Here is a 122065-nt window from a genome sequence, read left to right as displayed (position 1 = left end):
AAGTCTTCTGTTAAATTACATGTTTTGGAAGCAGAATGGGGTGGAATTTCCCTGGACATGTGTGGAGATCAGTTTATGGAGGATCTAAGTTCACCTTAGTTCAGCCGTTTAGTCAAAGAGAGGAAAAGCCTTTGCTTCAACCAGAAATCTGCACTTTTGGATCATACTCTGTGTTTACAAAAGAGAAAAACAAGTAGGATGACATAAGTAAAAATACAGAATAGAGGTTTTTTTTGGTTTGTAAAGAGACAATGCAGCTGAGGGCGGTCAGTATCAGCACAAAATTCAAAAGCCTTGTGGTTTCTGATGATAAACGACTGATGTTTGGAATCTGGACAAACAGTAGACAGCTGGTCTGCACAGCAAGACAGAAACTTGACAAGAAGGAGACAGCATATTCTTCTTCTAGTTATTTTGGGGTTTCATTTTTTTAACCTTCTCTTCATCTTGTTGAAGGATCTATTTGTTATTTTTACTCCGCCTTTCAAGATTGTCAAGCCTTAAATCCTTTTACTACCTTTTCTTTTGAAATTTACGGATCTGCAGTGCTGCTTTAGTGTAAGAATCTGCTCGTTTTAGGAGATTTTACTCTGAGATGTTTGATCTGTATTCACAGTTCGTTCCCGCTTGCATCTTAGGGTCTCAGTGGGCGAAGAATAACATGTGAAATAATTCTTGAGTTGAATCCAGATGAAATAAAAACACACCCAGGAGATCGTAGAGAATTTGTAAACAAACACAAACATGCTGGGTCTTAGTGGTCAGGGTCAAATGAAGAGATTCAGTAATGTGTTTCCTCGTGGGCAAACACATAAAAAAGAACTGAGGTGAAATGTGAAAAACACAATACAAATTCTAAAACAGAAAGAAAGTTGAAAGCAATACTTGTCGCATGATCCAGCAAAACTGAAGAAAGAAACTTAAAAATATAAAATGTATGAAGGTACTTAAGCTAAAGCAGTGATTAGATAAACTGATACAAAATTATGCTGGCAAAGAAAAGAAAAATGTGTTTCTTCCATTGATATTTCATCAACAGATTCCTGAAAGATTGAACTATATCCACTAGAAACACAAGCAATCCATCACAGGTAAAGGAAAAAAAAAAAGTCACGTTTGGCTCACATAGCCAATTTGCAATGACTTCCAATGAATCTGTAATGATACCCTACACACTATGACATGTTCAGAGTTTAGAGTAACATTCTAAAGGACATTTATATCCATGTGGTTCTGCCATTTGTTCATCAGTTTTCACTGCCTGTAACTGTAAAAAAATGTTTGTAATTAAATATGAAACATGAGATAACTGACTGAAAACAGTTATTTGGAATTCTGTAACAGCTAATATCTGAAATAGTCTTGCAGTGTTAATGAAAGATGACATTTTTCCTTCTAGTTTCTCTGCTGTAACTATTTATGGTGTCAGGTTCCAATGTGCTAAAAGAAAAGGCAGAATGTTGTTATTCACACCATGCAGTTGAAAGTAAGTACTTTAATTTTCACAAGGGCCTCCTTTGAACCACTTCCCAAAGTCAGATCTTATCCAGAAGGCCAAAATGATGGAAAGAAACTCTGCTTTAAGACAACAAAAAGCAGCGACACAAAAGACTACTGAAACCCCATGAGAAAGCATGAGAAAGTGTGAAAAAACATGCCAAAAAATAACATATAGTGCTTCTGCAAATGTCATACTGTAAGACTAATCAACTAAATCATTTTCAGGGAGTTATATGCAAAGTTAACATATTTCATATTAGTTGAAAAGTACAAGATTTTAACGTCTGAAATTTCTGAACTTGTATGAGAGCAGACAAACATTTTCATCATTTACTGGCACTTTAGTATCTCCACACACAGCAGGGCCAGACATGAGCCAACAGTAATCGACCATACTGTCTTACCTTTGGTGTTTCTGCTGAAAATGTATATCCATCCATCCTTCTAACCTGCTGAATCCCTTTTGGGGTCATGGCTGAAAATGTATACTCCAGTTCAAAAAGTAGAAAAGTCTACAGAGGATCCCTCGGAGTGTTTTGTGTCATCAAACTGCAGCTATCAAGTTCTTTGCTTGAAGTCCCCTGATTTCATGCAAATTTGTTCAGTGTGTCATTGACTTAAGCGACTATCCACGGGGCAGAAGTTCAAAGCTCTGTACATTAAAATAAATAAAAAAATCTCAGTAAAGGAGTTTAGTTGTTTTGAAGCCCAGCAGTTTATTTGAACTCGGTTTTCTGCTCTTCCCATCTCTACTGACCTCTGATAGGTTAACTTACCTGTCATTTATCAAGCTGGAGCCTTAGATTTGCTGGGAAAACAGCCAGCATGTTTGGCAGGATGTTTAAATTTGAAGGGATCAGGAAACAGGAAGTTCGTTTTATACCAAAATAAGTGATCAAAGTGACAATATTTGAATGGAATCAATACCTTTTTGTGAGAAAAATATAGCTGGAATGTGATGATTTATTTCCATCGTCATACAAAAAAAAACTGTTTAAGCTTAAACTTGGTAAAAAATTTGTCTGAAAATGACAGTTTGCCAGAATTTAAAAGACTAAAACATTCAAAAAATAGATGGGTTCGTTTTTTTTACAGTTTCTTTTGCCCAGATGCTATCCAAAGTTACTTTAAAAACTTATAGGTTTGTGTAATCCCATGAATAAGGTAAATCACTAAAATACAGACCTTTTTTGTTTTTTGGGATACTTAGGAGGACAGGACAGGACACTTCCTCTTCTAGAAAATTCTGTTGTGTTTGGACGTGTTTTAGCTCCCTTTTACCCTCTATAATTCATAAACCCTTATAGTTGTGATGATTTGCTTCGTTAAAGACCCACTCCCATCATCTTTTGAGCCATCCCAGTGGTCTTTTAAGGACGATTGTGTTCATTTTAGCCAAAATCAAAAACCCTGTGTCGTTTTCTTGGATAAAGTTTCTGAGCAACACCCCCCCTTCCCATTACCCATAAGTGAGCTATCGTTTTACACTTTCTCACGCTAGCTTACAGCCCCTCACAACCCCAACCTAACATCGCTGGTGCAACAACTATGGCGAGCAATATTGGAGCAATCCAGCCATACAGAGGGGGGCAACCAAAAACATTCATCATTCTGAGAAAACCTACAGATGTTTCTGCACTTGTGTTAACTTGAATAACTCTGACATCACTGTTTTGTAGATGTGAGCTCATGGGCAGCGAAGCCTACAGCATACCTGATTGGGACTGAGAGCGTTGTGGCTATTGCAACCCCCCCCCCCCCCTCTCTGTGCATGTGTGTTGTGCACTAAACACTGGCGCTTGCTTTTCATTCGCAAGCAGTGACGTTGCTGTTCGAGTGGAGTTTTTTGGGAGACCTCTGCGTGTGGAGCATTTTTTTTTTTTTTTATCAAGGCTGGGCTGTAACCTGAAGCCAAAGAGCAGAGAAAAAGGGGAGAAGCTGAGGGAGAAGACAGTGAGAGAGAAAGAGAAATGAAGAGAGGGGGAGGGAAGAAACGAAGAGCAGAGAGAAGGTGATGTCAGCTGAGTTCAGAAAGTAAATAGAGGTCTAGACTGCAGCATGCTGCCTGCAGGACGGGGACTGCATCTGGGGCAAACCCACGGCAGCAGCCGCACCAATCCATGGACCAACGCTTTTATCTCCGGGGAAGAGGGCTGGCTCCTCTCCATCTCCCTCTTTTTTTTCATCTTCTTGCCCTTAGTAACGGCCTGGCCTTACGGTAAGAGCTGCATCGACTTCACTCGTCCTGCACTTGCTTGTTTCCCTCTTCCAGTCTCTGTGGTTGACAGGATTGTTGGCTCTTTGTTCTTGAGAAGCGAGCATCAGCACTCTCAGCACTCCCTCCCCAGTTCTATCCTGTTAGAGCAAAGCAGCAACACTTGGAAAACAACACTCAAAGAGAGATTCAAACATTGAAGTCTGTTACTAAAAAAAAAAAATGTTGTTTCTATTCTATTTTTGTTTCTCTTTTCACTTCTTCTGTGATGAAACAGAAGTTTTTGTCATGATAAAGAAGCGTGTGTGTTTTGGAAATTTGCTACAGTTATTCTTTACTTTACAGACATTGTTTTTTTCCCCTCAACAACAAAAACAACAACAACAAAAAAAGAGAACACTCAGAATAAACAACTGTTGAATGCTTCCACACATTCCTGGGGGCGAATTCAGGCTATTGGGGCTGTCAAATCTTGGCACTCGCTCCTTTTCTCTTTAAATGCTGAAGTATGCTGTGAGATTGATTCTGTCTGTTTACAGCGGTCACTTGAGCTGTTGGAAGACATGAATCACACTTGCCTCAGTCACGCTGGCTTTATTGTTTTTTGTACATCAAATATTCCTGAGACTTGTAGTTTCAGCCTATGTTCTCCGTCTGATTCCTGCTTTAGATGCTACCTGTGTGAAAACACAACATCTCGGATTTGTAAGTCTGGTGGATGTGGTAACGGACTGAGCAGTGCATAGATGTTTTTGGGGATTTACTGGTATTTTTCTTTGGCAAATGTGCTCTCAGCTGAGTCACTCCCTGCAAGCCTTGTTATGTAATCAACTGAATTAGTGTCCACATGCAGTTTTGTAGATGTTTTTTTGACACAAATATTTAAGTTTTTTTTATTTCTGTTTTGTGAATCTGCCTTCAGATCTGTTGCATGGTCCTGCCTACTCAGTGATCCCTGTTGTTCTGACATTTTGCCCTCATAGAGGGTTTAGAAAAATCTCAAGGACAAATTTTATTGTATGAATTAGTCTGGAGCAAAGAGTCTGAAAAATGATGTTTGAATGAAAAGAAAATGCACTGGCAGAAATGTTTGGGTTCACTATCAAGAGCGTGATTGCTGTATTTAGGAAAAAGTACATCATAGTCCGGACTGTACCCTTACTGAAGACATCCCACTCCTTACAGTAGATAATAAATTCACCAAGTATTTGCTTTGGTTTGTGGTTTCCAGCAAATAGTTTGAAGTACTGTACTGGATGGGGACTGGCTTCAGCGTTTAGGGATCTTGATTTGTTCAGACATGCGATGACGACATGGCTCTCCTGAAGGGGGGGGTTCCATTTTCCACGATAGCTAAATTACTTCTGACCTCAGAATACCAAACAGCTGTTGTGGGCAGGGAGTGAGAGACCTCTCATACAGTAAATGCCCAACACTCCCAGCTGTTTAAAAAAATAAAAAGTTTCCACGATCTATCCATGTAACCTAAGCTTTATTTAACCAGAAGGAAACTATTTATTTGGGAGTGTATAAATACTGTCACTTTTTGGGCTCAGATTGTTTCCTAATTATGGCAGATATGACCTTGTTGCAGAAAATGTTTGAGACCCACTCCTATGACAATTGTGTTTTTGGTGTTTTTAACATGTTCTTGTGGCATTTTTCTGATGATGGAGGACATAATTCAAGAAAATTTTGCTTGAAATTGCATTTCTGAGCATTTATTTGTTTAAATTGCATTTCTGCAGCAACTACTTCCTAAAACACCACACAGGGTTTTTGATATTGACAAAAAATGGCATAATCATAATCAAAAACCACTGGGATCGCTTTTACAATAGATCCAAAGATGATTAGAGTGGGTCTTTAATGCTTAAAGTAAAAAAGGAGCAGGACTTTGATTGATTCAAGGACTTGCTTCACATTTTTTAACAACTCCTAATATAAATGCAATGCTCTAACACGTGAAGCTGCACAAACCAAATGCAAAGAAAAGTCTAAATGTTTTTTATCCACCCGTTCATGTCTGTTTTGAATGTTTTATGCGACCTTGTGTGGTGCAATGTAGCGTGGGGTTTTCTTTTTCCCTGACGTAAATAGAAAATGCCACTAGGGTTAAAGATAGTAATGCAGTGAAACCCACAGGACTTCACAAAAGACAGCTGAGGTGCTGCTGATGTGGGTTATCTTTGTTGACACCAAGGTTTTCACAAACAGACCCCTATGATGCTTGTCCCAGGTCAGGCATACAGTCTCTGGAAATAAATCCTACAGCTAAAAAAACAGAAATATGAAATACAAAGATCAACAGCACAGAGCGTCGCCATGTTGAAAACAGTTGCTCCCTCAAATATTCCTGCTTGAATTCTGAGCATGCCTGTGAAGTAATTAAATATATCTCAGATGGACATGTCTTAAGTGGTCAGCTGCTTTCTATGTTGCAGCTGAAAAGCCCTGTGGGGAGGATCTCTTTCTTTGTAAAGGTTTGTCTTGGATCCTGAGCTGCAGGTGATAAGAAAGGAAACACAAAGACGGCTCTTATTAGCTTTTAGTGACCCACCCGATCACTGCTACACTGTCCTGAATAGGTAATGCTGTTGAGCCAAATGTAATGGCTCTGATTTGTGCTCTCAAGTTAATGCCATTGTTTTCCTCATACAGCTCAAACTTACAACAGGTAGGTTGTCATTTTATAAAACTCTGAATGACCTTTGATTAACTCCTATTTTAGAAATTTGAAACAAAATGACTTGGGTTGAGATTTTGTTTTTTAAAGTTGGCAAGATTCCAAAAAACTACTAACGTGACCTCCCAGGTCAAGTGTGACACCTGCAACACATCTTCAACGCATTACTTCCTCTAACCTTCATATGTTCTTTGAGCCTCAAGACAAGCCCAGAGGAATCACATCAGTGTGTGACCCTGCTGCAGGGACGCAGCAGGGTCAAAGATGTCACTTGATCTTTCTGCTGGAGCAGAGGTCTTCTGATTCACATTAGAGGTGTGCAGTACTGAAAGAGTTCCCTCAAAACCTTAATAACATTGTTGGCAGTGCTTCACCAGATGAAATACATCTTTAGTCATCACCGTTTTATAGGCCCAACCCCTTGATATACATGCTGACTTTTAAAAGCAGAGCATCTGGAATGTGCATCGCAGATATCACTTACAGAGGAGGAGACATATCTGCACTCTCATAAAAAAAGGAGAAAGTTCCACCGTGGAGCCAATTCTTAGTGCCATCATCAAATCTGACAAACACAGAATATTATTTCTTTTAAGCTACGGACACACCGGGCATCTGACAGACACACGTTCACTTGAGTAAAGTCCATGGTGTTCTCACTTGACTTCTTCTTTGTCTACTGTTTACTTGCGCATGTTTGCCACCAACTGTTGAGGCTCTGTGTGAAATGTCAAAGCGGTGAAAATTTCGTGAATCTTGCTCCAGACTTTTTTTTCGCAATTCTATTCCGACATATGAAAGAATTGGTATCATATAATTCCGGCAGGGCACAAACTGCAATTCAAATTTCTCCTCCACAATCAATTTAGCACTTCTGTGAATTGAAAGGATCGCCACAATTGACTGTATATAAAAATTGAAATGATATCACTTGATGTCACCCATAGAAAATGGCTTGCTTCCGGTTCCAACCAGCTAAAGTCAATTCAGTTGCCATTTTTCCCCGATTTATGTATGTCGCCATGTTGGAACCAGATGTCCTCAGTAAGCCATGATTCGTGGTCCGTCTCGGTCTGAGTCTACATTTCTATGGCAACCACTCTCTCCAATCAGGAGAGTGCCTGTTAGAAAGCTACATCCCCCCTCCACTGAAAGCGGGCTCTGGAGAATCTTTTAAACGCTTTGAACGTTCAACAAAAGGCGTCTGATTTTTCATTTTATAACTTGAATAACTTGCGCTACAGCAAAAATACGAAAATAATAGTATTAGCAAGAATGTGTTAAAGGGCCTATATATCATGAAAAATCTTTTGAGCTTTTGTGTGTATTATGATATTCATTCCTCACTATAAACAACCTCAAAGTCGTTTTGATCCTTTCACGCATTTCTGAGTAATTGTTCAGTTTTTCAGAGGACAGTTTTCATTTACTGTCCATTGTCGGCACCCATATATCACAAATAAATTTGAGTTCAAAATTGGTCAAAATTTGACCTGTTCTAACTTTCAGAGTGCTCATTGGCTGCCCGTTTGGTACGTAAAGCCCAAAAACGGTGTGGGTACCATAACCGTTCGTCCTGGAACTTCCATTCGGGGTCCTCGGACTAATGCTCACGTCACACTATGTGATTGGCTGTATGTTTGTCTGATGACATGTCAGATAGTGATTGGTCTGGACAAATTACGATACTACCATTGAAGAAAATATTATGAAGTCTGTTGTAAACCAACACAGCTCCGACATAAAGCAAGATTGCCTTCTTAACAAGTCTTTATTATTGTTATGATTATTATTAAATGCAAGTTCGCTTATAGGTTTTTTAATCTGTGCGCCCAGTGCTTTTTTATTGGCAGAACGGTCCCAGAAGAACAACATTTAGCCGTGCTAACAACATTTTCAGCAACGGCTGAACTTAAACTGGAATAACAAGTGGATTGTGGTAATATGTCTTTATAAAAATTACAAAGAATATTGTCAGACACAATTTATGGGTGAAAATAACTTTAGGTTACAAAAAGGAACGTGAAACGAAAATTTGTTGAGCCCGAGCAGATGTCGACGCTACGTAGTTTGTCCAAGTGGGGTTACCGTAGTGTGACGTTACCTTCAGTCGAAAGGACCCCAAACGGAGGTTCCAGGCCGAATGGTTGTGGTACCTACAACGGCCTAAAAAAATATCTGCAGCTCCATTTGAATGCAAGTTTTGAAGTTTCACTCGTGTTAACATAGACTTTTTATTGAAAGTGTTTGCTTGAACGCATGTTGTTGAGGGCAGTGTGAACATAGGTTCTGAGTAACTGCAGATACCATGACTCATGTGTAATGAATAAACATCTTAAGCACAATGGAGAAGCAAAGTGGTCTGATAGTTATGGCAGCTCCGGCAACTGTCTGCATCTGTACTTGATGATTAAAGACCTTGAGCCAGAGGCAGCACAGCATGACTGCATGTCTTTGTCAAATTGTAGCCCTCAACAGATTTTATGTTATTTGTTTCAGAGTCTGTGTTTATGTAAAATACTTAGTTACAGCTCTGCTTTGATGAAAAAAATACTGAGACCATCTTTCACAGACGTGAAGCAGGGAGATAGAAATACTTCATTTCAGAATAACAGTTTTGCACAAGTGTTTCTGTTTCTCTACCTGTTCACACCTTCTGAAACAGCTGTGGGTTGTCACAGTTCAGTGTGCAGGTGTTAACTGACACATGTTTCTACAAGCTTGTAATCTTAGCGATAAGAAGATGTGTGCCAACACATGTGCCAAATATCATCTTTTTGATAATTGAATGTCCTCATTTTTACCGAAGAGACACAATAGCCTCTTCCCTTGGTTGTTCATTGGGGAAGAAATGGGTCCTAGATGACATTTTCGGGCACAGTTTTCAGTTCAGAGACACAAAAAGGATAAATTAGTATGAAAGTATGAAAATATTTCTGCACTTTTGGGAGGAAGCTGGGACACCCACACAGAGAGAACATTAAAGCTCCATAAACAAAACAAAAAGCCCATGCGAGGAGAGTCAGAGAAGGCAGCGCTTATCTTGCTGTGAGACAACAACGCTGATCACCTCGCCGCTCAGCTCCGGGGGATAGCCGTTCAGAAAAATAAAAATGCATTCCAGCATGCAGACAACTCCGGAGGGAGAAACATAACAGCTTTATCAACAGATTTGGAGGTCAGCAACTAATTCAGTCTTCAAACATTGGGGACACTGATGCCTGTGTTTGTTTAGTTTCTTACATGAGGATAGGATGGGGAAAAAAAAAAGAAAAATTCAGATTCTGCCACGATGCACCAAAATCTTTGTTTATTAAAGTGACATATCCCCCTAACACTGTTTTTATATTGCATTCTTGAAGGTCACTGATTGTAGTTGTAAAAACACCATCCGAAAATATTTACCTAGTAACAGTTGACAACCCAGAAGCTTAATTAAATATTTTTTTTTAAAGTTTGACTTCATTAAGATCAAGTGTTTTCATCAACATCTTTATATAAACCAGAGTGACAACAAACTGCAGATTAAGATCAACTGTGGGGTGTTTATTTGCTTTATTGTTTAAATACTTCCTCATCATAATCCAGATTAAAAGAGAAACTGCTATTTTATGTGTTTTTATCAATCTAATGCTAAGATCAGGGGAGCTGATGTTTTATTTAAAAAGTTGTTTGAAGAGGCACTCCAATGAAAATTGTATTTCTGGTGTTGTTAACATGTTGTTGTAGCTTTTTCTGATGATGGAGACATATATCAAGATAATTAAGCTTAAAATTGCGTTTCGGAGTATTTCTTTGTTCAAATTGTTGTGAATTTACTTTCTCCACGCTGATAGTCCTTCCTATGGAGACCATGTCCTGACATTAAAAACTTAAATGATATCTCGTTCCCACAGATTAATATCTCGTTCCCACAACTCAGAGGCAAATTTTTGAACAAACTCATGCCGCTCAGCAGAAACTATGTCCTGGAAAGCAGGCATTTAAAAAAAATGTTGTCTTAAAACAGCACAACCATAAATAAAAGACTACTTGGAACGCTTTTAAAGTAGATTAAAAGATGATCAGAGTGGGTCTTCTCCAGGCAGCAACCATTTTTATGAGATCCCACGTCACAGTTTGACTTGCCAAGAGTTTTGGGGCACTTTTTGAATAAAGTGTTCATTTAAGCAAATGTAACACCTTGTGGGACACTAGATATAAAGATATAAAGGGCAGATCTAAGATTAAAGTGCCCCATTAGTCAGTCTGCACTTAGGAAAAAGTTGCAAATGTCAGAAGAAGAAAAAAGGCTAAGCTACTAAATAACTAACATGAATTTAGCAAAAACTCTTTTCTGTTTTATAAAAAGAGGCTCAAGACAATTCAAAGTGACAAACAAACAACATAATGAGTCTGTTTCATAATCACTCTATGCAAATATTCTTCTATAGCTACAAGACAACAATAACCATGAATATTTGTGGTTCTCAACAAAAATAGAAAAGAAAATGAATAAAGAATTAAAACAGTGTGGTTGTGTGTTTATTCTGTGCAGAACGAGAACATAAAATAACAATGCAAGATTCGTTAGAACATCTGCTTTGTTTTGGTGTAAATGAAATATGAGGTTTGACTTTGTTTTATTTTTTCCACATGCAATTTTAACTGGTGGTGTGTGAATATTGTGCAACAGAACCATGTGAAAGGGAATTACAAAGCTCTAAATGGCACACAGCTTTGACGAACAGACTTAAAGATATTACTTCTGAGATCTCCATTATGACATTCATTACTAACCCAATAACACAAACCTCTTTGTGGTTGATTCATGATTGAATATGCATCCTGCTGAAATACTGATGTGTAGATAAGGCTTTAGCTAAACTGAAATCTATTACATATTATATCATCTCTCAGGACGAGCAGCAGTGAAGGTGTACAACATTCCAGGATTCAAATGCATCTCTCATGCTGATCATCAAGATTTAGGATTTAGCTCTTGCAGTTGTTCTTTTTGCTTACGCAATAAGGCCTTGGCTTCACAAAGTACCCATCAGAACCAAAAAGACCTGGTGCTGTGCAAAGGTTGTTTTACAGATATGGGAGTTAAAAGGTTTAAAGGATACAAAAAATAGAGTGATGCATCATATGTGGGAGGATGAGCAAAATATTGCACTGACAGCTTGCCAAGTTCCAAGTGTGGCCTCTGTTAGTTCTTCATCCACATCTGCCACTTGAGAATTTAAGTCCGTCTGTTTTGGTGTTTAAGTTCCACTGTTGCATAATACGGAGCCGTGTGCTCAGAGGTCTCTGATTCACTGTTTCCCAGTGAAAAATAACTTTTATTGAGTAGGAACTTTGCAAAACAAGAGCAGAGGCAGCGCTTGGGTTCAATTCTATTTCATTAATGGCTCATATGGGTTTCCGGTACCAGCTTAGCTTAGACATTTGACTGTTTTCTGTCAACATAATACACTCGGTTTGTCAAATATAGTCATTTCAGACAGTGAAAATACCAGCTTGATCTTAATTCTTAAATGCACTGGAAACTGTTCTAAAATAAAGATTTAAAACCTTGTTTTTAGACATTCAAGAGGTTTTTTGAGGTTTTAAGTTTTTCACAGTCAAGAAATTTTCCAGATCATTTTGCTCCAAACTCTTGAAAGATCTGTCAACACAAATTGCTTGATTTGAATTTTTAGTTTAGGGATGTCATATTAAAGTTCAATAAATGCATTCATCGTCATTATAGGTGCTAGTTTTAGATTTGATAATGATTTATTGAGATGGGCCAACTTTTAAGATCCTATTCACATTTTGTTCACATTTAATTCAAAAATAAATCATTTAAACTTATTAAACTTGTTTTTTTGCCATTGTATTCAAAATGAACAAGAATTAGGTACATCAAAAACTCAAAAAACAAACCATTTGCTTAGAACCAGAAAAAAAAGATTGATTATTGAGCTGTATAACATTATATTTTAAGTATTTTAGCTTATTTTCCCCTTTTTTACTGTATGTGAATCTCGTTGTTCTAGATTTTATCCTATAAAAAATATCTTGTAAAGTAAAAAAAAGACTTACTACTTTTACTACTTTCTAGTGATTTCTTTTCTTAAGATTAGTGTTGTTTTCCAAATTTCTTCGCATTTTCTCCCCTTTTTTTGTATTTAAGTCCCCATTTTAATCATTTACTTTAAAGTAGCTTACCCCGTTGTGTTCTTTAGACTATAGGTATCACTGTCCTGGTCCAGAGTGGAGCGTGATGTGTAGAGGCTGCTGTGAATACAATGTCATCCGCTGTAAGTGCCCTCTTCAGGGAACACAGGTGGGCTACGCTGTCCCCTGCTGCCGCAACGCCATCAACGAGTGTGACCCATGCATCATCCACCCAGGTAATTCCCCATCCTTCTATTACAACCCTTCTGTAAAGACCCCATAAATCTGATTGTTAGAAGCGATTTCTCCTTGAATCTCGGCCATGTTGGGTTTGTAAGATCAAGTGTTTTTATGAGCTGCACAGCTGTTCTTCTTGTGTTGTGTTAAACTGTGTGACATCTAAAGTGAAAACAACTTGCAGTGTTGGATCAGCCTGTTTTCAGGCCAACTTCACATCAGCTTCCTCTCTTCAGCTTCTGGCAGAAACCTCTTGAATTCACACAGCGAGAAAGCAGAGCTTTGATTTGTGAATGACTTATGGACAAAGCTGCGTAGTTTTCTTCAGAAGATTAAAATACTTTATGCAACTTGAGTTTTTTTTTTTTTTTTTGCTTTCTTCACAACATAAAAATGTTCTTGTTCTCTCTTTTATGGGTAAAAGCAGCTGTTCAAAATTAAATGAATGCTTTTGCATGACTTTTTAGTCTTAAAAAGGAGAAGAAGAAGAGGGCCTTCAGCAAATGGGTACAGTGGTAAATTTCAATCTTAGCAGTCTTTTCTGTTGGTAAAAATCTAAAATGAAATGGCACAGGACACATGGCTGGACAGGACAGTCTCTCAAGCGAAAATCCACATTAAAAGGAAGGTTTTTCAAAACTTTATATTTCTATTCGAAGAAACAGCTGAACGTTCTGCTGTGGTGAAAGATGAGCTTAATGTGTTTAGCAGCTCAAATCCAAAGGACAGCTCTTTAAAAAAGCTGCAGCAGCTCCTCAGATAGAATGCTCCCTGATTTTTGGTGAGACAGTGAGTCTCACAAAAGGTTTCATGTAGTGAGGAGTAAAACTGTACATTTTTTCCGTCTGTGTGCCTGTCAGGTTGCAGCATCTTTGAGAACTGCCGGCGGTGTAACAACGGAACGTGGGGTCCCCGTGACGACTTCTTCATCAATGGCCAATACTGTGCTGAGTGTCGCCCCGGCTGGTCTGGTGGAGACTGCATGAGTGAGTCTTTTTAGCCCCCCACAGCTGACATGTTTTTCTTTCACTGCACAGCCTTTTCCTTTCCGCTGATTTGTCTTCATCTGGGACAACTGTGCCATCTTGGAAGTCAGCCATGGGCCCCAGAGGGTTTTCCATAAGGAGTTGAATGACATGTCTGAGTCTACCATTGAAAGTCTCATAAAATAGCTTATTATATATCCTGGGGTAGCTTAGTCCAGCTCTTGTATGCAAATTCCGGCATAGGAAGCAAACATAGTCTTTATATTTTATTAAAAACAGAAGAGGCCTGTGGAGGCATCTCTCCCATGTTCCCCACGAAGACTTTGGTTTACACAAGCATAAAGCAGCAAACAGTCAGGATGTTTATAACTAAAGTTAAAAACTAAGCACAGCTTCAAAGCAGACTTTCTCTGTCTTGCAGAATGTGGGGGGGTGATCCGAAAAAGGCAGGGCCACTTGGTACTGGAGAGCTACCCCAACAATGCCAGGTGTGAATGGACCATACAGGTGGACAGGCCATTCACTGTTGAGCTCAGGTAGGTTGATGAGTCGTCTTTAGCTTTGAGTCCAACCACAATGACATAATCAGTATCTTCACATCATTTACAGACTATTGATGGGCGATACCACACTTAAAGGTTTAATGATACTGATTACTTTTTAAAATAAAAATATTCTACATAAATTAGCTAGTGTCACAACAGACAGCTGGATCCAAATGCAGCAGGTTTATTAGCTCAGCTAAAGTCCACAAAGCTAAATCAGGGTCAGGTAGGGATGGCCGTTTGACACGGACGCTCTGGCTCTTGTTTCACCTTCATGAAGCAGAAGGGTTCGGCACAATGTTTCGGGGCGTGTGTCAACTAGCGTAGATCCCGTGGTTGATGACGTATGACGCGCCAAATGCTTCGTTTGGTCGAACCACGGTTCAGATGTCACTTGTGTTTTGAACAGTTGGGCGCACTATTCTCCAGAAATACCACATGAATCCCGAACGTTTCCCGAGCAGTTTTATTGTTCCCCCAAGATTGGAATCAGCATCAGTTCATTGCACTTTAACATGACTCCTGGTAAATAACGTACTGTGGCTCAGGATCGTTTCAACTCGATTTCTCCAAATAAAACAATACACTATGAACATTGTGTATAAATAAAATACTTTAATCAATCTATACTGGCACAGCAAATTAGTATCAGTAGAGATGGCTCAGTGGAACAGTCAGTGGGTATTGCATCCAGAGGTCCTGAGTTCATGACCAGTGTTTTACTTTTTTTTTTTCCTTTGCGTTTATTTTCTTTATGCGATGTGTATTTCGCTGTGTCATGCACCTCTCACAGCAAACGTCACATGTGTTGTTGATTTACGTTTTTTTTTTTATAATCATCATTAACAACATTGTTTTGTTTTACGTTTTTTCATCATCATTTCCACATTGAAGTGTTACAAGGAGCTTTGTTGAAACATATGTCGATATACCTCCAGTCCGCCATCAGATGCCACTGTTTGGTGTGGTTTCAAAGCCCTGACCGGGTGGTTCATTTTTCCGGCACAATCACATGAACCCCAAGGGAAGCTTCGTGGGGCTTTAATTTCCATTCTTAGGGTCAGGAATCCAGTGCAAGGCAGGGATAAGATTTGGTGGAGAGACAGGACAGTCAGATTCCAGGCAAAAGTCAGGGCAGGCAGCAGGCAAACAGAGTCAGATACAGAGTCAGGAAACATAAGACCAGGTCTGACACTTGGTAAGGAAGGCAGAGTGGCACAAGCAATAATTCACGGTGTGTGGCTCAGTGCAGTGCTTAAGTAGACTGTGATTGATTGAGTGAATGAGAGTCAGGTGTGTGGCATCCAGGAAGTGCACACTGGGGTTGCTGGGAGATGAAGTGCAGTAAGAACTCTGGAGATGGTTCCCGCTGGTAACCAGAGGGGAATACAGAGCTCTAACTTCTGACAGCGAGATAGATAACTGGTAATTTCTTATTAGTGAGTTGATTTTCTCAAGCTTTTTATTTATTATCCTAAAAACAAATACCATCAAAAACTTAAGTGTGCAAGGTTAAAAATACAAAACAGTTCTTTATAAAATCACCTACTCATGCCGTACTGTGTGGTTGCTAAGGGTAACACACACAACTTGTGGCTCCTCTGGTCACGAGACTGATGGAGCAATTCATTGTGTAGTGGCTTTGGGAGTGTTTTGCCATAAAACTTACCTAATGACCAAGAATATCTTAAATTAAAAATGACACACACACTTTTATTTTTTCATTAATTTATTAGTAATGGATACTTTAATGTAGTAGTCAATACCAAAATTAGTGAAGTACGGGTGTTTGGATTTAAGACGTCCTCCAATTATCTTTTGACCTATTTTAACGCATAAGAACCAATAGTGACATCCTTGTAAAAGAAAAAGATCAGAAAAGTGTTGTCATATGTAGCACACACCATGTGTCCACTCGGTCTGGGGTGTATTCTATATTATTGATTTTTAAGGGTCTGGGTTCTTGTAGGTCTAAAGCATTCCCAGTGGTCTTTAAATTATGATTGTGCTGTTTTTCACCTAAATCCCCCAAATTTTGTGTCGTTTTCCAGGATATTGTTTCTGTGGAGCAGCAGGAGTTCATTAGAAATTTGCCTCTGAGTTGTGGGCAGGACTGTTGGTCCCCCCCCCCCCCCTTCACACTAAACTGAGAGCTCTCTGTTTACACAATAGCTTACAGCTAAATATAACCTAAATATAACCGTGCAAAAAATATGGCGCCCAATATTGGAGCTATCCAGGTGTAATGTGTTGAGCCAGATGCCAATTCAGACGAGGAAAACAAAGACGTACATGGATCTATTTGTCTGCAAGTGGATGGATCAGAATGTAGTGCGGGAGGGAAATTTTGTATTTTCTGCTTAATAAATACAATCCTTTTCAAGCTGAATTCTTTTGTCTGCTCCTAATTTACAGCAATTTATATAAAAGAATAATCAGAAATGCAATTTTAAGCTTAGTTTTCTTCATATAAACGTCATATGTCATGGGAAAAATGCCACAAGATCAAAAACACCATTTTCGTCAAAGTGGGTTTTTAAGACAGTTTTTATTACTGATCTGCATTAGCAATGTAATAGCCGATCTTCCTTTATCAAATTTCAACTGCAAGATGTACTTTGTGGCAATTTTACAACACATTTTGGAAACTAGGACAGCCCCCCACCCTCTTCTTTTTTTTTATGGCAAAGTCATTACTTTCCTGTGCTGACATAACTTTCTATTTTTGTCTTTTTCCTCCATTACCTCTAAAATGATTTTACAAGCTAGCATTTGTGCAGAACAAAAGCTCCACACAGGCTGAACATTTATTTCCCTGCTTATGATTCTAGTTTGTTGCATGCTGAGGGGTTTTTAATGATTTAAAGCATTTCTTTCCTAGTGTGCAGAATGCAGAGTTTGTTATTACAGTTTACTGCAGATTAGTCAAATTTAGATTCCATTACAAACACATGTTTTAACATAAGTCCAGTGGACCCAAAAATGGGATATTATTGCCATCCCATTAGCGGAATTACAGGACTTTCCCTCATCCCTCAGGTTTTTTGTGCTGGCTTGCACTGTTCTCGTATCACAGACATGTATGGAGGAAGTGGCCATGACTCCTGCAAGTTAACGATAGACATACTGAAGGACTCATTAGCCTAAGACAGCTTGGCTCTAGATTGTGAGATGAATGATAGAAGTGAAACATTTCTGGATGTAGGCCAGTGTCTTGTAAAACTTTCATCGAGTCGTTTTGTCCGCCCTTGTTTGGACAGCAGGATTACATCATTGAAATTTTACATCACTGAAGTTATCTCGTTGTCCCACTGTGAAACATAGGAATCGATGAAAAAGCTTCTAACCCTTGTGCTATCCTAGGCACTTTAACATTGGGAGTTGGGTCATCTAGACCCACTAGACAGTGCTCTGAACATTTTTTCTTCAATGACTTGTGATCTTCACTGGTGTCCATGGATTACATGAAATCTTTCCACCTTTATCCACCTTTGTCATGGTAGGAAGAACATGTCAATGCAAGGGTGGGGTCATCTTAGATAGCACAAAGGTTAATCTAGTTCATGTTCCTGATTACAGTCACTTCAATTTACATTGTACCAGACTCTGAAGGCAAACAGTGCCAAAACACGCACACCCATGATGACATCAGTCATAAATCATCTTAAGAAAATGTTCCAATAAATGGTTTTTGTTTGCCATGGAAAAACACTTTGTATTCATTTGTGTTCATTTGAAAAACAAACGTATTGATGACAAATATAACTATTTATCTAAAATAACACTTGAGCGACTTGATTTATAATCTTGACAGTAACAATTATCCATTACATGCATGTGTATTTATTTTATTCCATAAAAACAAGTTTGTTTATTTATTTATTTATTTTTGCTTGTTCTGTCCAACAACTGAGCAAGCAGATGAGTGCTGAAGGCCTTTTGTGTTGGACAGGTTTCAATATTACAAAAAGAGGTTATGAATCTTCAGATAGCCAGGGTGTAAATTTGTATGAACCCCTTACTGTTTTTTTAAATTCTTTTTTATTTATTTGTTGCATTTTGTGTTTTAAGTGTATATACATATTCTTTCTATTAAAGGGGAGGGAGAGGGGGAAAGTGTGTGTGTGTGTGTGGGGGTGTGTGGGTGGGAGGGGTAGAAGAAAAAGAAATAAAGAGGGAGGGGGAGAAAGTGAGGGCATTCAAGTGCTGAGTTGCTGTGATGTGAATCATTTCTGCTAGATCTGCAGAAAGGCAAATATTACATCCTAACGTGAAATTCTGACACTAAGATAAACGGAAGACGTCTGTCCATCCATACACTGTGGGTTAGGAGGAGGGATAAAGCAGACAGGGAACAGTGTGACAGTGTGCACGTGCACGTGGGGGTGGAGATGCATGCACGTTGCCAGAGTGAACCATGTGATCATAACGGGAACCAGATCCTCCCCAGCCAGACCAGGAGAGAGGGGGAGACCCCCGGACCAGGAGCGTACCCAGCGACGGGACCCACGCAGCCCGAGTGATGAAAGTTTTTATGTGTATATTGAGTAATCTGATGGCTTATGTTTAAAAAAAACAGATTTGTGAGATTTATTCATGAAGCTGAGGAGGTCACAAATGATCTCTTGAACTTTGTAACACTGGGAGTTGTTCTTAAGGGAGGGCAGAGATTGGATTTACTTTTTTCCTTTCCATCCTCTGCTTACTATTGACATTGGATTCAGAGGAAGAAAAAAATCAAAGATAATTCCATTGCAGTTTTTGGTTTTCCACTTTTTACCCTAATTTAATGTCTTTCTTCTGAAGGGTTATTTAGAAGTGGTCTTAGCCCTATGATGATTAGCCCTAATCAGAGCGGCAAAATTAGATCCTGAGAACTAAAAAAAGTTTTAATCGTGGTAGAGTCTAAGTTTAAACCTTTCTCGCTTGATCCCTCTATGTGCCACGGTGGAATATTGCCGTTCGACCACAAGCTGTTGAACTATGTGGCAACCCTTAGTGGTGACAGTGTAATGCATTGTAGTGTAATGTGAAGTAATTATGTAAAAGAATGTAAAGTAATGACAATCTTAGATGTTGCACATACCCATAATATCAACTCTGAAAAGTTAAAATTTATATTTTTTGTGCAAAAATATTGAAGATTTAGATGGGGGTTGATGCGTTTTTTTTCCTTTTAGTGTAAAAAAACAGCGAACAATGTAAAACATGTCAGTATAGACTGCTCCTCTTAAAATTTACAACTAAAACTTCAGCTCAAAAAAGTTATGTAAAGTAAATAACAATGAGTTTCATTAGAAATATTGCTTAAAAAAAATCAAAATTCAATTTGCCAAATTTCAAGTTGCATGTCTGTACTTTCAGGTTTATGATGCTGAGTCTGGAGTTTCACCCATCTTGTCGTTATGACTACGTGGAGGTTCGAGATGGAGACAGCATTAACTCTCGGATTATCGGGAGATTCTGCGGGAACAACAAACCCGCCGCAGTTCACAGCACAGGCAACAGTTTGCACGTTCTCTTTGTATCCGACGGCTACAAGAACTTTGATGGATTCTTTGCTACTTTCCAGGAGAGCTCAGGTTTGTATCATCTGGATCTACAGCATGCCCAAAGTCATAAAACTTTACTTTTATCGTTGATCAAAAAATGTACATATACCCCAGAAACATAAAATGTGGTGTTTGTGCAAAAAGTAAAAGGTCATTGGTGAACTCACGTCAAGAAAGACATTTCCATGGCACTTAGGGTCCAGTCCCTAATAAAAAGCAGTTAATAGTGCATGAGTGACACCTTCATGTTACAGTTAAAGCTTTCATCAGGCGCCTGAGCCCCCTATTAGCCCTTTGAGAAACCAAAATGTGCTCACACTCCAGAAATGTCCTCATTCTCAGAGTCACACACCATAAAGTTACCAGAAGCCAGGCCAGGACTTGTAAAATTAAACAAGAGCATTTTTGTGCAGAAATGCCCAGCCACAGTCAGAAAGGAAAGAAGTGAAACGCCTTTGGGTTTTTGCATGGATCTGTCAGGATTAGTGATTCCTTTGTGAATCAGGTGCTGGGGAGGTCAGACTTTCTGCTGGTATCTCATCTGTCATATGTTTACAGCTTGCAGCTCCTCCCCTTGTCTGCATGATGGGACTTGCATCTTAGACTCGTCCTACACTTACCACTGCGCCTGTCTGGCTGGCTACACGGGCAAGAGGTGTGAAAGCGGTAAGTGTGCAGAGAAACTTAAACCTCTTTGATAACCCATGTGAAAAGCTGAGACTTTGTTTTATAGTCAGAAGCAGGTGCACGCTGAAAATTTCAATGAGACATCAGTTTGATATTGAGATGAAAAATGCTCTTATATTTGTCATCAATGTTAGTCAGTTTTGTTACAATGAGAACATACCAAAAAATCAGGATTTAAAAGGGGTGCATTCAGCACTTAGAATCACGTGTTCATGTAGTATTTTTCTCACAAAGGAGCACATATATAAGGGGAATTAAGCATGAAATTGCATTTCTTAGTTTTTTCTTATTTAAATTGACAAAAAAACCTCAATGAAAAAATGCAGCTTCAAAACAAAACTTTTTTGCGACCTAGAGAATCCACTGCTTACTACTCTGCTCCATTCTGAGGCGTTCACTTGCTGTCGAATAGATCCATGTACGTCTTTGTTTTCCTCATTCGAGCTGGTATCTGGATCAAAACTGTATGGCTGGATAGCTCCAATATTGCTAGCTATTTTTGATGCACAGTAATGTTATGTTGGGGGTGTGAAGGCAGGAGAGAGTGTAGGCAGATAGCTTTCAACAATGGAGAAGGGAAGGGAGTACGGAGTTGCTCTACACCAATGGTCCTGCCCACAACTAAAACTTCCAACCAAGTTGTTCTGCCGCTCTGCAGAAACTACGTTTTAGGAAATGGTACGTTTTTTTTTTTTTTTTTTTTTTTAATTTTGGCTAAAAACTGCACAATTAAAAGCCAGTGGGACTGAATAGATCCAAAGATGATTGGAGTAGGACTTTAAATATTCAGAAAATTAGTCTTGTTTTCAAAGCTTATAACAAGCTAATAATCCAATGCCACATTAAAACGTGGGGTGCCCCTCATTTGGGGTGTGGTTAGGTTGCATGCAATATGCATGTCTAGATCCTGACTTGTGTTTTTGTTCATTGCACACCTCCCTGAAGACCCTCCAAAAACAGTGTGTGTGCTTTTTTTTGCGGGGCTAAATTCAAGCCCATAAACCACATGGTGAAACAGTTGTGCTTCCATAACAGCAGCCAGCTTTTCCACCAGAAGCAACACCCATAAAAAACGCTGTCTAGTTTATTTCCACATGATGTGCGTTCATCTGTATTCCTATCAGGATATGCCAACTTTTAATTTTGATGCAAAAGACTGGAAATAATAGTAATGGCTAAAATTAAGAAGAGGAAATGCTGTCTGGAATTTCTTCCCCAGACACAGATGGAGTATTTTAAGGCTGCATCTCACATTAGCCACATTTAGGACAACCTGCTACAAAAAAACTAAAAGATCGACAGTGTTTCCCACATCTTTTGACACAGTATTTGTCAAAGTCGGATCCGTTTTTCAGGCGCAGTGTCCAGCCTAGTTTCCACAGCGTTAACAGAAGCATGCAAACTCATATTCTGCGGTTTTGTGAAGAGTTTGCATTCCACCTTAATAGCTGAAGATTCCTTTTATTATGCTTGTGGATACAGTCTGACCTGAAAAATCCATCACTGAGCAAAATAGCACCATCGTCCACAGCCCCTCGTGCAGCTTCATCTTTGTTTTTACATATTTATAGGAGGTTGCCTGTGGGTTACCCTGACTTTTTGACCAGCAGCATTCCTAATCCCCCAAGGGCCTGCATACTGAAAAAGCTGTGGGTTTAAAATGGCCAGATTATTCTGAGGAGTTTTTTGGTTTGCTGCAATAAAATCAGATAATATCCATTTTATAGATCTGATCCCTTTCAGACTCAGACCGCTTGTCTTTAAGAAAACTGTTGATCTTTTACTCATTTTGTTAAAACAAATGTAAATGTCTCCATGTGAAAAGTTTGATTATCACACATTGTATTTTTCCCACTTTTATCAGTCTGCGCTCTTCTAGTTCATAAAAGCTTTTACGGCATCAGGTTTTTTTTCCCTTTTTTACAGGCCATGTGTTTTTAGTGTTGCTGTAAACTGCTCCCACTTTACTGTGAAATGATTTGCTAATGAGCCTGGGATGGAGAAGGTGATATTTTAATCACTCATATGTTTGGTTAGATGTGATTTAGTGCCCCGTTTGGCTGCTGGATATTACTTTTTGCAGTCACTGTGAGCATGCTGGATTCCAAATAGAAGAGCGCCTGTCTGAGGGGAAGTCATGCCTGTGTTTATGTTCAGTGATAGGTTGCCGTAGGCCTCCGGTGCCCACACATGGATCCACAGAGGGTCTGTTTCGCCACTCGGGTGCACGTGTCACTTTCCGTTGTGACCCCGGCTTTGAGTTGCGAGGGTTTCGCTCTGCCATCTGCCTGAGCGATGGCACCTGGAGTGCGCTTGCTCCACAGTGTGGTAAGATGGAAATGTGAATCTGTTCTTTTATGCCCCTAAAAAAACAGCTTGGGATCTGGGAAAGTCATAAATGTCTGACTTGCTGTGTGTTTCATTTCCATTCATACTGAGACATGGTACAGATCATGGAAAAAGGCTGCTTTTCTTCTCCTGCCTTCAGTGCCTGTGGAAAAAGTCTGCACTCTACCACCCAAGCCAGAGCATGGCGACCACTTTTTGGTGTACGGACCAAATGATGTGCTCATCGCTCTGCAGTACCTGTGCTTCCAACCATTTGAACTCAGCGGAGCCTCCCAGAGGACCTGCCTTCCTAACAACACCTGGAGTGGGACTGCCCCTGTTTGCACTCAAGGTCAGACATTATACCGTACGAAAACTCAACACCTGAGTGGTTTCTGTTATACTACGTTTACATGGGCATGCAACACGTTCATTTGCATGTGGTGTTCACACTGAACGAGCAGGGAGGGGCTTCTTCTTCTCTCTTCTTCTTGTTTACTAGTGCATGTTCACCACCTGCAGCTGGAAGAGGCCTGCTGAGAAATCTTGTGAATTTCACCTCAGATCTTTTCTTTCACAGCTCTATTTTGATATGAAAGACTTGGTGTCATACAATTCCTTCTGGGCACAGACTGCATTGCAGAATCAACTTTTTTTTTTTTTTTTACTTTTTAGAGTATTGTAATGTTAAATCCTCCCAAAAAACAACCCCAAAGTGGGATTTTGTTCCATTCACTCATCTCTGGGCGTTCCTCTAAAACCCTTCTCTCTGAGCACCAGCCCCTCCCAATCAACAAAACTGAGAGGATTCTCACATTGTGACATAACAAAATGAAGAACAGCCACTTCCAGGAAGAGTCTGCACTGCCAGCACCGCCCCAGGCTAACACAAACACACACTTTCTCCACAGAACTAGCGGTCTTTGGCAAAATCACTTTCTTTTTATATGCACAATGTGCACGTCCATCTTTGCAAAAGTTTGGATGTTGTGTGATTTCATGGCGAAATGCAGACACGCTGCCGAGGTTGACGTCATGAAATGTGCGGCACCCACAAGCCGGTGCCTCAGAGATCAGACTGTTTTACTTTCAGGTGGAAAGGCATTAAGCGGTTTGAGCTGCATAATGCCCGAGAAACGCTTTTTATAAATAAAAGGTTTGATTAGATTTGATCTGGGAAATTAACTGCAAAAAATAATCATATTTTATTTAAAAAATCATTCTTTGGTGTGCCAAAGTTAATATATTATCATACATATGGACATAGTTTATAATATACATAGGCCCTTTCATTTCTCCTCCATGCTCAATTTATAAACATTTGGTACTTCCTTGAATTAAAAGGGGACGCCATCCATACGTTATTACCAAATCCAAGTCCCTGACTGGTCAGAGTTTGACCTGGTTTAACACACAACATACTTATAAAGGCCACGCGTTTTGTATGTAGAGCCAGAAACTGCTCGTATAAACTTTCATTGCTGCATGTGAATGCAAGATTTTAGATGAGACTTTTCATTGGAAGTGGTCACTTGAACGCGTGTTGTTGTTTAAACGCAGCTTGATTTGTTATTTTCTTTCATCTGTGAAGGTAACAGCTCCAAATCATGAAAAACATTGAGACAGCTCTGGTTTTGTTTAAGCAAAAACTAAAAGAACTGTTCTTTTTTTGCAGTGAATAACACACTTACTGAATCAGAAAAAGAAAAAACTGAAGAAAAAGAAATATATATTTATAGTGACAAAGATCTCAGGGAAGAAGTAGAAACAAATCAGCCAAACTCAACCCAGGAAGAGGAAAATGTTGGAGAGAAAGACACCGGGCCAGATCACACTACAACTATTGATAATGAAGAAAATAACACTGCGGTGGTTCCGAAGAAAAATGATACGGAAGATGGATTTGAAGGGGAATTTGATGGAAGAAATACTGAAACTGGGAAACCAAACGAGGGTGGAAAAAGCAAATTTGATAAGGATCCAGAGAACGACCTAAACACGGTTGATGAGAAAGTACCAGCGGCACCGGTGCCGCCCAAACCAAAAGAAGACAGCTCTGACTTAAACACGCAGCAAGAGAAGGACATCACAAAGATAGTGGTGATAAAAGACAAAGGACAAGCAGAAAAGGAGAGAAAAGATGAACAAGTGAATGGAAAAAGAGACCCAGCAAAATTTGGCCCCAACGACACAAAACTGAGGACAGTTTTATCTGAGGGGGAGAACACTGTGGAGAGCTTTGAACTGGAAATGATGAAGAACAGCACACAGGAGTCAAGGAACAAGGAGAAGGAAAATAACACCATTGGATCACCCATACCGGGGAGGAAGCTCATCCCCTCTCGGGTCAATGTCACACAGTTTACACTGTACAGAGCCGGTGAGGACAGTCATGGTGTGGTTGTTGTTCAAAATGGTTTATCAGAAAAAGAATCCACAGAGACGGCAAAGGAGTTGGAGAAGGACGAAAAGGAAAAAGAGACAGAAAGAGATGTTAACCAAAGCTTCACAGGTGAGAAGGGGAATCAAGAAAACAAACAGAAATGTTTGCATGTTTCCCTCTGAGAAGTCCCTCTAACTTTTTGTCTGCTTTGCTCCTGCAGAAAGCAGCTGCCCTCCTCTGCCTCGCTTGTCCAATGGTTACCACCAGGTGGTGCCAGAGTTGGAGCCCAAAACAGTAGAGTTCAGGTGTAACCACTCGTATGCTCTCAGTGGTTCCGTGAGAAGAAGCTGCCAGAAAAATGGTACCTGGAGTGGCCAACAACCAATGTGTGTTAGAGGTACTTTGACCCCCCCCCCCCCCCCCCCATTATAAACTTTTATTTTTTTGCTTTTCATTTTTACAAAATTATTTTAATGTTTACCTTAAAATAGTCATTTAATTATTTCAATTTTTCTTCACATTTTGTTAATTTGTTCAAAGAAAACATAAGAACCCAAAATAATGTTTTAACTGTGTAGATTTTTTGATGAAATATTCAATAAACTGGATATTTGGAATTTTATTTGAGTGCATGATGGGTGAATTACCAGAACCTATGGGTTATAGGGATTATATTATGAATCAGAGCAGACGATTTTATTGTGTATTTCTGTTGTGTCATCCTGTTTTTTGCAGCTTGTCGAGAGCCCAAAGTATCAGAACTGGTCAGACAAAGAGTTTTGGCACCTCAGGTACCATCCAGGTGAGTTTACAACACCCAGGACCATTAGAATAAAGCACTTCAGTTGTGTTTTCTTTTTTGTTTACCTTAAACCTTCACAACAATTTTAGAACTTTTTTATTTATTCTTTTGCTCCTCAGGAAAACCCCTGTGCACAAGCTTCTCACAGCTTCACTGGGGCAGCGGCTGCAGTCTGAGGGCCCCACTAAAGCTCCTGAGGTGCTTCCACAATTGCCCCAGGGCTTCCACAATCTTTACACACACATTGAGTATGAATGTGTGTCTCAGTACTACCAGCACTCTGGAAGCTCACGCCGCACCTGCTTGAAGACAGGAAAATGGAGTGGGCGCCATGTCTCCTGTTCACCAGGTGAGGGCAGCAGAGGACAGAAAAACAACACCTGAAAGCTTTCCTTCATTAAAACAAAGAAGTGCATCACATCATTATGTGGTCACTCAACAAATATAATGAATGTAATACTAACAAATATAAACACAAATCAGGGCTCCTGAATTATTTCAAGCCTCACTTTTACAATGTACTATGGGAAAAAGGAGAAATGAACACTTTTATTTATTTGTCTAAATACGAATGAAGAGAAACTCTTCATGGATTTGCTCTAAAAACACTTTTTTATCTCAAGAATAATGAATAAAGAAAAAATGTGCTTCAAGTTCCGAATTTCATTTTTGATTAGCTAGGCTTATATCTCAGTGGGATAAAAACAATACAATTAAAGATCATACAATCCAGATGGAAAATTATTGGTGAATGCCCCCCCTTTTTTTAAATCAAGCATCGTTGTACATTAACATTAAATCCTAAAGCTTTGCTTGTTCCTTTAAACATGATTTTATGAAACAAATGAAAAAGCAGCTAAGACCTCTAAACATTTGGGATTCTGTGTTTTACCCGCAAAGACCCACTTCAATGAAAACTGTATTTTTAGTGTTTTTAACATGTTCCTGTGGCATTTTTCTGATGATGGAGGACGGATAATAAGACAATTATGCTCAATGTTGTGTTTCTGAGTATTTATGTATTCAAATCATTGAGAATCAGTTGCAGACAAAAGAAAGGCTATTTGTAAAAGTGACTTTGAACCTTCAACAGCTAGTCACAAGCTCCCTGCTCCACTCCATTTTGATGCATCAACTTGTATATGAATAGATCCGTGCATGCCTTTGTTTTTGTCGTCCGAGCTGGTATCTGGCTCAAAAGTGTAACGCTGAATAGTTTTGATATTGCTCGCCATTCTTGTTGCACCTATATTGTTGGTTTGGGGTTGTAAGAGGCAGTAAGCTAGTAGGAAAGTGTGTAAACAAAGGGATGATGGGAAATGAGGGGAGGCATACTTTGTGCCAACAATCCTGACTACAAGGGCAAATTACTAATGAACACCTGCCACTCTGCAGAAACTATGCCCTAGTTTTTTGGGGATTAAAACAACATAACCATAAATAACAGACTACCGGGAACAAACATTTTTAAAATAGATCAAAGGATGATTGAAGTGGGACTTTAAACCTTTTCATAAGTCAGGCTGCTGGTACAAGTTTCCTTTATATCTCTCAAGAAAATATTGTAGCTGAAGTAGATTTATGTGGATTTATGCAGAAACTGTGAGTTTTGTTGGTTCGATTCCCATGTTTGATTCTTGTTGCTCCATCTATTGTCTTCTACATCATGTTGTTATTAAAGTACACTGACAGACAGTCCTTCAGTGTTGACTGTCTCATTCTTTCTGCTCTCTTTGCCTGGATTTTGGACTCACCTCTCTTTCTGTCACCTCCTCTGTGGCAGTGTGTGGGAAGCATGCAGCCTTTGACCCAGAGAGGCCTGAGGAGGCTCACTGGCCCTGGCTGGCAGCCATCTACCGTTGCCCCACTAAAAACACAGAGACTAAGGTGACCAAGACAGACGGCAAGACCGAGTCTCCAAAGAAGGGCGGTTGTGGAGGAAGTGACAACCTTAATCAGGCATCTGACTGGCAGCTGGTCTGCAGTGCAGCTCTGGTCAACCAGAGGAGCTTGGTGGTTGCAGCTCACTGTGTGACAGAGCTGGGAAAAGTGTATCCTGTGGATGCTGCCACAGTCAGCGTGGTGGTGGGAAAGCACTATCGGGATGACCACAGGAAGCAAAAAGGTCTCCAGTGGCTCAGGGTAACAACTTTTAGTTCACTCTTCTTCATTTTCTTTAGGAGAACTTAAAGACGTAACTTTGTTTCACTTTTTTCAGGTGGCTTCCATTGCTGTGCACCCAAACTACGATCCCAATATTCTTGACTCTGACATCGCTGTAATCAAGTTAATTGACAAAGCAAGGATTGGAGAAAAAGTCCTGCCGCTCTGCCTGTCAGGGAGCGAGGAGGAGGAGATGAACTCTGGTCAAGGGCTGGTAACAGGGTGGTCTCCAATGTCCGACTCCAGTTTAGGCCCTGAAGAGAAGGCAAGGGTCGGGCTGGTTCATCTTGCTGATATAGTCCCATGTGAGCAGCAGTACGCTCGTAACGGAGTGCCAGTCAGCGTTACAGACAACATGCTCTGTGCGAGTCAAAGGCCCGACTACAACCCTTCGAACATATGTCCTTCCGACACGGGCGGGATCCTAGTCCTCCCAGAAATCTCAGAGACTCAGACCAGCAGTAGCCAAAAGTCATCTCAGGTGGGTAGGGACAGCAAAAGGTTGTGGAGACTGCTGGGGCTGGTGAGCTTTGGCTATGACCAGGGAGAATGTGATCCTGACCTCTACACAGTTTACACACGTGTGGCCAACTTCAAAGACTGGATTGAAAGCAATATGAAATAAATATCCAACACCTCTTTTCCTTCATGCCTACATCAGCGACAACAGTTTCCCTCAAGGCATAAGGGAGCTTTTATCCGAATGCAGAAGCAACACTGGGCAGTAGAGTACTTTGTACTGGCTGGCTCATTCAGATGAGCTGAGCGATCACCTTTTCAGTTCAGAGTTCAAAGTTCAGGTTCAAATGATCTGAAAGACTTGAAAATGACCAGAGCAGCATTCAGCTGATGATTCCAGCTGATGGTGGTTTGGATTGTACTCATCTTCATGTAAATGTGTTCTAGTGTTATGATTTATTATTTCAAATCTCATGGAAAAAGAGTGTACATAGTATATTGTAAACATGAAATGATGACCTTTATAAAAAGAAATTATTGGTCCGGTAATTGTTTTATAATGGATTTTTTTTTTTACAAGCATATGTGCACAAATACACTCTGAAAATGATTTTATTCCCTTTAACTTTATTATTAAGTGAGTAACACACACTAAAAACTCCATAGTTTAAAATAAACCAAGTTAGGTCATTTTTAACCCAAATCTGAATGGGAGTTATGTAACTCAGGAAAAAACATAAATTTAGTTACTATGCTGAAACAACTACTTGCAAAAAAAATAGTTTGCTTCAAAAAATAACCCACAAATATATCTCAACATGAAAAACCCAAGAATTGGATTGAAGAAATAACCAAGTGTGTTAAAAGTACACACATATGTCCTAAATAAAAATAAAAAATACATAGAAACATTTGGTGAGCAACAAAACAGAACAGCGTGAGAATGTAGTCATTTTTTCACTCTATTTTACCACCTGTTTTTTTCTTTTTTCTTTTTTCTGCCTGTTTTCCTTACATTCTATCAACAAATTTGTTTTCTCACTGCCCACATTTAATCAAAGCTGAACAACAGCTCACCAGAGTTTCCCAGAGGATGATCCCATCCACTTTGCTCCTGCTGACTGTCTGTTCACAGGCCCTCATAAGCTCACAGGGCATCATCAATGGAAAACAGACAACACTCAGACATGAGCCGTATACGTGTAGTATCCCAAGAAGAGTGAGAAAGGGCCTCCGTGAGAACAGAAGAGAGGCCAGGTACTTAACACCAGTGTCACACCAACTGTTTTCTAGTTTGGGATTTGGGAATCATTAAGAAGAGGAAATCTTATAAAAGTCTTCACTGGAAAGGCTTTACATCCTTTCTAAAAAGAAGTACTTTGCTGTGGTATGACAGGAAGATCACAACATTCTTCTGCATTGATATCCTACACATTTATCTATAGATTCATTCATTCATTCATTCATCGTCTTCCGTTTTGTCCCTTTCGGGGTCACGGGCTGCCGGAGCCACTTTTAGGCGAAGGCATGGGACATCCTGGATAGGTCGCCAGTCTGTCGCAGGACCACATATTACACACCCATTCACTCTCACACTCACACCTAGGGACAATTTAGAGTTGCCAATTGACCTGAACATGTTTTTGGACCCCGGAGAGAACCCATGCATCCACGGGGAGAAGGTCCCCCATTGATGTTCTGGTTCAAGTCCCCCAGCCAGGACTTGGCTGTGAGGCAAGAGCGCTAATCACTGTGCCACAGTGTACCCTTATCTATAGATGTTCAATAAAACTATAACAAAGTTTTACTGTTATAACAAATTTAATTCAGTTTCATTCATATATCCCAAAATTACAACATACTGGTAATTATATAATAAATATGAAATCATAAAGAACATGAAGTCATAGAATTCATCAATGGCTAAAAAAAAAGGCTAATCACTAATGGCTAAAAACACAGAACAGACTAAACCAAATTAAACAGACTAAATTAAACTGGGCATCCCGGTCCTTAGAACCTCTCAAGCAAAAACTCTTAAATAAAAACAGATTCTGGGAAAAAGAAGAAGAAACCTCAGTCCACATATTTTGCTGCCATGTCATTTCATAAAGAAGAGACATCCGCCTACTTACCTTTCCATAGACACTTGTTCAACATTGACATGCTGCGGCCTGCGTTATTTGGTAGGATATCCATGCAAGATTGGCAATTGCTCTGAATTTCTTGTGAGTAATATTTCTTTAGAGTGATGGACTCCAGAGATAAACCTTTGCTTTTAATTCCTCCATGACTAATGTGGAGCAACTATTGGCTCATTTGGACTTGTAGGAATTATCTTAACCGCCTTTCTCTAACAAAGTGCCCACATAAGCAGTTACTTGTTTTATGAGGGTGTGTTATTCCGTTTGATTAGAAGCTCTTGGGTGTTATTTGTCTTCTCAATTTCCATAAAAAAATAACATTTCCTGTTTTTCTGCCATGGCTTATAAGATTGTGTACAACAGAAGTTTTTACCACAAGGCAATTGTAAAATTTATTAGTAAAGGGAATGCATAGGAGATAAAAGTGATTTGGCAAAAATTGGTAGTCAAGAAAATATTTAAGCTGGAAATATTCTAATTTTTTGTGATACCCAGGGCTCAGGTTACCAGGGTGCAAAGAAAAAAAGGTGAAACTAATAGGGGATGGTGTTGAGCCTAATTCCAGTACTTCATTTCACTTTGTTTACAGAATTTCTTTGTAATTCTGGTGTCTCCCCATGGATGGTGCACTATAAGTACACTGACCTTTGTTTAGGCGCAGAAAATTATTCTGCGTTCATGTAGTGTTGGGAAATTTGCTGTTTTCTGACCTTCATGTGAGTTTTTTCTGAGTAGGACAGCATTTTCAATTACCGGTATTCCAACCCCACATGAATGCAGCATTTCTCCAAGTTGCATTTTTCCCTGAAGGAGAACAAAAGTGAATCTTTTGAAATAAAACTCCAGAATTGTGTGTTGTATGTTAATTTTCAATCCAAATGAAAGCATGTGTTCCTCCAGAGTCCACACTATTTCCTTCTCTTATGAGGTGGAATACCAAAATACTCCACACATTTGCTCCTGGTCCAGTCATGTCAAATTTTGGAACTCTTTGTGGCCCACAAGTCAACCACCTCTGTCATGAGGGATAACTTCGAAAAATGTTTTCTTATCTCTTATGTCTCAATAGTTGCCTGTTTGTTGATGTCATGTGACATTTTCCGTTCATGGCATTCCCTGTTGATTTTCAGAAATTCCCTAAAAGAAAAATGTGACACATTTTTATGTACTTTAATCCATTATCTATAATACCAAAGATACAAAACGTCTTCCTCAAATGATCTGTGGTTTCTTTGCATGTTTTGACCCTCAGAAATGTGTCTTCCATTGCACGAACCTGTCCTTGTTTCCTTTCTCTGGTAGCCCACTTACCTCACTCGGTCATTCATCATATTTACCCCAGCCGTTTCTTTTCAGCTTAAAGGTATAGTGCACTTCAACAGACTAAATGTGTTCAAAGAAGAGAAATATTTATCTTTTATCTGCCATGCAGTATATAGTCCTTCAAAATGACATAATGCTATTCATATTCGGTTTTAAGGCGCTGCAGAGTGCATGGTTCAGCACAAAAAGCAATTTCACTGCACTAATGTAAATATCCAGCTGTGTTTTCCTCCATATGTGGCCCTGTCGCTGGATTGCTCAGTCTGGAACAGCAATATGTTGTATCAGAGCTGTGATTGTTTCCCTCTCACAGAAGCTGCTGAGAGCCTGCTTAGAATGTCAGAGTGAACTAAAAGGGATGAGAGGGGGGCTCAGAGACGAGCGGCACAGAAAAGGCCAAATAGAGAAGAAGTGAATGAAAGAAGTGGAAGGAAACGTTTCTCAAGAGATTGTTCGGCTGTTTTGTTCAAAGCCCAATGCATGCTCTGGCTTAGGTCGTGCTTATAGGAATGTACCGTTCCCAGACAAGAGCTCCCAGCTTGCTAGGAAAAATACTTGTTTGAATTAATCACCCAAGCAATCTCTTCATTTGACAGGGTGTTATTAACTCTTTCCAGGTTTATTGGGCTTTTAAAAGGCAGATTGGATCTCTGATTGCTGCACAATGATGCAAAGAAACTGAAATTAGGGCTAGAACTTACAATTGCTCTTTCTTTAAAGATTCACTCCAATGGAAAATGTTTTTATTGTGTTTTTTACGTTTTTGTGGTATTTTTCTAAAGATGGAGAACATACCGTACATAAAGAAAATGAAGCTCAAAATTGCATTTCTGAGTATTTATTTCTAGTGGGAAAGAGAGAGTACAGAAAGGGATGATGGGAAATGGGGAAGGCTGACTCCTCACCCACAACTCAGAGGCAAATTTCTGATAAACTACTGCTGCTCTGTAGAAACTAAGTCCTAGAAAACAACGTTTTTTATTTTTATTTTCACAAAGAAGATAAAAACAACAAAAACGGCATTATCATAATTAACAACCACTAGGAAATAAATCTAAAGATGATTAGAGTGGGTCTTTAAAATTTCATAGCTTTAAACTATTTTTAATGATTTTGAAATGTAATTCTTTAAACAATCTTTCTTCAATGACCAGCCAGTTTCTGTCATTACTGTTGGCTAAGATTCTTTAACAAATAGAGCCTCTTCATCACTAATGTCAACTGCATTAAGCTCATCCCTTTATACATTTTCAAAATTTGTAACACTAAATTATGCTGGTAAAAGCGGTTTTGGCTGAAAACTCCATGATGATTAATGTGAGCCTTTAGAGGACAGATGAAGGGAAAAGACTATAAATCATTGTTTTATTACTTCCAGTTACAGATGTTACATAACATTAGCAATTAAACTTACACTAATATTTTGCCTATGACTTTTTAAAATCTAGAATCAAATTACATTTGTTATCAGAGTAACTTGAGGCTACACAAAAGAGGTGAAGCTTAAAGACAGTCATGCTCAGTCAGGTTAAAAAGAGGATAAAAAGAGTTGCAGCTGCCCGCATTTGTCGTGTCTGATGTTCAGCCACAGCACTGCTGTGATTGTGGATGTGTGAATAATTTGGTAAAAAATACGGACCAAACGAGTGCTCAGAGTTGTCACCATGCATATCAGTAAAGCAAAATAGAAAACGCCCTTCTATCTGTAATTCTAATGTTCAAGTTGGAACCCATATCTCCTGAAGCATTTTGAAAGGAAAGATAGAGTTAAAGGACCTAGTTCTTTACCTTCTCACTTCCTCAAGCAACACGTCAAGGCATTGCATAATAAGCGCAAACGCAACTTCAAACTTGTAAAATAAGGAAATGAAGAAATATAAAAAGAGAAAGTATCCGACTCTTAAGTTTAAAATCTGCATTGTCCAAGCCCTTAAGCCATTGGCTCTCCTTTTCATTGAACACATTTCTTTCTTATAGGTGAAGTCAACACAAATACAGGGGGTATTTCATACACAGTCAACCAGGAATCCTTAATGCTTCCTTTAAATGGGATTTACAATCCCTTTACCATAGCATAAAGCTTTGGACACAACTCATAGCTCTGCACTTTCCATAAACGAGAACTTTCAGGGTCATAAATACCGTTTTGTGATCCTTTTTCATCAATCAAGTAAAGATTGGTTTCACGTAACACCAAGTGCTGTTCAGTACGTGTTCAGTATGTGTTATATATTGAAGAATAAATCCAGTATTATGCCCTTTTTGTGTCTAGGGGAACTGGAGGAGCAGTTATCCTTTTCAGATCCCGGACAAGCCCCCAAGTAAGTGTTACAGCTGTGGCTGTATTTAGTTTAATTTTTCTTTTTATTTTGTGTTTTGTGTACTTTAATTCTGTGTCAGAGTTGGACCACTGGTTTTTGTGGATCTTTGTATGTCTGTCTGATCATTTACAGGTGTGGTGCTGAAAAGGTGTGGCTTCTCACTGAACCAGAGCTGACAGAAGCAGCCTTTAAAAGCACCGTGTGGACCTCCAGTCCACGAGAAGGGAGCTTTGCTGCAACTTGTCTCCTGTGCAGCCTGGTGCTCTTCTCCCATATGTCAGCTTTGTTGAGCAGAATTGTGTTGTACTTTTTTTAAGAAATAACAGAGGATGGTCAATATTGTCCTCTTGCAACAAAACAGCTTCTTCTCCAGAATCGCTAGCATCCACCTTAAAATTTAAAAGGGCATTCAAAGTCAGGGGCTGCCAGAACTGGGGCACTTCTTGGTGCTTTCACAGTTTCCCATTTTATATTGGGAGGAATGTTGATTGTAGTCTGCTAAATCAAAGTGATAAGCACAAATACAGTCTTTCCATTAGAAGTCAATGCAATATGTTGTGTTCTTTGGCAAACTATTTTAAAATATGAACATTTTAATAATGCATAAGCCTAAACCAAACCCACCAATAGCTTATATTTGTGAGTTTGACTATAAACTAGAATTAAATCAGAAACTAAGTGGATCTGACATTTAGTTGCCCTGTCAAGTCTTACAGCTGGGACAACCCTGGTTTATATGTGTTTAGAATTGTACAGTAAAATTAAACCTATTTATCCCATGCAACAGAAAAGATAACAGATTCATATTCCAGTTTAAAAAAAGGACAGGTAAAGGACATCTATAAATCAAAATGAAAAGGTTCCAGAAGAAACACAGAGTACACGGCTATCACTGGAAAGGACAGGTGGGCTTTCACTGATGTTTTTGATACTGAAAATACACACTGAGTGCAAATGTGAGCACGAAAATTTTTAATGGTTGATTAAAAAAATGTAATTATGTTGGCAAATAATATTTTCTATTTTAAATTCAAACTATATGATATCATCGCCTATTTCCATATCAGCTTCATTGTATGCAATTCTGCAAGTCACTTGCTGTGAGACAAGAGCTCCAACCACTGCACCACCATGCAGCCCTTTGTATGTATTATATTTTACCCCAAAACAATTCCAGTGTTTTTTGTACAGTACAGTAAGCTTTTTTGTCTTTTGCTGTACAAATTCTCATATCTCTATCTAGCCAAAAAAGGATAACCCTTTATTTGCCTGCCCACCAAATGTAAGAGGAAATTTTGAAGACAAAATCAAAAACATGGTGTGCAATACTCAACCGAGGCAATAAGCAATGGAAAACAATACTTCAGTTATTTCCTTGGTGGGGTTGTTAAAAGGGTTCAAATTAAGTATAGCTTTTGCTTTTCCCTTTTGTAAATCAAAACCATTTAGATCTGCTTTGACACTTTGAGAAGCAAGGTTTAGAAACAGGTACTGCAAATCAAATTGAAATGAAAAAACTAATAAAATTAAACTATTTTGTTTTCACACACTGACAACACATTTAAGTGTCCTGTTTCCCTAACTTCAGATTTTTTCTTTTGATTTCTTACTGATTGCTAATTTGAATAAAGACTTTAGCAATTAACAGAAATTAGCAGAAACTCTTGTAATTTATTTCTGAATCTATAAAAAATAATCTACATGAGTGAGTTCTACATTTTACAGCTGCTCCTTCTATGTGTACGTGGTTGTGTTTTTCTCCCATGAGTAAACACACATACCAAGCTGATTGGTTTTTGTAAGAGTTCATGGCACCTTGTATCATTGATCTATGTGATAACGACTTAAACCCGTCTGGAGTGTTTACCTCTTACCTGGAGACAGCTGGGAAATTGTCCAGCATCCTTCTTCGCTGAGCTACACCAGGATAGAAAAGCAATTCAAAGTTGATGGATGAGAAAATTCTCCAGTGAGGAGAGCTTTAAAAGGTATTTGATAATGAGGACAGACATGCCTCCACGCAATGACAAACCCTTTAAAGATGTATCTCTGTTTCCTGGGTCTTCTTTTAGGCTTTGACAAAATATATGAGCTTTAATGTTGCTTCTGATCTGCTCCATCTGTCAGCACATAGTGCCTTGGTCAAATACACCAATAGAGGATTGGCCTCTATGGTGTTGCAGGTTTTTGGGTTGTCCAGGCCCCCGAAGGGTCATTGAGAGGAGTAGCCCTGTCGTAAGGGGATGTCAGGTGTGTCTTGCAGTTCCCCTTGAAGCTCGTGCGGCCACCTTAAGGGACATTATGAGAATGGAACGTAAATGTGGAATTGTAAAGTATTTAAAAGGCTTTTTTAAGTTGCTCACACTTATGACGTATAGGTGATGCTGTCATTTGGTGCCCTTGTGCCCTACTCTAGTTTTTAGTATAGGGCCTTAGTGGATATAGGCTGTGGGTGAAAAATTAGGCAAATTTGTATGGGGCATGCTGATGGTCAACAGGAATGATCAGTCGTAGACAACTCGGTGAGAACGTAGAGCGAAAATGTTCATGCACATTTATGCGGGCATGTTGCTGGCAACAGGTCATAGTGAACACTTAAACAACACGTAAGGGTAAGTATGGGTGAAGTAGGAGATGCAGACATGCTGTACGGAATTTTCCTCTTTTCAACCCCCTAGAAGTCTGCGCACTGCAAAAGTAGCCCGTTAGTGCTGTTCAAGTGCTAAGTGCACGCTCCTTGGACAAAGCCAAATATTTAAATTTACAAACAATCAGAGCAAAGCTTGTGTGGGAATCCTACAGGCATTTAGGTATCACCTGCACACCCCGTGCGTGAAGTAAGGAGCCAGTTCAGTAATGATTAGAGTTAGGGCACCATGCGACGGCATCACCCGTACGTCATAAGTGTGCTCAACTGACCTGACATCCTATCCTTACAAACACTTCACGATACACTTGCCACACGCACAACAGTTGTCCGTTCCATTTTGATGATGTCCTAAACCACGCTCTAATTGTCTAATTTCCTCATTTTGAGCAGTCAGGCTAAACGCAAAGAGCACTTACTTATCATGTGAACAACACTAACAGGTTCCTTCCACAGGATTTTGGGGGGGTTAGAAAAATGTAAAATCTGAGCGACACGCCCCACCTCTCCCTTACTTATGGGTTGTCCAAGTGTTTGCTATGACCTGTTGATCGCAGCATGTCTGCAGAGAAAAATGTGCGTAGATATTTTGGGTTTACAAGTTCGCCAAACGGTCTACGACCTTAATATTTTTTGCAGGCCAGCTGTGTACAGGTTTGCTCCTTTTTTTTCAGAAATTCTGTATCTCTGTTGTGACTAAGGCTTGATGCAGTTGGATCTGAAATCTCAAGATACTGCTTAAATTCAGGAAAAGGCGCCATATTTTTGTAAATCATTGCTTGAACTTGTTCTGAAATGATAAACCTAATAGCTTTGCACTTTTTGGTCATTCTCAGAATAGTATAGGATTGCATAACTTCAGTGATATTTTTTAGTCGTATAAACATGGGACTAATGAGTTGTTGATTTGGAGGTCATTACACCTTAATGTTTTTTCAGAAAAGAGTTTAGGTGTGATTCCCACCTTGCATGTGAACCACTACTGTCTGGGATCTTTCCCCAATTATGTCATTTGTGATTTTCAATGGAAGATCTTTACAAACGATTGCCATGAACTTTGACCACAAACCCTGTGAGCATGTGTGAGAAAGCAAGGGGAAAAAAGGGAGGGGAAAAGTGTCGGTATAGGCTGCATCTTCAACCAACGGGAGCTGGCATTCCCATGCAGAGGAGACAAAGAGGGGGGTCAACGGGAGGAAGAGGAGGAGAGAGTAAAACACGAGGAGTGAGGTGAGGCAGAGCTCATTCAGTTGGATTTCTGAGCTGCGGAGCTCCTCGGATTTTACTGGCAGAAATTTGCCCGTCTGTGCGGCGTGAAGCGCTCCTGTCCCTCGGCGGCGCGCGCTCTGCAGCTCACTGTGGCTCAGCCTCATCCTCTGTGACGCGGAGATAGAGCCTGCAAGGGGGGGGGACACCACCAAAAACTTTTTCTACCGCGTGCTTTCTAAGGTAAGATGCTGTCTTGGGTGCGTTTTTAGATGCTTTTATTAATAGTGATTACTGGTAGCTCTGTGTAATTACTCCAAAACCATTAGGCAAAGTGGATATCTTCAGTATGAAAAAATGCATCTTTTTATTTATTCATCATAAAGTGGAAGGAAAACATAACATTTTAATGAATTCTTCCTGGAATTGACCACGCCGTTTCATTCCTGTGCGACTGGTTGACAAGTAGAAACCTGCAAAGGCAAGTCCTGCAAGGCATAGTATTGCCTCACTGTCACTGCAGTCAAAAGGAATCTGAATCTCTTCATTTAGTCTCTGAAAATCCAAACAAATGACAAAAAGCCCTAATCAAATGTATTTTTTGTTGTTTGATCAGTTGAAGATTTCAAGAGTCTGTAGAGATCACAGCCTCCCAAATGGCAGGAACTAGTCACTGGTGTTATTAAAGCTGTATTAAACCATGATGCCCTCTAAGGAGTTCTCCACAATCACCTCTCTCAGATTGTTTTTTTTTTAAATATATGTAATAGAGTTAGACTGTATTTTATAATTGCAAAGTGCATTTCTGCATTTTTTGGTCAAAAAACTGACTTCAAAAACATTGTGCTCAATAATTCTTATTAAAGTCTCCACAAGTTATAGCATATCTTTAGACTGGGCATGCTGATGCAAAAAAGTAAAAGCAAAAAGGTAGATTTTATTTTACCCCACTGATTTAGTAAAATTTGCAGGTCCATAATGAATGTCTAAAATGTGTTTTCTCTGCGCAACCAGTGGAATTCCCTCATTTTGTTGCTGCAGAAGATATTTCATACAACCTTCAGTGTTTCGAACAGGGACAATAACCCAGCTTTATTTTCCTCTACATTTGTAATTCCACCCACCTTTTAAGCCAATCGGTGCAGCCCCTTCTCTCTTCCATATTAAGGCGCTGGAGGCACGCACAAACACACATACGGCCACAGAAACACACTTTTCCTATAGCACCATCAATGTCACCATGGAAACCAAGTCTCTTGGCATCCTCAGTGGATAGCCTTCTGCATCACTCTTAGCTTGTCTTGACAGAGTGTTCCAGGAGCGTTTCTGAATGTCTTTCCGAACCTGTTTAAGAGGAGGTGCTTGTATTAGCCTGATTTCATTGGGCATCTTCCACTGGTGGTCCAGTGGGAGAACCTGACTGCACATATGTCATGTGTCACTGGTCTGAGGAATCCTTGGCCTGCAGAAGGCAAATCCATACAGAAAGTGTCCATGCAGCTAATTCTGTTTTGTCATTTATCCCAGAGGCTTCACTGTACTGTGACATCTTTGAGTTAACATGAGTGAACACAACAGACAGCCAAAGCGAGCTCTGGCATGCTGAAAGGCCAAATGAGTCATTTAACATGAACATGCATGCTCTGAATCCATGTTTTTTTTAACATGGAACCAAACAGAATTATGCTTATGAGCTTCAGTTCTACTAAACGCTGTGAGCAACCAATAAGGATTAGGATTACTCGTGTGTATGTGAATCCGAATTAGTACATTGTGTACCATTTCACGTTTTTCCAAAATGTTCACAACAGATTCAAATTTTCTACATGTTCATTAACTAACTGTTTATTTTATGAACTATCACAGATTATTTCAATATTCAATATTGTCTAATAAAAAAAAAAAAATCAAGTTGACATCAGATGATTAAAGATCTCAATTAGGTAACATAAAATAGTTTGCTTTCAGCATATGGTGTTCACAGGTTTACAGGTTTGTTGTTACAAGAGGTTAAAAGTTAATTAATTGGTGGCGGGAAAATGAACAGTTTCATGCTCACACACACACTCATACTCACAAAAAAAAATACTTTCGATTTAACACAGGAAAACTGACCAGACAAGGAATTTACTGGTATTGACAATAGGATTATTGGCAAAAAATGCACTTGTGCCAATTCGCTTATAATAAACTCAACTAAAAGTGTAGAGCAGAATGTTTCAGTGATTTAATTGAAGGCTGATTATGTTCACTCCTTTTTTTATTTACTGCTCTGGGTTGCTTTTTAACATGCTTATTAAAAAAAAAAATGAAAACAAACCTGTGAAGACATTTACATTTTCTCACTCAATTTGAGACTTGACACTGTGAGAGGCATGAGCTAAAGAAGCAATGAAGATAAAAGAGTGCGAAAGTGAAACAGGTGTGTGTGTGAAGACAGAAAGCAGAGCTCTTTATTTAGTTGAATGTAAGTCAAATGCCAGGCGATTGAGTCCAGTTTGTCCTCCATGAAGCATCGTGATTTGAATTTAAGGGCCTGCCCATGCATGAGGAAAAGGCTGCACACGTAGCCAAAGATGAGCATATGCTACCTGTCTGTGGCTGCCTGAGTTGAACCTCCGCTCTCACTGAAAGGTTGCAAAGGATGCAAGGATGGAGGAATGTGAGAGTAAAAGATGGAGGAGGCAGCATGGATGAGACAGGTATATGGAGAAATTAAGGAAATGAGAGGAGAAGGAGACTTTAAGGAAAAAAGAAAGTGAGGATGCAGGTGAGTGTAACAGGGGATAACTACAGGGCTGTCCATGTGTGTGGTTGTGTTCATTCATGGAGCTTCTCTGTGGTCTTACTGGCAGTCTGGTGCTCCAGGGTTTGAGTAATCCTCCTGGGAACACACTGAAGCTGCCAAAGTACCATCCAGCCCCTCTTTTCACTCCTCACCACCCTCATGCTTGTTTATCTTTATAAACTCGTACTTTAATGCACTCACTTAAAAATCCCTCTTTTTACCCCTTTTAAATTCATTCTTTCCTAATTGACGCAATATCACCCAGTTTCATTTTTTCTTGCCTCCTGCAGTCATTCGTCCAAGCTTTGTTGTCTCCTCATCACTGTATTCTGGTTGTGAATCTTCTCATTCCAGGGACGAAGGGATTCATGCTCTTGGAGGCCTGCCTTTAGAATCAGTGTTTCGTTTGTGAGGGGGCTGAACAGAGTGAATCCTTTCCCATGGACAGACCAAACAAAGAGCCTGGCTCCCTTCACTTCTGTATGACTGCACAGGAACAGAATAGTAGGCATTCAGACGCTAGACTGCTGCTGGGCGGCAAAAATGATAGAAGTCTGAGCTTGATGAGCTTCCTCTCCTCAAGTATGAGGCAACAGCTGTAGCATGTGATGGGGATAAACCACAAAAGTTCCATTTTATTATAAAAACTGTACTCAAAGACACAGGTTTTTTTATTGATTCATTTGGACTTTTAAAAGTGAAAAAAATAGACAGATGCAGGTCTGGAGTCATGAAAAACGGATTTAGCCTCATGGAATCTCTGTAAAAAGCAGGTACATATGGCCATGAGCATATGCATGCACTTACTTTTTTGTGATATTACATATGAATTAAAGTTTTTAGTGATTTTAAATTATTTTGGCCAACTCAACATGAAATAGGAAACCCATGTGGGACAGTTGGGAAAGTGTAGCTCACCTTTGCAACAAGCTAAAAGGGAACATCCTGGAACTCCACTCACTATAGGTTGCCAAAAGCTTTTAAAGCTTGATCTGTAATGCTATGTTTACACCGGGCTTGGAAATGCGCGCTCGAGCAATCGCCTCCGATAAAAAGGCTATGTAAACACGCCCATATGCGTGTTTCTGTCATCCACATTCAAAACTCTCGTGTTCGCATGTTGATGTGCAATTTCATAGTCTATGTAAATGAACACGAGTTGAAAGTTAACCCTTGTGCTATCCTATGACCCCACCCTTACATTGACGTGTTCTCCCTACCATGACAAAGGTGAATAAAGGTGGAAAGATTTCATGTAATCAATGGACACCAGTGAAGATCACAAATCATTGAAGAAAAAAGGTTCAGCGCACTGTCTAGTGGGTCTAGATGACCCAACTCCCAATGTTAAAGTGCCTAGGATAGCACAAGGGTTAAAGCAGTTGAACTTTGACCAATCAGGGACTCTGCTTTGGTAGTGATGTATGGGTAGCGTCCTTGTCAATACACGGAAGTCTCAACTTTTTGACAATCGACCATGAAGGAAAGATTCATAATTGTGGTTTGCGCCCGGATGGAATTATGACACCAAGTCTTTCATAAATCAGAACAGAGGTGTGAAATAAAAAGCCTAGAACAAGATTTTCAAATTTTGCACAAAGCCTGTTCCAACTGTGAGTTTCATGCGTATTGGATAACAACTGTGTGAATATCACATGCTAAAAGGACGTTCCAAAACGCGCATTCCAAAACCCGCTTTAAGCGCGTTTTTGAACACACCACACATCCCCTTATTGTAGTAGAACTTTTCAGTCTCATTCAATAGATAAAGTTACGTTATTCATGGGGAGGAGTTGTTAGGGCTGCTGATGGGGGTCACTTGGTCTTTACTGCTACACAGCGACAAGCCTCATCCCACTTCCAGTCACTGTCCTCCCTGAAATCCCCAAACCACCCACATGCTTCTGGCACCTGCTACTTTGCAATTGAGGTCAGAAGAGGGAGTCACGAAAAAGCTCTCGGAGTGATTGGTAAATCGAATGGGGGGCAGTGATGGGGGTGAAGAGGGTTCATTTTTGTTTTCACCCCTGGTACCAAAGACCATGCCACTGTGAATAATCAGCCCTTTGTGCGACAACAAAAGAATCATAATCAAAGCGCATCACGAGGTCTGCTGGAAACAAACACAAGACTTCATCCGAACAACTGTCTGAAGATTCCGTTTAAAGGAAACTTTCAAACGAAACTGTTTTTTTAAAAGTTATGTCCGATTTTGATGCTTTTTTTTAGAAAATAATGCCTAAAATTTTGTGCAGACAGTAAAACGCTTTACAGCACAGGTGTCAAACTCCAGTTCTCAAGGGCTGTATGTAGTCTTGCTTCCTTGTCAGCCCTCCCAATCTTGCAGCTTTTTAGTGACAAAGCACAACTGATCCAGGTAAGAAAGCTCAGTTGTGGTTAGAGTGTCCACCCTGTAACTGGAAGGTCGTGGGTTCAAACCCAGGCCGAGTCATTCCAAAGACTTTAAAAATGGGACCCAATGCCTCCCTGCTTGACACTCAGCATTAAAGGGTTGGATTAAGCCACCAAATGGTTCCCGAGTGCGGCTTTGTCTACAGCTCACCGCTCCCCCAGGGGATTGGTCAAATGTAGAGAACAAATTTCACAAACTTAGATGTGGGACTTTAACTTTAACTTTAAAATCAAGCAGGCCAATTACTCAAGAGGTTCTATACCCTTAAGGCCCGTACACAACGGGACGAATATTCGCCAGGCGTTATTTGCCAGCGTTTTTCGCCACGTTTTTTGTGTTCACACCCAGGCGATTTTCGCTGACGATGAACCGAGCGAACATGCAATTTCATTCCCTGACATTAGATGGCGCTTAATGTAAAACAGAAATACTCCTGTACATAAGGTGGCGCTGCGCAACTTTACGCTTCTTACAGTCGCTTTTCACTCAGAAGAAGAGAGCAAATAGTTACGCGCTTGTCAGAATCATACAAAGAAAGCATGAATATTTCAAGCACCAGTAGCTCCAACTGGTGCTTGGTTCGCGGATATTTTAGAATGTCCGTCATTATTTCTTCGCGGCTGTGTAGATGCAACTCGGCATCTATCTTCTTCGCTGGTATGTGTGCTCAGCAAGGCAGTTTTGTGTTTGAGCGCCCCCAAGTTGTGTTTTACTGTAACTTCAGAGGCTCCAGACACGTGTGCAAAAGCGCCGTTCTCATTGGTCGAAAAGATTTCGACGCGACGCGTAAAACCAAAAAGACGAACCCGAGGCGTTTTTTAAAAAGTGACGCTTCGACGCGTGGCGTTTTTTCGCGTCGGTGTGCACACTCAAATTCGTGCCCTTTGTTTAGTCACGAGGCGTTAAACGTCTGCGAAAATCGCGGGCGAAATTCGTCCCGGTGTGAACAGGCCTTTACTCACAGTCTTACAAATGGCTTTACTGACTTGCAAAGAGGGTTGAACATTTTCATGTAATTTTCCCAGAGTTGCTTTGCCTTGAGAAATACTTTCGGTTTTATGCTGACTCATAGGTGGCAAAATGAGTAAAAAACATGATAAACTGTCACAAGAATGTCAACCATTTGGCCAATCAAGCTAGAAATTGATTGATAAACTATGAAGAGGAAATCACATAAAGATGATATCATAATTAAATAGAACTGCCATGGCTGCCAACTTTACACACCCCCTTTCATTGTCACCCACTTTCCTCTTTCTTTGTCCCCTTTTACTCTTCCACAAATCCTCAATTAAGTGCGTAATGGGGCTTGGAGGCAGGTTTGTGTGTGCCTTTGTTCAGAGTTGGGGAATCGGCTGGCATTAATGCACCTCTTGAGTATGTAAATAGCCTGAACTGTGGGAGCGCGGAGCAGAGTTGTCAATTGGATGCTTAATCACACAGAGCTCCATCACTTTCAGACATTTTAGGAAGCCAGAGCAGGACATGCATGAGAACTCCAGCGCCAGATACAATGCCCACACTTAGGAGAGTAACCTCAGTACCCATGTTCACCTCCCACTTCTTCCAGAACCCCCCTTCTACATCTCTCTCTCGATTCCCTCAGGACCATCGACCCGTTTTTGCCTCTTAGAACCGGCAATGGTTATTTCCCCCTTCTGATTCCACACCAATCCTTCCTCTGCACAAGTGCAGCTCCCCACGGCTGGGTCTATCTCATCCCGATGATCTCTGCTTGATAGACCCTGCAGTGCTGATTTGTTTACCTCACCCACTTGTCCAGCGGAACTCACAACAGTCCTGTTCATTGGCCATTTGTCAGTGGCCTTTTCAGAAGTAAAAGAGGAGAAAGAGTGCAGGGTTGGGGGCGTGGGTTTGCAAAAAAAAAAAAAACAACAACAACACACACACACACACACACAAAAGAAGAAACAATTAAGTTTCCCCTCCTCCCTATGAACCCAATGCTAGCAATTTCCCAGCTCTAGATTTTGTGAACCAACTTGGAGGCCTTTAAAGTGGCCCATTATTCCAGTAAGGGTGGCGTGTTCCAAGAGCGGCTCGCCTCAATGGCAAAAGAACACAGAGAAGGGTTTGTTAAAGGGATTTTGGCTCAACACAAGATGCACTGTTTAATTAGGAGGAAAGTATCTATCTATCTATCTATCTATCTATCTATCTATCTATCTATCTATCTATCTATCTATCTATCTATCTATCTATCTATCTATCTATCTATCTATCTATCTATCTATCTATCTATCTATCTATCTATCTATCTATCTATCTATCTATCTATGTCTCTCTCTCTCTCTCCATCCATCCATCCATTGCTTATTTTATTAAATATGTAATTATTTATGTATATTTAAGAATTCTCTTAAGGATGTCAGTTAAAACGTTTTTTGAGAGTCTTTATTTTGATAGTCTTGCTTTGTTGGGATTTTTTTTAATAATCTGAACATTTAGAGATGTTTGCACTCATGGGATTTGGTTGTCATAGGGATCAATCAAAACCTACTCATCTTTCTTTCTGGGAGATTTTAATAATAGTTCTTTGCATAGTTGGATTGTCGTTCTTGGGTGTGCTCATTGTCTTTTCACTCTTTCTGGGATGAGTTGTTGCATTCTCAGTACTTTAGAAATATTAAAAAAGATAAAACGGAGAGTATGAAGCCCTTTTGGGAATTACAGAAATAAGACACACATGTACAGGATTAATTTCAGAATTTACATTTGGTGAATTATCTGCCTATTTTAGGCATCAATTACTTTTCTGTTGAACAGTTTGTCATCTGACTAGTTTCTACAAGGTTCCAATCCATTCCAAAAACTGTCTGGCATCTGCATCTGTCACTATCAAAGATAAGAAATTATAAAGTTATGCACACAGAAAACACACACATACAGACAATTTAAAATTTTTACTGACAGTCAGACCTTTTATACTTTGCTGTTTAAATCATACAGATGTAACTGTTTGCCTCTGTCAAAAGGTTAAACCAAAAATGTCTCCAATGCCGTTATGTACAAGTCAACCGGAATGGCTGTGATCAGTCAGTAAAGGTGAAGACAATTTTTGCAAGTCATGACATTTGGCATCATTTTCATTTCCATTTATTCAAAAACAGTTTACAGTTTTTCTCAGTTGCTTTAGTACAATTCTCAGATCAGAATTGAAGTTTGCAAATATGTGTGTGCATTTCTCAAAACAATTTGTACAAACAGCAAAACACTATGGATGTCTTGCAAAAGCCTGTAACTTGCTCAAAATCTTTAGTTCATCTCTCAAAACTAAGTCTTTATGTCATTGAACATGTCAGTGCCATCAGAATGTCAAGTCCTTGTGTCATTGTCTATGAACAAGACAGTCAAATTACTTAGTCATGTTGTCAATATAACTGTGTACTTTAGAGGGAGGTTCTGATGTAAACTATGGCTAAAGTTTTGATGACAATTATTGTAAAATGTAAGTTACACCTTTTTTGTTTGATTGCAAGAGACTGGACAAGATTCACATTTACACTTTTATTGTTCATATTGTAATTTGTTGACAGACCACGTCATACAAACATAGAAATACCCACTGCAAACAATAACACAAAGGGAAAAAAAAAGATAGGACAATATTCTGTACAACAGTTAAGGCAGTGCAGTAGGAATTGGTGTGGTCTTCCTACACCTCTTGTTGTTCCTGTATGTTAGGCCACAAATTTTCATCCACATCACAGCGAATATCCTCTCTGGTAATGCAGCAAAATATGTTTGTCACATTATGACAACTTGGTCAACCACCGACTATTGCACAGTGAACTATATAATACATTTTGATCAACATGACATAAACAATTGATAATGTAGCAAAGAGCAGAGAATTTTACATAATCATTTGCATGGATGTACCAAAGCAATTGCAACTTGTTCAAAGAAGTGAGAAACGGCTTATATGATGTGCACAAGTGACATCATGATGTGAAGATTGAACAAATAGATTTGGGAATTTCATTCTGATCTGAGAATTACGACGGTACGACGGAGTTTTAGGGCCACGGTGAGGAAAAAAAATTCTGGCCAACGTGACGAGATTAAAGTCGTCATGTCGACTTTAATCTCGTCATGACGAGAAAAAACTCGACACAAAGTCTCGAGAAAAAACTCGTCTTGTCGAGATAAAAGTCGAAATAAAGTTTTGAGATTAAAGTAGCAATGTTGCGCGCGAGAGAAAAAAACTCGTAAATTTACGAGATTATTGTGGAAGTGAGCATCATGCAGAGCAGCAGGTGAACACCGTGCAGCAGCAGAGCAGACCGACTAAACGTAGTTGAACAGGTGAGCTGAATGTTTATTGATAATGTTCCAAATGTCTGGAGGCTCATTTGATTGATTTACGATTCATTAAAGTTTTATTTATTGATGGTTGGTTTGCAGGATCACTGCAGCCCGATGGAGCCATCGGTTGTCCCTGCAGCTGTTTGCTTGAATCCTTTCTTCCTCCACCAAAGACAAGATCTCTACGTTTGTGTGATGCTTCCGTCTGAGGAGCAGCACTTTTTGCCTATTTCAACGTTGTAATGCTAATATAACAGACTATTTTCATTCATCTTTGTTTTTTAATGATCAGACGAGACGCTTCATCTGCAGCAGTGGGCGTATGTAACACTGTTTACTTCCGCATTGGTGATCGGATGACAGGTTCATGACGTAATGTGACAGATGAACTTCAGGTTATGTGAATGAAAAGGAGAATAAAAGCTGCAGCGATCTTCTACACCCAAACGTTTCTCTGAGCTCCTTATTTTACATATGAAACTCTGCTTTACTGACACCGAACCCCGGAAAGGCGGCTCCACTGACAATAATCTGATTTTGAGTCGCCAAAAGGTTCAGAATCTCTGTTTTAAACCTATAATCCGGAAATAAAGCTTCACAAAAGGCTCCACATATTTCATCTTCAAGCTAGGCTCCCATAAACACACAACTTCGGTGTTTTCTCCTTGTTAATCTATGAATTTTTTCCCGTACATTTACAAGTTTTTATCTCCTAATAAAATTACTTATTTTTGCCGGCCATAAAACTCTGTTGTAAACTCTTAATAAGCCACTAGCTCACTAACATTAGCCATAACACTGAATACTCCTGAAAGACTCAGCTTCACTGCTCTCGCGCAACATTGCGACTCTAATCTCGAAACTTTATTTCGACCTTTATCTCGACACGACAAGTTTTTTCTCGAAACTTTGTGTCGACTTTTTTCTCGCCGTTTTTTTTTGTGCCGAGTTTTTTCTCGTCATGACGAGATTAAAGTCGACATGACGACTTTAATCTTGTCACGTTGGCCAGAATTTTTTTTCCTCACCGTGGCCCTAAAACTCCGTCGTAGAGAATAGTACTAAAGCGACTGAGAAAAAACTGTAATATTGAGGTTAGATTAACAGGCAGGAAAAAAAGAATTCAGAATTTTGTTCCAGCTGTTTTTGTCCCGTCTGGAGTATTTTTGTGACGTCATTTTCTCTTTAGAGTTTAGTCTTTGATCAGGTCACTTTTGTTTTAATGCTTGAGCATGCTTCATTCTGCAGTGGTGTGTTGAATGAACGTTTATGTGTTGCAGCATGTTTCTGACGGCTGTAAGCATCCTGAGATGTGTCTTAGAGCAGTGTTTTTCAACCTTTTTTGAGCCACGGCACACTTTAACCTTGACAAAAATCCCGCGGCACACCAGCATCCAAAAATTAAAAAAAAAAAGGACCCAATGCATCATGGGAGATGTAGTGCAAACAGCCGCCGAACGCAGACAGACTCGCTTCTCTGAGCTTTATTGTTTTGTTCATTTGTTCCACGGTCTGATACCGCATCCCGCGGAAAGCTACACTGCTATAGACGAGCTTTAGCTGGAATTTTTGTTGGAACTGAGCGACTTCATGAGCAGAATCAGAACAAGGAAGTGAATACTTTAACCACTTCTGATTGGTCAGACTGATGACGTGGGATTAAGCTTCCAAGAATAATTGGTGGAGACAGTTAAAGGGGCGTGACTTTTCCGAAAACATCTGAAGCTACGGCTAAATCGCGGTACCGTCATTCTTATCAAAATGTCTTTAATAGAATCAAATAAACACAAAGTAAAAAGGATTTTACGATCTTTTATATTCCTAACTAATCAGTGTTTCATCAGGGCCTGTTTGGAATAACAAAGAGCTGATATCCTGGAGATGATAGATGTTTTTAGATCAGTGAATGAGGGCCACCTCCCACGGCACACTACTGTGCCGCGCACACCGGATGAAAAACACTGTGCTAGTGAGTTAATTGTTAGCCTTATATTGCTGTGTGGAAAAAAAACAGAAATCATAGAAAACAAAGATCTCTTAATTCCAATAAGCTTTATTAGATTCAAAGACCCACTCCGAGGTCTTTTTAACACATCCTTATGGTATTTTTCTCATGATGAAAATCACACACACACACATATATATATATATATATATATATATATATATATGTGTGTTTGTGTGTGTGTGTGTGGGTGTGTGTGTTTGTGTGTAGAAAAAATTAAGCTTAAAATGACATTTATGAGTATTTTTAATTCAAATTGTTGTGAATCAAGAGCAGATGAAAGAAAATGCCATTGGAAAAAGCTTGTAGGTGTGATGTTGAATCTACAATGCCAGGCCACAAGCTCCCTGTTCCGCTCCATTCTGCTGCATCCACTTTAACAAAAATAGATCCATGTACGTCTTTGTTTTCCTCATCTGAGCTGGCATCTGACTCACAACTGGATAGCTTCAATATTGGTTGCCATATTTGTTGCACCGATAATGCTAGGTTGAGGGTGTGAGGGGCTGTAAACTAGCAAGAGATAGTATAAACAAATGGATGATGGGAAGTATGGGTAGGCTTACTCTGCACCAACAGTCCTGCCCACAACTCAAAGGCAAATTTTTAATTAACTACAGCTGCTCTGCAGAAACAATGTCCAAGCAAACGCTAGGACATTGACCTTGAACCCTCCTTCGCGGTAAGAAAAAATTATTTTAAAAAATGGATTATGGGGAAAAAAGAAGAAACCTCAGGGCTGCCCACATAAAGGAGGATCCTCTCCCAGCACTCTTAGAGAAGAATTAGCTTATCTAACCCTACAACTACATGTTTGGATAGTCCAGCAGATGGGCTTCATCCAGATGAGTATGGGGACGGCTGGGGGCATGAGACGAGCCAGAGGAAAGTCCACAAACAAGGATAGGAGCAGGAGCAGTTTGCAATCAATTTTGGAAACCCATCATTGAGAATATTTAAATTCAGTTTTTGGGTTAAGAAAAATGGTACAAGAAAAATTATTTGAAGAACTGTAATGATATTTTTTAGGCCTGCACAATATACCGCAAATTTATCGTTATCGCAATATCCAGCTCTGCAATATGCATATCGCAAAAGACAGTGAAAATCGCAATAAATCGTAAACCTTAAATGTGTTAATACAACCTTAAGGCAGCTTGAAGCATTTAACGAATCAAATAAATCCCTTTATGCATTTGACCAATCGGATGGACGCCATCACCTTGTTGACCAATCGGATGGAGGCCTGTTATGTTAGATGTTTGTCTCCTATGTCGACAAGGGTCATTTGGAGTATAATTTTTAAACTGTTGCAATGAAATGGGAATGATGTTTTTGTTTATTTTGTTAATTGTTTGTATACCGCAAATTATACCGTTATCGCAATATTAATCTTAAATATCGCATATCGCGAGTTTTCCTCATATCGTGCACCCCTAATATTTTTTAAACCTGTAATTTGTAGTCACAATTACAGTAATGTAAATCATATTGTTAAATTGATTATACTTTTGATTAAAATACTTTTAACCCAAGTTTACTTGCTCCATTTTGGTTATAATCGAACCTTCTTCAAAGTAAAGCACTGCTAATCTGACATTTTTGCAACCCTTCTTTGATGCAAGTCTTGTACTTGCATGTCTCTTGGATGATGAATGAGGCTGTGTACATATGAGCAAGAATGCCTTGTCCATCAACACTGCAGGGATGTGTGAGGTCCGTGGGTAGACGTTATGTGTCGTACATTATGTTGCTTCCACAGACTATAGGGTTGAATTAGACAGAGAATTCACATTGCATCAGTCTTACAGACTTTTGCAAAAATGTCTGAGGAGACCGGAATTGCATTAGGCCAAAAACATTTCCCAAAAGTGGAATTGGAAATAAAATGTATTGGGTTTGTGTTTTGCAGTGTTGTGCATTCAAATGTGAAGCTGGCAGTATAAACAATCAGACAGACACGTGTAAATTTAGGTGTGTATCAAGTGAGTCTAGTGATGTATGAAACAGGGTTTGTGCAGCAATCCCATTTTGCCGAACCAGCTGCTCAACAAAGATGTCTACTATAAATTTATATCTGGAATACCTGATAACGTTGCAGCCCATGTGAGTTTTGCACCTAGTTCCTCACCATTTATTCAGTCCTTTATACTTCAATATCTCAACACTTTGCTTTTTCTCGACTCTTCCTTCACATTTCTCCCTATCTTTGCATTTCCTTCTCATGCGTCTGATCCTCTCCTGTCATCTCCCTCATAGGGTAAGATAGTGGTAGTCAGAGTAGGGAGTAGGGTGGTCCTGCCGCACAAGCCAATTTAATGAGTTCCTTAGAGGATCGGACCATGCGTATCAAACACAACAAGTTCTATTGAACAGATGCACATTTTCAAATGCTTGATTTATGTGCAGCCTCTATGGTAGAAGAGAGGAGATGTTAATGTGTCTGTGGTGTGTGACATTATCTATGCAGGAGTTTAAAATGGAGTAAGAAATATCTCACATACAGAATCTCATCTCTTTGCTGGGAAGTAGGGCTGGGGATATTGGACTAGCTTGCACATACACGTAAAAATTTCTCTGGCATCAAATAAGACTCCATCAACAGTTGCATCTTTAAAGGCTGATATGCGAAAAATCCTCGATCTGAATTAGTCTCGGATTAAATTAGATGCCATCAGACTGAAGACTCAGATTGTATCTGAGCTTATTGGAAACACCTTATTTGGTCTTTTGACAAGACCCCAGTATAACAGGTTGTTAGGGCATAATTACAGTGGCACTAGTCGCATCTGAGCAACCCATGCAGACCACCACGCAAGCCTCAGGATTCACAGAGACTCTAATGATCTCCTCATTATGGACACAATTAGTTGCGTGAAACAAAAGAAAAGCTTAGAGGATGCTGGTGGAGAGACATGCATGGCTCATTTAATCACTGCTAGGATGGAGGTGCACCCTATCTGTAAAAAGATGACAAATAAATGAAAATGTGTTAAAATGAAGGAAACTAAAGGTATTGCAATGCTGTTATTGGTTAGACCTGTTTGCTGAACCAGTTTTTGTGATGTTGCTTATGGGTATCACCTATGAATCAGAATTTTTCTTTGAATAATTTATTTGATTTACGTTAATTTGAAGGAACAACACATGTTGCTCTCTTTTTAAATATCAAATGTATTAGGGGCAACACTTAAGTATTAACATATAAATCTAAACATTCTCTTGATTTTGACTCAATTTCAAGAATAATAATAATAAAAGCTGTACCCTTTATGAAAACAAGGAAGTATTAACATGAACTGACACAACGTCTGGTTGTTAATGTCACTAAGAATGTGTCATTGCTCCCCATTCATTGGTTAGTGGTTTAGTTCAGTCTAAAACAAAGGGTGTCAGTATGAAACTGACTCGGATAAAGGTCAGTAAGATATCTGCTTCATTCAGTGAGTGGTTTCTCTGGCATGGGGCCAGTCTTTGATCAGATTTTACTCTTACTCCAGGGTCCTCTTGGAAGGGGTTTATCTTTCACTTCCTATGCAGGGCACAATCTGAAGTGTTTTCTGAGAGCTTTCTTTTTTTTTTTGTTGTTGGGGGGGGGGGGGGGGGGGGGTGTTCAGGCTCCGGAGCTGCAAATATGTGTGAGCCTGATTTCTTCCCACTGTAAGACAGGAGATCGTGAGGCCCAAAGGGGCCAGATTTATCCGGGACCTGGCCATGGTCCAGTTGTCTTATTTCACAGTTTATTGTGATGCTCCAATCAACAGGATGGTCATTTTGGCCCCCCTGTACCTCAGTGGGAAACTTGTGCTCTCATTTGCATGGCCCTCTGGGATATTGCATGAGAAGCAAATGCCTGAGGTACAAACTGTCTCTATTTTAAACTTTACATGACTTTAAGAAAATGGTAAATCAGTAACGAGGCAACTATAAGACTTTATTGAAGCTTTTATGAATTGTGCAAACATTTTTGGAACCCCCCCTTTTTTAATTTAAATGATTTTGTCCTTTCTATTGACCACTGTTTCCAGCCATGTTGCATCCTCAAATGTTTGCATGACTGGTATGTGTATGGCTGTGAGCTTCATCTCCTTTTTCTGTAAACCACAATGTTGCCAGGGCAACCAAACGGGGTCCTTGCTGCATGGCAGTGGTTCTCAATGGCAGCACTCAGGGAACCTCCTCACTCTGGGAAGGCTCCATAAAATTGGGATAATCGCTGTCGATTACGGAAAACAATGGGCTGCCGCTTCTGAAAGATTCATTCATCCTTGCAAAAAAAAAAAGAGGCAGTGAAGGGTGGAGGGGGGCAAGAAAGGGGTGCCTCGGTCCCTCCGCCGCTCTCCCACGGTGGGCACAGGCATAACATCAGTGGCCTGAAAGATCTGGCATTCTGGACATGCTCACTGCCCCTCACTATAGCCTTGCTCTCCCTCTCATCTGAGCCCCCCCCCACTCCCGCATCTTTTCTTGCTGCTGCCAGTTTGGATGCAGCGCTTGGCTGAGCGAGTTGGGGCCACTGCCACTGTTTGCGTGTAAAACAAAGACCCTCAAAACCAAGAGGGAGGAAGCAGAGAGCTTCACATGGTACCAGCCAAAAGCTGTGATGGCTCCCTCAGCCTTCCCCTCACAGGCCCCTCTTTTGGCTGAGAGGTGCTGGTGTGACCCCAGTACCCCTTTCTCCCCTTGTGTTCCTCTCACTCCCTCCTGTAACCCCTTCTTCTCAGCTCCAATCCTTTGCCCTCATCTCTAAAACGCTCTCTTAGAGGGCCCATTAGAATGAGCACGACTCATCCAGGGATTTAGGATGAGTGATTTCTCATGAGACAATCTTTGCAGACAGGGACGGCATTCCTTTTGCTTTTGTTTTGGGACTGGTCATTTGCCTGAGGAGGAAGTAGCCTTCCAGCACATTTCCCTAATTAAAATAATGTGATGATGCTCAATATGTTGTAAAGTCCCATGCTGCTGGGAGACTAGTGTCACCATCCTCACATCAATTACATGTCATTTGGGAGTTCAACCCAGCTCAGGAGTTTTATCAAATAGTGGGATTACATAAGACTGCTCGCTGCATGTACGGTTGATGTTTTATATGTCAATCTATACTTCATATCATCTCCTTTTAAGCAGGGAGGGCAGCAAACTTCAGCCTCTTATGTTTTGTCCATTAACTGACCTGAAAGTCAGAACACACAAGATTAGTTTTTAAACCTTCTGCTTATCATTCCTTTATAGTTTATTCCCTTTTCAGCAAAGTCATTCCTTACAAAGAGCTCTTGTCAACTATGTGCCATTAGCGGGCATCATCATGCTCATCTCCAGCAGCCTGGCCTCTTTCATGCCATCCATAGAAGCTGCAGAGGTCTGGAAGTGAGCTATCCGGGTGGATTAGAGAGTTCAGGGTCCCAGAGGGATTTGGCAGTTAAACTCATATGTTAACCCCTCCCCTCCACTTCTCTTTTTAGTTATTTATTTACTCATATGTTTATTGGATGGATGTGTGTATTTGTGTGCTGTTGGAGTCAGGAGGTGGGGGCTGAGGGGGGGTTAGCGGACATCAGGATGGGGCAGTTCAGGTTGCTCTGGCTGGGACTGCCGTCTGGATGCCATTGATTCGCTCCTCTCTGGATGCTTTGGCCGAACTGCTGGGTTTCTAACCGACAGCACATCTCAGATGTTGTCAGGAGACAGGACCTTATCTGCTCACGCCTCGCAATATTTTTGGATGGAGCACCTGTAATAGTTCCAGTGGTTTCCTATGCTGATTCACTCTTAAATACCAAAGTCTGGAGATTTATTCCTGGGCAGTGTAGCTCTACCTCAACGTACAGATATGAAGTAAGTGCTTTACAGTTTACATTTTTTCCTATTTTAATATTTTAATTTTAAGCTCCAAAAATGTAATATTGTTTATGTTTTCTGTTTTTTTTTTTTTTTTGTAAACTAAATTATTTCAATGTGATCAATTTGAGACATTTCTGTTTCTAATAAGCCCTTAACTGTGATTAAATAAAATAAAAAAAGTAATTTTAATTTAAACAAATCGAAAAATGTATTAATTTTTAAAACATATTAATACACATTACCCCCATATTTTACATTTAATAATTATTAAGAACTTTTCTATCAGTGTTTTAGTTTTTTTGGTGCATTTTTTGTATTTTTTAGCAGTAAACCTAGACTTTTCAATAAAATGCCCTCAACTTCTTAGTTCTTTAAATAGAATTAGCAGACAAATTACCTAAAAATCTGTCTTTCTTGTAGTGAAGAACCCCTGAAGAATGCAGCTTTGGTGGTTCTTAACAGAATTCATGTATGCAGACCATTCATCACATCTGTCTCTGATATAGTGGTAGGGTTGCTAATGAGATGATCATGACAGAGTATTCCCACTTCCTCTTTTAGAGCTAAAAATATTGTAAAAGAGAGCAAAAAGGGACATGAACTAACAGGTCTCATCCGTCTTAGTGTCAGTGATGAGATTACATTGGTGATGTCCGTTTTTCTGGATTTTATTTTTGGACGTTTCACAGGTTTTCTTAGCTTTTTTGTGTGAAACATGAAAAAAGGACATAATTATTATGTTTTTTATTTCACACCTCAAATAGAATTGAATAAGAGGTTTGACCAGCCCATCTGTTTGCCTGGAGGCTTAGTAGGTTTTCTTCTTATAGCTGAGCTTATGAGCTTGACAGGGAATAAAGGAAATCTGTGTACATTTTGAGATGTAAAACCAGAGAGACTTAAAAATGACGTTTTTAAGTTACTTTTTTTTAATCTTCACATCAACTCACCATATTTCGGTTTTATATTGGACTAACCAGGCGCAAAAGGATGATCTCTATTAGCTAAAGAACATAAAGCTATATAGTCTCATTATCTCTATTTTTTTCCTTTTCATTTACTGATTTACACACCTGCCTAACAGGCAAAAAGAGAAGCAGCTGGCTTTCCTCTCATGGGTAAACTCAAGTCACACCTCAATGGGCTTTAAGGAACCTTGCTTGAAACTTTATATTTCTGCTTCCGACACTTAAGGAGGTTCCTCTTGGTTGAGTGTAAGTTTTGAGTGGTTCTGTGGTTCCTTGTATCATCCTGTCCACTGAGATCTTTTCTGCAACAAATATTTTGCAGAAATGTTCTCTTTTAGGAAAAACTTTGACAACAATGAGCTTTTACTTAACATGGGTAGGAGGCTGCGAGAAGGCTGCAATTTTTTGAGCAGCAGCTTGTAGTCATCTCCCATCTGGTGGATGATTTAGTCACCATTGACTGTTTTTGACTGACAGTTTAAATATTTCGCTTTTTTCCCCCTGCAGTTTTATTTTTTAATCTTTTCAAAGAGATTGCATGCTAATTAGTGTGCCCCTCTTTTTTTTAAATCTTGCTTTAGATTATGACAGAATGCACTCATGAAAAAGCCTGTATGGTTAAGTGTCTGTCTCTAATCGCTCTTCTGTTTGCCCTCTCTCTGCCACAGTGCCAACAGTATGCCTAAACAAGTGGAGGTGAGAATGCATGAGAGTCACCTGGAGCCCATTGAGGCTAGGCCGCAGTCGAAATGTGCCAAAATCTGCTCCAAAATGTTCAAGAACCTCCTTCTCACACTCACCGTCCTTGGTAAGTTATGCATTGTTTTCGTCTCTCGAAGTCAAAAAAGAAAGAAACTGAGGCAGGGCCTTGCTGATGATGACACTAACAACTTCTCTCTGCCGTCACTTAACTGAAGCTTCATCTGCAGCTTGTAGGCAGAATCAGGGTGGGTGCCATCTGTGCTCAGTGTACCAGACAGATAACTGGGTGTTCTGACCTTCGCCAGCTCTGTGCCACCTGTTGATATCAAAAGCTCCGCTCTGCACTCTGGACAACCAATCAGCCTGTGTTGATTCACGGAGAAAGCAGTGATCTCAGAAAGGGCGCCGTTCTCCACAGGGGTAGATTTAATGATGAAAAGGAAAGGTTACGAATACGCTTGTGCGATTTCTAGTTAGAAAGCTTTGTTTATCCAGAAAATCTTATTTTTGCACACATTTGTGTCTGGCAGCTCAGACTTCTCTCCCATCACTGACGTCCACATGCACTTGGCATGAACGTCAACTGATTTTATAAATAGATGGGTTAGAGTGTGCAAAATCTATAGCAACTTGACAGCAGTTTCATATTGAAAGTAAGCCAGAATAAACATTGATCATCTGTCATTTGGCAGAAAAGAGCCAGAGAGAAAACTCCAAACCCTGTAGTTGGAGGAGTCCTCAGGATGTTTCTCTTCTTAATATTAGATGGAAGCACAGAGCACAACTGGGACTTTTGAAAACTGCTACTAGTCCAGTGGGTGCTACAAACAGAATGGCTGTTTTTTCGGAGATTTGTCTGGACACAGAGGTCAGCCATTGCTGTTGGCTTAACAATTTGCAATGTACGATAGATTAAGATATCAATAGGGGCTGAAATAGTCAAAACAAGACACAACTTGAGCTGAAATTACTCATTCCTTGTCTTTTTTCCCTCATTTACTAGGCATGAATGAGTTTAAAACTACTTTTTTACTTTAAGGACAAATATTTTAGATGCTGTTAACATCAGGGGTTTTCACCGCCCTGCATACAAAGAAATTCTGCAGAACCTTTTCTATCAAATATTTGGGTTTTGTCTCCACAACCAGAGTAAAATAAAACAGCATAATACAGATCCAAGCAACACATTGTGAGTTATTATGGTCTTTTAAAGAAGCATATGGACAACTGTTTTTTCAGAAGCATGAAAACACAGACAATGAATCATTCAAATCAATTATTTTTCAGAGCTTCCGTCATTTTTTCAACCTGTGCATCTTTTAATGAAAAGGTTTTTATGTTCTCTACAGGTGTGATCCTAGGAGCTGTATCGGGGATGTTGCTTCGTGTTGCTTCCCCTATCCACCCAGACATCGTCATGGTGATCGCGTTTCCTGGAGACATTCTGATGAGGATGTTGAAGATGTTGATCCTTCCACTCATCATTTCCAGTTTAATCACAGGTACGCCAATGTTTGGAGGAGTTTACACTGGCACACTTGAGGAACACATTTTTTTTGCCTCCAAATCAGCACTCATTAATTTTTTTATAAAAATCATACTTTATTTTTATTACATTAATAAAAATGGACTCTGTATGATCTATTTACACAAGACTGAATTGACAACTTTGGTGCAGGTCTGGCTGGTCTTGATGCCAAATCCAGTGGTCGCCTGGGAACCAGAGCCATGGTCTACTACATGACCACCACTGTTATCGCTGCAGTCCTGGGAGTCATCCTTGTGTTACTCATCCATCCCGGCAACCCCAAATTGAAGGAAAATCTGGGAGAAGGAGAGAAAAATGAAGATGTGTCCAGCTTAGATGCCTTCTTCGATCTAATCAGGAATCTGTTCCCTGAAAACCTGGTGCAAGCTTGTTTCCAACAGGTAATAAAATGTTGTGGATACCTACACTATCCATGAGTGAGGGGTTAGTGTCACTTCAAGACAGGGCTTTGCCTTTTTATAGTAATTATAATCAGTTATTTCCTTGGATTTTACGATGGAATTGTCAATTGGATAAAGAGGCCTAAAACAAGCTGATATTTTTTTCTTTCTCTTTAGATCCAAACAGTCACCAAGAAGGTGGAGGTAATTGAGGAAGAAGTCAACACCACCACTAGCATGGGAGGCCTTTTGGTTAACATTACCCACGAGCCTCAGTACATTGTCAAAAAGTCTCTCCAATTCAAGAGTGGCATGAATGTTTTGGGTATGCACTGCTGTATTAGTTGGAATTAAAGCCTCTTTTCACTCACTGCTTTGAGTAAAATGCTAACTTGAACGAGTCAACTGTTGACACTCACGAAGCTAGCATTTTGATGCATTTGCTATGAATTTGACCATGTTTAGCATGAGCAGATTGATCTGGCAAAACTACAGCTGAAGGAAATGTCCCAGCATTATAGCTCTTGACATTTCCTTTGAAGTTCCAAAGACCACTGAAGTCATTTGGTTTCACTTCTTAAAATGCATCCTAAGTAACAGTAATACATTTCCCTGAAGAAATGTAACGCATTTTTTTGCAACGCTGCAAGTCAGAGTTTGACACCTTCATGATTTTCTGTCTCAGGTCTGATTGGCTTCTTTATTGCTTTTGGCATCTGCATGGGTAAAATGGGAGAAAGGGCCAGACTCATGATTGAATTCTTCAATATCCTCAATGAGATTGTGATGAAACTTGTCATCATGATCATGTGGTTAGTATCACTCATGCCTCTCATCCATTCAGTTTAAAATCTTCTTGGATCAATCAGAAATAACTTACTATATAGTTATTTCTCAATTATAACCGGATAAAAATAAACATTTCTCTTTATTTTTATGGAACATTTTAATTTTCACTTCTGAATAATAAACTTTTCTTTTTTTTAACCCATCAGGTACTCTCCCTTTGGTATTGCATGTCTGATCTGTGGCAAAATCATCTCCATTAAGGACCTGGAGGTGGTAGCAAGGCAGCTTGGGATGTATATGATAACTGTCATTATTGGCCTCATCATCCATGGGGTGATCTTCCTTCCCAGCATTTACTTCGCCATCACTAGGAAAAACCCCTTCACCTTCTTCTTAGGCATCTTTCAGGCCTGGATCACTGCTTTGGGCACAGCCTCAAGGTCAGTTTCTTCAATGGATGGGTGACTGAAAAAATGTGCCTCCTCATTGCTACAAATAATGACTTTGTCTCTGTTTGTTTTTATCCAGTGCTGGTACACTTCCTGTTACCTTCCGGTGCCTGGAAGAGAATTTGGGGATTGACAAAAGGGTCACCCGTTTTGTGCTCCCTGTGGGAGCCACGATCAACATGGACGGAACTGCTCTGTATGAGGCTGTGGCAGCCATCTTCATTGCCCAAATGAATGGTGTCCACCTCGACCCTGGTCAAATTGTCACCGTCAGGTCAGAAGAAAAAAACTTTTTTGATATGAAAACATCCCAGAAAGGTCTCATTTTTCACTGGATGCACAGTAAAGGAATCTAAATCCAACAGTTCTATGCAGTCTTGGTTTAAGAGAGGTCTTAGGAAATGATAAATTCAACATCACTGTGAAGACATCCAACAGTGAGCTGAGAAGCTTGTGTGCCTCAATTTACTAAGATGCAAATTAACCAGCGTGAGAGAGCAACAACTGCGCTGTGTCTCACGCCAAGCAGGAAGACAAACAGCAGCCACATTTTTTTCCGTTCACAGTGTTTGCCAAATGGTTTTCTCTCAGTCGAGTGAATAGAGGATGGATGACCCTTCTTCTGACATTATTATGGCACATCAATCTATAAAATGTCATATAAAAACAAGCTATCTTTCATATTTAGGTGCCCACTCTGGGGTTCTTTAGATCCTCCCTGACATAGACCAGAGTACAGATTTTGATCTGTAGATGTGGGATGCATTGATTTTTATCGCCAAGAGATGTGGTTAATGGAGTTTTAGAGTTAGGGTCTCCACGTTTAAAATAACTTTTATTTTTGTCTTCCAGTTTGACAGCTACCTTGGCCAGTGTTGGGGCAGCCAGTATTCCCAGTGCTGGTTTGGTAACTATGCTGTTGATCTTGACCGCTGTTGGTTTACCAACCCAAGATATCAGCCTTCTGGTTGCTGTTGACTGGCTGCTGTATGTATAATTTAAGCAACTTTTTTTTTTTGTTTGTACACACTGATTTCTTCTTTTTACCACTACATAATTATTTATTTTCAGTGAATTTTCAGAAAGAAAAGTTGCAAAGTGAGCAGAAGAATATTTCTTTTGTTTGCAGGGATCGATTTAGAACCTCAGTGAACGTGGTGGGCGATTCCTACGGTGCGGGCATTGTGTACCATCTGTCCAAGGCGGAGCTGGATGAGCTGGATGCACACATGGCTAAATCTGACGACATTGAAATGATGACAAAGACCCCATCTTACTATGACGACATGAAGAATCACCATGAAAACAATTCCAACCAGTGCGTCATAACCGCAGCCGCCTCTTCTACCGTTCCTACTGCTGCTAACAATTCTGTCTTAGTAGATGAATGCAAGGTACAATTAATGCTTCCAGATGTAGAGACTTCTATATAACCCCTTACTGCTGCATGCTCACCCTGTACATTTGCTTTCTTTCTGCATGCTTTTCCACCTCATTTTTGTGTGCAAAGGTGTTAACTAATCATTATTTCACTAGTGAAGTAGGAGAACCACGGCTGCATGTGTTCATACGGCAGATCCTTTTGTGCATAAAAGTGTCTTATAATATAAACCAGGGAACACTTTACCTCAATAAATCTAAGGATACATTTTCTTCACCATTTGCTTCAAATTTTGATTTTTGGGTCACAGTTTTGTTTTGGTTGAATATATGATATGATAATATATCACAAATTGTATGTGCTAATAAGCAAATTACAATGATAAAAAAATACTTTTCAGTTGGAATATACTAAGCATGGTGTAAATAATAAAAATAAGAAATAATAAATTCTTCTTAAATTTAGCTTAATACATGTCCCACACGATTCGGTTCAGTGGTGTGTAACACATGGTTTGGTTTTGGTTCTGAGTTGTGGCATCCCTAATGTAAATTAAGGCTGAATTAGCTCTCTGTGCCATTAGGCTTGTTACTTATTATTTCTAAACAGTGTTGGATAATCGTGATGACATTGTCAAATTATTTTAAGCAGTCCCCCCACATCTATCTCAGGTCTAATTTAAAATGCTCACAACTTAAATGTCAAGGATGAATAAATCAGTCTAAAGATGAGTTATTTTTGCTCCAGGAATTCGTATAGGCACATGCAAGTGTCATATCTAGTTAGTGGTCCATATGGTCCTTACGCACACCTCTTCCTTCACACTGTTGGTGAGTCACTTCATTCTGACACAATTGTATCTTTGTGAAGCTTTGCATTTCATTTAAGGGCTGCAGTGCAGTTCCCATAATGTTAAACAAAGTTAATGTTGAATTTCATGACTGGATGCCTTTTACACTCTATTATGTCCTCTGACACATACGCACACTCAGTTAGAAAAGGTCTTTTAATGAACCTATTGATTTATTAAAGGGTAAGGGGGTGTTGCTTAGCAACACTCTTAACCTGTCACAAGGCCAATCTGTCCACAGCAAAAAGTTACATCCATCTTGCTGCCTCAGTTTCTTAAATACATAGAAAAATGGCACAAAAGGTCTGCTCTTTCCAGGATTTTCCTTGGTCTTTTTCCCATCTTGTCTGTTTTATTTTTCCCTGTAGAAACATAACATTTCTAACCCCATTTGGAAGTTGCAAACTTCCATAGAATGCTTGCAAAGAATTTAATCAAACATATCATTTATTTACTATTTATTTATGATTACTTACTTTTTTTTGGGTTGTTTTTCATCTTCTATATCTGTGAATTTCCCTGTTGGGGGTTACCATATGCATGATCATCAGGGATAGATGTATATTTCATGTTGCAAAAGATTAGTCAAATCGTATCTTAACCCTTGTGCTATCCTATGGGGTCCAGATGACCCCACCCTTACATTGATGTGTTCTCCCCACCATGACAAAGGTGGATAAAGGTGGAAAGATTTCATGTAATCCATGGACACCAGTGAAGATCACAAATCATCGAAGAAAAAAGGTTCAGCGCACTGTCTAGTGGGGTCTAGATGACCCCACTCCCAATGTTAAAGTGTCTAGGATTGCACAAGGGTTAAACAAACAACTGAAAACACAAATGTATTCATGTAGTTACAGTGCAGATAAAGCACTGCTTCTAAAAAGTAAAAGAAAAAATGTTAAAGTTAAAGAAAAAACATGCAAAATTGGCGAACTAAATAGTTTATCTGTTGAACTGATTTTCCATGCAATCAGTCAACTGAAAACACATTGACACTAACAACTTGAAACAAGCTTTTGACCAGAAATTGCTGGGATTGAAAACAGTAAATCGGTTCCTTTTTCAGATATCTTCACTAGTAGGAGTTTTACAGTCTGATTAATGCAAGGATGATTTTGAAATAGTACAATTTGCTTTGAAATCAGATTTAAAAGAAGAAAAATTAAAGACTGCTGATGATAGTTTAGTGAAGAAGCTTTTATATTGGTAAAAAAAGAAAAAAGCAGATTTTCAATTGTTCATGAAACTTAGGTTTATTTAAAATAAGTAAAATGAGCATAACTTAGAAAGCATAAATTACTATTGTGCAAAATTAAACTATAATTACTTTTTTTTTCCTAACCTTGATAGGAAACTAACAAAATTTTCTGGAAAATGTTTCTTGAACTTTATATGATATTGAGACTTATAAATGAGTTTTTTGTAAAGTGTCTTTGATCCAGTGTTTAGATGTTGGTGCTAATTACTTGCAGGTAACCTCAGCCACAAACGGCTCTGCTGCGGAGTGCACGCTTGTTGAGGAGGAACCATGGAAACATGAATAATGGCAGCGCAGAGATCTTCTGCTCCTGGGCTCAGCAAGTTTTCCTATGTGGTGATGAAAAAAAAAAAGAGCAAACGAAAAAGTCACAGAAACAGATGTACTAATTTTTTTAATGTAGTTTACTTTGCTTTTTTTTATTAGTCCCTTTAAAGGTTTTTTGTAACTGTCTATCTGACTGATGTGTAATACTAATTCACTTAACTGTGAAGTGATAACAGAGGTATATCTCACCTGTTAGGACGCAATTTAGCATACACTTGCACAGCATACTTCAAGTCTTGGAGAGGGAAGGAAGACAGAAAAAAAAGGGTAGTTGTTCTCAGCTTTGTGTCCCTGTTGTGTATTTACATGAAGGAAGACAGACTGATGCACGCAAAGATGCACTGAGACCATCGTCTAAAATTCATATAGGTGAGCTATTGCTAAGAATAGCAACATTCAGTACAACCAGTGTCATCTGTACTCAGCTAATGAGTACAATCACTCCTTTCTTTTTTTTCTATTTTCATAATCCAGTCTCATCTTCAGTTAGAGCATTTAAGGGGGGGTCTGATAAACTGGTCAAAGGGAAATAGCCCACAAATGATGAGCCCTAAGCTCCAAGCTCTTAAAATGTGGGATTTTAAAGCACATTTTTATAAAATTGTGATCAAGTTTCATTCCTTTTTTTTTTCTAATAGAAAAATTTTGATTTTTTTTTTTTTTAATTTTATTCGACAAAAGAGGTAAATAGTTTTAAAATAAAAGTATTTATAATTGACGAATATTTTAGCTTCCACGGCGGCTGACATTTAAATGCAAATAAAGTTGCAGCCCTTATATTTTTTATCTTTACTTAGCACTTTCCCCTGTTTGTCCCCCAAAGTTACTGATACCAATGAAATTTAAAATATATGTGATTCAAAATCAAATTTATGAAAAGAGTTTCAAAATAAAAGCATAGAATATATATAACAAATATTATGAGATGAAGCCAAAATGGCACTGAGGTGAATTTTCTGTCATAATCATCAAGACATTTATTTTGTCATTTCATAGAAAAACAGATGGCCCATCAAGCAATCCTTAAAAAGCAGCAAAAAGGACAGAGGGTACTCAGGCGTCTTTGTTTACTATATTACAGGGAAAAATAATACATTCCAAATTGTTTACTTGCTCAGCAGGGCGCTTCAGCTCGGGGAATCAGCCTCTTAGCAGCACAAATTTTGAATATGCGATAAATTATGGCAATGTTTACTACTGAAGGATCTCCAGCACATGAAATAAGCACAACAATATGAAACTACATTCCAGCAACTGAATGATCCAGTTAAGGTATGCATGAATGAAAGCGCAGAAACAGAACACTGACAGAGCACAAGATGAAGGAAGAGGAGAACATATGGAAGAAAGGCAAAAACATAAAAAATTATTGAAGGCCAGTAAATCGACCTTTTTGTTGTTAGAAAGATAGACTACATTTACTCACCAGAGCTCAAGACTGTTTATACAAACCTTGCATGCTGCAGCTGTTTGGCTATATTATAGGAGGACATTTAAGAAGGTTGTGCCAACTTCCAGGTCATAAGAAAATCTGCCAGTGATTGAGACGAAAGCTTTGTAAAGATGTCAAACACACACTAAAGTCAAGACTACTGGCTGTTAAACTTTCTCTTATATATTTTTTTTAGCGTGAGGCCTCTGTGCGTGTGTGTAATATCTTTATGACTCTATGGTTCTGTTCTCCCTTGTTTCTTTTCATTTGTGCTGATTTGACAACCTTGCCTTGAAAGCATTCACGTTAAACAAATGATATTTGCTGTAACAATAGTAAAATTTAACACAGCACTCTGCTTTAGCCCCTTTACACACACACACACTTAGAACCCATCTGCCCAGCTAACAGAAATATGCTCAACGCGCTGTAGGATCGTTGCGGGCTCGTAGATAAGACACCACACAAACACTCACATTGTTTTCCTCAGATGTACACATATTAAAGCAAATAAGGTCACTCGCAGTCCTTGTTTTATCTCGTGAAGCTGCAGAGCACGATTTCTTGTAGCCTCGTCTCTTGACGTTGTGATCTTCAGGAAAAATGAAACTATTTCTCCATGGAGAGACCTTGCAGACCACAGTGTCACTGATGGGGGTGTTAGGAACACTTTTGCATTCAAACTCACTGTTTTAGAAGCATGAACTAAATAAAACAAGAGTTATTTTATCTTAAAAGCATGATATTTGAAGTGCCTCATTGCACTTTGTGTACATATTGTAGGTAACAGAGTTTTCTTTCCCTTTGTTTGCTTTATTTTGTTTCATTTGGGGGGGATTGAAATGTTATGTAGGTATATAGTTTTATTGCTGTGACCATTTTAATGTAATTCTCTAGGGGAAAATATATATATACACCCTAAAAAGAACATTAGATTAGAAAACATGTATAGAGTAAATTGTGTAATAAACTGTTTTATTTTTCTTTTTATTTTCTAATTGCTGTTTTGTAGTTGCTTAACTTACCTGTCACACACAATATATAAATATCTTTTTTTGTATCTAATGTATGTTCTTTGAATGTTGCTCCATAAAGATATAATCTGTGTGAATTCATTTTCATTGTACATACATGGATATATAATTGTTCTGCTCAGTGGCAAATCAGAATTTCCTAAAACTACAATTATCCTAAAACTAATGCTGTTTGCAATATGGGAGAAATAGGATGGATGGGAATGAAACAAAGACATGAGTTAAGGGGAAGTTTCTGAGTTTAAAAAAGGAGGCAGATCTTGGTTTGTATCTGTTATTAGAAAGGTTCTGGAATAGAAAGACAGAAGAAAATGTTGCATTTTTCCCTGCAAGAAATTTCAAAGGTTTAAGCTGTTTTTTCAGTGACAGAACAATTATCCGTGGTTTTCCAGCATAGAACAACAATCCTCAGGTGATCCACATAAACCATTTTTCAAAGGGACTTTTGAAAAAGTCTTTTTTTTTTTCAAAGACTGGCTTTAGTCTCAAAACATCTGTTTGAAAATGCATTCAAAGCTGCACAACATGTAGACCCGTCAGAGTCCGCGTCAGCCTTTAACATTCCTCAGATTCACCACCTCCGCTGCACCCCTTAATGGCCAAGACGTTTACAGAAATATGACTTGGTAAACTGCCTTTACTCCAGATGCCTTTTACACACTAACTATATGCATGCTCAATGTGTGTTTGACTAAATGTCACTGATGGTGTGGGAATTCACTGCAGAACAAAGCGCTAGCATGTTTTCAAGCTCGTCCTTCCTCTGCTGATACAGCAGACGCCAGTCTCTCACTTTCCCAGACTTACGCAAATCTGCTAAATTTTCCATGCACAGGCAGAGAGTTCATGTGGGGAAAAGTTACATTTAAAATAGAAAAAGAAAAGAAAAAAAGTCCCTTCCCTCAGTCTATGTTTTACATGAAAATCTGTTGCTACATATCAATGTTGTACCTTTGGTGTACATATACAAATATGACTAATAAATGTTGATTCATAACTAATTTTTTCTTGATCTTTGGTGAATTTCTTCATGTAATTGAAAAATTATTTGATCTTTTAATGTTCTATAGTAAGTTTAAAGTTTATTCCCTATTTTTAATCAAGGTAAAATTATTGCGAAATTGAACTTTTTTTTTCTTTTGCCTCTTTACCACGATCTACAGCTCAGACTAAATCTACAGACGTTCTTGAACTTTCTTTATAGTTGATCAAATTCAGGAAAACATCATATCTTAGCATTTCTACACATATTAGACATTTATATTCAATTTATATGTAAATAAACATTATTAACCAAGACTTGCAGATGTAAATATGTGCTCATAATTAAGAATTTTATTTTGAGGTGGGAAGATGTTGGACAACCAGGTGCTCATCTTTTCTTGTTTTTTTTACAAACTCAGACAACATAAAAATTAGTCAGGAAGACACGTTTTCTTAAACTAAGATTATTTAACAATTAACGAAATTTCTTGAGAGGATTATTTCTCTTGCGAGACAGAAAAAAGACAATTATTCTTGAAAAAAGGCTCTTCTCACTTTTTTAAGATTCCGTTTTTGTAGTGTAATAGATTACACTGCACCATAAAAGAGTTAATTAAACATGCAGGAAAACCCTTTTCAACACCAAGAAGGGAAAATTCAGATCATGAAATAAATAAATAAAAATTCTATATAAATGAGTCCAGCCAGCTGAATACTGTAAAATTACACATTTTGGTAGCTCTAGGTATTTTTTTACATGGGTATATATTTTTCATTTCACATTTATCTTTGCCTTATTCTTTCATATTGTGTATCAGATTTTTGAAAAAAAAGTGGAATTTTATGTGCATAGCTTATTTTACAGATAGTCTCTAGGCCTAAATTTGGTTTATTTTTAGTTTTACCTTCTCACATAAGAATAAAAGCTAGTATGCATAAAAACAAGAATGAACTCATCCTTTAACTAAAACTAAAACTATTACCCCTGTGTACTTTGTGAATACGGTACAGAACGGAGTGTACGCCAGATTAATGCCAGTTTAAAAAAAGCTTTTGTCTTGTTTTGTCAGCTTGATGACATTGCACGCATGTTAATTGCAGAACGATGCCGTCCGCATCTTTCGAAATGGCCCTCTTTGGCTTATTCATTGTTTCCTGTGTTTGCATGTTCTTGCATCCCAACCGGGCGCCATAGAAACCTCGCTTCCTCCTAATGGGAAGGCAGTGTAACTGCTCGCTTTGCCTGTCATCCCATTCATTTACTCCCATTCTCCTCACACTTACACAGTAATCACAGAGGGCACACGGCGCTGCAGCACGGCTTTGTCTGTACACATTTATTTTTGTCATGAGTTTACAAATTCTTTTCAGCAACCTCTCTTTGTTAATGAATGCATAATCAAACCTGACTACACTACTACAATCTGTGTTTTTCTGCAAGGCAAAAAGCTAGTTTATATTTTTTAAGAAAAGAAAAAAAATTAAAACGTACAAGAAATACATAGGATATGTGATGACAGAATGGCGGAACGCATGACACAGTGTACAATTTATCAAAGCCGGAGAGTTAATGCAGTTTTTTTTTTCTTAAAAACGTGTTTAAACACGAAGAGCAAGTTGTACACAAAATTACACAAACTGAATTCATTCCCTTCGCTGACACTCGCACGCAGTCATACAGACACTGCTGTCACATGTTCTTTCTCACATAGAAGCCTTTTGACAATACAAACAGTCTTCTGGAACCCAGAAGTAACTGTTCTTCACTTACATGTCAAACACTTTACTCTCACCAAGGAATGATTCATGTGCAAAAGATGTTTCTTCATCTCTATGTATCCTTTTTTTTTCACTTTTCTCTCTCTCTACAGATCAGATGAAGATCCTTACCATATTTTTATTTTCAGGATGTTATCTGTTGAATATTCACAACCCACTAAAATATGAACGTATTTGTTGTATAGTTTTTAAAAGAAGAATTGTGAAAACTATACAGCAGGTTTATTAATGCAGCACACTTTACACTTTAACCTTTTCAAAATAAATGCAGAAAACAAATCAATCTTCCTTTGTTTAAAAAAAAAAGGTGTCCTTCCTATAACAAAAATGACAAAAAACTACATTTTAACCGTTATATACAGAGAACAAGAGTTAAAATTACATTACATGTGATAGTGATGTTTGTAGGTTTTCTTTTGAAAAATTAAAAAACTGAGTCTGAAGGCAAACTCTGGAATTTACACAGATTAAACCAAAAATATATAAAACAAAACAGCACATTAATTAGCATGATTGTTGAGAATTTGGAGTCAAATATATATATTTTTAAAAAAATCTAACTGATTAGTTCCCAGATGGTGTGGAAAAATAATAAAAAAAATCCACTAAATTCATGAAATAATAAAAACTTTCAAAGGTGTAACAAACGTGTTGTTTGTAAATTAACCTTCATCTTACCATATAGCTGTCTACCTAATGCAAATAATAATACATTTATTAAACAGATATGATTTTTTTTTTCAAACTCAGAAAGTAGATTTTTATTTTTTTTAAAGTGTTGCCCTTGCTGATTTGATCAGATCCAGTAAAGAAGCAACATCTTTAATTCCAGATGTTCAGCCTGCATTAGGCAAACACTGAAAGTACAACAGACTCACTCTTACTCATCGTGCATTCAGGGCTGGGAACCAAAAGCAATTTAAAACCTCAAGTTTAGAGCTTCAGTCCTGATTTGTCTGCCACCGTGCCTGCACCTTCCACCACCTCCAACCCTCACGCCTGCTTGTCTTTATCTGGCGACTCCTCTAGCTTGATGACAGTGAACTCCTCAGTGTTACCGTTCTCCTGAAGCGTCTCTTTGTTCATGAGTGTCACCATTTCCTGGTCTCTGTCCTGGTTGAGAGAGCTGGAAGCCACCGAGGCTGCTGCTGTTGCTGCCCCGTTGCCCTCACTGCCATCTTTGGATGTGATCATGAGGGTTTTTTGCCTGCTGCAGAAGCTGTAATGACACACTCAATGTATACATTATTGCTGCTTCCTATTAATGCAAAGCTGTTAATTTCAGAAATAAAAAGTTCACAGTGCTTGCCAAAACCTTTTAAAAGGTAGATCTTCTCACCTTTTTCGTTTTACGAAGGCCAAACACACAAGAAGAATGGCTGAGACTCCCACAATCACTCCAACAACCACCAGCCAGTCTAAACAGACAAGTTGAAGGACAGATTTTTGTTTAATGTGATTGCACTTCGCTTAAGAATGATTTATGCAAAAAAAACATTACAATTCTCACCTGAATTTCCTCTCTTCTTTTCGTCAGCGCCATCGGGCAGCAGAGAACGTCCCTTACCCACAGTTTCTTGATGTAAAGCCACAAGTAAACAACGAGAAATGTTATTAAAAAGGCCTTAAGTCAAGTAAAAAGTTTTTAACTAAACTAAGTTAATATTTTACTGCTTTATCTTCAAATGTTCAAGCTTATTTATTTAATTTTAAATGAGGCTCTGAGTGTGTTTTATTTGACACTAGGGGGCAACATGAAACACCTAAGACATTTCACCTTTTTTTAAAGATAAAATATGTATTTTAAATATTTTAAAAAGAACAACTCAATGTTATGCAGTTTTTTCCCTTTTCGATTGATTATGTCATAAAATCACAAGTTGTGTGATTTATTACAGTCCAAAAAATGTTTATTTTCCAATGCGTGTTCCTGAGTTTGCTTTTGGATAACTCAAAGATAAAAGCTGTTTCTATGTTATTGAATAACTATCAGAAAGTCATGTTTTTCTAAGGTAAAATGTCATACTATAAATGCAATAACCTTTATCCTGTGTTTTCACTCCATTCAGTTCTGAATCACTGTTCTCCTGTGTGTCTTCCGGCCTTCCAACAGGGGTCACTGTAGAAGTTTCCTCCTTCTGAGTGACAGGTGGTGACATCCCAGATCCAGCAGTGTGGTCCAGTTCCCCAGGAGTGTAGGTGTCAGTCACACTGTTGGTGTCATTTTCTCCCCGAAGGCTGTCTTCATGTGAAAAATCAAAGGAACCTTCTGGCTCTTGTGTAGTGATGTCGGCCTTCTCGTCCATGGCCTCCTTTTGAAAGGCTTCTGTGGACGTTTTATTTTCAGAGTCATCCTCTGTTGGTGATTTTGGAGGGATCGGTAGGTCTTGTGCCTCATTTGGATCCCCTGGCTGTGGTGTAGACTCATCTGTATTAAGAAAAAGGGGGAAAACTGGTTTTGAAAGGTATATGGACAAAATTGTGGCAATGTTCAATAAATAGAAGCCTAATCCCATCTCCAGCAGAGTCTTAGGGTAAATTCAGGATGGAAAGGCCCTTTGGTCGGGACTGAGTCCGCTTAATTTGGTCCAGTTTGAGTCCTTAACCTTGTGCTTGGTCTGTATTCAGACTGCATTTCAACCAAATATTTTTGTTTCACACCAAATCTTATAAACCACAGCCACCCCATTCAATGTTCAATAATTATTTATCATAAAAGGCCTCAACTGCATGTTATTTAAACTTATAATAGGTTCTTAAAGTAACAAGGAACAGAAGCATTTCTGCTGAGGTCATTGTGACTTAAAAAGAGGCCCATGATTTTGACTTAAACACAATATTTTCGGTTTTAAAAGCCCTTTTCAGTGATAATAGCCATAAAGGAGAACTATGATCAGCAGAAATATGAATTCACTGATAGATGGGAGCACAGTTGTTATAAGAAAGCAGCCTTTATAAGAGTATTATGACAAAACACAAAAATGACTCATTTCCTGATTGCAGCATTCTGTATTTTAAAAAAAAGTAGAATTTTTTTGCAGCTAGAGGAAATTTAAGCTGCGTAGGCAATCTGCAGTACACATTCCACCTCAGGTTATGTCGTTTAGGCTTAAAGAATGTCGTTATTGAAGACACAGAGGGAAAATTTTAACAGCTGACCACATTGTTTTTTTATAATACAATGGGGTCCATCAGCATCATTTTCTACTAAATTCCTATTACAATTTGTGTTGAAACAGGCACCAATAGTTTTGAGTCATCATCTTTCTTTAGGTTCTGGAGCTACTTTGTTTTAATAAAATTACAGTAATGGGAAAGTGAACCTTACATACCTGGAGCATCCGAGTGGAATTCTTTCCTTAATTGAAATTTTCGTGTGCAGTTGATTTCAGGCTCATCTGACCCAACTAGAACCAGAAAATCCAGAAAAAAGAAGGCAGAAGCAGTGTCAACAAAGAAAATGTGTGTTAGAACTTCATGCACGAGTCAAATACAAGAGTTCATTCAATGATATGGAAAGCACCTTTTTCATCATAGCAGTAAACGTCGTACGTCTCTTCAGGAGACACTTTGGAATTAATGATGAAGCCTGTCATGTTTTTTGCACAGTTTTCGTGGGACATGTGTCGGAGGATGGCAATGCTCTGATTGTCAATCCAACCGTACCTGATGGGGAAATATATTATGTTAACAGTTTTAATCCCGTCAAGCATTAATTTGCCATTTATACAGGAGCGGGAAAAACATCTAAAACATGTTATAATTTGGTTAGTTTGACTTCTACACAGCTAACAAATATCCACATGCAGTGTAGAGATCATGACAAAAACACAATATGCACAAGTAATATAGGAAAAAAGATTGAAATGTCACCTGCAGGTTTGCATGGTTAAATTATAAGCCACCTCAAGTTGCTGTCTGCTTGCCAAGGAGCTCTCCAACTGTTCACACATCTTCTGAGCATCTTTGAAGCTTAGAGAGTGGCGAGATTTTCCTTCAGCCAGAAAAACGCCTGCATAGCTGCAAGAGCGAGAAGTCACTGCAACAACAAAGAAAACAAAAAATAAATAAATATGAAGTCAAACTTTGCAGTGATGAATAAATCTTTAGTTCATCAGACATAATAAACATACACAATTTTTCAATCTCGTACCCTGACAAAAATACAACCTGGAAATCGAAAGCACTGCTGATGTGTTTAGTGAGACTCTATTTCAAGAGGTACTCCTGATCATAAACCTGGATTAAGTTGGCCTTTTGCTAGCAAGCACCAAAAAAAGTCCACAAATGGCTTTAAACGTCACCATAAATCATAGTTTTTACTTTTCTGTATCTTTCTGTAATCTATCTGTGTTTTTGATTTTTCCTGTGGGCTTGGTTGTCATTCTCTGTTGGGACAAATGCAGAGGTCTGCCTTTACATTGATGTCCTTAGCTCAGATTATTATATGAAAATTGCTAACGATTTAAATGAATAATTGGGTTTGTAGTTTTGGTTCATTTGTTTTAGAAAATGAAGTAATTTTAGAAAATCAATTTTATCTGACTTATTAGATTAAGCTTGTTTCACACATAATTTGCTTTTAAAGTATATAACTGCAAATTTGAATTTGTACACCGGTGTTTTCAAGTTTACATTTGATAGTTACAGGAGGAAAAAGAAAATGCCACGTTTGACTTGACTTTCTATCATTTGTAACTCGAGTATTTTGCTGCAGCAGGAGGATCTTATTTGACAAAATTCCCCCTTTTTTCTTGAAAGGAACTTGTACATGCAGCTCCCAAAAATAAGGGAAATTAAAATTGTTATATAAAGAAAAATAATACTGTTATAACTCAATTATCGTAATATCTAATAGCCACATGTTAGAAAAAAGTTGCTTATTGGCTGTAAAAACTGAAATAAAGGGAATTTTATGGGTGTTTTGGAGCTCTTGATGGTTTTGGTCAGTAAGAAACTTGACCAAATGGTTAAAGGTTGCCTAACTTAAACCAATGACAACCTATAAAGTACCTTTTACCAAGTGAAATGATGAATCCATCGCAAAAACGCGAGTTTGCTTCAACAATTATATTAGCTGTTCGTCTCAGTCTCAAAATTCAAGCAAAGGATGCCTGTAAAGTCTTGCTGCTACTTAAAAAATGTGCTCAGGGTTAATGGTTATCCAAACCATTGAAAGTTGACCTGCAGATAGTGGGCAAAAGCTGTTTTTGTCAGCAATAAAACTACAAGAAACCAAACTTTTCTCATGAAGAACCTTAAATATCATGTTTAATTTACCATTTTTAGTGTGTAATGGAGAATTTTAAACAATAATTGAATTTTAAAATAATTAGTGATGCACTCAAAGATGCACTAAAAAATTTAGTCTTGAGAGAAAGTGTCATATTCCAACTCTTGCTAAATATCATTTTGGCCCCAAAAGATCTTAAAATGAACTCATGTTTGTGCAAAAATATGTTTTTTAAAAACATAATTTACCCTTTTTATAGTTAGGTAGAGCTTTGTTGCAACATTCTAAAGAGCTGCATCTCGAAGTGAAAGATTGTTTCTGAGAAAGCCACCAAAGTTTCTCAGGAAATATTATGCGGTGGATATCGCACAGAGATGTGAAAGATTCTGCAGGCAAATGCTGTGCCTGTTAATCAAATAGAAAAAAAGAAAAAAGAAACAACTATGCAATGCCAAATCCTGACACTGCTGTGACAAATGCAAAGGTTGTGAAAGGTCTCTGTAAAAAAAAAAAAAAAAGCATATATAAGTAAAGACAGGAAAAGCAAACACCTGTTTCCTTCCTTTGAAAACCCCGAACTGAAAACAGGGTGCCAATAGTTCTGACAAAGGTGCCACTAAGTAAGAATAGTTAAATCATTTCACAAGTCATATCAACTTTCATTTAACAAGAACTAAACTAAAAATGAAACAAACAAATCCAAGTTTATGCAATTTTTAATACAACTATTTATTTATTTTTTCCTCAAGTTATTAGCCACAATGACCTTTTTGACACAATATCCTGACCTACACACTAACAGATACACAACAACAAAAAACTCTTAAAAATGAAGATCTAGTTACAAAGTTGACTTTAATTTTTTTATTACTTTAGATTAGCTGTGTTAAAGGTTTTTATAATACTGCCTATCACAGTTACAATTTAGCAGAAGCAGGAAGTTCACCTTCTTCCTAACAGCGGTTCTTAAAGACCCACTCTAATAAAATCGTTTTTTTGACATGTTTTTTTTTTAGCATTTTTCTTATGACAGAGGAAATATATATAGAAAATAAAGATAAAAATGTGTTTCTAATTATTTCTTCATTCAAATCGTGTTGAATCAGGAAAAGACAAAAAAACTGGCGTGGGAAAAAGCTTTAAGTTGTTACGTAAAAGTCATATTTTACATCAATTTTTATGTTAAGGTTCCAGAGGTTCGCATATGAAGTCTGGCCATTTTTTCAATTGCTCCCAAACCACATGGACCAATGATATGAAATGTGTGCCAAATTGTGTCACTGGCACTCCAACATCAGACATACCATTTTATTTTCCCATCATACATGATACAAATTCTATATAAAGTTTTATATTAAAATGTCAAATGTCTGCATATGAATTCTGGCCACATTTTTCAATAGCTTCCGTACTATGTGACCCAACGAGTCCAAATGCATCCCATTGGTCAAGAGTTATCCTTGACTGAAAAAAAAAAACAATGTAGTAACAAACGTGGAGCTCCCAGCGGCCATGTCAGGTGTTATCCGGGGGCCAGAGTTGGTGACATCGAGGCGAACCTTAGGATCTAAGCCCAGAGTAAGTCCAGGTTCCATCGAGTCGTGATTCACGCAGGCGGTAATGATGCCCGACGGAGACAATCAAAGGTGGTTAAGTTAAACGTAGCTTCAATGTGTAAACTGGCTTAGTCAATGTCAGACACCGTAATTTTTCTCTGGTTCCCTGCCAAACATATTCAGTGATGAAATATACAGCCGCTTTTCATCACTTAACCGCTGGTTAGCCAGATGGTGCCCAGAAAATGGCGTTGTTTTTGTGGATAATTGGAGCGCATTTTGGGGAAAGCCTGGTCTCATGCGGAGAGATGGCGTCCATCCTACTCTGGTCGGTGCCACTCTTCTTTCTAGAAATATTTCTGCTAGCCTTAGTCGATCAACCTGACAACCCAGAGACGAGACCCGGGCGCAGAGCAGCAGTGTAAAACGCTCCTCTGAGCCTCCCTTAGGGTTAGTGCTGGTGCAAAACCCATGCAGGGAAAGTCAAGCAGGTCCTAGCTTTAGCTTATGTGCTGAAAGACAAGTAAAAGGAGCGCGTCACAGAAACCTTGAAGTGACAGACAGCAGTACTCACAAGCAGAATTAGGATGTCATTAAATGTGGTTTATTAAACATTCGATCCATTTCCTCCAAGTCCCTCTTAGTCAATTAAGAGGAACTTAGTTAATCAATGATAACAAACTTAATCTACTAGCCTTAACAGAAACATGGCTCCAACAGGATGACTATGTTAGACTGAATGAAGCAACCCCCCAAGTTATAATAACTATCAGAAATCCAGGATTTCAGGGAAAGGAGGTGGTTTGGCAGTAATATCACAGTCTAGCTTACTCCTCAGCCCTAAAAATTACTCATGTTTATAACTCTTTTGAAAGCATCATATTCACCCAAACCCAAACAGGAAGACTCGAAAACCTGTTTTATTCGTAACTATTTATCACCCCCCGGCCCGTATTCAGAATTTTTAACTGAGTTTTCCGATGTCCTATCAACTACTATTTTAGATTCTGATCAAATTATAATATTAGGGGATTTAAATATTCATGTTGATGACCCCAGTGACTGTTTAGGAAATGCCTTTGCAGCTTTATTAGATCATGTTGGTTTCACCCAAAATGTAAATGAACCCACTCACTGTCACAAGCACACCCTGGACCTTGTATACCCATGGTACATAGATTGGCCAGCTGAGTGTCCTTCCTCATAACCCCATCATTTCTGATCACTTTCTGATTACCTTCCAGTTTACATTAGAACATGCTACTGCCCCAGTGAATAAGAAACAACTTAAAAGAACCTATCTGACCGTTCTGTGTCTGAGTTTAAACTCAGAGTTCAACCAATACTTAGTAACATTCTGAGGATTCTGAGTCCAGCTCCCATAGCATCAGTCCTAGAATAAATGACCTGTTTGTTAATGATGCCTTACAAGCCCTCAGGAGTACACTTGATGTTGTCGCCCCCCTGAAACCTAAACTTGATCGACAACACTGAGTAGCACAGTGGTTTAACGCTGAAACCAATCTCTTAAACAAGTAACCCGTAAGTAGGAAAGAGAATGGCGCCGCTCCGGTTCAGAGCAGTCTCTGAATACCTGGAAACATAGCCTATTAAATTATAAACAAGTTCTGCGTAGAGCTAGAATCCAGTACTATTCAACCTTTATATCAGAGAATGGAAATAATCCAAGATTTCTTTTTAGCACTATTGCTAGATTAACTCGCAGTCAGAGCTCAGTAGAACCATATATTCCTGTTTCTCTCAGCTCTGATGATTTTCTTACATTTTTCTATAGTAAAATCTCAAATATTAGACACAAGTTGAATCAAGTTATTCCTACTATCAGCCCAGAGCAGGCTGAAGTGGTAGAAGTGAAGGCATCCATAGAAACCTCTGTAATATTAGAGTAACAGAGTAGCAGTGAAGCAGTCTAATTTTAGACTGCTTCACTGCTTCATAACTGCTTCATAACATCAGTTATTTAGTCCTCAAAATCCTCAACTTGTTTGTTAGACCCAATTCCCATTAGACTTTTTAACCCTTGCGCTATCCTAGGCACTTTAACATTGGGAGTTGGGTCATTTAGACCCACTAGACAGTGCTCTGAACCGTTTTCTTTCAATGATTTGTGATCTTTACTGGTGTCCATGGATTACATGAAATCTTTCCACCTTTATCCACCTTTGCCATGGTAGGAATAACATATCAAAGTAAGGGTGGGGTCATCTAAGATAGCACAAGGGTTAAAGAAACCTTCCCCCTAATTAATGATTCCATACTAACGATAATGCATACCTCTCTGGAAACAGGTTATGTGCCACAGTCTTTTAAATATGCAGTTGTTAAACCTCTTCTGAAAAAGCCCAGTTTAGATCCTAACAACCTGGCCAACTATAGACCAATATCAAGCCTCCCCTTTATTTAAAAAATCCAGAATCAAGTTCAAGATCCTCCTGTTAACCTACAAGGCCTTACATGGTATGGCCTCATCCTATATCAAAGACCTCATAGTGACTTACCATCCAAATAGAACACTTTGCTCCCAAAATGCAGGACTGTTTGTGGTTCCAAGAATTAAAGTACAATTGGAGGTAGAGCCTTTAGTCATCAAGCCCCTGTTTTATGGAACAAGCTCCCAGCTCATGTAAGAGAGGCTGACACAGTTTCTACATTTAAAGTTAGACTCAAAATATTTCTTCTTGGACAGGCTTATTGTCAGACTAGCTAGTATTCAGAGATTATTTAACTTAATGTCAATGTGTTTAAATTAAACTTAATAACAATTACAATTAGTTGTTAGTAGGCTGCTTGTAATTTTGAAGCTGGGGTAGCCATGGTGCACTGGGGTTCTGTCCTCTTTTCTCATCTACTTCTACCCTCCTTCTCTTCTCTATTCTTGATTATTACTCATCATTTAGTTCTCAATGCCTCTGTTTGGTGCAGTGTGATTCATGTGCTGTCCCTCTTTCCCACTCCCCAGGAGGGGAGTGGCTGTGGATCCTGTCTCCAGCTCGACTTGTGCCCCCGGCCGTCCCCCCAACTCCATCTGGATGAAGCTCGTCTGCTGGACTTTAAATATGTAGTTGTAGGGTTAGATGAGCTAATTCTTCTCTATGAGTTCTGGTACATCGCCTGTCTGTCCTGGGGGAGGATCCCTCCTTCATGTGGGCACCCCTGAGGTTTCTTCGTTTTTACTGGAATCCGTTTTTTTAGGAGTTTTTCCTTACCGCGAAGGGGGGGTCTAAGGGCAGGGATGCCCAGTTTAGTTTAGTCTGTTTAATTAGTTCCATTTAGTAGTTCCCTTTTGAGTTGGGCTATACAAATAAAATTGAATTGAATTGATTTCAATATCTGAAGGACTCTATTATGTGCTTCCTTCCTCCAGCTATTTGCCAAAGATTGCTCCTCTTATGTTTGACCTTTTTTGTAGCGCCCCAGCTTTGTCAGTATTGTGACAACCCACTTGGATCATCACCTAAGGATGAAGAAAATGAGCTAAGCTATCTGCAAGCTGTCCGTCGTACATGACTGCAATTCAAAGTGTCTTATGCCGTTTTTAGCCGAAATCAAAAAATCTGTATTATGTGTCTGATGTTGAGATGACAGTGCTACCATTCGGCTTCTGTTTTGACTCGTTAGGTCACATGTCAGCTATTGAAAATATTTTGCCAGAAATCATATGCCAACCTCAGAAATTGTAATATAAGGATTCATATAAAATACTCAGCATATATGATAGCAAAATAAATTGGTGTGTGAGGTGTTGGTATGTCGGCGCCATAATTTGGCACATACTTGGGATCATAATGTCAACATGGTTTGGAAGCGTTTGAAAAAAATATCATAATATTATCTTAAAACAATTTTTCTTATGAAAACGTTGCAAAATAAATAAGATTGTTTAAACACAACATGAGGAAATGTTTCATTGTAATTTATTCCTTTTTGCAAAGCATTTAGTCTCGTGTTTGATCTAAAATCTTTGCCATATCATGAACTTGTTTTGTTGATGGTCCCTTAGAGACACCACCAGGGATCCGCGCTGGCTGTCTGCCTCATGCATGACAGTGGAGGGAGTTGAGTTTGAGTGGAGGGATCAAAGGGAGTACAGCTCAAAATGAGTGGACGAAAACAAAAGCTGACATGAATCAGAGGAGTTCGAATCAGTATTCACAGAGAATGACCATGAGTATCTTTATAAACTCTGGAAGCCTGTGATGCCAGTGCCCAGGCTCCTCCAAAAGCTCCACTGTCACCTGGAGCTGAAACCAAGGAGACCCCAAAGCCTGGCTGCAAAGACGGGGAGAAGGGCAGCTCTTAAGGAGAAGTTTGCCAAAACCTCCTGCTGCATTAGAAGTAGCTGACAAGCCAGGGTCTTTTCATGCAATTCCCACTTTGTCTCATTACCTTTTATTTTTATTTTTTTGGCCTGTTTTCCTACACTTTCAGTGCTGCTCAGACAGACTGCCACATCAAGACTGTATACACTTTAAATGCTGATCTAGCCATGGCAAGAAAAGGTGTTATTTTTATCCTTTTATCTACTCTTTTGAGTCGTTCCCAGACACGCTTAATTGAAAATGTTTTCGTTTAAGTCCTCAGAAAATACCACAAAGTTAGAAACGCCATGCTTGAACACAGTACACTCTGTGTTCCGTCATATCCATTACATCTCGTTGGCCACAGTTAACTAGCTAGTTCTGTGAACCTTGCTGTTTGAACCTCCCACTTTCCTTTAGTGACCTGCATTAATCAGATCTTCACCAGGTTGATGGAAAGGAAGGAACAATGTGGTTTACTGAGCTTCTCTTTGGCAACCACCAACTAAATCTTCTTAAACTACTAAATATTTTCAGTTTATTCAAATAATTCATTTGTGATAAAATAGATAAATCAAAATATAACATCAATCAACTTTATTTTTGCGGGCATTTTTTGCAGACTGAATCTCAGTGGTTTTCGGGAAGCTTGGGAAGCTGTCTAAAGGCATAAATTATTGTATGCCACTGAACAGATTTTAGAAATAAATATCTTTTTAGTGCAGGAAGTATCTTTCTGATTGTCATGTTTTTGCTGGGCAGTCATATTTGAGTAGGTTTTAATGCACATCAGTTTAGGAAAACAACACAAAAATTTAAATCTGATATCAATGCTTTAGTTAACAAAAAATAATAGATTATAGGTCTCCATGTGGCACATAAAGTTAAGTTTGGAAATGAGACAAATTGGAAATTAAAAACTAATCAAATGTACAGATTGTTATTTTACATGCAATGCAGTGGAGTTCATTGAGTGCAGATATATGGTTTTCTTAAAAAAAAAATACATTGGGAGGAGCCCATAGACAAGGCAGGGCTCAGTTTGTTACTCCTGAAAGTGATGAAGCTGTTGAATAAACCCATGAACTTTGGACTAAAATGATCTGTGAAGCTGAAACAGACTCTGGAGTAATACTACATCAGGCTCAAATGGGTTTTATTTATTGAAAGGTATTTTAGAAACATTTTTGTGATAATGTTCCAGAAATAGAAATCATTTAATCAACACTGTCTATTGGTGTATGTTCGTGTGCTCAACAAATAGCTGTGAAACACATTTATTTGATAAAAAGGAAGGTGTGTAGGCATGCATTTGTTGACAGATAATGGTAATAGTGTCAGGAACCCATGGATAAAGCAGGAGACCAGTTAGATAGGTGAAACCTAATATTCTAATAAATAAAAATAAACATGACAAAACCATGGGAGCAACATAAGAGTGAAAAAGCAGATGATCTGAGAGCCAGTCCCTTATATAAACTTACTGAGGACAATGAACTGAAATCAAGACAGCTGTGGATGATTGGCAACTCAAACCTGGTGTGACCGACAGAGGAAAAACAGAACATGACCAAAACAAAGAACAAAAGTAAAACACTTAATCACCACGATTAGATTCTTTATGAAGCTGCTATTGCTCCATTTTTTCTTAATCCCAACATTTTATTCATAAGGCAAGTGGTCCTCATGAATAAGAAGAGCATCGTTATCTGCCGTAAAGAATTTGTTTAGCTGCTGTATGTTGGCGCTACAGTTGGAGGGTTTAAGCATGTGTTCAGCAGTACTTGGTGCCCTTGCAGGCACAAGCTCCTCTTTGTCAAGATCATGTCCTTGGGCCCTCAAACAATCCTTCACCATGAAACACGACCCCAAACTGAGGCCGAAACCAAACAAGCCAAGAAGACTACGTTTGGAGAAGTAGAAAAAAGGGAAAGAGGTTACTGTGGTAACATTTCTGTAAGTCTCTTATCTCCTTAGATAAAAAGTGACCGTAAGCTTTGTAACACTAAGAGGAACAGATAAGAGCAACGTTTTATAGGTCTTTTAAAGCTTTTTGGTGTTTTAGGGTCTTTATGATCTGTAGTTGAGTTTTATTTACTTTGGTGAATTCAATGAGGAAAAGTAAAAAAGGTTTTTATAACATACATGAATAAACCTCTTCTTTGTTCTAGTGGTCCAACAATGTGACTTTTATAAATGAAAATATTATAAAGTCTATAGTCAACAACTGAATAAACATTTGCAAGCGTAAAAAACTTTCTGTTGGCGCTATTAATAGGTTAATTCGTCTTTTTTTCTTTAAGGCTATTTTTTTTGTACAGTGTTCTGTGAGTATCTAATTGGTTCAGTTGGTGGTCTGGCCAGCCCCCAGGTGATGCTTTTCATGTTAACTTGAATTAAATATACTGTAAACACATATGTATGATGCACACACACAACAATCATTTTAGTTCACAGTAAGACTTACCAGTGACAAATATAGTTTGAGTCACCAAAAGGAATATAACAGTTCTCCTCCTCTCTTTTCTCCTTCATGGAGTGCACCTAAGCTGTATTGATAGCCTTTTCCTATTTTTCCCTGTTTAATCCCAGTCTGATTTATAGCTACATGCTGACTGTTCTTTGGTACGTTGCCAGAGGGGAGTCTTTATGAACAAGCAGACCACTAGATCCTCAGGGACCGAAGCAGACAAGCCCTTGATCTGCCTGATTCTAAAATAATTTTACCTCTAGAGAGGTATCGCTGCAAGCAACAAATCCAATCAAAACCTTGGAGCATCCTTTGTTTCAAAGCATGACATAAAAAAGAAATAAATAAAGGAAGAAAATCCCTCTGAACTTAGGTAACCTTTGTCAAATCTGCAGACATTATCGAAATTATTGATCGAAAAAGTTAAAAGTGTGAATGAGACAGAAGAATAAGCAAGAACGCCTGTGCTCTTTGTGTCTGTGAGGCATCTCAGACTGCCAGACATAAGCCTGTCTGTGCTGGTGTAGCACATGCTCCCTTGCTGGCATTCACTCATCCTTTCCACAACCACAGTCTGCCCGTTTTTTACCGGTTCTGTTATGTGAACTGTACTATTAAAGACGGCAAAACATTCCAGCTCTGAGATTTAAATGAAAAAAATCACATTTTCCACAGAGTAATAAATAATACACACAAAATTGAACACAAAGAGACACGGATGAAGGCAAAGTAATCTCACCTTCAAGTTCAGCAAAACTACAGGAGGCCAGTAATCCAAAGGTGACCCCGAATAGAAAAGTCCACATCTTGAACAAAGCTCCTGGAGACGGCAGGGAGAGCAGCTGCGGCGAAAGGTGTGAAACAGTTCTGCTCTGCACTGGTCTTCCTTTCCCAATAAGCAGAGTGGCAGCTGATGTGTGTGTGTGTGTGTGTGTGTGTGAATAAAGGAGCAAGACAAAACAGAAAAAAAATAGATGCAACAGAAATAAAGAAAAAAACGTTAAGTTTGTGTGAAAGTTGCTGATTGAGATTCAACTCTCCCGGATCTAACTTTTCTATTCTCTTTGCTGCAGAAAAACACAAGCTGGTAGCGTGTACAGATGAGGAAGAGTGCTTCCTGTGAGCACACACCCTTCTGCCTCTCCCACACTTGCCCCACCTCCTTGCCCGCCCCAAATCAAGCACTGCTTAGTTATTTCCCCTCCTGCACACTTTTCTTCTCTTTTTCATCTGCCTACAGATCATCTCTTCTCGTCTTCTTCCTGCCTAATCTTATTTGCACTCTGCCTCATGCCCACCCCACTTCCTTTTTTTCGCTGATGACAGTTATGGCAGCCCATCTGACCTTTTAGTACTTTGTTTTTTTTTACTTTTTCTCTTTTATTTTCTCGATTTTAAACTTTATAACCTATCAGAAGAAGTCATGCAAAGACCCAAACATTCTATTCATGTCTTCCATAACAATACTCATGGATATGATCATATTGATTAATCAGGTCCAATTATTTTATAGTGCTAAAACAAAAAGAAATGTATTACTTTTGCCTTTCTAACTCAGCCATGTTATCTCAACAGTGAGAGTTTCATTTTCCATCACGATAAGCCTGTTTCTACTCTCACTTTATCAGTTGATGGATTGAAGCCTGCTCAGGTTTCTGCAACCCCCCCCCCCCCAAGCAACAACATATCATGTGCTGTTTGCATGTGATTGTTCAAGACCATTCTGAAAGAAACAACTGTGATTAAAAAAGTATGACTAGAAAGCTTGTAATTCTGTGACTTCCCTGCAAACAGCCATAAGGACAGTTACTTGGTAGTCATGGGAACACCACTCTAATAAAGAGTGACCTGGATCAAGCAGATCCAAACAAACTTTTTTTTAAGTTCAGCTGTTAGAGTTAACCCCTTGATGCCTATTAATGTAAATAGGCATTAAACTGCTTCAGGTTCATTATTACCTTAATTTAGGATTTACGTGAAAGCAAAAGCCTAAGTGTTTTTTTTTAATAGCTGGAAATAATTCAGGTGTCAAGAGGTTAAAATAGTTTTACTGAAAAGGAAAAAAGCAAATGTAAAATCAATATTTTACAGGTTTTATCCTGATCAGATAGCTGTGATATAATTGGATATCTTAGTATGCAGAAAATATATTTATAAAATAATGATTCAAATTTGGAAAAATCTGATCTACAAGTAGATGCTATTCAAAAGTGACAGAAAACAGGATCTACTTTTTAAAAAAAATAAACTCAGTGGCCTTGTGGTAAAGTGTCCACCCTGAGACTGGAAGGTCATGAGTTCAAATCCTAGCCAGGTCATGCCAAAGACATGCATTCTGTGGAGAAATTTCATTTTTACACCAAAAATGGACCAAATGCCTCCCTGCTTGACACTCAGCACTAAGGTGTTGGATTGTGGGGTTAAACCACAGCCTGGCTGTGTCTGCAGCTCACCACACTCCCAGAGGGTCAAATGCAGAGATTAAATTTCACACACCTAGTTGTGTGACGACTAATGGGACTTAAACTGGTTTCTGTGTTGGTGAAAGAGCTGCTAAACCTTTAAACAACTCTTGCAGCATTAATTCTGGTGTGATTACTTTTGTTTTATGAGCCATCTTTATCTTCAGACACTGTTGTTTTTACTAGAATGACAGATGTTGTGTTCAGTTGGTAAAGCGAAAACAAAAAAATAGAAAAAGAAAAACACCCACCAGAATAGAAACTGCTTTAACCATCTGAACTTTCATGAACACCTTCGGGAGACCACAGGAGCTGAGGTTCTACTCTGTTTGTTCTTTGAATACAAGGATTTCAAAACCGTCGCCTAAGTCAAAAGGAAAGATTAAAGAGGTCACATTTACACTCTTTCTCCTGCCTTCCAAAAAAAAAGTAACTTCCTGTTTCAACCATTTCCTTAGAGACACCATAGAAACGGCTTAAACAAACAGCAATGTTAATGGCAATTTTCCGTTGATGCAATACTGTTGTATCATAATGAATGTCTAAAAAGACAACAGGAAAAAATACTGAGCATTACAAGTGTTGGAAAGCTCCAATTTCTGCCTCTGCTGTCTCTGAAAAACAAACTCGCTGTGGAGTCAGGGGCCGTGTAAATGATTAACATTGTGATAGATAAGTCCACACCTGGTCATAAACATCACATACAGGGTTAAAAACGGACCAACTCTTTCAATACAGGCAGGCCCTTCCACTAAAGTCAAACAAACATTATCTACATCATGTTTGAACCTATCATGTTTATAGGCTTGTCTGACTAAAAATGTCAATTATTTTACTCAGCACACTTTTGATTTACGTCAAAAAAGTTCAGAAAAAAACAATGAAGTTTGAACTTTCTCTACAGAATGCAAAGTAAATTGGAGTAGCAGTGAGTTAGACATTAAGATGCTGAGTCAGCCGTGAAAAAGGAAGATTCCATGACAGTTTCTCAGTAAGAGCAGACATGTGCCGTCATCAGAAACGCTTGTGGTAATGGCTAACTAACGGAACTTTCCCAGCATTCCTCATGTCTCTGAATGCGGGCGTCCTTGGAACATGGGCAGAGGAGATTTCAAGATGTGCCTTTTTTTGTGTGTGTAGCACAGCCTGAAAAGTCATTATACCATTCGTTATTGTCCATTTACAAAATGTGTTAAAGATCCACTTCCATGAAAATGGTGTTTTTAGGATTCTTGAACAGTTTTCTGATGATTGAGGACATATATTAAGAAAATAAAACTCAAAATTGCAATTCTGAATATTTCTTTATTCAAATGAATCTGGAACAGAAAAAAAAATATTGTTGACAAAAGCTTTATAGTTATAATGTAAAATCTAAAATCAGCAGGTGATAAGCTCCCTGCCCCGCTCCATTCTAAATTGTCCACCTGTAGACGATTACTTTTCCTTGTTTGAACTGGAATCTGGCTCAAAGCTGTACAGCTGGATAGCTCCAACATTGTTCGCCATATTTGTTGTACCGGTAATTTTAGGTTGGGGGCACCAACAGTCCCGCCCAGAACTCAGAGGCGATTTCGAATGAAATCCTGCCACTCAGGATAAACTATGTCCTAGAAAACAACACAAGTTTTTATTTCATTTTTCACTTTGGCTAAAATTCACACAATGATAACTAAAAGACCACTGGGAACACTTTTGAAATGGATGAAAAGATGATTGGAGTGTGTCGTCAATGGAAAGGGAGAGACCAGACATGTGTACAGAGGTAAATTAAGTTAAACATTCTTTCCTACTCACTAAAATTCTGATTTTCTGTGTAATTTATTAGGTTTAAACATTATTAAAGCTACCCCCCCAAAAAAACATAAAAAAATAAATAATTTAACCCTTGTGCTATCTTAGATGACCCCACCCTCACATCGACGTGTTCTCCCTACCGTGACAAAGGTGGATAAAGGTGGAAAGATTTCATGTAATCCATTAACACCAGTGAAGATCACAAATCATTGAAGAAAAAAGGTTCAGCGCACTGTCTAGTGGGTCTAGATGACCCAACTCCCAATGTTAAAATGCCTAGGATAGCACAAGGGTTACACAACTTTTACAAACATCTCAGAGGACGTGAAAGCGGTTGTTTAGGTCTTCACCTTGTTTTGTACTTTTCAAGCTCAGCCTCACCCTGCTGTGTCTCAGCCTTCGTGAGATTTTCTGGCATCATGAGAGCATGACTGGACTTCTTCAAAAGGCCCGGCTTAGCAACAGCAACAAAGCAAAGGCCCCTTTTCTGTTTGGGTGCTGGGACATCAGAGAGAGCCAGATGGATGGAGTAGTTTAAGCATACTGTATATGTAAATGGAATGCCCTGTGTCATCTGTACTGTTGGTCTGCGCAGTGAAAAGCCTCTGCATGTGGCTGCTTTTTTTTTTCTGGGGTGTGCCTTCCTTAAGAAAACCGGTGGTTAAAGACCGGTGAAGAAAGCAAATGAATCAAGATGATTTCATCAATGTTTCTGAAGGAAGAGGAAAATGAGGAAGTTTATGGGGTACATTTTTACAGCAACATAGCAGAAAGAGCATTCTGTTTGCTGGCTGTCTGAAGGGAAAAGTGCTGATAAAGAGGGAAACAGGGGAGACCAGAGGAAATCCTGACCACAATGGTTGAACAAACTTGGGAATGAGATAATGTGAATGACAGCATGAGTCTCATCAACTCTGGTAATCATTTACAAAGGCTTCTAACACCATCTGTAGTTTTTGTCCCCTGATGTAAGAAATGAAAGACTTTTTGGAAGTAAATTAAAAAAAAATCTTTTATATAGTTAGACTTTTGCTTTTTAAAATTAGAATGGAAAATATGTGTTTGCAAGCTTTACTCCATTCTTTATTTTACAGCACGAGTGTTTTACCCCCCTCAACCTGACAGACTGTTCAAAGGAGATAGTGTATGGATGACGGTAAAATGAAAAATCAAGACTTCATATCTAGATTGTAAAAAATAAAATAAAAAACCTGCTTGGATTATGTCGGTTTATGGACAATGAAATACATCTCGATACATCTTATCAATGCTAGTCACCATGACCAACATCTTTATTGAACTGTGAGTCTATTAGCGCAGCAGAGTCGGCTGATCATCTTATTTGGTCTCCATAGCAACAGTCTCTCTCAGCAGCATGCTGTGTTTATGAGCTCATACCGTTCCAGCACCTCTCTCCAAAAGTGATTTAGTGACACTTTATTGTAGAAATTTAGCTCACTCACTAAACATTTCAGGAATATAAAATCCATTTTCTGCCTTTTCATTCAACTTGGTGACAAGTCTCGCATGGATTTTACCATCTTTCACTTGCATCTGATTTGATCTTAAATTTTTAAGCAGTGCCAAGAAAAAGTAAGCTCGGTAACCAACAGTAAAAGGAGAATAAAAAGAGATGAGCATTAACTTGGCTAAAGGATGTTATATTTTCTTAGGTATCTGGCAGAAATGTTTGCTTTTCCAGTTTTAAAAAAGATGCTTGCTTTTAGTTTGAGTATCCTTTTACCCTGGCAACTTCTGCTTTGGATAACAGAAGAGTGAACATACTGTAAAAAAACAGCTGGTTACTGCCAACTGCCTCATATAGCCATTGCTGTTTCTGTCTGCTCCAGAAGGAACTGAAACTTAAACCGATTCCACAGCAACCACGGAACAAGAAATCCTCACTCCAAACCCACTGAAAGAAGTCAGAGGAACGAGGGGAAACCTATATATTTTTAAAACTAAAGACTCAGTAAATGTATTTATTCAAAAACAGGAAGTGGAGTGTCAAAATAAAACAATTCCCTCGACATCAATATTTCATGATAAATAAAAAGAAAAATATGCAGAACTACACTACTATATACAAGAAGTACTTGGAAGATTTTTCTTTAGCATATCTAGGACACGCTTTGGCTGATTGATAATGTTGCACATGGAAACTAATGTGCATCTGCTTAGAGCAAAGATAAACATCTGTCAGAGTCGGACCTGTCCACTCAATCTGGAAAGCAATTACCCTAATTGGTTTTAGTTAAAGATTATGTAATATGTTAGAGTCAAATTAAAAATGGAGAAGGCCATGGCTGATTTCTTTAGAAGACATACTCCACAAACACAAAGATCAGATGGTTGAACAGGACTTTTATTGCTTGGACAGAGTTTAAGACAACAAAACCAAACCTGATGTATACATGTGGACCAGAAGGAGATGTTTCTTTATGTGTGATTCTGAATAAATTTATAAATTTGTTCACATACTAAGTTTACTTTTATAATGAGCAACAATAAATGCTGCTTTACATGGATTTTACCTGCAGTGTCACTTATGTTAAATAATAAATATCTCACAAATTTACATGAGGAGACTTCACCAATTTCACGTTTACGTTTAGTGAAACAACTTTCATGAAGTCTGACCTGGAAATTGAAGAATTACTTCTTTATATACACAACACCCGTGTGATGGATCACATTTGCCGTCTTATCTTTCATGGTAGAATGTGGAACCACTGCACAAGCCCTTTAAATTTAGGGAGAAATCCATTTCCACTCCAAAAACTTGCGGACAATAAGCAGAGAGGCCACAAACTTAAGTTCACAGTATGTACACAACCTTATTTAAAGCCTTAAAGAAAGGACAGACACAAACTGTTTCAGCTCCTTGCTTGTCAAAAGACATAGCTTGAGACCTTTTCAAATTTTCTCTTATCTTTCCCCTCATCTTTGTTTTTTTTTGTTTTTTTTTTAAGCGAGGGCCATACGCTGTGGTTGTTCTAGATTGGCACGAAATTGATCAAGAAACCGAGACGCTAACTCGTCATCCACAAGTCGTCCGTCGCTGGACATGGTTACTGTCATGAGCTGCCGCGTGTGCACGGTCTGATCCTCTTCCTTCAGCTGCAGCTCAGCCCGGGAGGTCCCGACAGCCAGGATGCAAGCCTGAGGAGGGTTGATGACGGCACTGAAGCCGCTGATTCCAAACATGCCCAGGTTAGATATGCTGTCAGACAGGAGAGGAAACGATCAATCTGTTCAATCCACAGTCAACAGTCAACTGTGAGCTTGTGTTATTATGATTGCAGCCAATGGCATTATTACTGATACTAAATGAACTAAAGTGACACTAAAATAGTACTATTTTAAACAATAAATACTGAACAGGTAAAAGTGAAGATGTCCAATGTCTATGATTTCTACCGTGTATTGTAGTCATAACAGGGGCTAGGTTTTTTTAAAGTCTATCAGTGAAAAAGGGTAAATATGAAAAGCAGGAATGAGACTCTAAACATACATCTTCAGAGTGACAAAGAAAAAAAGACTGCATCTGGTTAAAAATGTATCGCATCCGCCTGACACAGAAACCTCATTTGTGTGTAAATGGAACCATTCCATCTAATGGGTAAGAAAGGAATTTTCCCAATTTACACTTCTCTATTTTTGGCCCAACAACTGATGGCTCTTGTCCCCCAAAACCACATTTAATTCTGGCTCCAATGAAATGTAGAATGAGCGTGGCACTCTGGCTGTTAAACTCTAATCAAGTCTTACAAGCTGATATTTATGCTGCTATTTATATTAATGTTGTCATTTATTAAAGATTTATCACGGGATTATGAGACGATCAATACAGTCTCTAGAAATACACACATCAGTGTGTATTTCTGTCAATGCATTGACAAACTACTACTAACAGATTTTTGCCTCGGCTGACTTGTCTTACCTGAACGAGCCTCCTTGGTATTCCTCAGGAAGAAGTTTGCCATCTCGAGCTTTTTGAGCCAGTGCCTGTGAAAATATTAATATTAAATAATAATAACTAATGCTACTTTTAGTACATTTTTATGATAGTTTGAAGTGGGTGACTGATATCTGAAAAGATCAAAAAATGGAGCTAAAATACAGGTTATATTAAATAACCGTGTTTGAATTAGATTCAATTCAATCCAATTTTATTTGTATCGCCCAAATTCACAACAACAGTTGTCTCGATGGGAAAATAGTTCAATTTTCCACAACAAATGTTGGTTTTAATGACAACCACTGGGCGTGTGCATCAGTAAAATTAGAAAGGGGAATTGACGGCACCCAAAGGGGAAGACGAGGCCTCTGAAAGTAATGCGCTTTCCTTCAGGTACAGAGGACTCGCGTTTTACAACAGCACAGCTCAGACTGGAACATCTGCCTGTTAAACTGTAAAAGATTGATCATGGTTTGATCTACACTTTTTATACCAAAAAAAAACAACAAAAAACAAAACTAAAGACAAGCTTTTACCAAGAAGTAATTTGAAAACTGAAAAATAACAGAGCCACTGAAAATCAAACTCAGCTATTGATAAAATAAAAAGAAATTGTATAACATGAAAATAATCGTTTGAAAGCCAATTTTCCCTAAATAAACAGTTGAATCAAACTTTTGCACAATAGCGAAACGGTCTAATGCAACTGTTGCAAGGAGTCACCGCATGAACACAAAGTTCAGGCTGAGTCACAGGATGTGCCCTCAATGCGGCCCACAATAAAAAAATTGGTTAACCTGCTCTTCTTCCTCACACCAGAAATCTATACATTTCTGACACTAAAAAGGGATTCAAGGATAATAAGCAACAGTGTTTTTGACATAAAAATATAGATGCATATCCTATGGGATAGCTTTTGGTTAACCTAAAAGGCATTTTAAAGACCCACTCAGATGAAAATGATGTTTTTGGTGTTTTTAACATGTTCTTGTAGCATTTTTCCGATGATGAAGGACATGTATGAAGAAAACTTAGCTTTAAATTGTATTTCTGAGTATTCAAATCCTAATGAATCAAGAGCAGACAATAAAAATGCAGTTCGGAAAAGAGTGCATCTGTGACATAGAAACTTCACTGAGAAAGCCACAAGCTCCCTGCTCTGCTCCATTCTGACACATTCACTTGCAAACGACTACATTTATGTAATTTCTAATGAACTACTGCCCCTCTGCAGAAATTATGTCCCAGAAAAAGATGTTGTTTTTTTATTTTTAGCTAAAAATGGCATAATTATCATTAAAAGACCACTGGGAACGCTTTTACAATTGATCAAACTACGATCAGAGTGGGACTTTAATGGGCATATACCGTCATATTCTTAAGCCCTTTTATATTAAACTTTATGATATGTAGTATAAGTATACTTTTGTGTGTTGAGGAGCAAAATCAATCCCACTTTCTCTCCATAAATTCAGACTCAACCTGTTTGTAATTTCTCTTTGCAAAAGCCACGTTTTCCTTCCCTACATTTTTTTTTAGCAAATGCTACACAGTGCTGCGCAACACTCTGATGTTTGATGACAGGTCACTGAAGGGGTAAAGCCTATTTTTATCCTGACTTTTAGACTATCATCATTTTCCTATTTGGAAATGACGAGACACTGTTGACCTGTGTGGGACGGTAAGTGTGCATCAGCACATGACAATTGTACGCAGCTGTTAAACGAGAGCGACACAAAACGATGGCCGCTGTTGCATTGTCCTCCATCTGAGGTCCGGGACAGGTTAAGCCTGCGACCAAACAACCTGGTAATGAAAGTCTAGGACTAAAGTAGCTGCACACCGGCGAGCAACATAAAATAAATAAAAGTCAAAAGCGAAGTTCTCCCTTTTCCTGGTTTTGGTTTGCACTCAGATCTGTTTGTAAGAATAAAACGGCCACTGAACGGCCTCCCACCCCCATCTGTTCCATCTGTACCTTAGCTTGAGCTGAGATCTCCTGCACCCCTTTGTTAGCTGCATCCCTGATAATAGGAGTGATGAGGCCTCGGTCCGTCGCCACAGCAATCGAGATGTGGACTGAATCGAGCGCATGGGGTCCATCACCAGACCAAGTCACATTCACCTCTGGCATTTGCTGAAACGAAAAATGAAAGGACAAAAAAAGAATGGCATAAACACAAATCCTGACTAGTACTGCATAATCTGTGACAGTTTCATGATCGTGGATAAACTGTGGTGCGGTAAAAAACCATTGCTTTGCCACGTCTATAACCTTTTGCATCACATAAAACCTATTAGATTGGGTAGAGGATGTGAAATCCATACATTATACATAGTGTATGATGAAGCAGATGTTTTGATGAGGCCACTTCTTTAATTAAGTAGAATAGATATGAAAATAGGAAACTACAACACTGAAGAAGTCTATGGGAAGAATTAATTCAAACCTCTCCAGTTTACTACATGTTGTAAAAGTACGGGAAGATGTGCCACAGGATGGGAGTATTTTGTGGGAAAGTGTGCCGACCTACGGAAAGCCTTGTTGTTCTCCTGTATTTCATATTAGATGTGATACACGTTTTCACATTTTTCTTAATGTGGAAAATTAATAAGAAAAATTTATGTAACTATTTGTTCCCTAAAAACTACAAATTAATAGAGACCGGCTTTTAATGTTGACTGGAAAATATAACCTTTAGGTATAATAAAAAAAAAACTGGCAAAGTGTATATAATATGTAGTGTATATAAAAGTGTATATAAAAAAATAAATAAAATAAAAAAACATACAAAACAAGCATTAAAATTCATGTGTGGCCAACATGAATTTCGATCAATTATTGTGCTTTGTCCCTCGTAAATACATGCAAATAATATCAGCCTTTAATAAAACTACAAAGGTTTTAACTAAACGATAAAAACTGTAAACATCCCAATCAACATTCAAATTTGATCAACTGAAGATTAGATTTATGACAAATTCCTCTGTTGAATCCCTAAAACAAAAATAAAAGTTAGCAGCTCAATCCTAAAAAAGCAAACTAACGTGAGATTGTCCATCTGTTTACTGAAAGATCAAACTTCTAAAGAATAATAGATTTGAAATATTACTTACTTTTAGAGTAACAGCGGCTGCTTTGATAATAAAATCATTGACAGACACTTTGATTTGCTCTGGAAGAAAAAAACAAAGGAGAAGGTGATCAATGAAACTTCCTGAGGGTCCCATGAAAAGAAAATTCTGGGTTTTGTGCATATTTGAAATCATGATAGCCAAACATTTTCCACAAGGTTTAAAAAAGACGACATAAAAACATATGTTATAATGATAATTCTGTAATTGATCTTTTTTTAGGTCTGCCCCCTTCCTGGGTCTCCGTGATAGAAACGGGCCTTGCAGGTTTGGACTGGACCTTCCTGCCAACTTGTGCTTTCACCAGACAGTTATGAATGCTGCTGGAAGAATGCGTAATGAGCTAGCAGCATGAAACGGCACTGCTCCCGAACAATGAAAGGCCGCAAAAACAACCAGCAAGCGAATCCCCAAGTACACAGAGGCCTGCTAATAGGTCTGGAATGGTCGTCCCGTTTCCCGTCACAGAGCCAGCTCCCAGAGAGATTTACCTTTCCTCAGCACAGGGAGAAAACCTATGAACAGCGCTTATTTTAAAATAACTGCTTCTGTTAAATGTAAACATGTGCTGGCTTTTCCTAGTTCTTATTTTCTTATCTCTTTTAAGGAAATGCATTAAAAAAAAGGTGGTGTCCATATAACATCAATAAAGTTCCCCTTTCAGCTTACTTTGGAAATCGGCTCTCCCTTTCAACACTTCCACCCTAATGTCTATTTCCCAACAAGTTCCCTTTTAAAAAAACAACTACTGTCATGAGGAAGTGAGGCTAAACAAGTAAAATGTGGGAAAAATTGATTCAAATCTTCAGTTTTGGGTGTCAAATTATTGAAAAAAAAGTATTATCAGTAACTTCATTGATCATATTATTATAACACTCGTATTACATTATTTTTTAAAGCCTTAAATAACAGTTTTTTTAAATGAATTTAACAGCATCTCATATTTTAATTTTACAATTTAGACAATTTTCTTGATAACTGGTTCAATTTCACAGGTATTAACTTATGTACAGCTTATCTAAAGCCCAACCACAACAATTTAATTGGGTAACATGTAATTACTTAGCCTCTGTGACGATCTTAACATTCAAACTGATGTTTTCAAGGCTTGTAAAACTTAATGACGACTTAGAATGAAGTTTGTTTTCTAAAAACAAACAAACTGCGGGAGTACAACACACTTCATTTAGTGTGAACATGAGGATTCTCCCACTTTTAGGAAAATGGCCAGGTGATTTTAGCTTTTCCCTCCTGAACTTTGTAAAGCCACCAGTATGCTCCATATAGCAAATCCCTAACTGCTTCAGATAGGAGATCTTAGTTAAAACAGTAAGTAGCAGCCAGGTTCTGTAAATAAACTACAGTAGACAAAATTAAACAACTGCATTTAGACTAGTTTCTGCCAGTAAGTGTATTTAGCTATGTTAGCATAGTGGGGTTTTTGTTGCCTTGCTTGATGCTTCAATGACCTTTTCTGTTTTAGGTTCAAATTTCTGAGCTTCAACAGCTATGTGAAAACCTAATTTGACAAAAATCAATAGTCTTGATTTTATGTAGGAGTTGGCTTCATGTGTCAGTTGGTTTTCACCTTTGGCCAGATCTTTACGGAGCTTAATGACGGCAGCCATGTCACAGTCTATGGAGGCGTATGCATGTGGGATGGTGGTCTTTGATTGGGTCAGTCTTTGAGCGATCACACGCCGCACGTTTGTGGCTGGGACTTCTGTGAAGGTTCCCTGTTGACCATGAGAGGAGAAAAGAACTTTTACATTTGTTTTTTTCCATTCATGATTGAATGAATGAACTAAAGTAAAAATTAACCCTTGAACCAAGTCAGTAAAAACTAAAAAAAAAGAAAAAACTAACAAAAAGTTCATGTTTTTTAAGAAATACAGTGGGGAAAAAAGTATGTAGTCAGCCACCGTTTGTGCAGGTTATCCCACTTAAAAAGATGAGAAAGGCTTGTGATTTTCATCAACTATGAGGGACCAAATGAGGAAAAAAATCCCATTGTCTGATTTTTAAAGAATTTATTTGTAAATTATGGTGGAAAATTAGTATTTGGTCAATAACAAAAGTTCAACTTAATACTTTGCTGCCATTGCAAACAAAGACTATATAACAGTCAAACATTTTCTGTAAGTCTTCACATGGTTTTCTCAAACTGTTGCTGGTATTTTGGCCCATTCCTCCATGCAGATCTCCCCTAGAGCCTAGAGCAGTGATGTTTTGGGGGTGTCGCTGGGCAACACAGATATTAAACTCCCTCCAAAGATTTTCTATGGGATTGAGATCTGGAGACTGGCTAGACCACTCCAGGACCTTGAAATGCTTCTTAAGAAACCACTCCTCGTTGTGTTTGGGATTGTTGTCATGCTTGAAGACCCAGCCATGTTTCATCTTCAGTGCCCTTGCTGATGGAAGGAGGCTTTCCCTCAAAATCTGACGATACATGGCTTCATTCTTTGCTTTACACAGATCAGTCATCTTGATCCCTTTGATTAAAAACAGCCCCAAAGCATGATGTTTCCACCCCCGTGCTTTTACAAAAAGTTATATTTTGGTCTCATCTGACCAAAATTACAGGCCTCTCTCATTTTTTTAAGTGAGAGAACTTGCACAACTGGTGGTTGACTATGGTAAATACTTTTTTGCCCCACTGTATGACCATTTTAAGGAAAAAGGCAGAACACATAAATGTATATATTTTGGTATAATAAAGTTCAAATAACTCACTGGTGCTCCGGGCTTCCCTGGTACAGACAGAGGGGGGATGTTCGGTCTGCTGCCTGGAGGTGGTGGGGGACCTGTGGGGGTGTGGGTGGGTCTCTGAACAGGAGTTGGGACAGTTGCCGTGGCAACAACTGGTGTTGCTTTGGGTGGAGGGGACGCCTTTAAAAGATTCAATGCATCTCTGGAAAAAAACACAAAAAACAGCAAAAGGAATTTTCAGGGTTTATGCCGTCACTTGTAGAATAATTATTATCTGGGGCAACAATATATAGAAAACGTAAACCTTTGCAAAGGCAATACATTTTAAGCCAATATTGCAAATTGTATTTTCTAGTTTTATGTCTTCACTCTATTTTCCATTTTTTCTTTACACTTCAACAGGCAAAAGTTACTTCAGGTCATCTGCAGAAGGTTGGATGCCTTGATCATTTAATACTCAATCAGCTGCAACAGAATCATCTGCACAGAAGGGCAGGCTTGTTCAATTTCTTTTCCTCATGCTAGGCATGTCCAAAGTCCGGCCCGCGGGCCAAATGCAGCCTGCAAGCTTCTGTCACAAAATCAGTCAAATGGGCCCCGGCACCTTCTAAGAACTGTGTGTAGGATATCTTGATAATGATTGGCTAAATTGTTAATTAAATGAGTGGTTGTAAACCCGTGCCAACAAGCGGCGGCTACCTGACCTTCAGGTCCTTAAGGGTTCAAACGGGAAGAACTCTTGTTACTTTAATCAAACCAACAGTGATTTGAACTTCTGAATAAGGAAACTATTGTTATTTTGCTGTTCACATGATCTAAATTTAGAAATTTAGAAAAAAAAAATGTAACATTTTAAATGAACCTAGATTTGATGTTGACAAAAGGTTTTTTATCCAGAAAGACTATTTTTATAGCTTTATTTCTGGTGTTCAAATATGAAATTCACAGTAATTTATGTAATCTACTAAAAATCTACTTTGAAGTATACCATTCCAATACAATTTTCATTGAATAGTTAATTTGCATTTAATGTTATTATTCAAAGAAGGCTGGCTGAATGCTTGGCCCCCTCACACATTTTTACCTTCTTAAATCTCGCCCTCTTTGTCTAAATTTTGGTCACGCCTGCCTTTAGCCTCCTTTCATCTGGCGTACTGAGCACTAGTGATAATTCACTGCTGAAAATGTGCAATAAAATACAATAGACTGGGTTCTTTCAGGATCTTATTAGATGCTCTAAATTAAGAATTCCCAGTTGAAAGAGTACAAGACATAAAACTTCAAATAATAAATGATACGCCAGCAGTCAACTGGCACAGAAAAGCAGTAGATTAATTTGTTTGTGAGCTGAAAAGAATAGGACAAACAGTTCTGTTGGTAAAAGATGACGGAACTAGATAGGACCAATATAAAGCACTAAACTGGACCTGGATCAAATTTCATATACATTTTGGTTTTAAGAGCAAAACAAATTTAAAGGCGGAGCTCATAGGTGCCTGAAGCTCTGTGCTTATGGTTCACTGGACTTTCCTCCATCTATCCACGCACAGGACCACTGGTTGTTACTGAACATGCCATGCAGCTACAAACAATCAAGCCTCCTCCCTCTACGAGGTTCTCTTTAACGTCCTGTGGACTCTGGATTTTTAATTTCCTTTTAGCGTCCCAGCTCCGCCTTTTCTCTGATCTTGGATATTACCTTACTAAACTGAGAGGACTAGACTAAATGTTTGATTACAGAACAACTGAGGTTCCGTTTAATAACCCAGATGTAAACTTTTGAACTGTACCACATATTGCAGGAATAATATTTATTACAAAGATATATTTCTCATCTTCTGTAAATACTAAACACTGTCATATGAATTATTAATGAACATACAAAGTTTGTATCTTAAGAGAAAAAAGAGTTTTGGCTGCAGCAAATGCAAGAAAATCTGTCAAATGTTTCAAAAATAATCTTCTTTTGGGGTTGCTAGCTAGTGGTTGAACACTGATGAGCTGCACACCCGACTGCCAAGTCAAAGGAGCTCATGAAAGGGAAAGAGAAGGTGACTGGAATATTAAAAAGGGGCAGAGGCAGCTCTTAAATGTCCAAATGCTGACAAAAGACCCCAGACACAGAAACACAGCTTACCTCCTGCAGCCATGTGTGAGATCAGAGGGACGACAATGTGCTAAAGAAACTTCAAATTAAAAAAAAAAAAAATTTAAAAAAAATGTATGGTGCACAACATAAATGAATGTAATAATCTAATATTCAAGTGTGGATCAATGTAGACAAGACAAGGTTAGAAAGGTTAAAGAATTAACATAAAAAACCACAAAGACAGCCCCATATCAAAGACAGTAAGAAAAGATGCAGGCCAGATTCTTAATAATAAAAATATTGGCATCACAGGACTTCACTTCTGGCAGCAGTTTGCTTGTAAAAGCCGTATCTGCACTGTTTAAAATAACATTTTCCCAAACAGACAATTGTACTTAGAGTTAAAAACATTTTTGATTATAGTAACTGCAATACTTAAAATGTATGATTTGTAACCATTTTGCATAGAAAATTATTTAAACATAAATTTATATCTTGCTACTGAGTTGTTATTAAAAGTAACAATATTATTACAGCTAGAGATATAGGCTTATGAATCATATTAATACCCAACAGAAACATAACATGTTTCACTTGATTATAAACCTAAACAAATGACTTCAGCCAAAAACAATGAAACCTTAAAACTGCACTAACCTTTCCATTTTATGATGTAATCATAAAATCAAAAGTTTTATGAGCTGATTTAACTTTTTTAACCCTTTGCCAATAAGAAAAAGGCGCATACAAACCACAGGACAATTGATTAGCTAGTTCAAAATGTTAAATATATTAAAGTTATAACTTAAATATTAACATCAAATTTTTTTAATGATCTTTTTTATTATTGTTTATTGTATTATTTTGACATTCTTTTATTTAAAATATGATAACAGTTCTTATTAAGAAAGCCTGTGTATGACACAAAGAAATACCTTCTGTATACAGTGTTTGAATAAGCAACTTCTGCACATCTTTAAGACACACACGAGAGCATGTTTTTGTGTGTGGTCACCTGAGCCGGGGTTGCTATAGTGACAGAGGTTCATTAATGACTTTTCCCAACACGTCGTTAAGCGGGTAACAAGAACATTCAATCAGATCCCCGGTGACAGCAGCAGGTATCCCAGCTGTTTGTTTGTGAGCCACTCCAAAAAACAGAGGTAGCAATGTTCAAGAAAAGAAAAATCACTCAAGGAAAAAAACATTATTTTTCTTATGCGTGTCAATAGTTTGATTTTCAACTGCGAGGGCAACAAGGGATCAATCAATTGTATAAAACATACAGACAATATTCAATTACAGTAAACCACAAGTATATATATATACACACACACATTTACTCCAACCTTCTAGTCAGAAACTGTATGTCATGTATATTTCATATGCTCCTATAAATCTACAAACAAAAGGTGGATAATAGAGTCAAGAACCGAGGGAGCAGTTCATCTTTGTTGTATCTAACAAAACACAGCAGCTAGTACGATTCAGATGATACCATTTAGTTTCACTGTCGCCTTAACATTTAATCCAATTTTTGTTTTTTTGTGTGATCCAGTTTAAAGACTCACTCTTTTGTAATGAGTCCTCTTGGTCCAGAGGGTGTGGCCAGTTTTGGGTTAATACCATGGGTGTTGAGAATGTGTCGTGCTGCTGGACTTAAACGTAACCTGAAACAGAAACACAAGGGTTTTTTTTTTTGCTTTACCCATAGATGCAAACACCACGTTTTTTTGCCCAATGGCTGGATATTTGAGTACAGAAGAATCTCTGCGGATGTCTGGATAAGTTGTATGAACTCTCACCTCAGAGGTTAAGAAAAGAAGCCAGACTTATGAGGGGCCGTATAAGACATTATTTATTCTGAACCATTCACATTCATACATTCTTGCTCTCACAGTCATATATACTCTCTTTCGCATACATATATTCTCTTACGCATCCATATATTCTCTCTCTCACATTCATACATTCTTGCTCTCACAGTCATATATACTCTCTTTCGCATACATATATTCTCTTACGCATCCATATATTCTCTCTCTCACATTCATACATTCTTGCTCTCACAGTCATATATACTCTCTTTCGCATACATATATTCTCACTTGCACATCCATATATTCTCTCTCTCGCATGCATATATATTCTCTTACGCATTCATATATTCTCACTTGCACATCCATATATTCTCTCTCTCGCATGCATATATATTACTTTACACATACATACATTCTCACTCTCATTGTCACTCTTAAAAAAGAATGTATGTATGTGAAAGACAAGTATATATGAACGTGTGAGGAAGAGTTTATATGTGTGTGTGAGAGAGGAGTATGCATGAAACGGAAGTTACTTTGCATGAAAAGGAAGGCACTTTGAATGAAAAGGAAGGCACTTTGAATGAAAAGGAAGGCACTTTGAATGAAACGGAAGGCAGATGATTTCTCGTGCTCTGATTGGACGAGAGGCCGCCAACTCCCATTTTGAACAGACGCTAACACGAACCAATAAGAAGGCCATCGGAACCTTAAGAAATATTTTATCTTCACCTCAAGTGGTCACAAATCTGTCTGCATCTCTAGAGACACAAAGGAATGTCTCAAATACCAATAATGGTAATAGAAGTGCCACCGAAACAGAAAATCCGTATCCACCTTATTCCTAGCCCCCATGAGCCTTTGCGTGAATTATGGGCGACACTTCCTGTAGACGCTGGAACACGCATTTACATTAAAACAAATTCCTCTTGTTTTCGATCCATAACTACATATAAATGTGGGAAAACCAGCTGTCATTTCTTAAAAAAGGCAACGGTGAGGTGGAGATGAAATATTTGTTAAGGTTCCGATGGCTGCAGGACCCCCGTGGCTACTTCTTGCCGGTTCGTTTTTAAAAAAAAATAAACTTTATTAACAATATCTTGCACATACAAAATACCAAACACAAAACTCCACTGTGTGCAAAATACAATCTTCACGTTCGCCATGAGAATGAACAAAAAAACATAATGATAACCATGTAAAACAGGTTATGCAAAAAGAAAACAAAAATAATGAGGCAAAGGAATCTGTTAAAGTTTCAGGAGAGACCATGTTTCAACTGTTCTGACAGCTTTTTTGTTAGTGGAAGATTTAATACTGTTCACATACAAAACCATTTCTTTCTGAAAAACATAAAACACGGTTTTTTTGTTGGCATATTTACACTTGTGTATAAAGTATTTAGCCATAATTATAAGTAAATTAACTACATGTATTTTTTCTGCATTAAGTCTTTCTTGTGTAAAATATCCAAAAATAATATGCTCGTAAAATAATCTATAATCTTCACATAGATGAGTTCTTATAAAATGTATCACATCTTTCCAAAATAGTTGAGTGAAAGAGCAAAACCAAAAAAGATGAGGCACAGTTTCCGGTGAGGAATGACAGAATGAACAGTTTATGTCCAGATCTTTTTTAAACTTAGTAAAGAAATGTTTCACTGGATAAAATTTGTGAAGAATTTTGAAAGAAATTTCTCTGATTTTATTGGTGATGAAATACTTTTGTGGCAGGGTCCAAACCTTTTCCCACTGAATTCTACATCCAAAGCTGTTCCAGTATGAGATAACATACGGTTTTGTGGCAATCTCATTTTGAAACAGAGAACGGATACTTTGATTATTCCTGCTAGCTAAAAAAACATACCTTTCCACAACACAAGTCTGTTAATTTGGGATTTCTTGCTTGTTCATGTTAGCGTCTGCACTGTAATCCCTAGCGAGTTGACTGAACTTAAAAATTATTTTGTAACAGATTACGCAACAGTTAAGTTATATTATTAAAACTTTTAAGTTAACATTTATTAAAATTCATATTGTCAGTTGTCTTACATTTGTATTATTTCATATAAAAAATATTAAGATTCCTCAACTTATAAAAGAGAGATTATTTACTTAAAGTTTTTAATATTTTCCAACTAAAAAACGCTTTAACTAACTATATTTTTATATTACTCAACTCATAAAATATGTAAAATTCACTCAAATGCTTTATAAATTCTTTAACTCATTAAATGTGTAGCATTGAAAATATTTAAAATTCTTCAGCTTAAAATGTATTCTAAACAGAGATATTGATACTGCCCCACTACATTTTAAAGGCTAGCATTGATAAAAACCAACAAACGTGAAGGCCACACAATAGTGATTGCTTAATACACTTTTTTTAATTGCTCTTTAAAAAAAAGCACAAATATCAAGAGGATGAAGAAACAATAAGTGCAATAAAACTGCATTATAAGAGTGCCACACAACATATTGACAAAAAGAGTTGGTTTTGTATTTTACGGCAGAAAAAGCAAATGATCACAACAAAACACATTAGTTACATAACACTTAAACCAACAAATAGTCCATTCTGGAAGACTCACTCAACGAAACATTCTTCAGCGTCAATAAATGTCCTTTCAGTGGTTTGCTGTCCTCAAGGCTCAAGACAGCATTCTGAATAAATATGAAGGCAAGTTCAAGTTTTTTGGGGTGCTGTAGGTCCAGAGCATAGATGTCCCCGAAGAGTTAGAAGAGATTAGTCAGCCAGATCTGTGGGACCACTGACGGCAGCATCCGGAGCGTCACCACGACAACTGAGAAGATACCCACAGCAGTGTCTGTGAGGTCTGGTATTCTGGAAAATACAAAACAAAAAACACAGATGAGTTCAGACCCTCAAAGATATTCATCACACTAATGTCCAAAACTGACATTCCTGCCATCTGTCAATAGGAATCTTTTCATGCTAACATTCTGTTAGCTTTTAATCAACTGGCTATGATGTTTTAAGGACCAACTCCAATTAAAATTGTGTTTTTAAAAAGTTCTTTAGCATTTTTCTGAAGGAGGACATTTATAAAATAATTTAAGACTAAAGCTTCATTTTTCTTTATTCAAATAATGATGGATCAGGAGCAGAAAAGGTAAACGAAAAGGTTCCCGCTCCTTCCAATCAGGAGTCCTTGATGTTCGCCTTTCATCTTCCATCTCATTTTTAAAACCATTTAAAAATATCACTCAGTTTACAAACTACAAACAATTGCCCTATTTATTATGTCACTCAATAAAATCTCAATCAATATTAAAGGATTAGTGAAAACCATTGACAGGGAGTCGTGTGCACTTACTGTACAGGTCTTGAAGAAGTTGGAGGCATCTTCATGCAGATAAACAGGAAGTGCAAGGAGGACAAGTGCCCGTCTCATGTTCACGTCACGCTGGTCCTAAAAGAATAAAAAGAAATATCCATTACCTTTGAAGCAAATGCAGAGCAAACACTTCCAATATTTACTTAAGGAACTTTAAGAAATAATAAAATGATACCTTTTCTAGATGTCTATTTCTAGTAAGAGGACAATACAGTGTTTATGTCATGATCCACTTCAGGTCAAAGACCCAAAGTCATTTGAAGGCAAGTTACACCGTGGCTTCTTACAGCTGTTTACAAATTATTTGTTATCCGTTTTTGAATTATGCACATTAGAAATTCACCTGGGGGTCATAAATCCTAACCAAGCTGGCCAGTTCCTGTCTGTTTTGGTGGACTTAGTCTCAGAAAAGGGCAGCTTTAAGTTACACAAACATGTAAAAACTGCACAATTTCCTCTGACTGCATCTACTCTACATAAATCCATTTCAGATCTTGACAGATGAGTTTTCATGGTTTCAAATGATGGAATGGTGCTAATGCAACATCATTTTATTATTGTAATATACTGTCATAAAGACATGACAATATTCCAAAGTGTCTCCACATACATGGCAGTGGAAACACTTTGGAATATTGGCTATGTAGTACTGCAGTATTATATGTAGTACTGCATAGTGCCAAAGTAACAGAACACAACTTGCACCTCCATTCCATTGTGCCACCTTCAGCCTGCAATCTAAATATGTTTAGTTAAATTGTAAATAATTTCAGCTCTATTTAGACCTTTGGCTAGTTAAAATGTGCATAAATGTTTCCATGCTGCCGTATAAATCTAATAATGGTAATAGTTCAGGATGAATGTATTAAATAAGTATAAAACTCACCCACTGACAGGTCTTTTCTGGTGAAATGGTGACTTTCTGGTGAACTTTCTGAAGTTCAGTATCTGAAAAAGTCCAAAAGAGATTTTTCAATGTTAAAAAATGTTTCAATTATATTCTGATCAAAAAACATTTATTGCACTACACAACCTATTGCATTTTTTGTTTTTTTAAAATAGCTCTAGACAAATAACTGAGACAAGTTACCTCGCTGGCCTTGGCGTCTACCTGGAGGTGAAACACTGAACACTCTGTAGTTCGGTACCTGAACACAACACGAGCACGTTGATTAATTTATTTTTACAAAAACCTTTTTTATAACGGAGATCAGTGATTTATAAAAGCTTAAAGCTGCATTCAAAACCCAATGCTTCCATGTAGCAACCAGGCTTAAAACTGTTGGCGGTAGCTCCTCCCACACAACCGTTAGAGGCTTTGAGTGACATTTTTGGACAAATGTCCAGCAGCAAACTTTAGCCACAAACAGAGGCCTCCAACGCGAATTTCACACGCGGATCATGTTTAGTGTGATTGCAGCATAACAGATCATTTCTACCTCTGAAAAAAAAAAAACCTCATCACTGTCGTAACTTACGGGCAGAAATGCATTTTGGGTTTGGCTCGCCATACGTCTGCTATGACAAACTAATCATGTATACATTTCCACATTAATCTCTAAAACAATCATAACACACATATGTTTAAACAACAGTAAACCACATTTACGGTAGTATAAGAGCATTTTTAAAGCATTCATTCATAAACCATGAACGATACTTACCAAATTAAATCAGGGCTGAAGACAAGACGGCACCATCAGCGATGAGGCGGATGAAAAAAAAACCCGAGGTTGGGGCGTCTTGAAGCGGGACGAAATCGCAACGCTTTGCAGAATAATAAAATGCTCGACTTTCAATTTCAAACGTCGCATACTCGCATTCGGCAAATCCAACATGGCCACCTGAGCTAACGTAGAGAAAACGAAAGACCCTCCCACCAGTACGTGATGACGTCATAACGCTACTTCACGGATCTTAAAATTTTTGAGTGCCAGATACAAATAAGCTTTAAAATATTTAGCACTGTTAAGTTAAATTTGAAAAAATCTTGATAGAGCTTAATACTTTATAGTTGAATCAACTACAAAATGACATTTAAGTTGTGTAACCTTAATAGTTATGAGTCAGTACAAGTGATAGGGTTTAGAGTGTGTTCAAAATGGGAGGTGGCGGCCTCTCGTCCAATCAGAGCACGAGAAATCATCTGCCTTCCGTTTCATTCAAAGTGCCTTCCTTTTCATTCAAAGTGCCTTCCTTTTCATGCAAAGTAACTTCCGTTTCATGCATACTCCTCTCTCACACACACATATAAACTCTTCCTCACACGTTCATATATACTTGTCTTTCACATACATACATTCTTTTTTAAGAGTGACAATGAGAGTGAGAATGTATGTATGTGTAAAGTAATATATATGCATGCGAGAGAGAGAATATATGGATGTGCAAGTGAGAATATATGTATGCGAAAGAGAGTATATATGACTGTGAGAGCAAGAATGTATGAATGTGAGAGAGAGAATATATGGATGCGTAAGAGAATATATGTATGCGAAAGAGAGTATATATGACTGTGAGAGCAAGAATGTATGAATGTGAGAGAGAGAATATATGGATGCGTAAGAGAATATATGTATGCGAAAGAGAGTATATATGACTGTGAGAGCAAGAATGTATGAATGTGAGAGAGAGAATATATGGATGCGTAAGAGAATATATGTATGCGAAAGAGAGTATATATGACTGTGAGAGCAAGAATGTATGAATGTGAATGGTTCAGAATAAATAATGTCTTATACGGCCCCTCATACAGACTTGCGTGCACACATTTGAAAAGTTTGTTGTGCTTGAAAACAATTCAGAAACTAAACACTCACGGCCCTGACGTCGCAGGTTTGGGTAAAAGAGGAGGAGATGCGGGGGTCACAGAGGAGCCAGTGGGTTCATGGGGAATCGTGGGAGCTGCAGATGGAGAATCTGGTGAGGGGACCTCAACCTGCTTCCAGTCTTGTCCTTCCTCCACCAGAAGGGCAATGAGAGTGCCAAGGGGCACATTGCGACTGCCCTCTTCCATCTACAAAAACACAAACATTAAACATGACAAACAAAAGAAACATTTTCACCAATCGTTAAATAGCAGCCACTTCAAAATGGGACACCGCCTTCTCAGCGAATTCTGCTCAAATTCCCATGAATATACTTTCAATTATTTCACTATGTGTTTTCCAAAATTGCTACAATCTAAACTAGGTTTATCTTTATAGACCAGTTTTAGCTCCTGTGCCAGGCTTTTGCGTCTCTCTTTGACCTGCATGTGCTGATCCTGGCATATCGGTCACAATGACTAAAAGGGCAGCTCCGACACAAAAGCTGGGCAGTTGTACTTCATCACTTTTGATAAGCCGTTCCATTCAGAAAACTGCTTCAAGGGGGGAAAGGTGGGAGGACAGGACATAACTTGCTGTGCTGTTGCATCACACCACTCAAGCAAAGGGCAAGGAAGTCTGCATTTGAAGGGAAATGATACAAAAATTAACTTAAGTTAATGTTTCTTTTTCAAATATGGTTGTGAATCTATATTGGAAAAAATACTAACTTTTGCTACTCCCATCTGGGTTTACTACTATGAAATACACAACGGCCCCCACATGTAGTTTTGGCTTAAGTTCTACAGCAAACGTTCTTCCTGACTCAACCTTAAGCATTTAGCCACACTTGGGACAGGCAGATGGAAATACTGGAAAACGCTTGATGTGGTTTCAGGAATTCATCCAAAGTTCCCCGTCCAAAAGAGGTGAACATGACAGCAGTTCTTGAGAAGTTTTAGCTTTGTTTATGGTCTCCCAATAGATTCCTCAAAAAAGTCTTTGAGGAATCCCGCTAAAGCTTTGAACAACAACATTTGTCTGCACAGTAAAAGAAAAGAAAGTCACTAGGAGGAAAAGTAAGTGAGAGTGTCCATAAATGGCAGCAGTATAATTGTTACTTTAGTCATTTTAATAAATCCCCCTTTTTTTGTGCTTAAAAATGTTAAGTTACCATACTTTTTACAAAAAAGCAGGAACGTTTTTTCCTAAATGAATAAAATAAACGTTTACCATAATCAGTGGAGTGCTATAAAGTATACAGGATCAAAGTACACAAAGTTATAAACCGTGCTCAAGTATAAAACAAAGATCCTAAATGAAATTCCAAAAACGGTTGGAACTTCCCACTTCATTAGGTCGACACACAGCACTGTTATAACACATGGGTGGATTCTCACAGTGAAATTGCACGGACTGTAAACAGTTTGCATCATGGGTATCTGCATAGACTGATGGCCACAGCACAGCTGAGCTCAACACTGCCATCGAATGTTTCGAGCTGTGGATATGGAAGCGACTGCAGGAATTCATTTTTATGCCAAACCACTACTTGTGTATGCCTAAAGGAGAGGATACCTGAACATGTCAAGTTATACCCCCCCCCCCCCCCCCCCCGTGCTTATATGCATTTATATCAGATTATTACAGCAAATAACCTCCAAATGATCCATTATTTCGCTATAAGAATTGTTAGAATGTCAACTATTAGGATTCTGGTTTGTTTTGATTACTGACAGTTCCTGATTTAAAGAATTGGGTCATAAAAGATAGAAATACACAATGCAGACTTTGCATTAAGGGAATATTTTCAAGATGAAAAAAGTCCAAAAAGCCAAAGAGTATTTGACTTTCAAAGAAGAAGCTTCTAGTCCAAAAACCTTCAAGTTTGTAATCCTAACTCAACATTTTTTACTAGATTTGAGGAGAATGAAAAAAAACGAGAAAGACAAAAATGTCTGTCTGCCTTTTCTGATGCTCAAACATTTCAGTAATTCAGTCTTTGACAGAATGGTTGTTGTTGAACTAGTTTCATTAGAAACATTGAGAGTGGATTTCTTTAAGAATTAAAGAGAAACAGGACAGACTGCATTTTTTGGTAAGACATGATTTAGTTATGATCAATAGTACATGACGTCTTTAACAGAAACAGGAGTGGGGCTTCTTTCTTTGGAAGCAGAGTGCCTGCCCTTCCATTGTACCCTGTGACTCACGAACTCTCTAAAAATAAAAAGTCTTCAGATAACTCCGGCTCACCAAGCCAACTTGTTCTTTGCGGTACCTGGTGTATTAAACTAGCCATTTCCTCTTTGTGCTAGAAAGCATTTCCCTTTGGAAACTTTAGGATTCAGCTACTGAGAAAAAATGCAGAAACGTGTTCCAATTATTTGTCAATTGTATTTTCTACTAAAAGGATGAAGGACTTTCAAGGGAGGCATTGATAAAGTGTAAATAATAATTAATAACATTAGAAGTAGATTTCAGACTCGATCCACGTGGTTACACTTGAAAGGAAGCAGACAGAGGTGAGAATATTTATAGTACAAACACTTAGGTTGTGTCTGAATTCCTTCTCTACTCACTACATAGCGTGTTTACTATATTTCTCTGAATATCCTATTCCAAAATTCAGTGCCCTAGAGATATTCCAGAAATCTCTGCAAAAAAACAGAGCGTATTGATGCTCACTAGATTGGCGAATATATAGCTTATATCAGAATACAGTGGATTCATGAATAGTCTTTGTTAAATGTTCGTATTTATTACATTTTTACTTTGGGAAACAGGTGAAGTCATCTTTGGCGTTAAGAAAACAAATAAAAAGAAAGAAAGAAAAAGTAGGGAGCATGGTGTCTGAAATGCTTTTAAAATCTGGCACTATATGGTTTTCTTTAGTAGTTTAGGGAGGAAATTCAGGCATAGCCTTAGAATACAGGCAGGTGTGAGGACTATAATCTTAGCACACGTTTTGTTACCTTTTTATATTCTTAACAACGACTCTTAGGTCTATGTGTTAATCTGAGCAGGAACCATCTCCTGTTACTCCGACAGTCAGAGAAAAGTGTTGAAGGACCTAAGTAGTGTTTGACCCACAGTAAAAAAAAAAACACCTTAAAGCACGATGCATGTCTTCTGCAACCGGCCGAGGTGATTGGTCACTGGAGGATTGTATGGTTCCCTTTGAATTCAGAACCCACTGAACACCTTCAAATCTACAATAGCAACTCATGCTACCTCGCACATAAACATAAACAATATTCCCCCACATTTCCTGTTTCCTTGACCACAAACAAATTCGGTGTCACGGAAAGAGAGCGCACCACAGAGAACCGGGGGGGGGGGCTTATCTAATACAAACCATCTTTGTTTGCCAGCTAAAGCCCCTACCCCCAATTCTTGGGCGGTTGCCATGGAAACTACCTCATCCCCACAGTGGCCAAGAGAACAGAGTTAGAGAATGCAAGAGTGGAGGGTAGTGAAGTGAGAGAAATGAAAGATGCAGGACCGCAGTTTCCAACTGACAGCTGAATGAACAGTATTCTCTTATTAAAGTAATTAAGCTTGTTTGGGGTGTACACACTTAAATAAATATAATAAACAAATGCACCATTGACTAACTCAAATACTGATCTGCACAGCCATAATCGTAGGATGTCCAAAATAAAATGACAGGAACAAACAGGAAAGATATGCATCTAGCAGCAGTAAGCAAACATATTTTGTTAAATGTCTGTATTAAAGGTGCAGTTATAGAATCCTGATAAAGATTTAAGGCAACAAAAGCTCTGCAAGTATCAGTCAATTATCTAATTTTTGGGGGCAATTGGAACTGGGGTTTAGAAATAAAGGTATAACTGTAACCAGACGCATTTCAAAGTTTGCTATCTGTGCATTAAACTTTAGCAGTAGGCAATTAAACCTTAAAAAAAAGTTTAACAGGGGGGCAATCTGAGGGGTGAGCAGAACTAACGCCTGAAACATCAACAGATTTCAGATCATAATCACGTCTGCAAACCTGATCCTAAGTTGCACAAGGCCAAGTATTTTTCATAAATCATATGTCTGAAGCATAAGACTTTTCATCAGTTACGTCCTTTAAAGAGAAGTAGTGGAAGTGAAACTCACCAGTATCTTTGCCAGGATCCCATCGTCGCTGGATTCCATGGTAACCACAGCCTTATCAGTCTCGATCTCACAGAGAGCATCACCTGCTTCCACGGTCTCACCTGTCAACGCAAAGATGAATTTCAGACCATTTTCCAATTAGCTGCAGGTAGAAAATTTGGTAAAAACGCAGAAATAAGCAACAATTTTCACTTTCTTTAAGTCACAGTATATTTGTTGTTGTCCCAAACAGTTCAAATTTCTTTCACAGGTCTGGGGTAGGAGGAAAGCCTATCTTCTTCCTTTTTCTCATATATATCCAGACCCTCTATACCTTGCCCCCTAGTCACAAAGGCACATAGCAACACAGCCGAACAGCCAATCAGGTTATAGCTTTTTGTTGAAGGAAAGAGCAGCAGAGGCACCTGGCTAACATGTGCTGCTCAGCAGTGATCAACACTGTGATCTATGAGCCAATTAGTCACCAAGACCCCTCAGGCTATTTTTCTTCACACACTTCAATCGATAATATAAATGCCCATCATTTCTCACAAGCAGAAGACCTTACTTTGAGCATTAAATTTGCTCTAATTGCAAGAAAAGATTCAAATTTAGAAACAAAAAGAAATGTAATATTTTACCTTCTTTTTTAAGCCATTTAACAATGTTCCCTTCCTCCATGGTGGGGGAGAGAGCTGGCATTTGCACTTTGAGTGGAGTGACACCTAGTGGGGAAAAAAAGGCAAAACATCTTTTTAGAGTTTGTAGAAATCAGTCAGAAAAAGAATATCTTAATTTCAGAATATATTAAGTACTGAGCTTTGATATTGGCTGCAAAGAAAGCCCACAATGATAATTCTAAAAGAATCCTTAGAACAAAACATAACAATAGAAGCGTGTAGGACCTAATGTAACTTCCTAGCCAATCAGAAAATGAAAATAAATTATTTCAGCAAAACTTTTCTCAAAAACAGGAAATATATATTGGGACATAACATGAATATATCAAAAACATGTTGCAAAAATAAAATTCGTAATGAATTAGTAAAAATATGTGGCTTCTCTTCATACATTACAGAAGAACTATTCCAACAATTCAATAAAACGGAACATTTTTTTCTTGACTAGCTCTGCAAGATGAGCTGCCTTTGCTTCGAGAACTGCTTTTAATAAACCCAAACTTCTATAGAAAACTGTGTTTATGTGCTCCACACTGTAATGCTGCCATCTGCTGAATATTTAGAACAAAGGTTGTATAACTCAAGTTAAGAATTCTTCAAGAATGTATTTTTTTATTGCTAAGAAAAGCTATTTCTATGTACTGACAGTAGAATTAATGTTAAGATTTTCCGATCTCTTTTGCTAAAAGTATATCTGCTAAAAACCTGCCAGGCATTTAGCTTGTAATACACAAAGTCTTTTTAAAAGATGACATGGGGAATTTATAATGTGCTTTTAATAATTTGGTATTACTTTTTCTTCTTTTCATTATTAACTTACTATGTTTCTCCTATTCTTCTATTATGTAAAAATAAAAAGAGTCACAACCAAATCCACAAAGCTTTAAATTCCATTTATGAAGCGCTTAAAATGCTTGTGGTATACCTTCCTTCCCATCTACTGTGAATAAGCAAACGTGCCCTGTTGTAACATTTTTTGACTTTAAAACAGTTTCTAGTTCATGCAGTGGTTACCCTTTTCTGTCAAACATGTTCTGATCAGAAAACACATATTAAAAGAGCTGATGACAAAATAAGTTTAGCTTTCAGGCAAAGAGAAAAACTAGAGCAACTTAGTCATTTATTGTATACTTTCAATAAAGTTAAAAACTAATTTATTATCAGTCGGCAACTTCAAAATATACTGATTCTGTGGAGAGCCCTGCTTAAACAGTGCTCATGTTCTCATATGGTTTTTGAATACATAAACAGTTTATCGTTACATACATGTTAGTTTTTAAGTGATGTCTTTCTTTATATATTTGCAGCTCAAACTTTGGACTTTTGGATTTTTTTTTAAGCCAATTACTCAATGACAGATTCTCCTGGATTTCCTTTAACTCTTCTGGTTTGACGGAAACGCCATTGTTAGTCAACTGAAGGTTACATCAGAGATATTCCGTCTCAATATGATGTCATTGTTTATGTTGGAAATAATACCTGCTCATCCCCGGCTCCAAGCTCTATGAGCAATCCTTTCATTAGTCAGATAAAGTTGGGATCCGTTGCCATGGTCCACCCACATACCAAAGCATGGCAGCATATTAACTATTACAGAATTGCTGGATAAACTACCCGAATAAGAAATGGATTCTGATTTTATGCAGCATACCCCCTCTAGGGCTGCACGATATGAGGAAAACTTGCGATATGCGATATTAGTGATCAATATTGCGATATAATTTGCGGTATATAAACAAATAGCAAAACAACCAAAAACATCATTTCCATTTCACTGCAACAGTTTAAAAATGATACTCCAAATGACCCTCGTCGCCGCAGGAGGCAAACATCAAACATAAAAGGGCTCATCTGATTGATCAACAATGTAAACGGGTCCTTCCGATTGGTTAAATGCATAAAGGGATTTAATTCATCTGTTCAATATTTCAAGCTGCCATGAGATTGTTTTAGCACATTTAAGGTAACCATTTATTGAGATTTCCGCCGTCTTTTGAGGTATGCATATTGCACAGCCTGATGTCGCGATAACGGTACATTTGCGGTATATTGTGCAGGCCTACCCCCCTCCCGTCTTTTGCCTTCTAAAGTCACACGAGAACAGAAGGAAGAGAAACACAAAGTCAAATGAATACATGCTGTTCCTGTAACAGTCTAATGGAAACATCGGGGTAAAGTTATCTAGTTTGATGAAGCTAACCAGTTGTTGGACTGGTTCTACTGTTGTATTCTAGACAACTGCAGTCACTGCCTCATTGTTTTTGTCCAAATAACTTCCAGAAAATCAAACTTTTTTTTTTTACCTTGAATTAAGGAAAAATCTAAATAAATTAAAAGCATTTGCTGTTGATATAGACGATCTTTGATATGTACGTGACTTTTGCTAAGGGAATATACATTTACACTCTTTTTCCATTATTCTGTTCACCACTTATTGCAGAAGCAATTCTGTCAACGATTAAGACTTTATGTTTTCTGGGGTTGGTCAAATTTAGCAATCCATGCGGAAAAAACAGGGACAAATGTTTAATCTCTGTTCTAGGTTGTGTTTTCCATTTCAACACCTGTTATTATAGACAGAATTTAAAAACAAAACTGAAGATGTCATGAAATGTGCTGCTGACCTCTTGTCCAAATCATTCTTGTAAAGGAGATCTTGATCTCAGCAGGTTCTTATCTGGCTAAATAAAATGTAACAGAGACACTTCATGCTTTTTAAGGAAGGCTCAAAATCTACTTTTTGAACTTGGCTTTTAACTATAACTTGAACATTTAAATAATAATAATGAATATTTTGTGTTTTAGCAGTTTGTTCTCATTTCTTATTCATGCTCAGTGCTTTTATTAGGTCATATGTGATTATACTAGTGTAGGTCAATTTTAAATGTATTTATGTATGTATTTGGAATATTTTGTATGTATTCATTCTTTTTACATTTACTTTTAACTCCAGTGTTTTGTTTTTCTCAGGGGGGTCCTTCACTCCATCGAATGTCTCTTCTCTGTAAACAGGGTCATTGCAGATCTGCTCTTTATGCTTTTTTCATTTTATAATATTTCACTATGGTGGGTGTGTAGGAGGTAGGGAGGGTGAGGGCATTCTTTTTTTCTATTATTATATTACATAGTTATTATTATTATTATTTTATTCTGTTTAGCACTTTTGTGTTGGGCTGTGAAAAAATACTTTATAAATAAAGTCTGTATTTGACCCTGCCTTTACAACAGTTTCTAATTCTTCACTTAAAGAAAACACAAAATATGTTTATAGTAAGTTTTCAACAGAGACTTCTGCATCCTTGTTCGTTTTGCAGTATATTCAAATAAATTACAAACTAGAAGAAATTACTAGTAAGTATCCCCCCCAAAGCAGCTACTGTTAGCTTATATGATCCGACACCGAATCTATTCCCGTGTCTTTCGGTTAACACTCACCAAGCGCCCATGGTGAATGAAAAAACTGTCGAACTCGGTCCTGGAAATAATGTGTGGGACATATTGATTTTTTAAATTGGTTGAATCTGAGCCCAAGCAGAGCTCCCTGACGACCCAGGCGCAAGGAGACCGCCATGTTGCTGTCCTCCCTCGTCCAGTCCGTAAATTCTGGCTTTGAGAATGCCTGATGATAAATTATCGTGAAAAAATGTGCACACATTTTGCGTTAAATCTTTTTTGTTGAAAAACTATTAAGATATAAATAGAAATTAAACATCTACTGGTGTGGTTATAAAAATTGAATATCAAGTGATTGGTTAAATAACTCATAATGAGCAGGCAACAAAGATTGTTCTTTAAAGGACCTTTCATTTTGGTTTTTCTTCGGGTGTCTTGGCAGCCGTCAAATCAGATTGCGAGAGCAATATTGCCCCCTATAGGATTGGAATGTGAATCAGTACTTGAACAGACAGAAATGCATCATTTTATTGAAGGTCTCTAAAAATCGTTCATATTATTACAAAACTGTATTTACTGTATCTTGTATGAAAAAGTAAAGCTATGGAAATGAAAGAAAACTGTCTATATCAAAGAGTTTAAACCTCTTTTTTGCTAAAGAGTCAAATTAACACTATGTTTTTTTATTAGATCAAATAAATTGTAACTAATTGCCAAATAATTACATGCTACATGAACAAAAGTACGCCCACATTTAGCCTTTTAAACTTTATTTCTAGCCGCTGTGCTTCATTCTTCGTCAGTTTTCCGGAACACAGGTAAGACGTATTCTGAATGATGCACTCCAAAGGTGAAGCATGGGGCGTTCCTTTTTGTAAGGGATTCCTGGTAAAAGAAAAGTAAGTGAATACACTTCAGATATTTAAAAGCACAATGCTCATATTTGGAACTATTCTGACTAAAATGGTTTCTTTTGTTTTACCCCTTTAGGATGGTACTGTGCTGGACCAGGTGTATTTGTTTTATCCAGGGGCATAAAGTTGCGACCTTGAAAACTGTAGTGGGGGGCTTTCTTCAAATAAGTGTCAGAATTCACAGCTTTGTATGCAGCTGGACCTGGATTCTGTTAAGCAGTTGCATGAGAAATATCAGAAAATCAGGATTTTGTTTGCATTCTCAAAGTAAATCCTTAGTGTATCAATCACCACACCTGATTCGGGTACCCGTATAAGTCTCCACTTTTAGTGCGTCCCTTCAGGGTGTAACTTGGTGCCTTGGGATTTTTCTCAAACAAATTGTAGGCTGCGGGCCCTGAATTATGACAAAGAGCAAGGAAATGTTTGTATTTCTAAAAGTAAAAGTTTCAAATGGTTAGTGGAAGGAAGGCCTGCCTGGGGTAACATCCTTCTTCTTTTCTGGATGTCTCCCAGCCAAAGAAAAGTCACGAACTCTCGGGAAGGTCACGTGTTCTGAGCGTTCTGGGCAGTATGTGCCTAAAACAGCAGCAGGAGTTGTAGAGTCACCTTTTTAGGTTATTTATTAAATATCTGATCTGTTTTATTGTGCAGAGTGTACCTGGTCCTGGGACTTGGAAGGATTTTGGTGGTGGTAACATTTTTCCAAACGTTATCCCCTGTGTATTTTTGCCAGTTGAGATGAAAGACAATTCTGGTCCTGGAGAGCGGGGGCGCTCTTTAACACGGGTACCTATCGTGAAAGCTGGTGCAGTTCTTTTTGTAGATTCCTGCAGAACACAACCTTTTCAGGCAAAAATAAAAAAAAAAATGAATGAAAACAAAAAAAAGTGACACGTTGGAAAAGCTATTTTCACTTTTAGTGCAAGAGAAGTTAGTCATACCTGTGATTGATGGCAATTCATATTTCGGCCCCGGGCTCCTAAACTGTGCAGAAATAGGCCCTCTGGGTTTGTGGGGCCTCCAGGGTCCAACCCAAGGTTCTGATGTTGCCATTGCTTCAAGAGAAAGAGCTAAGTAAAAACTGTACAAAAACAAAAAAAAAAATCTTTTGTGACATTAATCTCTTATCACAGCATTTTTGGCTCATACAGCTGTTTCATTCAAGTTTTAAGTCTTCAACTAAAGATATAATGTTTAAAAGCACTACGAAACTGACATTATTTTAGTAACTTTGTTTGTTATGAAACAGAATCCAGGAGCTAAAAGTATATATATTTTAAAAATAACTTTTTATTATGTGTACTTGTTAAAGAATAAAAGGTTTCATATAATGAAGGCCCTTCCCCACCTGTAGCTTGTCAGAACATTTGTCATGTAAATTATATTTGTCCTTATTAAGCCACGTTTTTGATCATCTTTTGGATTTTTTTTCAAAGCATTCCCAGTGGTTTGATTGACATGATTATGGTGTTTTATAGCCAAAACTGAAAATAAAAACAACTGCTATTTTTAGGACTATAGTTTCTGCAGAGCAGCAGAAGTTCATTAGAAATTTGTGGGCATGACCGATGGTGCAGAGCATCCCCTCTCTGTTGCTGAAGGTTCAGAGCAGGGAGCTTGAGGCCCGCCCAGCGTGTTATCTTGTCACAAATAAGCTCTTTTTTGAAACGGCATTTTTGCAACTGCTCCTGATTGAAAACAAAATCTCAGACATGGAATTTTGAGCTTAAATTCCTTGATATATGTCCTCCACCATCAGAAAAATGTTGCAGACACGTTACAAACACCAAAAATAATATTATTTTTATCAGAGTGAATCTTTAATTCAGTTACTGGGTACAAATAAACAGAAATGTTGTCCTACCTTTTAAATGCTGACCAAAGGAACCTAATGTTGAGTTGTTTGTTTTTCTATGAACTTCATGTTTATTTTTCCCCAAGTATTTGAAACACATATTCCCATGGCAGCGTTGTCACGGTGACATGGAATTTGTCGTTGTGACTGTTAGATGTTCTGATGCTTTTATTCTAACCATACGTCGTATTTTATTACTGCTAGTTTTCTGAGTGGTTCTCTCTGCATCACACCTTTGCCTGAAATGAATTTGGTGACTAATTATTTTATTTTTTGAACTGATTATAGCATTTTGTCCTGGATGATGCGGAGATGCTTGGTCTAGTTTTATCCCAAGTAAACACCTAAAAATGCCTTTTAGGTCCCATTCCCACTTCACTTTATGGATTCTTTGAGTCAGAGCTTTTAAAAATAGGAAACTGCTTTATTCAGATGGGTGTCTCACCGTCTGTAGTGGTGATTCCCCCCCCCGAAGGAGAGTCATTTAGATCCAAATACTCTAGATAACTACAGAACTGTATCCAACTTACCGTATTTAAGTAAAATTATAGAAAAAAGTCTCTCTACTCAACTGCATGAGTTTTTAAATGACCAAAAATGTTAGAAAATATCAATCTGGTTTAAGGGCAAACCACACTTGTGTGTTAATGTGCTTGTGTGTGTTAATGGAGGGAGGGGGTTGGGAAAAGGGTGGACTGGGTTTCTCTCCTTATATCGATTTATTTATTTATTGTCTGATTCTATTTTTTAGTTTATAAACGCTTTGAGTTGCGCAAGTATGAGAAGCACTTTTTTATAAAAAAAAACTTTTTTTGATGGATTCATTTTATTGCATGCTGGGAAAAACTAAGAGTAAAACCCTTTCAGAATGGGCTTATTTTTTTGAAAAAAACAAAGAAAGCCAAATCTAAATGCAAACTAAAAACTGTCATCTTTTCCTATCTTTCTTATCTAGACCTTCAAGTCCCATCCCTCAGGTGTAATAACCAGTGGAACCACAATGTTGGCGACCTGTTACGAGTGTTTCCAGTCACTGGGGATTTATTTTTCTCGAAGCATTCTTCCTCATAGAGCAGGTTATCCAAACAGCATTCTAACAGGATGTCAAAACTATTCAACCAGCCTTTTATTGAGAGATTTCTAAGACAGCACAAGCGTTATCTTTCAAAGAATTACCCCAGGTACTAATTAGACTAAAGGTGTTATTTTTCAAACTTCCTTGTTTTATTCCGTTTTTTTTTGTGGAATTTTACTATACAATTTTTTGTGTAGTGAAAAGCAATGGTGTGTTTTATCTTCTTAATTTGTAAACTGCCTTACTATATGCAGCTCTCTATCTAAACATTGGGGTTTGTTAAAAGCATCGTACTTGTTACAGATAATTAGGAGGGCATAAAAGGACAGCAAATAATCCTTATTCCTTAGCATGAAACATTACATTTGAATTATTCTTTTGTACATTAAGTCCCATCTATAATGCAGTCAGCCAATAAATAACAAAGATAATTAACAAATAAGTGAGAATGACAATAATATTGTTGCACATTGTATAAGATTGATGATATTTATGTAATTTAATTTAGATTGACCAGACATTATATTTTTTCTTTGTATTTTTTAATAAAAAACAGTGTAATTTTACTTTCTTTTGTGGCTTTTAAAGACAATTATTTACATAAAATAATTACATGTTCTTTTATTTGTCTCAAACTTTTTTGCTTTTTCTGGAATTTCCATTTCAGTATGAAAAGTCAAAACAGATTTTAAATTATGCTTGGCTCCAGACAATAGTCCAGACCATAAAAGAAAGAAAAATAATCAAAATGAAGAGGTTTTAGTTTCAGACAAGTAATTCCCTGCAGCATACAATTTCCCGTCTTTCATAAACGTGGTTTTCTGACAACATTTACTGTTACTTTAATTTCATTTTATCCATCAATTTCCTTTTAAAATCAAATGTAACGATAAAATATTGTGTTTCACAAACTGTGGCAGTTTTCCAATAATTATATTTTCTGCGTCATGTTTTAAAATAAAAATCTCTTTCTTTGTTTTAATCATTTATCCATCATTACAATAAAAAATAAGCACCAAGTATCTAAACACACTCACACAAACGCACACACACAGACCCACACACCTACACACACACACACCTACACACACACACACACACACACACAATATTTAACGTTCTGTTTTTGAGCCTTTCATTAAAATTCATTGCAAGTGGTAACATTAATTCAAAATAAAATAAACCTTGCAATTATTACAAATCAGTTTGACTATTGAAGCTTATTTTATGAACAAGGAAATCGACCATCTATCCAACAAATCCCCTCGTCCAATCTCCAATATCTTTTGGTCACTTATTCAAATAAATAAACAAATCAAGGCAGCAAAAGAGTGAGGTCATGCTCAAAAGTGCAGTAGATACGAACAAAAACGAATGGAAAGTAAAAATGTAAGCAGGAAGTTACCTTAGATCAGGGGTGTCAAACTTATTTTCACAGAGGGCCACATTAGCATAGTGGCTATCCTCAAAGGGCCAGTTATAACTTATAAATGTAGCTAAATGTAATGGAAAAATAAATGTAACAACTCCTTAATGCTAAATAACTCATTATTTTTTTACTATAACTTTTAAAAGTGACAATTACAGTTGCATGGAAAACATGTTTACTTGTTACTCTAGCATAAATCCTTTTAAATTTGATTCTGTCAGGTTAGGTTATATGGACAGTGTTTAAGTCCTAATGCCCAATCTGATATTTCAAGTCCAATTCCCCCTAAATATGAATAAATACACACCAAATTTTATTTTTGATTTTAAGAAATTAAAAACTTTTATGCTCTCGCGGGCCACCTAAAATGACATGGCGGGCCACATTTTGCCCGCAGGCCTTGAGTTTGACACATGTGCCTTAGATAGTGTAAGTGCTTGCATTTTGTCATAATTCATGGAATGCTTGCAAACTGCATCTTCTGGGGTTTTCCTCATGCTTCTTTGTGTCACAAGTATAGTGCAGTCATGCATTGTTCCACTGAGTTTTGAATGTTTTCGGATGTTTTAAATGTTGTTGTTGTTGTTGTTGCAGGCGACTCTGTTTCCACTTTCAAAAAAGTAAAACTGTATCAATGACGGAGCTCTAATCTGTTCAAATCAGAAATCTGGTCGGATGCCTCACAGGTCCATTTGAGTGTGAAGGGAGGATGATGAAAACGATAAGATGTGACAGAATATCTATGAAGAGAACACAATGGCTGCACTGAGCAGTCGCATAGATATAAAATCCCATCTGGCTGTCTTCATGATCAGGCTATGTTTTATCACTCATTCACCTGACATGTATCTGATTGAATAAATGTCCCCTCTTTTAAAAAATATCGTAGACTTTGTGTTGCTCATATAAATGTGAAAATACATATCTTTTTAACAATTTTCATTTCAGGCTAAACAAAAGGCAGTTTTTGAGGCAGGCCATTAGCATTTCTTCAGCTGTTTCTGCTAGAATGAGCAGCATAAGATAAATGTGTCTTCACACAAGCAGGTGAGTGCTTCATTTCCTTCTGTGATCCATTACAACTTGTTTGGGTGCATATTTGCCCTCAGAGCCAACTCTGATGTGCCTCCAGCAAGTCCCAGTCATTTCATGTTTTACTGGTTTAACGAAGCTTTTTTTGTGTGTCTTCTTTTTTCCAAGTGTCACATGCCTATTTTAATCACAATGAAATACTATTGCAAAGAAAAAAAACAACAACAACAACACACATCTTGATTTTAATCAGGATTTTTACA

General features: G+C 38.2%; 5 protein-coding genes across 8 annotated transcripts; 2 read left to right on the top strand and 3 right to left on the bottom strand.

Annotated features, from left to right (window-relative positions):
- Nucleotides 1–3376: 3376 nt before the first annotated feature.
- pamr1 (peptidase domain containing associated with muscle regeneration 1) lies at nucleotides 3377–29236 on the top strand. The gene is made up of 14 exons (XM_023955936.1): nucleotides 3377–3718; nucleotides 12614–12781; nucleotides 13643–13768; nucleotides 14190–14304; nucleotides 19678–19895; nucleotides 20424–20531; nucleotides 22710–22880; nucleotides 23041–23232; nucleotides 24556–25392; nucleotides 25484–25660; nucleotides 25999–26065; nucleotides 26185–26414; nucleotides 27849–28207; nucleotides 28284–29236. The coding sequence occupies exons 1-14, from the start codon at nucleotides 3559–3561 to the stop codon at nucleotides 28851–28853; spliced, it is 3498 nt and encodes a 1165-aa protein (XP_023811704.1). The 5' UTR covers nucleotides 3377–3558; the 3' UTR covers nucleotides 28854–29236.
- Nucleotides 29237–38331: 9095 nt separating this feature from the next.
- Nucleotides 38332–67830, top strand: slc1a2 (solute carrier family 1 member 2). 3 transcript variants are annotated; one of them, XM_011476305.3, is made up of 11 exons: nucleotides 38332–38571; nucleotides 57344–57483; nucleotides 58727–58879; nucleotides 59056–59306; nucleotides 59484–59631; nucleotides 59992–60118; nucleotides 60302–60535; nucleotides 60624–60818; nucleotides 61397–61531; nucleotides 61674–61862; nucleotides 64251–67830. In XM_011476305.3, the coding sequence occupies exons 2-11, from the start codon at nucleotides 57354–57356 to the stop codon at nucleotides 64252–64254; spliced, it is 1566 nt and encodes a 521-aa protein (XP_011474607.1). In that variant the 5' UTR covers nucleotides 38332–38571; nucleotides 57344–57353; the 3' UTR covers nucleotides 64255–67830. The 3 variants fall into 3 exon arrangements, with proteins under 3 accessions (XP_011474607.1, XP_004069780.1, XP_011474606.1); XM_004069732.4 differs by lacking the exon at nucleotides 38332–38571 and adding an exon at nucleotides 55448–55701 and having other exon boundaries at nucleotides 61674–61938; XM_011476304.3 differs by lacking the exon at nucleotides 38332–38571 and adding an exon at nucleotides 55451–55701.
- A 1304-nt stretch (nucleotides 67831–69134) lies between these two features.
- LOC101159348 lies at nucleotides 69135–84292 on the bottom strand. The gene is made up of 8 exons (XM_004070101.4): nucleotides 83910–84292; nucleotides 73466–73631; nucleotides 73116–73258; nucleotides 72925–72999; nucleotides 71634–72020; nucleotides 71103–71168; nucleotides 70932–71010; nucleotides 69135–70811 (listed from the first exon to the last, which is right to left on the bottom strand). The coding sequence occupies exons 1-8, from the start codon at nucleotides 83974–83976 to the stop codon at nucleotides 70586–70588; spliced, it is 1209 nt and encodes a 402-aa protein (XP_004070149.1). The 5' UTR covers nucleotides 83977–84292; the 3' UTR covers nucleotides 69135–70585.
- A 5481-nt stretch (nucleotides 84293–89773) lies between these two features.
- pdhx (pyruvate dehydrogenase complex component X) lies at nucleotides 89774–115713 on the bottom strand. The gene is made up of 11 exons (XM_004069731.4): nucleotides 115537–115713; nucleotides 112063–112146; nucleotides 111443–111543; nucleotides 107330–107526; nucleotides 100898–100996; nucleotides 97262–97439; nucleotides 96114–96261; nucleotides 94508–94566; nucleotides 93369–93527; nucleotides 91373–91437; nucleotides 89774–90652 (listed from the first exon to the last, which is right to left on the bottom strand). Exons 1-11 carry the CDS (start codon nucleotides 115670–115672, stop codon nucleotides 90397–90399), a joined length of 1482 nt encoding a protein of 493 aa, XP_004069779.1. The 5' UTR covers nucleotides 115673–115713; the 3' UTR covers nucleotides 89774–90396.
- Nucleotides 115714–116247: 534 nt separating this feature from the next.
- Nucleotides 116248–118380, bottom strand: LOC101170089 (outer dense fiber protein 3). Of its 2 annotated transcripts, none has more exons than XM_011476609.3 (7): nucleotides 118276–118380; nucleotides 117353–117466; nucleotides 117070–117252; nucleotides 116886–116987; nucleotides 116705–116805; nucleotides 116477–116617; nucleotides 116248–116379 (listed from the first exon to the last, which is right to left on the bottom strand). In XM_011476609.3, exons 1-7 carry the CDS (start codon nucleotides 118364–118366, stop codon nucleotides 116284–116286), a joined length of 828 nt encoding a protein of 275 aa, XP_011474911.3. In that variant the 5' UTR covers nucleotides 118367–118380; the 3' UTR covers nucleotides 116248–116283. The 2 variants fall into 2 exon arrangements, with proteins under 2 accessions (XP_011474911.3, XP_020559801.2); XM_020704142.2 differs by having other exon boundaries at nucleotides 117353–117492; nucleotides 118276–118364.
- Nucleotides 118381–122065: the final 3685 nt, after the last annotated feature.

Source organism: Oryzias latipes, chromosome 6 (genome assembly GCF_002234675.1).
Source record: "Oryzias latipes chromosome 6, ASM223467v1".
Taxonomy (NCBI): domain Eukaryota; kingdom Metazoa; phylum Chordata; class Actinopteri; order Beloniformes; family Adrianichthyidae; genus Oryzias; species Oryzias latipes.
This window is presented reverse-complemented; position numbering and strand designations above follow the sequence as displayed.

What these genes read in the sequence shown, in the direction of transcription:
- pamr1 (XM_023955936.1), top strand. Translation starts at nt 3,559, where the DNA reads ATGCTGCCTGCAGGACGGGGACTGCATCTGGGGCAAACCCACGGCAGC. An exon ending in TACTTTCCAGGAGAGCTCAG is followed by an intron (nt 19,896 to 20,423) that starts GTTTGTATCATC and finishes ATATGTTTACAG; the next exon opens with CTTGCAGCTCCTCCCCTTGT. An exon ending in AAGGTCTCCAGTGGCTCAGG is followed by an intron (nt 28,208 to 28,283) that starts GTAACAACTTTT and finishes CACTTTTTTCAG; the next exon opens with GTGGCTTCCATTGCTGTGCA.
- slc1a2 (XM_004069732.4), top strand. An exon ending in GAGTGGCATGAATGTTTTGG is followed by an intron (nt 59,632 to 59,991) that starts GTATGCACTGCT and finishes TTTCTGTCTCAG; the next exon opens with GTCTGATTGGCTTCTTTATT. An exon ending in GCTTTGGGCACAGCCTCAAG is followed by an intron (nt 60,536 to 60,623) that starts GTCAGTTTCTTC and finishes GTTTTTATCCAG; the next exon opens with TGCTGGTACACTTCCTGTTA.
- LOC101159348 (XM_004070101.4), bottom strand. Translation starts at nt 83,976, where the DNA reads ATGTGGACTTTTCTATTCGGGGTCACCTTTGGATTACTGGCCTCCTGT. An exon ending in ATTCCACTCGGATGCTCCAG is followed by an intron (nt 72,021 to 72,924) that starts GTATGTAAGGTT and finishes TTCTTAATACAG; the next exon opens with ATGAGTCTACACCACAGCCA. An exon ending in AGTGAAAACACAGGATAAAG is followed by an intron (nt 71,169 to 71,633) that starts GTTATTGCATTT and finishes CTTTACATCAAG; the next exon opens with AAACTGTGGGTAAGGGACGT.
- pdhx (XM_004069731.4), bottom strand. Translation starts at nt 115,672, where the DNA reads ATGGCGGTCTCCTTGCGCCTGGGTCGTCAGGGAGCTCTGCTTGGGCTC. An exon ending in TCATTCACCATGGGCGCTTG is followed by an intron (nt 112,147 to 115,536) that starts GTGAGTGTTAAC and finishes TTTCCCCACTAG; the next exon opens with GTGTCACTCCACTCAAAGTG. An exon ending in CCGTAAAGATCTGGCCAAAG is followed by an intron (nt 94,567 to 96,113) that starts GTGAAAACCAAC and finishes TTTTTCTTCCAG; the next exon opens with AGCAAATCAAAGTGTCTGTC.
- LOC101170089 (XM_011476609.3), bottom strand. Translation starts at nt 118,366, where the DNA reads ATGTGTTTCAAATACTTGGGGAAAAATAAACATGAAGTTCATAGAAAA. An exon ending in GAAGAAGGATGTTACCCCAG is followed by an intron (nt 116,806 to 116,885) that starts GCAGGCCTTCCT and finishes GTCATAATTCAG; the next exon opens with GGCCCGCAGCCTACAATTTG. An exon ending in TATACGGGTACCCGAATCAG is followed by an intron (nt 116,618 to 116,704) that starts GTGTGGTGATTG and finishes ACTGCTTAACAG; the next exon opens with AATCCAGGTCCAGCTGCATA.